We start from the raw sequence: 143,137 nt of genomic DNA, 5'->3' as shown, positions 1-143,137 counted from the left end.
TACGGCCCGGAGCTCCCCCTGCAGGCCAAAGGGCGGCACAAACACCACGTCCCCGCACGGGACCGGTCGGCTTTATTCGGGAGGGCGGGCGCAGGGAGCGGCCCAGCCGATGGGGGCGTGGTCCGCGGTGGGTAGGCGGGGCCTAAAGAGCGGCCAGTGAGGAGGGCCCGCGCGTGGGCGTGCTCCAGGCTTGGGGGCGTGGCCCGCCGTACGCCGGCGGGTGGGCGGGGCCTCGGTGTCTCCGCAGGGCCCGCAGGGCCTTACATGCCCGGCATCATCCCGTTGGTCTCCAAGTCGGTGAGGTTGCCCCGCAGGTCCTGCTCCTCCTCGAAAGCCTTGAACAGTGAGTTGAAGTTGCCGGCTCCAAAACCCTGGAGGGGGAGAGAGACGAAAGTGAGCGGCCGGCCCAGAGAGCCAGCCAGGCTACCTGCCTGCCCTCGGGGCTGGTTGGGAATTGCTGGTACCTGGTGATTGTGGCGCTGAATGACTTCCAAGAAGAGCGTGGGCCGATCCTGCATGGGCTTGGTGAAGATCTGCAGGAGGTAGCCTTTCTCGTCGTAGTCTACCAGGATTTTCAGCTCCTAGGTAGGATACAGGAGGCTGGGTTAGGGGGCAGCTGGCCCACACTCTACTCTGACACCGTGGAGTCTTTAGAAAGTCCATAAGAGCTCCTGCACCTGAAAGCCAAGAAAAGACCCCATTCTCCCGCAGTTCCAGACACCTCCAAGTAGATCCTTAAAGTTCCCATTACCACCTTCCCGCCACAGTCCGCGGCGTGTAAGCCACCATCAAGGTTGTCCTGGATCACCCCAGTAGTCTCTACACAGGTCCCCCTGCTTCCGGCTTGCCTCCTTACAATCCACCCTCCCCACAAACACCCCAAGGGATCTTTTACAAATCAGATCGTATCATTCCTATTTAAAATCCTCCGGTGGAAATCAGGGGCTGCCCTAAAATTGATTCTGATGGTAGCTGCACAACATAAGTGAATAGCTAAAAACCATTGAACTGTGCACTTTATTTTTTAAAGATTTTATTTATTTATTTGAGAGAGAAGGAGCAGGGGGAGGGACAGAGGGTGAGGGAGAAGCAGACCTCCTGATGTGGGGCTCTGTCCCTGGACTCGAGGATCATGACCTGAGCTAAAGGCAGATGCTCAAGTGACTGAGCCACCCAGGCGCCCGGAAGTGAGCATTTTAAAAGTGCCTTTTGTATCAATAAAGCTGTTAAAAACAACAGGGCAGCCCTGGTGGCGCAGCGGTTTAGCGCCGCCTGCAGCCCAGGGCATGATCCTGGAGACCCTGGATCAAGTCCCACGTCAGGCTCTCTGTATGGTGCCTGCTTCTCCCTCTGCGTCTCTCTCTGTCTCTATGAATAAATAAATAAAATCTTAAAAAAAAAAAAAAAAAAACCACTCCTGCACTAGCCTCACCTCCAGGACATCAATGCTCTCCTTCACTTGAATCTTGGCCGACTTGAGCTTCTCCCGAAGTTGTTTGTAGTATGTTGATGGAACAGCCAAGAACTCCATGCCTCTGTCTCTCAAGTGGCGAATCTGTCTCAGGGAAGGGTCAAGGTCAGTCTCCTGGCTCCCTGCTCCGCACCCCTAGCCAGGAGGAGGTGGAGTCCCTATCCTAGTTCTCCCTGCCTGCCAGGATGCATCCCCCCAGAACTCATGCCCTTCCACGCCTGGGGCCTGTAGGCTTGGTTGATAGAACAGCAATCACTAACATTTATGGAATTCTCATTATGTGTCTGTCTTAAGTACTTCCCATGTTTTGCCTCATTATGTCTGTGCAGTAATTTCTTGAGATATCTGGACAATTACTATCCCCATTTCATAGCTAGGGAAACCAAGGCATCAAGAGATTAAATATCTATTCTCAACATAGTCGCGGAGTGATTTTATTTAAAAAGACAAGTCAAATCATGTCACTCCCTTGCTCACCCCATGGTGGTGTCTTGTCTCAGAGTCAGATTGAAAGCCCTCACCATCTGCCTTCACTCCCACCTCCCGACCTCATCTCCTACTCTCTCCCTCACTCATTCTGTTCCAGCACAGCACTGATCTCCTTACTGTGCCTTCAACTCTCCCCTGCCTGCCTGTCACTTCTGCTTGGAGCACTTTTCCTACGTGTCCACATGCTTCCCTCCTTCCAGCTCTGCCTTCTCAGATGCCTCCTTCTCCATGTGGCCCTTCACGACGGCCCTATGGCCCTATTTAAATGTGCAATGTCTTTACCCTCCCTCTCTCATCGCCCTGCTTGGTGCTCCTCCAGAGCACTCACACAACCTAACACTTGTGTTTTACTTGTTTTGTTTCCTGTATCCATTAGAGCAGAGACTCTTGTCTTGTTGGCTGATGTATCCCAAGTACCTAAAAGGGTGCTTGGCACATAGTAGGTGCCCACTACACATCCAGTGAGTGGGTGAATGAATGAGTGAAATTGCCAAGGTCGTCCAGTGATTTCTTGGTTAGGCCAGGACGGAGTGGGACAGTCCAGGCTCTTGTCCACTCTGATATCCTGTCACCTCAGGAATAGCCAAGACCCAGATTCTCCAAGGGCTAGTTCCACAGACTCAGCACATTTAACTTGGCTCAAAGGACCTAATCAATCTCCTAGCCTAATATCCTCATTTTCAAGGTGAGGCAACTAAAGCCCAGAGAGGGTGTTGAATCCTCCATGGACACACAGCAAATCACTTGCAGAACTAGGACTAGAATCCAGGCTTCCTCTTACTCTGGCACCTGCTACTTTTAAAGCTAGCAGTGATCTGCAGAGAAACACAACTCTCTGGGGTGGGACTGTGCCTGCACCAGAGTGTCAGGAACCAGTGAGAGATCCTGGTCAGCCACCTGAGCTGGTGGGGGACTCCTAGGATTGCTACTACCTCCCTGCCTGCCTCCTGCCCCACTCTCCTCCATTTTGCAGATTGGTTCTGGAGCTGAGTTGAAAGGGAAATTAGGGCCAAGAAAGGGCTTCTAACCGCTGTGATGATGTCTTGGGTCTTGAGAGCAATGTGCTGGACCCCAGCACCCCCATTATAGTCCACATATTCCTGTGGGAGGGAAACAAGGAAAACATTGTCATTAGCTCCTGTCACCCACATTCTGCTCCCCCAAGAGTCTTCAAAGCTCATCCCTGCTTTCTTCTTCCCCAGCCAAACACCCATGGTCCAGGTAAGACCTCACCTGGATCTGGGATTTCTTTTTGCCAGGTGCTGGCTCATTAATGGGCATCTTGATGGACTCCTCATAATTGGCCACCACGATGGAGCGCAGAGAGCTGTATTCTGTGTGCACCTGTGTGTCATCTACAGACCAGAAACGGTGGAACTGCAGATTCTTCAGGTACCTGTGGGATGGCCGTAAGGACACATTGGCTCTGAGTGCCAGGCAGGGACTGGCTCCTTGTCCCTACTTCCACCTTCCAGAATTTGTCCCCTGACTAGTCTCCAGAAAGGAACCCACCACCATCCACATCACACACACTGTAGACTTGTATCTTTATTATCACAATTTTCCTTCAGGTGGAAGGGAAGTGTCTTCTAACAAGACCTTTGTGGTATGGCAATGGTCCAACAGATAGAAGTGCTTTGAGAAGGGCACGTGCTTCTCATTTGCACAAGGGTGCTATCTGGGGTAGTGACAGGCTTCCTCCAGGTCTCCCTGGACTGTAACACCCTCTGTGCCAAGCTTCCCCAAGGGTCCTCAGAGGATCACCTTGAGCCTGAAAGCCTCTGGTCTCCAGGAAACAGATGACTCAAGTGACATCAGGGTAAGCTGCTGAGGGCTTGTGCTCCATTTCCCACTCTGGTGTCTAGAGACAAGAACTGGGGAGTGGGCCTGTCTCCTTTGCAGCAAGGGGTTGGGCCAGGGACTCACCACTCTGAGGCGGACACCATCTCCTGATCAGGCTGGTTTCCCACGATGTGGTCAATAATCTCAAGACTGCAGCTGGGCCTAGCGGTAGGGTGGGAAGCTGTTAGGAGATGAGGACAGGCTACGTCCTAAATCTCCACCTCCCCGCAGTGACAGCTCACTGTGACATGGCACACACTAGACGGACCTCATTGCTGTCAACTTGTACGTTATTACTAGCCCCATTTTACAGATGGGGAACTGAGGCAGAGAGAAATAAAGTCACTCTGAAGGTTAAATAGCTAGAAAATGACAGAGCTATAGGCCACCTGGGTGGCTCAGTCAGTTAAGCATCTGCCTTTGACTCAGGTCATAGTCCTGGGTCCTGGGATCGAGCCCCACATCACATCATTGGGCTCCCTTCTCAGCAGGTAGTCTGCTTCTCCCTCTCCCTCTGTCCCTCCCCCTGCTCAAGTATGCACTGTCTCTCTCAAATAAATAAATAAATAAAATCTTTAAAAAGATGACAGAGCTGGGGTTTGAGCCCAGGTAGTTGGTTCAAGAGCCTTGGTGCTCAGCCTCTGTGCCGCCTCTTCAAGCCACCCTTGGGGATCCTTAGGAGTTCCTCAGAAGGCTCCCAGATGCTCTGCCCCTCAGAGAAGCCCAGTCTGCATGGAGCATCAGGGCATCACTTTCCACTCTGCACTCAGGACTCTCTATCCCCCTTCCTTTCCCCAGCCCGAGGGGCACTCACAGCTTGGAAAGCAGGGGGTCCACGCATGCTGGGGCTTCGAATCCAGGCAAGAACCGGCCAGTATAGTTTATCTTTTCCACCAGGGTGTGTGTAGTGTCCCCGTACTGTGGGTGGAAAACAGCCTGGCTTGGCCCCTGAGCTCTCCTCCCTGCCAAGACTGGGCCACTTTCCTGGTACCCAACACAGTTCCCACCTGGCTCTGACCCTAACTCCCAACTCTCTCTGTGATCTTGGGAAAGTCAATTCCCCTTTCTGAAATGAATCGCAATCTGTCATTTGTTTGGGACTTTATTTGACAGTCGGCCTGCCGCATGGGACCAGAATCTCTGGGAGAGTAGGAACACTGTTTTTGCTCATCATGGTGCCCTCAGCACCTGGGGTAGTGCCTGGCTCATTATGGGTGCTCAATAAAAATGTGTCAACTAAGTGAGAATGATGAGGGCTTTGGATCAAATTATATCAAAAGGTTCTGGGGCACCTGTTTGGCTCCATCTGTGAAGTGTAAGACTTAATCTTGGGGCTGTGAATTCAAGCCCCATGTTGGGTTTAGAGATTACATAAAAATTGTATCTTAAGGGGTGCCTGGGTGGCTCAGTCAGTTAAGCGAGTGGCTCTTGATTTCAGCTCAGGTCATGATCTCAGGGTTGTCAGATCGAGCCCTGTGTTGTACTCTGTGCTCAGCTTAGAGTCTGTTTGAAATTCTCTCTCTGCCAATCCTGTTGTCCCTCTCCCCATACTCTCTCTGTCTCAATGACTAAATAAATACATTAAAAAATTAAATCTTAAAAAAAATTAAATCTATATAAAAAAGGTTCTTTCAATCATCTTAATGATCTTTAGGTTGTATTTATCCTGAGGTGGGACCTGTGATCATCTCTGTATGACAAGAGCATAGACTTGGGAATCTTTGCTGGGTGTCTGCAATATACCAAGCACTGTTCTAAATGCTGAATGATCTCATTTGAGCCTTTGGGCCCATCCAATGAACCTGGATCGGTGATGGTTGAAGAAATTGGAGGCACAGAAATGTTAGGTGGCATGTTGCAGATCACACAGGTGGTCCAGCTGCAGTCCTTGCTCATTTAAATGAATCCCAGAGAGGTGGAGTACTTTGCCCAAAGTCACACAGCCAGAGCAGAGTGGAACTTCCCCAGACCCTATTTGCTCCCTCCTTCAAAGCCCCTGTCCTTGGGTTACATCCTTGTGTTATCATTACCATCTTCCCCCTCCCCTCCATTTGCAGGGGAGGAAGGGAAGCACCCAGCAGGAACTGGAAGCTCCCACCAGCCTCTGCACACTGGCCAAGCCTTACAGACAGTCAGACTTGAAGAAGAATGTCTGTGTTGAGGCACCGGGGGGGTGGGGGGGGGATGGCATTAGGGAATTGGTGGGGAGAGGGATGGGTGTGGGGCATCCTGGCATCTCGGGGGAGCTAACAGTGGGAGTGGTAGGGGTATCCAAGCAAACTCACCGTCTGCAGCACAGCCAACTTCACCTTCCCAAACTTATCTTCCTCTATCCAGGGCTCCCGCATGATTTTGGCACCCTGTTCCCGGGCTTTCTACAAAGAAGATGGATCTCAGAGGCAGTAAGTGCTGGACCCTCCCAGAGCCCTGGCTGGCTGCCCCATGGTCCTGCCTCTGCTGGATGGCCCCCTACTTTGTCCTGCCACAGGCTCCTCCAGCTTTCCTAGCCCTGGGCAGGAATGACAGCCAGCTTTAGCTGTTGCCCCTGACACCCATGCCTTGTGCCTGTTGGGCAGATAGGGAAACTGAGGCCCAGGCCCAGAGTTGGGGCTATGAGAGACAAACTAGTTGGGGGTGGGGGGGTATCCCACCTCTGCTATCTCACTTTGTGACACTTCCCCACCCCCAGTCCTCATCTTGCCCATCTGTAGACCAGGTGGTTGGATAAGAATAAAAGCTGGCATTGGTTGAGCACCTACTATATGTCAGACCCTCTGCAGGGTGCCTTATATGCCTGGCTCATGCATTTATTTAGTGAAACCTTACTGTATGTCTATGTTTATCACATGTCAGGCAAAGGTGAAGGTATTTACCAAACTCCTTCTTCCTCACAGCAGCATTACAGGAAAGGTACTGTTCTTGTCCCCATTCTGTAAGTGGTGAAGTTAAGTCACTTCCCCAAAGTCTCACAGATAGTAAGTTTCAGACCTGGGCAGTGTGCCTCTGGCTTCTATGCTCTGAACCTCTAAGCTGCCTCTTGAATATAGTGTTTGGTTCAGAGTCGTGCTCATGAAATGGTAATTATGATCTCATTTCCTCTGTGTCAGACTTGGTAAGGTAGGTGCTGTGGTTGTCCCCATTTTACAGATGTGGAAATTGAGGCTGAGTGAGAGGGCAGGCAGCTAGCAAGGGGCAGGGCATCCCTGGAACCTGGGTGTGCATCACACGAGTGTCTGGGCTTGTCACTCCAACACGGCGGGTCCCCCAGCCCTGACCAACAGGGCTTCCTGTGGCGGACAGAGGGCAGCCCGGGTGCACACTCACCTGCACGATGTAGTCACAATCTTCCACCTCAAATGCGATGTCCTTCACTCCATCACCGTGTTTTACCAGGTGGTCGCCCATCTCTGTGGCCGGTAGGGGAGGTCATGGCCCTGGAGTCACAGCCCCCCTCACTTCTACTGTCAGCCTTTGAGCTCCATCTCCTTCTAGGCTGGGGAATCCTCGCTGAACCAGACATATTCCCTTGTCCCTGACCCTACCCACCATACCGAGTCTTCACTCCCTGGTACCCTGAGCCCCTTGGGCCTCCTCACCTTTGTTCCAGGGGTTGAGGGCAGAGGAGAAGACAAACACAATCTAAGATGTAGAGGAGAAAGGAGGTGTAGCTGGTGGTTCAGGTTAGCACATGCAGGTGTACCCCAGCCCCTCCTCCCCACCCACCCATGAAGCACCCCAGTGGGGCATTAGGATCACATCACTCCTCCCAGCCAGGAAGGATTCCTTGACCGTGGGTTCCAGCCCCTTCTCTGCCTCAACATCCCCGCTGAGATGAGCTGTTGCTCAGGCTGCCCATGGGAGAGAGCCCCAGGGTTCCTAGGGATCAGGGCATTCCTCAGACTTTCAGGTCTGATGTCTGAGGCCTCTGTTAACTTCTCCGAAACATCTGTGAGGCCAGTGTTGGGCCAGGCTAAGAAGGAGATAAAACGAAGATCCCTAAGATCTGTTGTACAAAGGTGCAGTGGAAGGGTTGGTGGGGGCTCTCAGCTCATGCTCCCTCAGCCTCACCAGACATCCTGGGAGAAAACCAGGTGGGCCTGGAGAAACAGCCTCCTGTTCCACTTCACTCAAGAAGAGCCCTTAGGAGGCTCAGAGATCAGCAGGGGCAGATAAGCTGGCCTCCTGGGTGAGTGGGGTCCTGGGGTGGGGACTCACCTTGCCTTGCTTGATCACGTGGCTGACTACCTCCCGGGAACCCGTCTCCAGGCCCTTGTAGGCTAGTGGTTCAAAGCCCATCTTGTTGCAGTAGAATGATGCAGCCTGAATCACAGAGTTGCAACCGGGTTTCCAAGGAGCCAGCCTGGGCATCCCTCGCCCTCAGCTGAGAGCCTCTGGTCCCCCTCAGCCTGTCTGCCCCATTGCCCCAGGTACAGAGTCCATCCTGGGAGGAAAGGCCGCTCCCTGGCCCATTCTGACGTCAGATTAAGTTTCCTGCTGGGGTCTGAGGGCCTGATTGTGTAATTAGTATCTAAAGACTGTTTTTCCTGGGATGGTCCCAACACTGGCCCTGATCCTCCCCACACAGGGGCCAATCACAGGCCCAGCTGGAGGCCCGCCTTCTCCTACTCTGATACCTGGCCCCGGCTTTTACCTGCTTGGCATTTCCAACCCAGAAGGTCACGGAGTGGAAGTGGAGAAATCGGCCTCTCTCGGGCTGCAAGAAGAGAGAAGGGGAGAGGCTGTTTCTGGATGTGGGCCTAGAAAAGTGTAGATGGAGAGGTGTCCCCTAACAACTTTCTTTGTCCCAGCCTCAATTCCAAAACTGAGAAGCCTGCAGCCTTGTCAAGCCTCAAAAGATGTTTCTCATGTAGAAACCAAGCCCCTGGGTGTTTGGGATTGGAAAGCCTCCTTAGGAGGCATGCCCAGATTTCACGGAGGGGAACTGCTATATGGTACAGCAACACGGATTTAAGTTAGACCTTAGAAAGATCTTCCAGGGGCACCTGGCAGGCTCAGTTAGTAGAGCATGTGACTCTTGATCTTGGGGTCATGAGCTTGAGCCCCACATTGTGAGTAGAGGTTACACATTTAAAAAAATCTAGTGGGACGCCTGGGTGGCTCAGCGGTTGAGCATCTGCCTTTGGCTCAGGGTGTGATCCTGGGTCTAGAGATCGAGTCCCACATCAGGCTCCCTGCAAGGAGCCTGCTTCTCTCCCTCTGCCTATGTCTCTGCCTCTCTCTCTGTGTCTCTCATTAATAAATAAATAAATAAATTTTATTTTATTTATTTTTTTTTTTTTTAATTTTTATTCATGATAGGCACACAGTGAGAGAGAGAGAGGCAGAGACACAGGCAGAGGGAGAAGCAGGCTCCATGCACCGGGAGCCTGATGTGGGATTCGATCCCGGATCTCCAGGATCGCGCCCTGGGCCAAAGGCAGGCGCCAAACCGCTGCGCCACCCAGGGATCCCTAAATTTTAAAAATCTAGAAAGAACTTGTAAACAGGATTAAGAGATTGGCAGGAATTTAAGAAGAGGTAACGTTTTTCTTAGGAGAACTGGGTTGACTCCAGCTCAATCTCAGGGGAACGAGGGGGTGAGCACAGATGAACCTGAGTGTGACTCTTGGATATCACATACCTACTGAAATTCCTTTTCTACTCTTTGCCCTGACCCCACATTTCCCCCTCCTGCTTACCTTCTTTCCTTTGTCGCTGTAAGTCGTCTAAGGAGAAAGAAAAGGACAGTAAGACTTGGAAGCTCAGACGCAAGGCACTTCTGGAAGTTTCACTTCAGATCATCACTGGGGGAGGCTTCCATGGCCCCAAGCAAGCACTTACCATGATTAATCTTGGTCAGACGTCCTCCTCTAAGACTGGAACAAGAGGCCAGTGGAGTGCTGGACAGAAGTATTTAACACAGAGCAGATCCCGCCCCTGGCCTCCTGGCCTTCCTAGGGGTGGGCGGGAGCTGATCCAACCATGAAAGCTCCTAGGCTTGGGAGCCTCTGATCCAGCTGCCATCTCAGTGGACAAGGTGATGTTGTCAGGCCCAGAGCAGGGGAGGGACTCTCCCAGGCCCGCTAGCCAGTGAGGTAGAGCCAAGGCAAAGAGCCAAGGGCACACTCCAGGACCCCAAGTTGGGACTGTGATCTCTGCTCTCCAGAATCCAAAGCTCAGAAATCAAGGCCACACAGAGTGCAGTAGTGGCTGTAGAATTGTTGTTTAGGGAGAATTTGAGAGGGAATTAGGGACTGGTCTTGAAGCCCTGTTTGAATAGTGAGTATGTGGTTTATAATTAGTTAAAAGGGTCCTACTCCATAGTGGTTAGAGGTATGGGTTGGGGGTTTGAATCCTGGGCCTGCCATATACTATGTGACTGGGGAAAGTCACGGAACCCCCCTGAGCCTCAGTTTCCCCTTGTGTAAAATGGAAGCAATAATAGTATGGTTGAGATTAAGTGAGATAAAACATAAGTCTTTGGAATAGAGACTGGCACATAGGAAGATCTCTGCTAATGTTGGTTATGATTACTTATGTTTCTTTAGGGCTTTGGGCAGCTGATAGAGAATAGGGGACCTTGGTGTTGTCAGACTGAGTAATGGGAAAAAGGTTATGGCCCTGCCCTCTGCTCCAGGTTCTCAGTATCTGCAGAGTGGTAGAAGGTAGAGCAGAAGGCTCCAAGAGGAACGCCAGGGCTCTCCCAGAAACCCCACACCCGAGTCCTCAGGTTTCACATTCCTAAATGATGGAATAGTGGGGTGCCTGGGTGGCTCAGTCAGTTAAGTGTCTGCCTTTGGCTCAGGTCATGATCCCATAGTCCTGGAATGGAGTCCTGTGTCAGCTCCCTGCTCAAGGAGGAGTCTGCTTCTTCCTCTCTACCCCTCCCCCTGCCGGTGCGCTCTCTCTCTCACACTCTCTTTCAAATAAATAAATAAAATCTTATAAAAAGAAAGATGGAATGGTGACTGGTGGCCAGCCATGGCATTCGCCTGAGGGTTCCAGGACAGCCCCCTGCCTCTTGCTCCACCCCAAGTCCCCAGAAACTCTGTTGCTGACCCATCCTGCCCTCTTTCCAGGGAACTGACTTTTTGACTATCGTCATTGCCTGGAAACTTTTTTCAGCCTCTGATGCTTACAGTCTTGACCCACGACTGTGTTATGACCTCTACCCTCTTGCATCAGTTGGGCTCCCAAAATGTCCTGCACTGGTCTTTTTTTTTTAATATGGAAAAACAGATCAGCGTGTCTAGGAGTGACTTCAAGGATCATTTGGTCCAACATTCCCACATTTCATTTTTTTTTTAATTTTTTTTTTTTTTTTATGATAGTCACAGAGAGAGAGAGAGAGAGAGAGAGGCAGAGACACAGGCAGAGGGAGAAGCAGGCTCCATGCACCGGGAGCCCGATGTGGGATTCGATCCCGGGTCTCCAGGATTACGCCCTGGGCCAAAGGCAGGCGCTAAACCGCTGCGCCACCCAGGGATCCCCCATTCCCACATTTCAGATGAGAAAAAGTAACAAAGAGCAAGAAAGTGCCTGAGGCCACTCTCTTCTTCCCTTCTGTCTTTCCTCTCCTGCCTTTCCCTCCCTGCCAGGGAGCAGAGAGGGACTTGTGCCAGGGAGGAGGCTCCTGCTTCCCACCTCCCACAGCAAACCCTCCCAGGCCTCCTGAGCTGCTCTCAAGTTGCCGTCTTCCCCAGGGAGCCCTGTCAGCAGTCCCAGCCACAGGTCTGAGGTTCAGCTAAGCCCTGCCGTGCAACCCTGGAGGATGGGCTCAGGACAGTTAGAGAACTTTCCCAGGCCATGTAGTTAGCAAGAGGCGTAGTAGAGCTGGGATGTGAACCAGGTTATTCTGACTCCACAACCCACGCTTCTAATTGCCACACTGCCTTCCATGCACGTAGATGTTCGTGTTCCCACCGGACGGATGGGGAGACTATGCCCAGGGAAGGGAATGTATATGTGTCTGCAAGGTTGCAGAGCTGATAAAAATAGAGACCCAGACTCTGGCCTATTTGCTTTTGAAGTTGGATCTCCACCAGTCCAGACAACTTCTCCCAGCTTCTTTCTTCTGTTTTCTGGGCAAGTCTGGAAGCTGGCAAGGTGTCCCCCTCCTTATTCTGCCCCTCCTGGGGGTGCCTTGCCAACCTGCCCTCAATGTCCACCTCAGCCCCCGGTGTCAAGGTTTCCAATTGAGAAAACCAGTGTGAAGGTAGCCCAGAGTGGAGCTCGCAGGCCAGAAGCTTCCACCAGCGGAGAAGGGCTCTGTGCAGCCTACTCAGCCTCCCAGGTGAGAAGGAACATGCCGTCCCCTTGTTCCCAGGGGCCAACTTGAACCTCCCTCCTGGAGCCTGGCCTGGATGGTGTCCTAGGCACATAGTCAATGTTTACCAAATCCAGGGAGCAGGTTATCAGCAGCCTCAGAGTGCTGAAGGTGAGTGTCTGGCTCAGCTGGCCAGGCTGGTGGCTTTGTCCTGCCCTCTGGACTTTGCTTCCAGAAACACTGAGGATCTCAGGCACACTCTGGATACACTCCTAGGTGATTCTTATGACAGCAGGCAGAAACCAGGGAGGGAGAACCTGCAGGGCCCCATCTCTGGGGGCCCCCATGTTCCCTCCTAGATTCTCCTTAGGCTGGGCCTGGTAGGATGACAGGTCAGTAGCAGCTGGGTATGGCTGTCTCTGCTCCTTGTTCCTCAGTTACCACCTTCTGTCCAGCCTGAGCAGGGAGCTGGGTTCTAGAGACCTTGCTTCTGGAGCCCTCCCTTCAGATGCACCCCTTGGACTCATCCTCCACTGTGCCCCGGCATGCAGAAAAGAATGAATGCTGCGGGCTGGAGGCTGCTGGTCACAGAAAGGCCTATTTGCAAGGTTGAGCCTTGGTTGGCACTGAGCAACTTGGATTTCAGGAAGGTTCCCAGCATCCCCAGAAATGACAAGAGTGTTTCCTTGTGTGTAAACTATTCCTATTCCTACAAGCCATGTGCTTTATGTTGAACATGTGCCTTCTTTCTGGGAGTCTGGGATCTGGGCATGTGCTGTGCAAGAGTCTTTGTGACCAGCCCCCAGTAAAAACCCTGGTGTCTGAGGCTCAGGCAAGTTTCCTTTGTAGACAATATTCTACACACACCCTTGCTGGAGGAAATTAGTGTATCCTATGTGATCCCACCCAGAGAAGACCCTTGGCGTCATGTAGCTGGTCTCTTCTGAACTTCAACCATGTGCCTTTTCCCTGGGCTAATTTTGCTCTGTGTCCTTTAGCTGTAACAACACATCTTAGGCATGGCATGAGCATGATCATACGCTGGGTCCTGTGAGTCTTCCTAGCACATTAACAAACATGGGAGTGGGCTTAGGAACCCCTAACACTGTGATGGCAGCAACAGGATTTGCTCAATGGATCCTGACTCACTGACATCCTTTCAAAGAGATGAATATGAGATTCCTAGCTGTGTAAGCACTGGCTAGCTTCTTTCCTTGGGACCATGACAAAGGTGGCATTGGCTCTGAGGCCTTCTCCAAAGCCCTTGCTGAGCACTTGGTACCTGTGCAGGGGACATGCGGCAGGGGGGCCTGCATGACATTCTGGAATGGTCAGCCAAGCTTTGGTGCCTGGGTGGCTGTGCAGTTACCCATGGTGCATGGCAGTGGCTTGAGCTGCAGATGAAGATGTTGTAAGAAGTAAAATTACTTCTGGGATTTGACACTCAATAGATGGTACCACATGGAAGTTGAGGAGCTGGATCCCTTTGCCTCTTTTGGCTGCATTGGCAGGGAGAGTGGGGTGCCTGAGTGGCTCAGTCATTTGAGTGTCTGAGTTATTTGAATGTCTGACTCTTGGTTTCAGCTCAGGTCACAATCTTGGGGTCAGGATATTGAGCCCAGCATGGGGTTCTGTGCTCAGTGGGGAATGTGCTTGAGATTCTCTCTTCCCCTCTCTCTGCCCCTCCCCCTGCTCATGTTTTCTCTCTCTCTCTCTCTAATAAATCTTTAAAAAGTATTACATTGGGGGTGGGGGAAATCTCAGTGGGAGTGCTGCTTTTGATTTTTGTTTTATCCTCAAGGCAAGAGGAGAAAGAGCCCAAACATTTCCAATGATGGGCTTTGGTTAGACCCCAAATGTCAAAAGTTTGTATTATTCTTTCCTCCAAATGGGAGTGAAAATGTTAAATCAGTTCTCAGACCTGGAGCAAAGCTTTAGACAAATCAGAGGGAAAAGAGAAGGTGTAGGCGGGGTAGTCCAGCTACTGCTGGCCCCACCCCCACTCCACAGATGCTGAATTTGCTGCTAGGAGTTTAAGTAAATTTGCAATGAAAATAAAGGAGAAGGATTTTTTTTTTTAAAGATTTATTTATTTATTTATTTATTTATTTATTTATTTATTTATTCATGACAGAGAGAGAGAGAGAGGCACAGACACAGGCAGAGGGCGAAGCAGGCTCCAGGCAGAAAGCCCGATGTGGGACTCGATCCCGGGTTTCCAGGGTCACACCCCGGGCTGAAGGAGGCGCTAAACCGCTGGGCCGCCAGGGCTGTCCAAGGAGAAGGAATTTTTAAAAAATATTTTTTAATTGAAGTTCGATTTGCCAACATATAGTATAACACCCAGTGCTCATCCCGTCAAGTGCCCTCCTCAGTACCTGTCACCCAGTTACCCCATCCCCCCGCCTGCCTCCCTTCCACTACCCCTTGTTCATTTCCCAGAGTTAGGAGTCTCTCATGTTTTGTCACCCTTTCTAATTTTTCACACTCATTTTCCCTCCTTTCTCCTATAATCCCGTTCACTATTTCTTATATTCCCCATATGAGTGAGACCATATAATGTTTGTCTTTCTCCAACTGACTTACTTCACTCAGCATAATACCCTCCAGTTCCATTCACGTTGAAGCAAATGGTGGGTATTTGTTGTTTCTAATGGCTGAGGAATATTCCATTGTATACATAAACCACATCTTCTTTATCCATTCATCTTTCGATGGACACCGAGGCTCCTTCCACAGTTTGGCTATTGTGGCCATTGCTGCTAGAAACATCGGGGTGCAGGTGTCCTGCCATTTCAATGCATCTGTATCTTTGGGGTAAATCCCCAGTAGTGCAATTGCTGGGTCATAGGGCACATCTATTTTTTTTTAATTCAGCAATTTTTTTTAAAGATTTTTTATTTATTCGTGAGAGACACAGAGAGGCAGGCAGAGGGAGAAGCAGGCTCTATGCAGGGAGCCCGATGTGGGACTCGATCCTGGGTCTCCAGGATCACACCCTGGGCCAAAGGCAGATGCTCAACTGCTGAGCCACCCAGGCATCCTGGGCACATCTATTTTTAATTCTTTGAGGAACCTCCACACAGTTTTGCAGAGTGTCTGCACCAGTTCACATTCCCACCAACAGTGCAAGAGGGTTCCCCTTTCTCCACATCCTCTCCAATATTTGTTGTTTCCTGTCTTGTTAATTTTCCCCATTCTCACTGGTGTGAGGTGGTATCTCATTGTGGTTTTGATTTGTATTTCCCTGATGGCCAGTGATGCGGAGCATTTCCTCATGTGCCTGTTGGCCATGTCTATGTCTTCCTCTGTGAGATTTCTGTTCACGTCTTTTGCCCATTTCATGATTGAATTGTTTGTTTCTTTGGTGTTGAGTTTAATAAGTTCTTTATAGATCTTGGATACTAGCCCTTTATCTGATAGGTCATTTGCAAATATCTAAGGAGAAGGAATTTTTTTTTTTAAGGAGAAGGAATTTTTAAAATACCTTTGTATTTCATAGCTATTATATTTGGATGTATGGTTAAAATTGATGTAAAACGTTATATGCCAATAATTTCATAAGTGCCAGAGGGATTGTCCCAATTAGAGAGTCCCTCTGCCCTCCCCACCACACACACACACAAAAAAAAAAGAAGGAAAGAAAAAAAAAGTCAATGGGATGTAACTTTCTTGAATTTTGCCATGTGGACAGCTTGGAATTTGAAATCTTTTTTTTTTTTTTTTTTAAAGATTTTATTTATTTATTCATGAGCAACACAGCAGAGAGGAGAGACAGAAAGAGGCAGAGACACAGGCAGAGGGAGAAGCAGGCTCCATGCAGGGAGCCCGACGTGGGACTCGATCCCAGGTCTCCAGGATCAGGCCCTGGGCTGAAGGCGGCGCTAAACCCCTGAGCCACCCGGGCTGCCCGAAATCTTTTTTTTTTTAACATTTTATTTATTTATTCATGAGAGACACACAGAGAGAGGCAGAGACATAGGCAGAGAGAGAAGCAGGCTCCCTCTGGGGAGCCTGATATGGGACTCGATCCCAGGACCCTGGGATCACGACCTGAGCTGAAGACAGATGCTTAACCACTGAGCTACCCAAGTGCCCTGGAATTTGAAATCTTTTGAGTGTTGAAAACCAAATAATATTCTGTAACTAATGATTTCTTACTATGATTTTTGCCTTTTGGACCTTCTGGGGGGAGAAAAAGGTAACTGAGAAGGGGAGGTAATCTCTAAATGGAGATACACTTTTGGGGCTTGAAAAAGCAGGTTTTTAAAGTTGCTAATGAGCTCTTGTGAAATTGCCTGACTGTGAGAAGCATATTTTTGAGGGGATCCACTTTGGCTCTAAGACCATTATGACAGAAAGGGTTAGGAAAGCTGTCTCAGGGATCCCTGGGTGGCGCAGCGGTTTGGCGCCTGCCTTTGGCCCAGGGCGCGATCCTGGAGACCCGGGGTCGATTCCCACGTCGGGCTCCCGGTGCATGGAGCCTGCTTCTCTCTGCCTGCTTCTCTCTGCCTGTGTCTCTGCCTCTCTTTCTCTCTCTGTGACTATCATAAATAAATAAAAAAAATTAAAAAAATATATTTAAAAAAAAAGGAAAGCTGTCTCACTTGGCTGCAGCAGAAGAAAAGCCAGTGCCTTTTCCCCCTCAGCTTTATTGAGGTGTAACTGACAAATAAAAATAGCCTTTAAAAATTGCCTATAAAGTTATACAATGTGATGTTTTGAGATCTATCAACTATCTCACCCTGCTGCATGGGGTCCTACTGATCATATATAAATGTTTGCCACAATCAAGCTAATCAATGTGTCCATCAGCATCTTACTTAGTTACATTTCTTTTCACCACTGACTTTTGGAATCCTGAATTCACAGACCCGGGTTGCCCAGCTCCTCCTCCAAGCTGACACCTGCTGCTGTTCCAGCCTCATCACAGCCGTGTGGAGCTAAAATCAGGTGAAATCACTGCACTCGTTGAACTGGGCAGATTTGGGACACCCCTCTGTGGAGCATATGCTGTGAAAGCATTACGAATGCTGCTGGACTGTCTGGTTGTTGGCAGATGTCTGTGATGAAAGGTTTGCTTTCTGATGGTACAAGTTAAAACCCAGCTGCTGATTGGCTATTTCTGGTGCAGACTTGCTGCATTCCTAATTGAGACTCCTGCCCAAAACAGGAGGTTGGGCGAGGGCATGTCACAAGGACTGTGACCCTCCCACCCACTCCTGACAGATGGGGGACATCTCAGGGCTGTGGATTGTGTATTTGACTTTTTGTTTAGCTCTAATTTCCATCAATAAACTCATGGCCTGACTCTCCTTTCTGGCTTTCTCCTGCACGCACCTTAGTGGGGCTGTCTGCTAAATGCAGCTGTCCCCCCAATAGACATTATCTTTTCTAGGGGACTCATCAGATCCATGCTCAGGGCAAAAGGGGTGGAGAGTCATATAAGTCCATTTTGAACATTTTTGAAAAAAACATTTTTGCCCTATTTCCTGAACCTAATGAGTCTTCCTGGATAAGTTGCATTAAAATGTTGTGGGTTTTTTCCTGTGAAAATGCTTTTGTCTTTCTTGTGTAGAACCCTTCCAGACAAAGGCCTGGGTGAGGATAGGGAGTGACTGAAAAAGAATTAAAGTTTTAATTACTGAATGGAGCATCCTGGATTTTTTAAAGATTTATTTATTTATAAGAAAGAAGAAAGAGGGATCCCTGGGTGGCGCAGCGGTTTGGCGCCTGCCTTTGGCCCAGGGCGCGATCCTGGAGACCCGGGATCGAATCCCGCGTCGGGCTCCCGGTGCATGGAGCCTGCCTCTCCCTCTGCCTGTGTCTCTGCCTCTCTCTCTCTCACTGCGTGCCTATCATAAATAAATAAATAAAATTAAAAAAAAAAGAAAGAAAGAAAGAAAGAAAGAAAGAAAGAAAGAAAGAAAGAAAGAAAGAAAGAAAAAGAAGGGATCCCTGGGTGGCGCAGCGGTTTGGCGCCTGCCTTCGGCCCAGGGCGCGATCCTGGAGACCCGGGATCGAGTCCCACGTCGGGCTCCCGGTGCATGGAGCCTGCTTCTCCCTCTGGCTCTCTCTGTCTCTCTCTGTCTCTCAGTCTTTCATGAATAAATAAATAAATAAAATCTTTAAAAAAAAAAAAAAAAGAAAGAAAAAGAAAAGAGCGGGAGGGGCAGAGGCAGAGGGAGAGAGAATCTCAGGCATACTCCACATCAAGCACAGAGCCCAATGCAGAGTTCGATCCTAGGAGATTGTGACCTGAGCGGAAACCAAGAGTCAGACATTCAACCTTTCACCCAGGTGCCTGATACTGACTTTTTTTAAAACAACAGCGAAAAACAAAACCTCAGTACTGGGAGGCTCAGAGGAGGAGAGGAGAGAGCATTACTGATCTCGTTTTTTTCAGAACTGTTCTGGAAGCTTTCCTTTCTTTCTGAAGGAAAGCTCCCCTTGCTCTCTTCCCAAGCAGCCTCTAGGTTTGAATTTGGATTCTAAGTCCAAGACCACCCTAACAGCAGGGTGAGACCAGGTATTGCACTTCCCACAAACATGTCCAGATGTCCACACAGTTCACCGACATGCAGAAGCAGTTTGGAACTGATGGCCTCAAGTAGTCCTTCTTAAGCCAAGAACTCAAGGGAATTATTTGGACCACAGTGAGAACCCCAGGATGGGAGGTCCTGTCTAGGGGCCCTGATATCTCAACTTTAACATAAGTACATGCCCTACTAGGGGCAGAGGACAGGTGCTAACACTGTAAACTCTGTGTTTCCAGGGGAACCACATGTGGCCTCTGGGAATGTACTCCTTGTGTGAGTCCCCTGAATATCATGACATTCATTGCTTGTGCCCTAGAAGGTGTTCAGATCAGCTTCAACTTACTGGCCACAGTTACGTTGGGCTGAATTGTTGATGCCTCTGCTCAGTAAAGAAAGGCTCATACAGAAATGTAAAGAGGAAGCCATTTCCCTTTCTAAGATAAATATTTTTTTAATGATTTTATTTATTTATTTATTTATTTGAAATAGCACAAGCAGGGGAAGCGGCAGGGAGAGCAGCAGAGAGAGAGGGAGAAACAGGCTCACCCCTGAGCAGGGAGCCTGATGTGGGGCTCGATTCCAGGACCCTGAGATCATGATCTGAGCTGAAGGCAGACACCCAACAGAGTGAGCCATGCAGGTGCCCCTGAGATAAATCTTTATGATCCATGGGTTTCATTTTACATGGCCAAGTCCTAGATCTCTGTAGGACACAAGTGAACTCAGTGCTGCATGCTGGTCTTACCCTGCTACGTGGGGTCCTACTGATCATATTTTGCTTTAAAGATGCTTTGGGGGGCACCTAGATGGCTCAGTCAGTTAAGCATCTGCCTTCGGTTCAGGTCATGATCTCAGGATCCTGGGATCGAGCCTTGTGGCAGGGTCCTGCTCAGTGGGAAGCTTCCTTCTCCCTTTCCCTCTGCTGCTCCTCCTGCTTAAACTCCCACTCTCTGTCAAATAAATAAATATAATCTTTAAAAAAATTTAAAAATATAAAATGGGGATGCATAGGAGGATCAGTGGTTGAGCATCTGCCTTCTGTTTGGGTTGTGGTCCTGGAGTCCTGGGATTGAGTTCTGCATCAGGCTCCCCACAGGGAGCCTACTTCTCCCTCTGCCTGTGTCTCTGTCTCCTAGGAATAAATAAATAAAATATTTTAAAAAATATATAAAATGAATAAATACATCTTTTTAAAAAAAAGAATTATTCTTTTATTGTGGTATACCACATAACATAATATTTACCATTAGTGACTTTCAGTACATGCACAGTATTGCTCAAACTGTATCTTCTCCCAGAGCATTCCCAATTCTCCCCCTCACCAAAAAAAAATCCCACAACCTTTACCTGTCACTCCTCTGTTCTCCTGTCTTCCTCCTAGCCCTGGCAACCACTAATCTGCTTCCTGACTCTGTAGATTTGCCTGTTCTGGACATTTCATGGAAATGGAGTCATGCAACATGTAGCTGTGTGCCTGACTTCTTTCATTTAGCATGATGTTTTCAAGGTTCATCCATGTTGTAGAATGTGTCATTCCTTTTCATGGCTCAATATTGCATCATACACATATAATTTATCTGTTACTATCAGTTGATGGGTTGTTTTCCACTTATTGGCTACTATGAATAATAATGCTGCTGTGGATGTATGCATATAAGTCTTTGTGTGGGCGTATATTCTCACTTCTCTTGGGTAGACACCTAGGAGTGGAATTGCTGGGTCATATGGTCACTCTCTTTAACATTTAGAAACCTCGCCAAACTGTTTCCCACAGTGGCTGTGCCATTTACATTCCCACCAAAAAGCAGGAGAGTTCTAGTTTTTCCCTCATCTTTACTAAGAGCTGTTGGCTCTCATTTTTGTTGTTGTTGTTTGTTTTTTTAAAGCTTTTATTTATTTATTCATGAGAGACACAGAGAGAGAGGCAGAGACATAGGCAGGAGGAGAAGCAAGCTCCTTCCTGGGAGCCTGATGTGGGACTCAATCCCAGGACCCCAGGATCAGGACCTAAGCCAAAGGCAGATGCTCAACCACTGAGCCACCCAGGCATCCCTCATCATCCTCATATTACAGATGGGAAAATAGGGGCTCAGAGAGGTGTCCAAGGATACACAGCTAAAAAGTGACAGAACTGAGAATTGAATCCAGGCCTGATTCTCTCCAAAGTCTATATGCTAGCTAATTCCAGCCATGTTGTCATTGCTCAGATATTTTGGGAAATGCTGTAGGAATGACCTCAGAGCCCACCAGCCTCCTGCTTTAACTCTTTAAGGCCCTGGAGAAATTCCTCTTCATTTGGCCTGTGGCTAAGTGGGAAGGTCAGACTTGGCAGGGGCCAGCATGGGCCAAGGAAGGAAGTAGGAGCCCTGCAGGCTGGCACAGGGGCTCTGTGGACAGGCTAGAGAGGAGGAAAAGCCTTTGTGCAGGCGGAGGTGGGTGCTCCATCACCGACTAGCTGAGAATCTTGGGTAAGTCCCTTCTCCTGAGCCCCAGTTTCTGTGGGGCACCCCATTTGGGTGGGTGCCAGCAGCATAGGCTGTGAAAGAACTGGCCCAAGGCAGAACAAAGGAGATAGAAGTTTACTGAATACACTGCAAGGGAACAGTGGGCAGGACAGTAGAGGAGAGACGTTCTACCATGAGTAGTGGTAAGGGGCTACAGTTCTAGGGTGGGGTGAGGACATATGGGAATACATAGGCTTGTCCCTTTTTTGGTAACTGTGCCTGGTTGTGAGTAGGCTGGTGGTTATTAAGTCCTATGGCTGGGGCACCTGGGTGGCTCAGTGGTTGAGCACCTGCCTTCGGCTCAGGGCATGATCCCGGGGTCCTGGGATGGAGTCCCACATCAAGTTCCCAGGAAGGAGCCTGCTTCTCCCTCTGCCTATATCTCTGCCTCTCTCTGTGTGTCTCTCATGAATAAATAAATAGAAGCTTTAAGGAAAAAAAAAAAGTTGACCCAAATCCAGGAATTTAACCAGTCTGAGTATTCATGTCTTCTAGAAGAACCCTATCATATTTTGTGGTAATCTGAAGTATATGCATAACATTCTCTTTTTAGTAAAGCAGAGGATCCTCCTTGACTTGCACTCAGGATATCAAGGGCCATTTGGTTTTGGAGCACCACTTTGTTTTGTTTTGTTTTTGTTTTTAAGGATTTTGTTTATTTATTCATGAGAGACACACACAGAGAGGCAGAGACACAGGCAGAGAGAGAAGCAGGCTCCTCGCAGGGAGCCCAATGTGGGGCTCAAACCTGGACCCCAGGATCATGCCCTGAGCCAAAGGCAGACACTCAAATGCTGAGCCACCCATGTATCCCTGGAGTACCACTTTTTGAATTTGTGGGTGAGTATATGTTGGGCTGGATTAAAGGTGGTCACTGTATGATGCTTGGGTCACACTTCAACCTGCAGTTTTACCTCAACAGAGGCAGCTCCTGAGAGAAATATGGCTATGGGATAAAACCATCAAGAAGCCCTCTTTGTTTGGTGTCTAGCCTTAACAATATTCTAATTATAAAGAATTGCTGACAAGTGGGAGAAAACTTGTCTGGGGGATATGAGCATCCCCAAGTGAGTCCTCTATCTAATGCTAAGGAAAGTGGGGCCATCCATTATCTCTATAAGTCCACAGTTAACCCTATGGAGTGCAGTACGCTCTGGCTTTTTAGGAGTGACTTTGTCATCCCAGCCACACAGAATTGGTCAAGGTGATAGTTGAGTTATACAATTGTTAGGGGAGTCCATCCAGTTTTCCAAATAATCATATGCCCATGGGGTCCTGTTATTATCTCTGCAGAGTAACAAGCACAAAGATTGTCTCTACATGAGCTATTGTGGCAATTTCTCTGAAGTTCCCTTCAAGTTGTCTAACGAGGCAAACAACAAACATTCAAAGACAATCAGAACTAGAATTTGACATTCACAAAGTGGTGTTATTGGAACATAATTTTCTTTAAATTCACCCTTATTTCCAGAGATAGCCAAATCAAGACTAATTGGTTTGGAAAACAAGTCCAGTTTTTAAGATTTTTTAAAAATTCATTTGAGAGAGAGAGAGAAAAAGTGAGCAAGAGTGAGAACATAATTGAGAGCATGAGCAGGAGAGAGGGCCAGAGGGAGAAGGAGACAGGGAGAAGTAGGCTCCCTGCTGAGGAGGGAGCCAGAGATGAGGCTCCATCCCAGGACCCTAGGATCATGACCTGAGTGAAGACACTTCAGTGACTGAGCCTCCCAGGCCCCTCCAGCAAGCAGATTTTAAAGGATCTATATGATCAGAGATGCCTGGGTGACTCAGTCCGTTTAGCTCTCAGGGTCATGAGATTGAGCTGCACCTTTGGCTGTACAATTGGACGTGGAGCCTGCTTGGGGTTCACTCTCTCCCTCTCTGCTCCTCTACCCTTACCCCTACTCTCTCTCTCAAAAAAATTAAAAAAAAAAAAAAGATCTATATCATCAATCGCTATTCTTGCTGAGCTTAGGTAAATGATTAGGCCACATTTGTTAAAACCAGACTTGTTTTCGGGGTGCCTGAGTGGCTCATCAGGCTCTGTGCTCAGTTGAGAGTCAGTTTCTCCCTCTTCTTCTTCCCCTCTGCCTTTCCCCCTGCTTGTGCTCCCTTTCTCTCTTCTCTCAAACAAATACAATTAAAAAAAAAAAAAAAAACTGCTTTGCTGGAACTTTTCATAAGGAATGTGTAGATTGCACTGTTTTTTTATTTTTTTAGATTGAACTTTTATTTTTTTTAAAGATTTTATTTATTTATTTATTCATGAGAGAGAGAGAGAGAGAGAGGCAGAGACACAGGCAGAGGGAGAAGCAGGCTCCATGAAGGGAGCCAGACATGGGACTCCATCCCAGGACCCCAGGATCATACCTTGGGCCGAAGGCAGTGCTAAACCACTGAGCCACCCGGGCTGCTCTAGATCGAACTTTTAATAGCCTCTTGAGGCCAAATACCTGCCATCAGACATGTCTGCAATATCTGTAGATTTGGACAAACTCCTCTAGGTCCCCAAAATGTCCTGAGGTTCCTGCACCTGCCAGGAAGTGATGTTCTTTACTCATCTGGTAAGGCTACTGGGAACTCTATAAACAAGGAATCAGACCAACATTTCCCATAGGTTCCATTGGCTCCATAAAGTCAACCTTAGTTCCTTAGAGCTATCTGATCATATCTGAGTCAATGCCTATCTGTCTCAAATATGACATTCCAGTCAAAGCCTTGGTAATATAATCAATATTTCCAATGGTGTCCTGTTACAAGAACAGATTCTTACTGAATCTGCAAATAATTATAATTGCCATGGAAAAAAGAATACTCACTGAGAGTTTCTGAATTTTAAGGGTTCAGGTAGAGAGAAAAGTGAAATGTTTCAATTTGTTCATGAAGGAGTATTTTATTTTACTATGGATATCTTAAGAGAAAGTTTCCTTAATCTGGAAGAGCAAACATTAGAGAACCAGCAATGTTTCAAACAAGAGTCATAAAAACTATAATCATCTTCTTTAATTCAGTCCTACATTATTAATTTTTGTCCTGTTTGAATGCAGCTTTCCCATTAGTTCTGGAAATTCTATTAGTCAAAAAAAAAAAAAAAAAAGTCCTGTTCATGAATTCCTTGAAGACAAAACTCATTTTGCAAAAGCATCAGAACAATAACTATAAATGACCAAAAAACTCAGAAATGGACATGGTTAAAGATCTAATATGAGAGCTCATTATAACATAATGCAAATCCAGTTATTTCTGTGACACCTCGCATTTTATTTTATTTAAGATTTTGTTTATTCATTCATGAGAGACAGAGGCAGAGACACAGGCAGAGGGAGAAGTAGGTTCCATGCAGGAAGCCTGATTTGGGACTCAATCCCGGGTCTCCAGGATCATGCCCTGGGCCAAAGGCAGGCACTAAACCACTGAGCCACCCAGGGATCCCAACATCTCTCATTTTAATGATCAGAATGTCAAGTGATGATCTTATACCAGAACATATTAAAACCTTAGGGGTTTTATGTGATTTTTTAAAAAATATTTTATTTATTTATTTGAAAGAGGATGCATGGGGGAGAGAGACAGCACAAGGAAGGGGAGGAGGAGGGGCAGAAAGAGAAGCAGATTTCCTGAGGAGCAGGGAGGTGGATGCAGGGTTCAATCCCAGTATCCCAGGATCATGACCTGAGCTGAAGGCAGGCACTTAACCAACTGAGCCACCCAGGTGCCCCATGTAATTTCTGAAACAATTTAGCATTTTCCCAAACAATACAATTTAAGGTGTATTATTTGTTTGACAAGTAGTTTAACATACCAAATAAGCAAGCCTAATCAGTCAAAAAGACTTCATTTACAATTCAAAATCTCAGAAAATTTTGTCAGAAACCTTAGAAAGTTTTAAAGTATGTATCTAAATAAGATTACAGATCATTATAAAATTTGAGAAGTTCTAACTTTAATCAAAGACCCGATAAGACAAAACCTAGAAACTTTTGTTTTCTGGGCAGATAAAGAAAAGAAAAAACATTTGTTTACACTTTCTTATCAAGAGCAGACCCATAATCCCAAAATTTTATCTTTTTAACAGAGTAAAGTAGAACTTCAGTCTTATATCAGTATACCTTTAAAATCTTTTCATTTCAATCTTAATCTATCCTGACAGCAATAAAATTCTTTTCTAAAGCTTTTCCTTCACAAACCTTCTCCAACTTTCTTTTGCCTTCAGATTTTGTCCTAAGCCATTTCTGTCTAACCAGTCCCACTTTAGGACAAAATTATTTTATTTTTCCCTCAACAAAATGTATGCTCATTTTTTATACCTTTTTTTCCTTGTACCTTTCTTACACATCTCCTACTTTCCTACATACAGAATTGCTTCCTTATTATTTCCACAAGTCTTTTTCTCCTAATTTATTTTTAATTCTTATTTTTTATTTATTTATTTTAATTTTTTTTTAATTTATTTATGATAGTCACAGAGAGAGAGAGAGAGAGGCAGAGACATAGGCAGAGGGAGAAGCAGACTTCATGCACCGGGAGCCCGACGTGGGATTCGATCCTGGGTCTCCAGGATCGCGCCCTGGGCCAAAGGCAGGCGCTAAACCGCTGCGCCACCCAGGGATCCCCCAATTCTTATTTTTTAGAAGATTTTTATTTATTTGAGAGAAAGAGATAGTGAGAGCATCAGGGTGGGGAGAGGCGGGGGGGGTGGGGTGGGTGGGGGGGCGGGGAGAAGCGGAGCCCCCTACTGAGCGGGAGCCCAATGTGGGGCTTGACTCCAGGATCCTGAGATCATGACCTGAGCTGAAGTCAGACGCTTAATCGACTGAGCCATCTAGGCACCCCATTTCCACCCGTTTTAATTACATTCAGCAGAATTTTAACTCTTAGAAACCTTAGTCTCCAGTGAAAATGAAGTAGTAACCAATTGTGAACTATTACAGCAGGATTCTGTAGATCGGCAAATTTATGAATACAGTTCATAAGTTTTAGGAACATGCATTTTCCTAGTAAAATGTCTCAAGAAGGCACAAAGCATGTTTTCCAACAGACCCAAGTATCTTTAGTTTCTCTGCAATAAGAAGCCAAAAGCAGGACGCTCAGGTGGCTCAGCTGAGTCCCACATCAGGTTCCCTGCAGGGAGCCTGCTTCCCCCTCTGCCTATGTCTCTGCTTCTCTCCTTGTGTCTCTCATGAATAAATAAAGTAAAATCTCATGAAAGGGTTCCATGGAGGGGGCCATACCTCTTGATTTGAGAGTTTGTACCAAGGCCAGGAAACATTACATACAACGATGGGACGTATTTCCTTAGGCCTTGAAGATCAAATTTGTCCTAGTTTTAAAAACACAGCCCCAGGGTGAATCCGAAGGAATAGAGGGGATTTGTAAAGACCAGCTGCGATTACCCAAAGGGGCATCCCATCAGGGGGAATAGAGTTTCCACAAGTGGTCCTGATTTCAGGCAGGGCGTCCCACTCAATGGAAGAAAACGAATTTTACTGTGACTCGTATTCTCCAGGAAGGATTCCTGAGGTCTACGAATCATAACACTCCTGTAACTCTGTCAAGAACTTCCTTGAATGCTTTACCACCATAGCTTTGTGTTTTTTGGTATAACTTTCCTCTCGTAACTGTAACCCCCTCCCCACCCCCGCACTTGACATAAGGTAGCAATCACCTTTCAAACACACTGGCTGCTGATACACATTTAAGGGTCTCGTGACTAATGTTTTACTAAACCATGAATGCAACCTTATCTTAACAAGAGCTACCCCTCCAAGGTCCTGGAGACCTTGCTTTTAACATGCACAAATTCCTTAGAGACTTAGGCTATCCCTAACCCTCACTAACTAAAGTCTATAATGGGTCACTCCTCACAATCCCAGTGAGGCTCTTTCTGCCCACGGGTCCTGTCCCTGGATGTTATATAATAAAAGCACCTTTTGGCAACAAAAAACATCTCAAGAATTCTTTCTTGACCATTTGTTCCTCCTGGCCCCACATCACCCCTGTCCTGAGAAAGAACCAGACATTATATAGGACAACTGGCTCTCCCGGGGTGTCCCACCAAGGAGAGGGGCCTGCCAAATGGCAATAGCAATCCTGCAGGGTCCCCGCAGGGAGCCTGATGTGGGACTTGATCCCAGGACCCTGGGATCACGACCTGAGTCAAAGGCAGACGCTCAACTACTGAGCCACTCAGGCATCCCACAGTAGACCCTTTCCTAATGCTGGCTGACCCTCAGCTGCCTTGCTTCTTTTAGCCACCCTTCCCCCTTTCCCTTTATTCTCAAGGATCCAGCCACCATCTTGATCTACTGGCAAAACACGTTCCTTTGAGTCTAGGTGGTGAGTCCCCTTCCTTCTTTTTCTGACCTGGTGTCCAGCTTTCCCTGTTGCAGGCAACTCTTGTATGAGCCATCAAATGTGGGGCATCCTGGTTGGGTGGGAGCCAGTGACTCAGGAGGTGAAAGAATTCACTCAAGGCAGAACAAAGGAGATAGAAGTTTATTGAATACACTGCAAGGGAGCAGTGGGCAGGACAGCAGAGGAGAGACACGCTGCCACGTGGCAGTGGTGAGCGGCCATAGTTCTAGAGTGGGGTGAGGATGTATGGGAATACATGGGATTGTCCCTTTTTTGGTAACTCTATCTGGTTGTGAGTAGCCCAGTGGTTATGAAGTCCGAGGACTGTTTCGAGGTGAGTTGCTTAGTGAGCTGCTTGCATTCAGCCTGGTGGTGTAGTTACTGTAGGTCCTTTTACCTTGCTCATGTTTCCATTGCTCAAGCCTGTTGCCTACACGTAAGTGGCTTCTCCAGGTCCTTTCTCTATAAAATAGGAATTATAATAGTACCTCCTTCATATTGTTGTTAGGAGGATCATCTGATCTGATGTACATAGAGTGCTTTGCTTGATACCTGGCCTGTAGTAAGACTTAGTTAATGGTTACTGATTATGCTGATGATTATTAGGAATGTGGGAGGATCTCAAATGTCAAGTTAGAGTATTTGGGTTTTATCTCTGAGGTAGTGGGGGGCTTTTGAGAGTTTTATAGTTACAACATTATCAGGACTTTAAAGGTTTCTCCTCTCTTCAAGGTCAATGTAGAGAAGAAAGCTGAGCAGAAAACTCAGCTGTTCATAGCTGCTGTGCTTGGACTAGATTGGCCCAGTGGCCTATTTATGATTCTTTATTATATTTAGAGAACATAAATAAACCAAAAGGCTTTAGTTACATTTTAAAATTGGACCTAAAAACAGCAAACAGTTCTGTGCTCTGCTTGCTAGAATCTACAGCTACAGTGCCCCTCCAAAGAAGGGAATGAGGATTCAAAGGCACATGGATGGAACTTCCCCATTCTGCACCAGGGCCTCACAGTCCTGCCAACAAAAGCAGACAGCAGTTTGGGAGCAGGTGGGGGCTGGCCAGGGGGCTTGGCTGTTATCAGGGTAGTGCAGTGGGGCAGGGTCAGCTGGGTGTGGCCAGTCTTTATCTCTAGGGGCACAGAGTCCACGTGCCTGAGTGCTTTTGGGGGGACAGGCAGCTGTTTCACCAGGCATCAGCAATGGCCTGGAGGGCCAAGAGAGTTACTGGCAAGGGATACAGGATCCTTGGGCTCTGGAGACCAGGAGCTTGGGCTACTCCCAGCTCCTCTATGAGTCTCAGTGTTCCAAGCAGTGAAAGCGATGTTGGATGAGGGTTGTCTTCTGGGCTTGGCTCTGGAAGCACTGAGGAATGTCCTGGATATTTGCTGTCAGCATCCATTCCTACCCTGTCATTGCGGCATCTCACTTTTCATTTTCTTCTTTTCAAGATTTTATTTATTTATTTGGCAGAGAGAGAGAGAGAGAGAGAGAGAAAGAGAGAGCACAAGCAGGGGTAGCTGCAGGCAGAGGGAGAAACAGGTTCCGTGCTGAGCAGGGAGTCTGTATCATGACCTGAGACGAAGGCAGATGCTTAACTGACTGAGCCACCCAGGCACCCCTACAGCATCTCACTTTTCCTTTGGAGAACCATCCCTTCCCCTTCCTGTCCATGTGATTTGGGGGGCAGGTGAGCCAGGACCAGCCAGTGAGAAGGACTGTAATTGCTTGAGGGTTGGGAGCCTGACTAGAGCTGGCCAATGTGGATTTGCTCTGGGACTTTTGCTTGAGAAAGAACCTCTCTCTGAGCTCTGTATTTGTTAAGCTTATTGAACGGTGCCTTGGGGGCCACCTGCCTCCACAGAGGGAAGAAGTGCCTGTGTATAAAGTCAGCACAGGGAAAGTAGGGATGGGAAAGAAATAGGCAGACTCCTAACATCTGAGCATCTTGTTCCAGACTTGCTTTTGGGTGGGCCAGAATCTTCCCTCCTTTGCTTCAGGTAGTTTGAGTTGGGTTTCTGGTCTTTACAACCAGGAATCCTGACAAACACTGGGAGAACATTCATAATACTGTCTAGAACACTAAGAGCATTTATCCAGCATCATGTACCAAGGTGGGGGGAGTAGGAGCTGTCCACTCCAGCAAGTGGAGTGGCGCAAGAAACAGCAAGTTTCTGGCGCAAAATGGTACAATAAAGTTGACAGGCCTTAGCAGTTTTTATTATTTTATTTATTTATTTATTTATTTATTTATTTATTTATTTATTTTGCGGTTTTTATTATTTTAAAAAAGTTCTCTATGGACAGTGTACCCTGCAGTAGGCAGAAAGATATGCTGTTCCATCTCCTTTTGAGGAAGTAACTGCTGCCCAGGTGCAAGGAGACTGGCTGGCCAGAAGCTCCCAAAGGACCTGCTGCAGCTGCAGAGACTTTTCCCAAAGCGGTGACTGAGCACAGGAGGGTTGGAAGGTTGGGCAATTTCAGCCCAATGGGGAAAACTGACTGGCAAACTCTCCAGGACTTCTGATGGGGCTGGCCAAGACCTTGTGGTCTTCCACCACCTTCTTCCCAATCTGTTTTTCCCCCTTCCATCACTGAAGTGGATCCCTAAGAACTTCTTGAACCCCAGCTCTGTTTTGAGTGTCTGCTTCTGGAGAACCCGTCCCATGATAACATCCTCATGACACTATGTCTTCCCCACGTGATGTACCACTGCCAAGCATTGGGCCTATTTTGTCCTCTTAACTTAATATTATGTCTTTTGGAGGCACCTGGGTGGCTCAGGGGTTGAGTGTCTACCTTTGGCTCAGGTCGTGATCCTGGGATCCTGGGATCGAGTCTCACATCAGGCTCTCCACAGCAAGCCTGCTTCTCCCTCTGCTATGTCTCTGCCTCTCTCTGTGTGTCTCTCATGAATAAATAAATAAAATATTTTAAAAATACATAATTTCTTCTGTTTTACCAATAAAGAAACTGAGACTCAAGAGACTTGCCCAAATAATTTATCTGTTTTAGTCATAAAAATGCCAAGCCAGTGGGCACCTGGCTGGCTCTGTCGGTAGAGCATGCAACTCTCAAGCTCAGGGTCATGAGTTCAAGCCCACATTGGTCATGGAATCTACTTAAAAAAAAAGTAAAAAAAAAAAAAAAAGTAAAAACAAAGGTAATAAATGCTCAGCTTTCACCACTTCCTTTTTTTTTTTTTTAAGATTTTATTTATTTATTCAAGAGAGACACAGAGAGAGGCAGAGGCACAGGCAGAGGGAGAAGCAGGCTCCATGCAGGGAGCCCAGTGTGGGACTTGATCCTGGGTCTCCAGGATCACAACCTGGGCTGAAGGTGGTGCTAAACCACTGAGCCACCCAAGGTGCCCACCACTTCCTGATTCTTTTACATTTTTCATTTCGCCTGTGCTTTTGAGGCAAATTCTCTTACATCTGTGTGATATGTTGGCTCACTCGCTGTTCTCAGCTCCAAGTTTCAGGGAGTGACCTCACATTGGTAGCCTGAAATTGGCCATAGGGAGGATTTACACCACAGAATTCAGCAAATGCTACAAAGCAAGGTTTGATGTATTGTTTTATTGTCAGGGCAGAAGTGGACAATCTACAGCCCCCGGTCCAAATTTGGACCATGGTCTATTTTTTCCCTCACTGCCTGTTTCTGCAATAAAGTTTTATTGGCACACAGTGATATCAATCCTTTTACAAACTGTGGCTGCTTTCATGGTACAATAGCAGAGGTAAATAGCTACAGATATTTTTTTTGTTTTTTAATAGAGTTGAAGTTGTAGGTTTATATTATTTAAATTTTTGCAGTTTTAAGATTTAATTTTTAGTATAATTTAATTTTAGGTCATGCTGGTATTAAAAAGAAAAATGGCTTACACATTTCCTGAAGAATCCATAATGGGCTTTCCTGGGCCTGTAGGAGCTGTTCCACCCTTTAGTTGCCTGAGGTTAGGGAGTGGGAGGCCCTCATGACCAGGAGTGGGCAGAGGAGAGCAGTGGCCTGGAGGCTGAACAACTGCTCTGGCAGGAGGCCCAGGGCACATCAAAGGGGTTTTCTCTTTCCTCTCAGGTGAAACCACTATCACGTCAGTAGCTCCATCATTGCATAAGCCAAGGGCGAGGCTGCTCAAGGTCAACCACTGATGCCTTCCAGGCTGAACCTGTGTCCCCATCATCCAAAGTCCCCAAGCTTTCAAACATCACCCCCACCCTTCGGTTCAGACTACTGACTTTCATTCTTCAAGGGCAATAAAGAAGTTAGCTTTGGCCTATGAGTTGCTGAGCTGCTGCCAATACACTGCTTAATCTCTTTAAACCCTCTTTTCCCATTTCTGAATATTAGGCAGAGCTTTATGAGTCTCTAATACCTGCAGATATAGGAGTGACTTTGTGTCTAATGCTATGCATTTAACATAACAGCCCTCTAAGATAGGTATTATTATTATTACACCCATTTTACAGTTCAGGAAACTGAGGCTCAGAGAAGCTAAATGGTTCATACTAGCAAGTGGTAGAGTTGAGATTCATTCCCTTTATTCTCAGTCTTATTTTCTCATTTTTCCTGGTGCGTCCCACTGTTTCTGAAGAACCTTAGTATTTTTACATATGAAAAGGTCTGAGAGGCCATTTATCTAGAGATGTTCAGAGAGTGTCATGAAAGAGAGAAATGTTGCTTGGGGTTGTGGAATTGCATACTCATGTTTTGTCCATTAGGTGATGACTACTTAGCTTTAGCAGTTGTTGCCTGTGGGGATGTGGGCCAAGTTTGGCCAGATTTTGTTCACATGAAACCAGAAATTTGAATTTGTATATGAAATCCATTGATTTAAAATTCGTATATATTTTTAAAGATTTTATTTATTTGAAAGAGAAAAGAGAGAGAGTGCATGCATGCATGTGCACACACAAGAATAGAGGGCAGAGGGAGAGAGAGAAGCTGGCTCCCCACCGAGCAGGGAGCCCAATGCAGGGCTCAATCCCAGGACCCTGGGATCATGACCTGAGCCGAAGGCAGGTGCTTAACCAACTAAACCACCAAGCACCCCGAAAAGTAGTATTTTTATTAAAGATTCATATACATGGAAAAGTGTAAAAAGTATACACCCTCTGAATTTTCACAAACTGAACACACCCATTTAACCAGCTCAGATATGTGTTTTGTTGTATTCTTTATCAATATTAATGCAAGTTAATTTAGGGGGAAAAAGAGAAGATCCACCTAACTTAAAGTTAAAAAAAAAAAAAAAAGGAGGGGGGGAGAAAATACAGAAGACAAACCCCCCAAGTATACTTCATCCATAGACTATAAACAATCACCAAGACTGATTTGGGCATAACCATCGAGATATACATAGATAACATAGATGTGGATATGGGTATAGATATACTTTTCTGAAACAACTATTTAAACACATGCTTTGTAAACACTTTTCATGGTAATAAACACCTATGTTCATTGTGTATGTGTGTGTTTCACTGAAAGGCTATATCATAATTACTTTAATCAACCCCTAGAAGCAAAATCTTGTCATTAGAAACATCATCTACAGTGATCTATCTTGCTTGGAAGTGCAGTTTCTTTAATAATTATTTTCTTTATTAAATTACCCTGAATTCAAATGAATAAATATCCTATTTTTTCTTTTTTCTTTTTTTCTATTTTTTCAATTGTCTTCTCTCCTGCTCCACATTCTGCCCGGGTACTAAATATTAACAATCTTACATGTCTAATCCCCTGCCTTTCTCCCTTCTCATGCAATCAATTTTATATATATGTACTGCCAATATGAGCACAAAGATCTTTTTTTCTTTTAAGTAATCTCTACACCCCAACACAGGGCTCAAACTCATGACCCTGAGATCGAGAGTTGCGTGCTCTACCAGCTGAGCCAGCCAGGCGCCCCTCACTCTTCCATGCAGTCATATACAAGCATTTGTATATATATATATGGAGAATATGGAGAATATATATATATGGGAGAATTGACTTTGTTGTATAAAAATAGGATCATATATTCTGTGGGGCTCTGCATCTTAATTTCCCAAGTGTTTAAATATTGGCAACGCTTCTAGATATTCCTTTGTCCCTCCAAGTCTCTTCCCTCCCTGCCCTACTCTGTATCCCAAACCCCTTTGCCCTCAGCTTATCAGAGGCTCTGGCAGGAGTAGAGAGGAGGGATATGAGGGGAATTTACTCCAGATGTTTTAGCAGCAGCTGTGTTCCGCTGAACACCACACTCCTGCTGGTCCTAAAACTGTTTTCTCCCCTTGCCCCTTTAGGTCTGGCAGGTAACTGACCTCCATGGTTGCCAGTCATACAGTTTCATTATTCCTGATTTCTCCCTTAAGTTTGCCCATGACTCTGTAAACAGACCTTTCATCAAATACCCCTTAAATATCCTATTGAGTGTGTCAGCTATATCAGTAACTAATTTAAAATTCTTTAAAACTCTTAGTGAACCAGGTTGCTTGGCTGGCTCCGTCAGAAGAGCATGTGACTCTCGATCTCAGGATTGTGAGTTCAAGCCCCATGTTGGGTGTGAAGCCTACTTTATTTTTATTTTTTTAAAAAAGATTTATTTATGTATTTGAGAGAGGGAGGGAGGGGCAGAGGGAGAGAAGGAGAGAGAGAGAGAATCTCGAACACACTCCCTGCTGAGTGCACAGCCTGAGTCAGACTCCAATCCTATGAGCCCGAGATCATGCCTAAGCCAAAATCAGGAGTCAGATGCCCAACACACTGAGCGACGTAGGCGCCCCTGGAGTCTACTTTAAAAAAGAAATGAACAAACAACTCTCAGTGAACCAACTCATACAAACACAATTCACACAATTCGTACCCTGAAGTCCAGCCCTGTGGTTTATAGCTGCAGGACTGAAGGCAATTGACTTGCCAGCTTGTCTGACTCCCTAGAGGCAGGAAGGGAAATAAGGAAAATTTGCTGAGTCCCGAAGGCAGGCCATATGAAGGATGACCAACTATGTCTTCCTGGGGTAGCTCTAGCTTCCGGGCTCTATTTCCCAATTCCTTATCTCTTGGCCTCCTTGTTCTGGAATAAAAATGAGTACAATGTGGATGTTTGGAAGAGACAAACAATTTAGATTCTCCTAGATTGTGGCAGCTTTCTAGAACAAAGGCTTTGTGGGCTGTCCGTGGCCAGTGTAGATAAGATGAACCAGAACAAGAAGGAGCAGATTGTCCTCTCAGCCTGGTCCCTTTGCATCCTCTATTAAACACTCACTCAGACATTTGAAGGTAAACAAGCTTCGGCCCACACACTCTCAGAGTCCTTAGTGCATGGGGTACACAGGTAAACACACATTTACAATACTAGCTGCGAAGTGCAGTAAGCAATGCCCCTAGCCTTGGGGTGGGCCAAAGAATGATTTCCAGGGGATGTAATGTTTGAGCTGGATCTTTGAAAGAGGAGCTGGAATCAGCCTGGCCTGAGATGGTGTTCTTTGTTTTTATTTTAGGGTGATTTATTTATCTAATTTTATTTTTTAAACGACATTTTATTTATTTACTTACTTGAGAGAGAGATCATGCACAAGTGAGGGGATGAGAAGAGGGAGAGGGATAAGGAGACTCCATGCTGAGGGCATAGCCCAACTTGGGACTCAATCCCAGGACCCTGAGATCATGACCTGAGCCAAAGTCAAGAGTCAGGCACTTAGCCAGCTGACCCCACCAAGCGCCTCCTGAGATAGTGTTCTAGAGGAGGAATGAGCAGGTGCTAAGACCCAGTGCTGAGAGAGACTGAGCAGTTAATGTGCCAGAAACTGCTAGAAGTTCAGTGTGACTGGAAAATAAGTTGTGTATGTGGCTGGTGTGTGTGTGTGTGTGTGTGTGTGTGTGTCCAAAGGCAAGCAGGAATTAGAAGGGTCATGAAAGCCAAGAGAAGCACAATGGAAAGCCATTGAAAGCTTTTAAGCAGCGGAGTGACAATGCTACTCTTTGGGGAGGTTATTCTAGCTATTACATGGAGAATGGATGGGGTGACTTAGAAGCTAAGACCATGTCAGATGCTGCTGCAATCTGGAAAAAGATTGGGATGTTGGGATGAGAGTGGAGGAGGGGGTAATGGATGGCTTTGAGAGCTATGAAGGCAGTAGAAGGCACTGGATCTAGGTTTATAATAATGACAATATTGACAATAACATCATATAGTGACTTAAACAATAGCTCTGGTTTCAGATAAGTGGAAAACTTCCCACATATACAGCACACGAGGCATGGGTAGGAATCTTCACTCTGCACTTTTTATTTGGAAAAATTTTAAACCTCAAGAATTGCAAGATAGTTTCGTAAACTTTCGTATATTCTTCACTCACTTGTTACATTTTGCCTTTCCCTCAATCTATTTCTGTCTGTCTGTCTTTCTCTCTCTCTCTCATCTTATTCTCCCCCACCTTTATATTTAGGTGTGTGTATGTACAGCTTTTTTCCTGAACCACTTGCAAGTTAGTTGCAGAAATTAGGACACTACATCTCTAAATACTTCAGCATTCATTTCTTTGAATAAGGAGATTCTCTTATATAATTACAATACCATTAACTTACTGAAGAATTTACCATAGATAGAATACTATAATATAAAGTTCATATTAAACATTTCAACAATTGTCTCAATAATGTGTTTTTTTTAAGATTTTATTTATTTATCCATGAGATACACACAGAGAGAGGCAGAGACACAGGTAGAGGGAGAAGCAGGCTCCCTGCAGGGAGCCTGATGCAGGACTTGATCCCAGGACTCCAGGATCACAACCCGAGCAGAAGGCAGATGCTCAACTACTGAGCCACCTAGGCACTCCCTAATAATTCTTTTAAAGCTGATGTTTTTATTTTAATTTAATTTAATCTTCTTCTTCTTTCTTCTTTCTTCTCCTCCTCCTCCTCCTCCTCCTCCTCCTCCTCCTCCTCCTCCTCCTCCTCCTCCTCCTCCTCCTTCTTCTTTTTTGTAATCTCTGCGCCCAATGTGGGACTGGAACTCACACCCTGAGATCAGGAGTCATATGAGTCTCCAACTGAGCCAGCCAGGCATCCCTGCTGCTTTTATTTTTTATTTTTTTAGAGATTTTATTTATTAATTTGAGAGAGAGTGTGCACCAGTAGGGGATTGGAGTGGAAGAGGAGGGGGCAGACTTCCCACTGAGCAGGGAGCCTGAGGCGGGGCTCCATCCCAGGACCCTGAGATCATGACCTGAGCCAAAGGCAGACGCTTAACCAACTAAGCCACCTAGGCACCCTGCAATTATCTTTTTAAAATAAACTAACGTTTCTAACATTGACACCCCCCCCCCAAAAAAAAAAAAAGAAAAGGGAGAGACATAACTAAATACTTGCACAATCCCTAATTGGATATTAGATTATTTAAAAAAACAAAAAGCAGGGGTGTGTAGGTGGCTCAGTTGGTTAAATGTCTGCTTTTGGCTCAGGTCTTGATCTCAGGGTCCTGGGATAGAGCCCCGCCTCAGGCCCCCTGCTCAGGGGGGAGTCTGCTTCTCTCTCTCCCTCTCCTCCTTCTCCTTCTCCCTCTCCTCCTCCTGCTTGTGCTCTCTCTCTCTCAAATAAATAAAATCTTAAGAAAAAAGAAAAAGGATAACTGAACAAAATATAGGAGGCTGAATGTAATTAATTATACTTTTTTTCTGTATAAGGATTACTTTTGTAACTTTTTATTTTAAAAGAATTTCAACCTCCAGAAAAGTAGCAAAGATAGTAAGAATGTTTGTATATGTTTTACTCAGAATCACTATTTACACATTATCACATTTACCTTACCATTCTCTTGTCCACAAATATATATTTGTTCTTTTTTCCTGAACCATTTGTGTTTTTTTAAAGATTTTTTAAAAAGATGTTATGTATTTATTCATGAGAGACACACACAGAGAGAGAGAGAGAGAGAGAGGGAGAGAGGCAGAGACACAGGCAGAGGGAGAAGCAGGCTCCATGCCAGGAGCCCGACGTGGGACTTGATCCCAGGTCTCCAGGATCAGGCCCTGGGCTGAAGGTGGGGCCAAACCGCTGAGCCACTGGCGCTGCCCTTTTTAAAGATTTTTAAAATTTATTTTTTCGCAAGAGACACAGAGAGAGAGAGAGAGAGAGTCAGAGGGAGAAGCAGGCCCCAAGCAGGGAGCCCAACTTGGACTTGATCTTGGGTCTCCAGGATTAGGCCCTGGGCTGAAGGGGGCGCTAAACCGCTAAGCCACCCGGGCTGCCCTTCCTGAACCATTTGAAAGTAAGTTGCCTCTCTTGTCCCTAGTCTTTAAGCTAGGCAATTGCCTAGCTTGTATATATGTATTTCACAACACTGACCTTTTTTGAAGAGTTCAAGGCAGTTGTTTTGAAGAGTGTTCTTTAATTTGAATTTATTTACCATGATTAGATTCAGGACAAACATTTTTGAATAATACACCAGTGTGGTGTATCCTTTTAGTGCAATATATTAGGGGGCACATGTTTAAATGTTGTTTCATTATTTGGTTAGGCTAGGTTGAAAATTTGGAAGCTTATTCTGCTGTTTGGGCAAGTTGGTTATTGAAAGGGTTTTCTCAGTTGTCACATGAGAACAGTACTAACCCTGATTTCACAAGGCTGTTTTTTTTTTAAAATATTTTATTTATTTATCTGACAGAGAAAGAGAGCAAGCACAAGCTGGGGGAGCAGCAGAGGGAGAGGGAGAAGCAGACTCACCATTGATCAGGGAGCCTGATGTGGGGCTCCATCCCAGAATTCCGGGATCATGACCAGAGCAGAAGGGAGATACTTACTTAACCAAATGAGCCACCCAGACGCCCCCAGAGGGCTGTTGAATTGATACACATACGGCATTTAGAACAGTGTCTGGCACATTGTATGAATTTGGTAAGTTATTATCATCACTATTTTTGCCAAAATTTAAAGAGGCCTTAGTACGTAAGAGACATTGAGTAGTAACTCAGTTCTTTATCTTTCCAGCTCCTGGGACAGTGTATGACATATAGGAGACATTCAATAAATAGCTGTTAGCAAAATCACAGCCCTGAGACATCTATCAATATCCAATGATTTTATAGATGAGGAAATAGGCTCAGGGCAGTGAAGGAATTTACCAAGGTCATGTAGGTTGCATTAAGTGGCCAGAACCAGACTTGAACCTGAGCTTGTAGGGTCTGTAAAATGGGGAATAAGGGGAGCATCTGGCTGGCTCAGCCAGTGAAGCATGCAACTCTGGATCTCTGGGGTTGTGTGTTCCAGCCCCATGTTGGGTTTGGAGGTTACTTAAAAATAATAAAATCTTAGGGGGCACCCGGATGGTTCAGTGGTTGAGCATCTGCCTTTGGCTCAGGGTGTGACCCTGGGGTCATGGGCTCTCCGCAGAGAGCCTACGTCTCCCTCTGCCTGTGTCTCTGCCTCTCTCTGTGTGTCTCTCATGAATAAATAAAACCGGGCAGCCCCGGTGGTGCAGCGGTTTAGCGCCGCCTGCAGCCCAGGGCCTGATCCTGGAGACCCTGGGTCGAGTCCCACATCGGGCTCCCTGCATGGAGCCCACTTCTCCCTCTACCTGTGTCTCTGCCTCTCTGTGTCTCTATGAATAAATAAATAAAATCTTAAAAAAATAAATAAAATCTTTAAAAAATAAAAAAATAAAATATTTTAAAAATGGGGGATAAGGAATCTGAATGTGTTTCGTTATCTCTCAAGGGCTGGGTAGATTTGAGGAGCTGAACTGGAGCGCCTCGCACAGCGCTTTGGCACAAACATGTGGTAGGCGCTCAGTACATGTCTACTGAATGAATGGAAAGCAAATGAGTCACCGAGGGAGAGATCATCCTGTTCTGGCTGGTGACAGACCTGGAACCCATTCCTCCCCAGACTGGTCTTCCCTAGTCCCCAGAACACTTGTCCCGGCGGGGTGTGGCTTCCGGGCGCCCCGCCCCCAGCAGGCCCCTCCCCCAGGTCAGGCTCGCTGACGCTCGAGGAAGTTTGGCCCGCGGGCGGAGCCGTAGCCACAGTCTCTTCCGGCGGCCGCATCCCGGAAGCCGGGGAGCCTGGTGTCCCGCATCCCGCGCCGAGGTCCAGGATGTCGGAGGGGGAAGCCAGGCAGGGCGAAGGCTCCCCGCAGGCCGGCGCGGTGACTGTCAGTGACATCCAGGAGCTCATACGGCGCAAGGAGGAGATCGAGGCGCAGATCAAAGCCAATTATGACGTACTGGAGAGTGTGAGTGGGGCTCGGGGCTCCTGAGCGGGCGTGGGGGGCAGCCTGGGAGAATGGGGAGGCCGGGGCGGCCTGGGTTTGAGCGCTCAGCGGTGGAGCTCTCGCTCCCTGGGAGGCCCAAAGCGCGGCAACTGCGGCCTCTGTCGGCAGTAGGCGGTAAGCAACTAACGATAGCCCCTGAGAACGACTGGCCTAGTATAGCAAGCGTTCGTGGAGCTCTTACCCGGTGTTGGGCGCTTGGGGGCTGTTTTAATTGCGTTACGTGGTTAGCTCCTTTAACCCTCGCAGCAACTTTTTGAAGTGAGTTCTACTATTCCCCCCATTTTAGGGATGAGGAAACAGAGGCGTTACTTCAACCTGCCTCAGGCCACAGAGCTAATAAATTGTGATAATCACCACCATCGTTGGTGCTTGTTGAATGTGTACCAGAAGATCTGTGCTTTGCTAACTCACTTTACGTCAGAACTTCGTAAACTTTCATTATGTTTGGCAAGCACCTGGAGATCTTGTTAAAGTTCAGTTTCTGATGAGAACGGGGCGCGGAGGTGCAGATCTATTTCTAGCAAATTCCCAGCGATGCTGATGCTACTACTCTAAAGACCGAGCTTTGAGTGACAAGTAAGGGAACTGAGGCCCAGGGTGAGGCAAACCCTTGTCTAGGGTCATGTAACCAGAAGTGGCTGTGGTGGGGCTATTCCCAGGTCTGTCTAGCCCCCAAACTGGTAGTTTTTCTTATGCCAATTAGTGTAGAACCACAAATCAATTTGCAGAGGAAGAATAAATTAAATACATCCTATATAGGGTGAATGGATGCAATGCATTTTAGGTGATGAGAGTAAAATCCAAGCATCAAAAGACCAGGGTATCATGTTGCAGGGTGCTGATTATTATGCCTGAAGGGTGCTGGTTTGTGTGTATGTTATATCATGAAATCCACAACCACCTTGTGAAGTTTGTATGTTACCCAGCTCAGAAAAGAGAAGTCACTTGCTTAGAGTCACAAAATGAGATTCAGATCTCAGGCCCGTTTAATCCAGAACTTGTGTTTTCAAGCATTATGCTAACAATTTTCCAAACTTTACTTTTTACCTCAAGCAGGATGCTATATCCATAATATATCCTGTACTACTATTCCCTTGGTATTTTTCTTTATATTGATTCACTTTTTTACTTAAATATGTTTGTCTTAAGTGAAAATTTTGTAACTTTACAGCATATGAGAAAGGGATTTTTTCCCCTCCCTTTAGCATAAGGTAAAAATGCATACCAAGGTGATATGTTTGTTCCTTTTTACTAGCTACAGTTATAGGCTGAAAGCTTTTAAGCCTGAAGCCCTCCTCTGTGATTGTTTTTTTAAAAAGGAGGGAGGAGCTAAAACCATAAATCTTATAGAATAAAGCATAGGAGTAAATTTTTGTGATCTTGGGTCAGGTAAAACCTCCTTAGATGTGATGCCAAAATCACAAGCAATGAAAGAAAAAGTAGATAAAATTTATCAGAATTTAAAACGTGTATCTCAAAAGACATATGTCATATGTCATCAGAGAAATGCCAATTAAAACAGCCATGAGGTACTACTACACATGTGTCTAAGTGGCCAGTATTCATCACAGTTCAACTCCGGATGCTGTTGAGGATGTGGGGGAACTCTTGATTCAGAGCTGCAAGTTTCTTGCAAAGCTAAACATTCTCTTACCATACCATCCAGCAGTTGTGCTCCATGGTATTTACCCAAAGGAGTTTAAAACATGTCTACGCAAAAATCCTCATGATGTTTCCAGCAGCTTATTTCGTAATTGCCAAGACTTGAAGCAACCAAGATGTCTTTAACTAGGTGGATAGGTAAATAAAATGAACCTCTAAACAGTAGACTATATTACTCACTGCTAAAAATAAATGGGCTAGTGAGCAATGAAAAGACCTGGAGGAACCCCAAATGCTTATAAGTAACTGAAAGAAGCCAGTCTGAGAAGACTGCATCTGTAGGGTTTCAACCAGAATCTGGAAGGGGCAAAACTGTGGAGACATTAAAAAGATCAGTGGTTGCAGGGATCCAAAGTGATGGAAGGGATGAATAGATGGAGCACAGAGGATTTGTAGGGCAGTGTAGGTATCCCATATAGGATTGTAATGATGGGTGCATGTCATTATACATTTGTTCAAACCTGTAGAATATAAAACTAAGAGTGAAGTCTAAGGTAAACTATGGGCTTCAATAGGAAATGGTAGGTGTAACCCAGTGGCTTCCAGAAAGAAAGGGAGAGAAGTGAATGGAATCCCTCATCCCAGTACATATATTCCCTGGGCAGCTTTCCTCTATGCTGACTAATAATTCAGCCATGATTTATTACTTTTACATGTATTAATTTCCTGGAGCCCCCATAACAAATTACTACAAACTGGGTGACCAGAGTGATGGAAATTCATTCTCTCACAGTTGTGAAGGCCACAAGTCTGAAATCTAAGCTGTCGGCAGGGTTGGTTTCTCCTGGGGGATCTGAGGGAGAATCTGTTCAGTGCCTCTGTCTTATTTTCTGGTGGTCACTGGCCATCCCTGACTTGTGGTGGTCTAACTCCTCTGCCCCTGGTCACATGATCTTCTCTGTGTCATGGATCTCCCTCAGGAGAGGGGAGATCTCAACCAAGGGCACCCGGATTGTACACGGCACGACTGAGATTCAAATCAAAGTCTAACTGACTGGAAACCTTCTGCCCTCCATCACAGGACGAGTTTCATTGCCATTGTGCACCATCCTCTGACTTAATGTAGGAAAAGACTTTAAAATGTTAAATGTGTCATTTTATTTTATTTTATTTTATTTTATTTTATTTTATTTTATTTTATTTTATTTATTTTAAATGTGTCATTTTAGATAGGGAATACGTGTGCATGATCAAAATTCAAAAAGACTACAAAAAAATAGAAAATGAAGTCCCTCTGCCTTCCTTGTCCCCTAGCCACCCAATTCCTTCTCCCAATGGCAGTTGATAACAGTATGCCCTTCGAGGGATGAAAACCTCTTTGAAATCCCTTTTAGATCCCTTTTTACTTTCAGGAAGAACCAAAGTCCTGCCACAGCTGGATGCTCTTTGGGGCTTTCACTCCCCTCTGGGTTTGAAGGCCACCAGCCAGGTGTCAGCTGCTTTTGGAAGGAGGGTTTGGAGGAGCCCAAGAGGCTGGCCTTGGGGATGAAGCTCAAAAGAGTCTTTAGTTTTATCTGCACTGTCTGACTTAAAAAGAGGAGCACAGATTGATGTTACTTGTGTTATTAAAAGTCAGTAAAAAGAAAAATAGTGTGTCGTCCCCCTGACCACAGAGGGTGGTTGTGGGAGCATTTGGGGAAAGTACGTGGCCTGTATTGTGTGATCAGTATGTGGCAGCTTTCATTCCTGTCGCCTTTATGATGGCTGCAAGGGAAAAAAATGTCTTGAGGACTTCATACCTGTGAAATCTTAACCATGTTTCTTCCCTCTAGCAAAAGGGCGTGGGGATGAATGAGCCACTGGTGGACTGCGAGGGCTACCCTCGGTCAGACGTGGACCTGTACCAAGTCCGAACTGCCAGGCACAACATCGTCTGTGAGTGGTGTGCGTGCAGCCAATCCCCAGCCTTCCAGCAAGGGAGGCTGAAGGCACATAAGCATGATCTTACTATTCCATATTCTCTGCTTCCTTCTCTTCTCCCCTGATGGGATTAGCTCACTGTCCGCATCCAGGGACTGAGTGAGGGAATGGGTTGGCCTCTAGGCTTCTAAAATTTATGGTTTCATTTTTCATTTTGTTCTTAAAGACTTGACTTCACTGTGGAAACTTTTTCAAAGTGATGATAGAAACCGGAGTCAAAAATTTGGAACTCCTGGGTGGCTCAGTGGTTGAGTGTCTGCCTTTGGCTCAGGGCGTGATCCTGGGATCGAGTCCCACATTGGACTCCCTGTGAGGAGCCTGCTTCTCCCTCTGCTTATGCCTCTGCCTCTCTTTCTGTGTCTCTCATGAGTATATAAATAAAATCTTTAAAAAAAATTGCTTGCAATCCTGATCAAACTAGTTATGTGTTAGGAAATGCATCTAGCTGGTAAGGATAGTGCCCTGACTGCGGTCACTCACACAGGAGCCTTCAGTGCCTCAGTATAGACATTTGGAGGGAAGCAGAGCAGGGCTGGCTGTCAGATCCCAGGCTGTGCCATCCTTTGGACATGTTTTCCAACTTTAGGGTCACCATGTCCATGCACCAAGCAGGAAGGAAGGGAAGGACGAAGGTGGGAAGGGGAGAAGGTCCTTTGCTGCCCAGGACTCTCCCTTTAAGAAACTCTCCTGTAGATCCCAGCCCCGCCTTGTTGCACTGCTTTCTGCTTTCACTTCCTAGGCCTCTCTGCCTGCAAGACATGTTGGGGTATGTACTCCATGGTGGTCATATCACTATCCTAAATAAAATCATTTATTTGTTTATAGTTGAGGAATAAGTTGTACGTAGCAGTTGGGTAGTATATTAGTTTTCTGGTCCTATTGTAACAAATACCCTAGACTAGTGGTTTCAAGTGTCACAAATTTATTGCCTTATAATAATCAGAGATCCAAATGGGTATCACTGGACTAAGATCAAAGTGTTGGCAGGGCTGTGTCCCTCTGGAGGCTCTGATAAAGAGCCCATTTCTTTATCTTTCCCTGCTTCTGGAGGTGCCTGTGTCCCATGGCTCGTAGTTCCTCCCATTTCCAAAGCCAGCAGCTGTACCTCCCAACCTCTGGTCCCACCATCTCACCTCTTTCTCTCACTGTCTCACTCCTGCTTTCACTTACAAAGACCCTTGTGATGGCATTTGGCCCCCTGCCTGGGTAATCCAGGATGATCTCCCCAATCAGTGCCCTGGACTTAACCACATCTGTAAAGCCCCCTTTGCCATGGAAAGTAACATTGACAGGTTCTGGTGGCTACCACAAGAACATGTTTGGGGGCTTTATTCACCTCTGCCATGGGTGGGCAGCTGGCAGCCTCTACCACAAAGTCTTATTAGAGGGGAATTTATCATGCACATTTTCCCCTCATTGACCTCTGTTTTATGTGTTTGAATCTTGATTCCATCTGCAGCATGTTTTGATTATAAGGCCGAGCTTCCTTCTGGAGGCATAAGTAGTTACCATAGGAGTGAGATACCTCTTGAGGTGCCAAATGTTCCGCAAAGCTGCAATATAATCATAGAACAACATCTTAGAGCATCACTTTTCCTTGAAGATTTTGGGAAAGGAAGCATACCATTTTTGTATTGAAACAAGTGGAAGATACAGAGTAGGGAAGAACCATGTCAAGACTGGAGGGAGGGGATCCCTGGGTGGCGCAGCGGTTTGGCGCCTGCCTTTGGCCCTGGGCGCGATCCTGGAGACCCGGGATCAAATCCCACGTCAGGCTCCCGGTGCATGGAGCCTGCTTCTCCCTCTGCCTGTGTCTCTGCCTCTCTCTCTCTCTTTCTGTGTGTGTGACTATCATAAATAAATAAATAAAAAAAAATTAAAAAAAAAAAAAAGACTGGAGGGAAATTTGGGGGCTTTTGGTTTAACCCTCAGACTCCCCAGGGATGTGGCCTGCTTTCTTTGTGATTTAGGATTCTGGGGGAAATTTGAGAAGCAGAGCCTAACGTGTGAGAGAGAGCACTGGCTTATTTTCTTCCAGATGTTTACCCTGATGTTCCAACACCATTTATTAAGTAGCCTATTTTTTCTCCATTAATTTGAAATGCTAGCAGTATTACATAGGAAATTTTCAGACATATTTAGGTCTCTTAGTTTTTTGCATTGTTCTGTTGATACATCTCCTTGCTAATCACACTTTTTTTTTTTTTTTAAGTTTATTTAGTAATCTATACACCCAACATGGGGCTCGAACTCACAAGCCTGAGATCAAGTCTCATGCTCTTCCAACTAAGCCAGCCAGGTGCCCCAATATCACATTATCTTAATGACTTTATTATATTTAAGAACCTGGTTGATCAATTCTTATTGATCTTCTTTTTGTTTTTTTTAAGTGAACTCATGAGCCCGAGATCAAGAGTTGCACACTCTGCTGACTGAGCCAACCAGGCATCTCTCTTGTATTTTTAAAAATGGATTCTATTTTTTAGAACAGTTTTAGGTTTACAGAAAAATTGGAAAAATAATACAGAGAGGTCCCACATAGTCTGGACTCAGCTTTTCCTTATTATTAATATCTTACATTAGTAGACTGCATTTGTTACAGTTGCAAGTTCGTTTTTTGAAATAGGCTTTGGAAACATTTTGTTTAGGAAAATAAATTTTTAAAAAAAATTTTCGTTAGAATTGCAGTATATTGAAAGTAAAGTCATTCATCCTATCACTGGCAGCTGTGTGTTGGGTGCTTCCTGTGTGCCAGGCATTATGGAAGGTTCTGAGGGTTCTCATGGAGCTTACTATCCAGAGGAACTTTTCTAGTCAAAGAGTGACTATATATTACACATCGACACCATTTTAAGTGTTCCTGCCCAGTCAGATGTCTCTACCTATTCAAGTTTGGGAGTTTTGTTTGTTTGTTTGTTTAAAGTAATCTCTATATACAAAGTGGGACCTGAACTTAACAACCTCGAGATCAGGAGTCAGCGTGCTCTGCCAACCATGGGCCCAGAACCATGGGCCCAGATCTGGGTTCTTTTCTTGTATCTATCTGCTCCTGTGGGTTGAGTACCAGAGTCCCATTATATCTGAGGGCTTCACCTTTGCTCCAAGATGATAGGGGCAGAGGAACCAGGTCAGGTAGCTGTGCATGCCCACAGTCAGGGCATCTGGAAAGTCCAAAAGTCTGTGCCCCACAAACATTGGACATGGATTGGCAGGTAGTGTCAGTCGACAGCTCTGGCCTCTGAAACTCATCAAAAATGTAGCTTGTGAGTGACCTAGCTTGAATAGAGGTGTGGGATCCACAGCACTAAAGAAAATTGTTTTTAGGTTTAGAAAGTTGTCAAAATGCCAGCCACTGTGCTAGACTGGCCTGCAGCAATAACTTACTGGACTGGTGTGATTCTCGACCTTTTTTTTTTTTTTTAATTTATTTTTAGTAATCCCTACACCCATCATGGGGCTTGAACTCACAATCCCAGAGATTAAGTCTCGCATGCTCTTCCTACTGAGCCAGCCAGGGGCCACAGTTTGCTACATTTTGAATTAGCTATCAGAACTGAAACAAAGTCAGAGAATTTTACCCCCAAATTCCTAATTACCAGCTCTTCTCCTGTTCTTCCAGACCAAACATCACCTGCCATGTGTTAGTGGACTTAGGCATCATTTTTCCTTGTGGGGCTGTTAGGAGAAAAGTGAAGTCCTTCTTACACCCAGCTCACTTCACTGATTTGCATGGCCACCACACTTGCCCCTTGTATGCATCTGAGGTGGTGGCTGTGGATTCACCACAGCAATTTCTTGCTTCCGTTTACCTTTTCCTTCCTCCCTCCCTTCCTCCCCTCCCTCCCTCACTCCCTCCCTTCCTCCCCTCCCTCCCTCCCTCCCTCCCTCCCTTCCTCCCCTCCCTCCCTCCCTCCCTCCCTTATTTCTTTCAAGATTTTATTTATTCCTGAGAGACACACAGAGAGAGGCAGAGGGAGAAGCAGGCTCCCTATGGGGAGCCTGATGCAGGACTTGATCCCAGGATCCTGGGATCACCACCCCAGCTGAAGGCAGACACTCAACCACTGAACCACCCAGGTGGCCTTCTGCTCACCTTTTCAAGTCTCAGTTGAAACAGTGTTGCCTTTGGGAAGTCTTTCCTGATCTCCTAGACTAGCAAGGTCCTGTCCTGGCTGTCTAGCCCTGGGCAACAGTAATCAGATGTTAGTAATTACTTGTTCCTGACCTCTTTCCCTAACTAGACTTTGAGCTTCGTGACGGTGGCCCCCGTCTCGGCCACAGGTTTGTCCTCAGCCTCTAGTCCAGTGCGATCGAATGTGGGAGTCCTGAATTTGGGAGTCCTGTGTCTTCAGCTGGCTTCCTTGTTCCCTAATGTGGCATTCTCCCAGGCTTACAGAATGATCACAAGGCAGTCATGAAGCAGGTGGAAGAGGCCCTACACCAGCTGCATGCTCGAGACAAGGAGAAGCAGGCTCGGGACATGGCCGAGGCCCATGAAGAGGCCATGAGCCGCAACTTGGGCCAGAGTGAGGACCGCAGGCCCCCTCAGGCCTTTGCCAAAGTGAACAGCATCAGTCCTGGCTCCCCTGCCAGTATTGCGGTAAGCCAGAACTCCACCACCTAAATCCACACCTGGAGGGTATTATGGGTCTGGTAGCCTTGGGGTGGGGTGGGTGGGGCAGGACCGTGGATAGACAGACCCAGTGTCTGTCCATGCTGCAGCTTGACTTTACCCACTTATTTAGCAAATACTGACTGAGCCCTGGGCTTCCCAGCCCTGTGCTGGGGCCAGGTTTTAGAGAGGAGTCAGCCCCTGCTGCCCACTAACCTGGTCAGGGAGAGGCCTGAGACCCAAGGGAGAAGGTGATAAATATCCGACAGGGGGAAAGGATCTCTTTTTGACTTATTTTAGCCAGGCACTGAGTACTAGACAGGAGAAGGACAACTGTAGCTGCCATTTACTGCGTCTTTGCTTTGCACTGGCTGTATTGCCAAATGAATTCTAGACCTTACCTGGCATGTTTTTAAGTTCTAAACAGCTTTATTGAGATACAGTTCACACACTATAAAATTTACCCATTTGAAGCATACAATTCCATGGTTTTTAGTGTCTTCACAGAGCTTTGCATCACTATAAGCAATTTTAGAACATTTTCATTATTCTTTTTTTTTTTTTTTAAAGATTTTATTTATTTATTCATGAGAGACCTGGGGGGGGGGGCAGAGACACAGGAAGAGGGAAAAGGCTCCATGCAAAGAACCTGACGTGGGACTCGATCCTGGGTCTCTAGGATCACACCCTGCGCTGAAGGTGGCGCTAAACTGCTGAGCCACCTGGGCTACCCCTTTTTCTTTTTTTAAAGATTTTATTTATATATTTATTCATGAGAGACACACAAAGAGGCAGAGACACAGGCTGAGGGAGAGCAGGCTTCCTGCAAGGAGCCTGACACGGGACTCAATCCCAGATCCCAGAATCACACCCTGGGCCAAAGGCATACGCTCAACTGCTGAGCCCTCCAGGCGTCCCCATTTTCATTATTCTAAAAAGAAACTTTACTGATTAGCCATCACTCCCTCCCCAACCCATCTCCCCCAGCCCCTTGCAACCACCAGTCTGCTTTCTGCTTCATATAAATAGAATCCTATATGACCCTTATGACTGGCTTTTTCCACTTAGTATCATGTATAACAGAACATGTATCTCTATTTCTTTTTTATGGCCAAGTAATATTCCATTGTGTGGATATATCACATTGTTTTTTTATTTTTTATTTATTTTTTTATTTATTCATGAGAGACCCGAGAGAGAGAGAGAGGCAGAGACACAGGCAGAGGGAGAAGCAGGCTCCATGCAGAGAACCCAACGTGGGACTCGATCCCAGGTCTCCAGGATCATACCCTGGGCTAAAGGCAGGCACCAAACTGCTGAGCCACCCAGAGATCCCCTATCACATTGTTTTTATCCATTCATCACTTAATGAACATTTGGTTTCTGTCTTTTGGCCATTATGAATAATGCTACTCTGAACATCATGATCAAGTTTTTATGTGAATATGTAGTTGATATTTAATCCTACAGCCACCTTCTAGGGTAGGCACTAATCTTAACACCTTTTATCCACTAATAAAGCTTCTAAGACCTGAAGTAACTGGTGCCAGGACACATAGCTCCTCATCTATGGAACTGGGTCCTGAATCCAGGTCCTGCCAACTGACTTTAATGATTACAGGATGGTTCTATATGAGCTTTGTTTTACTTCTCTATCCACAGCTCTAGCACAGAGCTGTAATAGGCCCATGACAAATATTAGTTGAAGGAATGAATGAATTGTGATCTGTGTTCTTAGGATGAAAGGGTCACACTATTCCTGGGTCAGCCTGGTGTCTGTGCATGTGGGGACTTGTAGAGCAAAATTGCCTAAATTCTGACCCCTGAACAAAATAGGCCCAGATTAGCCTGTCTCTTTTCGCCCCTGACCCCAGAAGATAGCATTTGGCTTTTCCCCACATTCTTTAAGGCCTGTACAACTGCCAGCTTTTATCAGACATCAGATAGAACTGGCCCCCTTTTACTAGATCGTCCTAGAAGGAATCCCCGGGAGCAGGTGACCCAATTATCTACCACCTCCTCCTGTGTGAGGTAGCCAAATCCCTGACCTCTTTGCTTTGTGCCTACCACTCTTCCCAGTAGAAAACAAGCTGTTGGCCTGGACATTAAATTGGATATGAAAGGGTAAAGAACACCAGAAGCACATTTAACCTCTACCCTGATTTTCTGTTTTTCTTCTCTCTTTAGGGTCTGCAAGTGGATGATGAGATTGTGGAGTTTGGCTCTGTGAACACCCAAAACTTCCAGTCTCTGCATAACATTAGCAATGTGGTGCAGCACAGTGAGGGGGTGAGTTGGAGGTCACATCTGGTCAGTAACCCTAGAATTGCCAATGCCAGGATTGTCTCTGGGGTCTTTCTTTGCTGCCTTCAGAGAGCTGTTGCTCAGGCACAGGGCCTTTGCACTTGCTGTTCTCTCTGTCTGGAATGCTTTTTCTCCCTTATGTGTATCCCTCATCTTGTACAAATGACACCTGGGCTAGGCCTTTGCAGCCACCCTATATAAATACCCTTTTCCTACTTCCTATCCCTTCTTTCATTCAACAGTGTTTCTCAGGGAATCTTTTCACTTTCACATGCCTTGATCTTTTGTCCTGCTGCATGGCACTCCGTTGTAGGAATGTACTCCAGTTTGTCCATCCCCTGCCTTATCAATGGACATTTTGGTTATTTATGGTTTTATTCTAGCATGAACAGTCATATATCCTTGTTCACAGATGACTTTTTTTTTTGTAATTTATGATAGTCACAGAGAGAGAGAGAGAGAGGCAGAGACACAGGCAGAGGGAGAAGCAGGCTCCATGCACCAGGAGCCCGACGTGGGATTCGATCCCGGGTCTCCAGGATCGCGCCCTGGGCCAAAGGCAGGCGCCAAACCGCTGCGCCACCCAGGGATCCCAACTTTTTTTTTTTTTTTTTTTTTAAGATTTTATTCATTTATTCATGAGAGACAGAGAGAGAGAGGCAGAGACATAGGCAGAGGGAGAAACATGCAGGGAGCCCCATGTGGGACTCGATCCCAGGACTCCAGGATCACGCCCTGAGCGAAAGGCAGACGCTCAACCACTGAGCCACCCAGATGTCTCTACGGGCAACTTCTTGATATAAATACCAGAAAGTAAAACAAACAAACAAACACCCCAGAAAGTAGAATTATAGGCTCTCAGTGTATTATGCACACTTATAATAGGTAGTTCAAAAAAGTTTTGCTAATTTGTGTCCCGACCAACATTATGAGTGTACCATATCATCAGTAGTACTCTGTATTACTGATCTTTTAACATTTTTGCTAAAATGACATCTTGCATTAATTTGTATTTTTCTGATTACCAGTGAGGTTGAGTATCTTTATTTTATATTTGGATTAATGTTCATATTTTTGTTTCTGTGGATTGTCTGTTTATATTTTTTCCATTTTTTTAATTGGGCTATTTGTCCTTTTAAAAAAATTGATTTGTTGGAATTTTTAAAAACGGATTTTTTATTTATTTATTTGAGAGAGAAGGGGAGAGAGAGAGCTTGAGTACAGAGGGAGAGGGAGAAGCAGACTCCCCACTGGGCAGGGAGCCGGCAGTGGGGCTCTATCACAAGACCCTGAGATCATGACCTGAGTTGAAGGCAAATGCTTAATCGACTGAGCCACCCAGGCACCCAAATTTATAGGAATTTTTTTTAACATACTCCAGATACTAAACCTTGGCCTGTTTTCATGATATATATGTTTCTCCTGATTATCTCTTTGTCTTTTAACTTATTTTATGGTGACTTAGAAAGTTTGGTTTTTTTTTTTAAGTTAGTTAACCATTTTGTTACATTTGTTAATATAACAAGGTCTTCCCAGCCAAAACCATACCTGAGAATTTAAAGAAAGAAGGGACAGTGCACAGTAGCAAAGCACTATTCACACAGTAGTACCTTAGAACATGATTCATGTGCAGTTTGACAATTTCAATCCTTGGAAATATAATAAGGGTTGGGATTCAAAATTGGCTGCAATCCACCAGTTTCTGGAATAGTATGCCTTTAAATAGCATTTCTACCTGATCACCTCAGCTCATGGCTCAGGAATGTAACTTTCACAAAAGTTATCTTGGCAAAGATCCACACTTTGCAGGAGGAGAAACAGGGACTCAGAGTCCATAGAAATTATCTACAAAAGTTTTTCATTCCCAAATGAAGTATTCAGTTTGACAGTAATTCTTGGTTTGTCTTGCGCCTGCTCAGCTGTTTGGCTGCGTTGCTCATCCATGTGTAACTCTTTGGAAGGCAGGCATTAGGCTGAAACATAGCTGGCTGGTACCTGTGCCCCAGCCAGTTGTCAGGCCTTCATTCTCACACTGACACCTTCACCAAGTCTGCACTTGCATGGAGGAGGTTCAGGAGTTTGATTTTGCCAGATTCATCAGTTTTTTGCTTTATGGTTTTTGCATTTTGTGTCTGCTTAAAGAACTTCTCACGCTTTTATGGATTTGTTTTTAGTTTTTCTTTAATCCATGTGGAATTGATCTATTTATTTTTATTTTTTTAGTGAAGGGAAGAGAGAGAGGCAGGGAGAAGGGCAGAAGGAGAGAGAATCTTAGGCAGGCTCCATTCCCAGCATGGAGCCCAACACAGGGCTTGATTCACAACCCTGAGATCATGACTAGAACCAAAATCAAGAGTCAGCCGCTTAACCACCTGAGACAGCCAGGAGCCCCAGTCTTTGATTATTTCTTATACAACAGTTTTGAGGTATAATTCACATACCATACAGTTTCCCCATTTGGAGTGTCTAGCTCAGGGCACTGGGCTGGCTCAGTCTGTGGAGCATGTGACTCTTGAGGAGTGAGTTTGAGCCCCATGTTGGGTGTAGAGATTACTTAGAAAAATAAAATCTTAAAAAAAACCCTGCATAGCTCCATCGTTTTTAGTATATTCATAGAGTTGTACATCTATTACCACAATTAATTTTAGAAACATTTTCATGACTTCAGAAAGCAGCTCCATGCCCATTAGTGATCACTGCCCCTTCCCCCTACCCACCAACCCCTTAAGCACTAAACTACTCTTGCTCTGTATGGATCTGCTTATTCTGGACTTTCATATAAATGGAATCACATAATACATGATATTTTGTGATTAACTTCCTTTGCTCAGCATCATGTTTTCAGGGTTTGTCTATGTTGTAGCAGGTGTCAGTACCTCATTCCTTTTTATGGCTGGGTCATATCATATTGTATGAATATACATTTTACTTATCCATTCATCAGTTGGTGGATATTTGGTTTGGTTCCACTTTTTGGCTATTGTGAATACTTTTGTGAACATTTATATACAAGATACTATGTAGACATTTGTTGTATATACAACAACTTAGTATATACTTCATCTGGAATTAATTTTGTGAATGGTATCAGGTAGGGTACCCCCCCCAAAATGGATAGTAGTTGTCCAGATACTATTTAGTGAATAGTTAATACTTTACCCACTTATTTATATCTCCACCTCTATTATCTCTCAGATTCCTATAAGTGGAAGTCTTTATTCTGTTTCATTGGTCTGTTTTGTACTAAACCTTCCTGGGGTTCTCTGGAACAAATCCATTTGTTCTTTGTCAGCTTCTTTTTAACCTGTTGCCATAAAGGGTGTATTAGTTATTTATTGGTAAGTAAAAAAATAAACTTACTGTAAACTTAGCAGCTTAAATTTATTATGTCTCACGGTTTCTGAGGCTTGGACATCCAGGAGTGGGTTTTAGCTGGGTGGTTCTGGCTCATGGTCTCAATGAGGGTGTAGTCAAGGTGTTGGAAGCGGCTGCCATTATCTGAGAGCCTGACTGAGGTTAGAAAATCTGTTTCCGAGATGCCTCACTCACATGGCTGTTGGTGCATCAATTCCTCATGGCTCGGGCCCCTCTGTACTGCTGCTGGAGTGCGCTTGCAGCATGGCGGCCACTTCCCCCAGAGCGAGCAGTCCAAGCGAGAGCACAGAGGAGGCAGTGGTGCCTTCTTTGACCAGGTCTCTGAAGACATGCATTATCACTTCTACTTCATTCTGTTCATTAGAGGCGACTCACCAAGTCCAGCCCACGTTCAAAAGCAAGGGAATCATTAGCCTTTACATCTTGAAGGAATATCAAAGAATTTATAGGCATTTTCTAGAACCACTAAACAGGGTGTCTATTTTCTCTACTTGCTCAGTTACCACTTGTCCACTTTCTGTTGGCTTTTTATTTTGGTGCCCTCTTTCATCTTTGCAGTCTCCTGCCATGTTATTTATTCGTCCTGTGGTGGTGGTCTTTTGTTTCCCCTTGGCTGTCCTGTCATCATGTTAGTGAGATTTGTAGAAGCAGGTTGGTTCTGTTATGTTTACCCAGAGTCTCGATTTTTCACTCCTTTTCCCTGGACTTCCTAGTGTAGTGGTTTGCTTTGTGTCTTGTGTACTGTGGTGCACATACTTTTAAACTTGGCAGTTGTCTGGGCTCATTGTTACGGATTTGTTTTGTAAATATGTCTCTGGTTTTTTTGGGAGAGGTAATACACAGACACGTTTAAGACAGAACCAAAGAACATGTAATGAAAAGTCTCATGTCCTTCTGGGGTCAGTCTATTCATATACCAGCATATAGAGCTATTGGCTATTAAAGTGTGATTTACCTATAGCAAAATTCACCCTTTTCAGTGTACAGTATTGTGAATTTTGACACATGTACATAGTCTGAGAACTGCCACTGTAATGAAGATATGGAGCAATTCTGTCATTCTCCCCCAAATGGCCTCATATCTTTTCATGGTTAACCCCTCCCCCAGCCTCCACCCCACCCAACCACCAATCTGTGCTCCATCCCTACAGTTTTATCTTTTCAAGAATGTCCTATAAATGGAACTGCACAATATGTATGGCCTTTTATTTTTTTAAAGATTTTATTTATTTATTTATTCATGAAAGACCCAGAGAGAGGGAGAGAGAGAGGCAGAGACACAGGCAGAGGGAGAAGCAGGCTCCACTCAGGGAGCCCGATGCAGGACCCGATCCTGGGACTCCAGGATCACGCCCTGGGCCAAAGGCAGGTGCTAAACTGCTGAGCCACTAGGGATCTCTGTATGGCCGTTTAAATCTGGCTTCTTTCACTTGGCATCTTACATCTGAGATTCTTCCACATTGTTGTGTGTATCTGTAGTTCACTCCTTTTTACTGCTCTGTAGTGATCCACTGTGTAGATAAATGTCAGATTGTTTACCCATTTACCAGTGAGGGACATTTAGGTTTTTTCCAGTTTTTGGTGATTAGTGATAACAGCTACTGGTTTTTAGTCTGTCTTGTCTTTTTTTTAAAGATTTTATTTATTTATTTGAGAGAGAGAGAGGAGGGGCAGAGGGAGAAGCAGATTCCCTATCAAGGAGGGAGCCCTATGTGGGGCTCGATCCCAGGATTCCAGGATTCCAGGATTCCAGGATCATGACCTGAGCAGAAGGCAGATGCTCAACCAACTGAGCCACGCCAGTGCTGCTAGTCTGTCTTTTCCTTTTTTTAAAGATTTTATTTATTTATTCTTGACAGACAGACACACACACACACACACACACACACACACACACACACAGGCAGAGGGAGAAGCAGGCTCCATGCAGGGAGCTGGATGTGGGACTCCCATCCTGGGAGGGACTCCAGGATCATGCCCTGGGCTGAAGGTGGCACTAAACCGCTGGGACACTGGGGCTACCCCTAGTCTGTCTTTTCTAGTTAAATAGGTTATTAAGCTCTTCAGAGATCATGAATCCTTTTTTTTTTTTTATTGAGGTATAATTGACATGTAACATATTAGTTATGGGCGTACAGCATAATGATTCATTATCTATATACGTTATAAAATTATACTCTCAGTAAGTCTAGTTAATATCCATCACCATAGTTACAGTTTTTTCTTCTTGTAATGAGAACTTTTAAGATTTACTGTTAGCAACTTTCAAATAGGCAATACAACATTTTTATGAACTCTCATGTACAGCATGGTGACTGTAGTTAATAACATTATGAATCCTTCTTCACAAAAGTAGTTATTGAACGTTTAAGCAACAGCACCTTTCCTTCCAATGGAATTTCTTGGGGAATTCCAATGTATCAAACAGATAAAACTTGAGCTGCTGAGGTGGGGAGACCTTACCCCCTCAGGGCCTTGGATCCTCCCAGAAACAGAGTCCGACTTGAGAATCAAGGGTCCACTTTGTGACTTGAGAAAAATGGTAAAAAACAAAACAAAACAAAAAAAACCCCACCATGTTCTGTTGTTAGACGTTTAGGTAGTTTCCAATTTTATGGAAACCTGGAAATTAGTACTCTGGTAGATGAATCTCTTGTTTCTTTTGGTAACTTCCTAAAGCTGGGTTTCTATATCAAATGCATGTATTTTCAAAGGAAAAAAAATCTTCAATTAAAAAAAGTCTTCTTTATTATAAACAACGTATATTTTATGGAGCTGTAGAAAGGAATGAAGTGCTGACATGCTATAGCATGGATGAACCTAGAAAGAATTTGTGCTATGTGAAAGAAGCCAGATACAAAGGACTGCGTATTTTACAATTCCATTTATGTGAAAGTGTCCAAAACAGGCAGATCCACGGAGATAGGAAGCAGGTGGGTGGTCATCAGCAGCTGAGTGAAGGAAGGAATGGGGAGCTACTACTAAGGAGTGCAAGGATCCTTTTAGGGGATGACAGATTCTTCATTCAGGTAGTGGTAATGTTTGTATGAATCTCAGAATACACTAAAACCCACTGCATTGTATATTTTATTTTATTTTTAAAGATTTTATTTATTTATGAGAGACACAGATTGGCAGAGACACAGGCAGAGGGAGAAGCAGGTACCCTGATGCGGGACTTGATCCTGGGACTCCAGGATCACACCCCGAACCAAAGGCAGATGCTCAATCACTGAGCCACCCAGGTGTCCCTATTGTATACTTTACAATTGATTTTACTGTATTTGAATTATATCTCATAAATAAAAATAATGCATTTTTAGGGTCAAACATTATACAGGGCAAAAGTTTTTGAAGAAAAGAACAGAAGTCCTAGGTCTCTTCCTCCTATGTACCTTCCCTGCTCTGTTTAAGTGCTGGGCAAGGTGCAGGCACTAGGGCGGCAATAGCACAGATAAACAGAAGGCCCTTGCCTCGCAAACACTTCAGCGAGGGAGACAAGAACTAATCAAACGTAATTATACACCCCCATGAGTATTATGAAGGAAAAGTTTGAGGAGGCTAGGAAGGCAATGACTGTGGTTAGGATAACATTCCCGAGGATGTGACCTGTGAGTGTTAGAAGTTGATCAAGGCCTGGGGTTGCCTGGCTGGCTCCATCAATGGAGCATGCAACTCTTGATCTCAGGGTTGTGAGTGAGCCCTGAGTTGGGTGTGGAGATTACTTAAAAAGATAAAATCTTAAAAAAAAAAAAAGTTGATCAAGCCTAGAGACTGGTAGCAAGATAAGGAGAGGAACCTTCCAGCAGGGCTGTGTCCCTGAGGGGAGAGGGCCAGAGAAGATGGTTGGAGCCCAGAGTAAGGAGGGAAGGGGTAGGTGGGGAGGAGGTAGATCTGGGAAGTTGGCAGGGAACACACCGTGTGAGGCCTTGTGGTACTGTCAAGATTTCATTCTTTTTTTACTGAGGAGCAGTAGAGAGCCATGCACACTTCCAAACTGAGGGTAACAGATGTAAGCAGCCTTGTGTCTTGGAAAGATTTCTCCAGATGCTAGGTAGAAAGCTGACTGGAGGGCTGACAGTTTTAGCACCCTGGTCAAGGGGTGATGGTGGCTTTGGTGAGTGGGCAGCAGGAAGTGGGTAAATTAGAGAGACCTTTAGGATATTAGTATATGGGCTTTAATATGGCACCCAGCCCATGTCAAGGATGACCTCTGGGTTTCTAGCTTGTCTAGGGGTATCATTTCTAAAACCAGAATCACATCAGTGTATCTCTCACATATTTCTTTCTTTCTTTCTTTCTTTTTTTAAGATTTTATTTATTTATTCATGAGAGAGAGAGAGAGGCAGAGACACAGGCAGAGGGAGAAGCAGGCTCCATGCAGGGAGCCTGATGTGGGACTCCATCCCGGGTCTCCAGGATCATGCCCTGCCCCAAAGGCAGGCACTAAACCGCTGAGCCACCCAGGGATCCCCCTCTCACATATTTCTTAAGTGTGGATGAATATGTCTGTAGTGATTGCTTTTTGAAAAAGAAGACAAACAAGACCTACTTTACATAGCATTCTGGATTCCGTCCCCCTTGAGGGGATTTCCAGGTGGGGTACCTTCTTCATTGTATTCCATTTTGCTTGGTATGCCATCTTTTATGTAACTAGCCCTCCATACCAGACATTGAGGTTTTATTTAATTAATTAATTAATTTATTTTAAACTAAGCGATTTTCTCTTTCTCTTTTCTTTTCTTTTCTTTTCTTTTCTTTTCTTTTCTTTTCTTTCTCTTCTTTCCTTTCTTTCCTTTCTTGACAAACAAGACCTACTTTACATAGCATTCTGGATTCCCTCCCCCTTGAGGGGATTTTCAGGTGGGGTACCTTCTTCATCGTATTCCATTTTGCATGGTATGCCATCTTTTATGTAACTAGCCCTCCATACCAGACATTGAGGTTTTATTTTATTTATTTATTTATTTTAAACTAAGCTATTTTCTTTCTTTCTTTCTTTCTTTCTTTCTTTCTTTCTTTCTTTCTTTCTTTTCTTTCTTTCTTTCTTTCTTCTTTCTTTCTTTCTTTCCTCTTTTCTTTCTTTTCTTTTCTTTCTTTCTTTCTTTCTTTCAGATTTTTTATTTTTTTGTTTTTTATTTTTTTCTTTTAAAGATTTTTAAATTTATTTATTCATGAGAGACACACACACACAGATCTTTCTTTCAGATTTTTTATTTTTTTGTTTATTTTTTATTTTTTTCTTTTAAAGATTTTTTTAATTTATTTATTCATGAGACACACACACACAGAGAGAGAGAGAGAGAGAGAGAGAGGCAGAGACACAGGCAGAGGGAGAAGCAGGCTCCATGCAGCTAGTCTGACATAGGACTCTATCCTGGGTCTCCAGGATCAGGCCCGGGGCTGAAGGCAGTGCTAAACCGCTGAGCCACCTGGGCTGCCCATTTTTTAAAAGATTTTATTTATTTATTCATGAGAGACAGAAGCAGAGGCACAGACAGAGGGAGAAGCAGCCTCCCTACAGGGAGCTCAATGTGGGACTCAATCCCTGGATCCAGAATCATACCCTGAGCAGAAGGCAGATGTTCAACTGCTGAGCCACCCAGGCATCCCAACATTGAGGTTTTACCCTATGTTTGGTCATCACCAACAATGGAGTAGTGAATATTCTTGTCTTACATGAGGGTTTCTGTCAGAGAGATTTCTGGAGGTGGAATTACTGGGTCAAATGCAATGCACATTTACAGATTTGATAGATGTTGTCAGGGTGCCCTCCAAAAAGTTTGGATTAGTTCACATTTTCTCGAGCAGTGTATACGAGGGCTTGTTTCTTGACTCCTCTTGCCCATGCTCTTGGCAGTCTTATTCTTTGACCATCTAGGTGAAAAGTGGCATCTTTTTGTTTTTTTCTTACTGCTTTACTTTGTCAGATTTAGAGATTACATTGATAGATCTGCCATAATTTTTAAAAATTGTGATAAGATATATATAACATAAAATTTAACACTTGAACCATTTCTGTATGCAGTTCTCTGGCATTAAGTACATTCATATTGTTCTGCAGCCCCCTCCTCCATCCCCCAGCAGAACTTTTTCAACTTTCCAAACTGGAACTCTATACCTATTAAACACCAACTTCCCATTCTCCTCTCCCCAGGCCTCTGGTGATCACTAATCTGCTTTCTGCCTCCTTGAATTCACTTTCAGTAAAATCAGATGATATTTCTCCATTTGTGGCTGATGGATTTCACTTAGCATAATGTCTTCATGGTCTATCCATTTTGTGTGTGTCAGAATTTCCTTCTTCCTAAGGCTGAATAATACTCCATTTTGTTTATTCGTTCATCCGTTGATGAACACTTGCTTGGCTTCCATCTTTTGGCTATTATAAATAATGAACAGAGGTGTACAAATATCTGTTTGAGTCCCCACTTTTAATTCTTGGGGTGTATACCAAGAGGTTTAATTGCAGGATTATGTGGGGACACCTGGGTGGCACAGTTGTTTAGACATCTGACTCTTGGTTTTGGCTCACATTGTGATCTTGGGGTCATGACATCAGGCCTGCTTGGGGCTCCACACTTAGTGTGGAGTCTGCTTAGGACTCCCTTTGCCCCTCCCCTGCATGCTTTCTTTCTCTCCCTCAAATAAATCTGTGAAAAAAAAATAATTGCAGGATTATGTGATATTTCTGTTAGCAGTTTTTTGAGGAATAGCTATCCTGTTTTCCACAGTGATTACACCATTTTTCATTCCCCGTAGCAGTGCACAATATTCCAGTTTCTCCATATTCTTGCCAACTCTTGTCATTTCCTGTTTTTGGATAGTAGCCTTCCTAATGGATGTGCAGTGATACCTCATTGTGGTTTCTGATTTGCATTTCTTTAATGATTAGTGATGTGGAGCATCTTTTCATGTGCTTTTGGCCATTTCTACTCTAGAATTTTTTGCTTATTTTTTAATTGGATTGTTTGCTGTTGTGAGTTGTAGGAGTTCTTTATATATTCTGGATATTAATCCCTTATCAGACACATAATTTGCCAATATTTTCTCCCATTCTCTGAGTTTTCACTCTGTTGATAGTATCCTGTGATGGACAAAAGTTCTAAATTTTAATGCACCTTATTTTTAAGTTTCCTTGGTATATATTCTATTTTAATTTTTTACATTAAAGTAATACATACACATGGTACAAAATATATATATATAAATATAAAAATATAAAAATATAAAATATAAAGTAATACATACACATGATACAAAGAAATATAAAAATATAAAGCCTGGGTGGCTCAGTTGGTTAAGTGTCTGCCTTCAGCTCAGGTCATGATCTCAGAGTCCTGGGATGGGACCCCATGTTGGGCGCCCCGCTCAGTGGAGAAGCCTGCTTCTCGCTCTACCTCTGCCCCTGCCCCCTGTTTGTGCTCCCTTGCTCTCTCAAATAAATACATAAAGTCTTAAAAAAAAAGATATAAAAATAAATGTCATCTTTTTTTTTTCATTCCAAACTCCTGGTGCTTCTCTCTGAAAGTAACCATTGTTAACAGTTTTTTTGGATATCTTCCAGAAAGCTTTGTATACATGAAGCAACAAATATGCCCTTTTAGTAGGTATATTCAGGAGTGCCTGGCTGGCTCAGTTGGTAGCATGCAACTCTTGATCTCAGGGTGGAGAGTTCAAGCCTCACATTGGGCATGGAGCCTACTTAAAAAAAAGAGCATAAAAAAATAAATGAATAAAATTAAACAAAAAATGTATATTCAGGTGGGTTCATACTTTGCTCGTTTTGTTTTTACTAAAACGGCTTCATTCACTATCCTATATTTGACTAATACCTTATCAAGGGATGTTTTGGGTGTTTTCAGTTTTTGAATTTATAAACAGTCCCAGAAGTAACACTTTGTTCATATATTATCTTGTACTTTTGTAAAATGTATCTTAGGCGCCTTTTTAAAAAATTTTTTTGGAGAGATGTGTTTGTCCATGAGGATAGTACCAATTCACAACCCCATTGGGGGGGTGTCATGTCCCCCACACTCTTGACAACTGCAGGATTACGCTTATTAATATAAGCATACTTACCACTCTGACATGCAAAAATCAGTATCTCGGCATTTTAGTTTGAATCTCTTTTGAATACTAAACAGGTTGACTATAAAATGAGCTTATTTTCCTTTCAGAAACCCCTCAATGTGACAGTGATCCGCAGAGGGGAGAAACATCAGCTTAGACTTGTCCCGACCCGCTGGGCAGGAAAAGGACTGCTGGGGTAAAGTATCATTTCTGCTCACTTACACGATGCCCTGTCAGTTTTCACTTGAGTGTTTGTCAGCCATAAAGCTCTGGGGAGGAGGTAGGGTGGCTACTGGGAAATGATGGTATTCCCCAGATTGCCTGTAGAAACTCCTGATAAGTACTTGAAGCACAAATGAGATTGCAGGTGTGGGGGTAGAAGGAGCCCTGGTCACTCATTCTTTCACTAACTGGGCATTCGATTTAAAAGACAGAGAATGCAGGTGAATCACTCAGAGGGCTCACTTTTTGGTCTTCTGATTGGAGCCACCAAACTTATGTCATTTCTTTTCTTTTTCTTTTTTTTTTTTTCTTTCAGCTGCAACATTATTCCTTTGCAAAGATGATTGTTCCCAGGGAACAGTAATAGGAAACCATCTTCCCTTGCCCTGGATGTGGGTCTGGTGGGAATTTCTTCCTTCTCTTCTCTCCCGGAAGCTTAAGGATTTGGAGGAGGCTGGAAGCCTGGACTTTTGGGTGATGGAAACGCTGTGGCCTTCCAGTGTAACCTCTTGGGATTAAGGCATTGTTAACTTGATTTGTGCTTGGCATCTTTTGCGAATTAGGCGATGCCCTAAATGGGAGTTTTCTGGATTGTGGGGAAGTGGGTGGGAGTTATTCTGGCAGGTGTTGATAGGACGTTATTCTTTAGATTTTTCCTCCTGAATAAACACAGGTTTCAGTGCTGATATGAAGATGTTATCACCCCAACCGAATTCCCTTTTAAAAATTTTTTTATGTAAATTAAATTTAGTTAACGTACGGTGCCAAATGAATTTCTTGTGAACCTCCAAACCAAAGCTCTGACAGGAGTTAGAACATTCTTATAGAGAGTTGGACAGGGACACCTAACTGGCTCAGTCAGTGGAACATGTGACTTTTGATTTTGGAGTTGTAAGTTCAAGCCCCATGTTGGGTGTAGAGATTACTTAAATCAAATCTTGAAAAAAAGAAAAAGTTATACAGAACAGGGGCACCTGGCTGGCTCAGTGGGTAGAACATGCAACTCCTGATCTTGGGGTTCTGAGTTCAAGACCATCCAGGGTGTAGAGCTTACTTTAAAAAAAAATTTGGACAGAACAAACCAACAGTGGTTCTGAAGTCAGGATTTGACCAACACTTCAAGAACATCATCCGTTAGTGAATGGGGTTTGCAGCATCTGCATTTGCATTATGGCACTGCTGCTCTGGATACAGAAATTACATCCTCAGCAGCTCTACCTCCCGGGCACATCGCTCCCTTGAAGAATAGGGAAAGCCAGGAGGCTCCCCAGGTAGCCCCCCTGAGGTGTCAGCTTCCTCCTCTATAACTCACAGGAGAGCAGCAAGCTCCCTTTGCTTCTGGAATAAAAAACATTGCAAATTATCTTCTAATTTGACCTTTTTAGTTGAACCTCCTGGTCATCCCCTCAAATCAACAGTAGTTTGTAAACTGCCAAGGTGTGCTTGATTGCTGACGGGACCAGCAGTGTGTGCATACCTGACTCCTTGAAAATGCTGATTCCTTCTTCCTTCCTTTTATTTTCTCTCTTTCACAGGGCCACATGGGTTTCAGTGATTCTTAGTGACCCTGTGTTTTACTTTCTCCCTTCACCTTATCACTATTTTTTCCCACATATCTTGCACATCACTTTCTATTTCAGAGGAAGGATGGCCCATTCTGCTGAGGTATGCCAGTGTTCCTTGGGAATGGATTTGCTTAGGTTGAATACAGAAACTAGGTTGCCTTGACAGGAATCGATACTTGGGCTCTTGCTTCCAGCCATGGATTCTCATGCTTAACTGGAAAGCCTTCATGTTGAGTATCTTCCCCAAAACTCTACCCTAGCAGTGCATCCACATGCATTCCCCCCTTACAGACACAGACATGCCATGCGTACCACTGTTTGCTGTTTAAATTGTGTGTGTGCGTGTTCTGATTCCAAGTATTTTCAAGTCTCTTTTTATAAGCCCCAGATTATAATAAACACAGCTTGCATCATCCAGTTTGATCCTTTTTTTTTTTTTTTTTTAAGATGTATGCTTATTAATCTACCAGCACTGGGGCTTGGGGGTGGAGGGCAGGGAGAATCATTGACATTCTCCTAAATGAGAGCACCAGAGTTTTCTGCATCAGTGCCTTTGGCTGCTTTCCTGCAGGTTTAAAGAAGCCTCAGGATGGCGGCGTGTGCCGTCTTCTGTGAGATTGTAGCTGAGAGTCACTTTGAAATGATGCTAATAGGCTGAACCAAGCTGGTTTTGCAGAAGCATTTTGTGATGAGAACAGCAAGATAATGTAACCTAAATAGTGTGTAATCCCAGCTAGCGAAAATACTGCACACAGCATGTAGCGCCCGTTGGGAAAGCGTGGAGGGCCGATCTGTGTGCCGCGTCTGAGACCGGGAAATAAAGTGTGCTTTCGGCAAAGAGACTTTTACCAAACAGCTCATACTTCATCTCGTCAAGCCTTCGGAGAGTCAGAACTGCCAAGTATGCACCACTTGGCATACTTGGCACTTGGAGGGGGGGGGGGGGTTGAAGAAAGAGTCGCCTGGCAAGGAAGGCTAATTTCGTCCGGGGGCGGGGCAGTGGCGCGCGTCCCTCTGGGACCGCCAGGGGGCGTGAGCCTTGGGCACGTGGCACCGTCCAGCCCTTCAGCTCTACCGCGGGGAGCTTGGGGACGGAGCTTGGGTGGCAACCGTAGCTAAGCAGCGCGTGGAGGAGAAAACCGTGGCCTCTGGAGGCTGGGGAGGTGACAGAGGGGTCCAGGCGTCGGGAGGGCGCGCTCTGTGAGTCGGGGCCGGGGTCCTGCTGTGGGAGGGCCTGGTGCCCCGCGGGGGTGGGGGGCGCTCGCCCCATCTGGCGGTGGGGGGGCGGGGGGCGCAGGGGGGCGCAGCCCCAGAGCTGGAGGAGAGAGCCCGCCTGGGCCTGGGCGTTGTGCACCCCCGCCACTGATCTCCTATACCGTCCGCCCCTACCCCTGGACCCCAGTATTAAGATCTGCCGGCAAAGTTTGCAGTCAGAGCAGGCCCCGTGCTGGAGGGCGGGAGAGGGGGGGGGCTTGGTGTCCTAGCAATGCTTTTTTCAGAGGGAGGAACCAAGCGTCAGAGTCTGCCTCTTTCTAGCGTTGTGACCTGAATAAGTCACTTCAACCCTCAGAGCCTCAAACTCAAGTTTGTCAGAAGGAATAAATGAGAGACCATGTTAGACGGCTGCTAAACTTTATAAATGATTGCTGCCTTTCAAGCACTCTGCAGCAGCTGCGTTGAGCATTTTACATCTGTCATCTCAACCCCAGAATTTAGGGTTCTCACTTTTATTCTGCCTGTGAGCAAATTTGGACTCTGAGAGGTACAGTGACTCGCCCAAGGTCACAGAGCTAGTGAGTGGTAGAACTGGGATTCAGTGCCAGGAGAGGCTGACTGTAAAGCTCAGGATTTTAATCACTAAGCCACTGCTTCTGCCCTTGTTTACATTATTAGGATTGTTGTTAATGCCTGGGTTATCACTTTGCTGCCTGTGGGAATATGAATATATATAAAGTGAGTTAGAGGGCTCTAAAGTTATTCCTAGAAAGATGAGAGGCCCTGACATCAATATGTTTAAAATTTGGGACAGGCTTTAGTATTGCACACTTCATCAATAGGTTAGTGCACCAGGAAATTAAAATGGGAAACAAAGGGAACTGCTGATTGTTATGGTCAAAATTTCTCTAAAGGAAAGTCCACAAAAAATAATGTCGGATGCAGGAGAACATCCACTAGAAGAAACAGAAGAAGATGGGGAAACAGAGATGGAAGAAGATTATAATTATAGAGGGATGGAAAGTATGCAACAGGAATTAAAAGATGACATATTAGTATGGAGAGAGCCTCAGCAGGAGGGGGAGCAGGAGGAGGAAGGAGAGGAGGAAGGGGAAGAGAAGGAAGGAGTGGAAGAAGAAGGGGAAGAGGGAGAGGAATGGGAAAAGGAGAGGGGGGAGGAAGAAGGGGAGGAAGAAGGGGAGGAAGGGGAAGAAGGAGAGGAAGAAGGGGAAGAGGCGGAGGAATGGGAAAAGGAGAAGGGGGAGGTAGAAGGGAAGGAGGTGGAGGAAGGGGAAAATGAGGGAGAGGTAGGGGAGGAGGGGGAGGAATGGGAAAAGAGGGGAAAGGAGGAAGTGGAGGAGGAAGGGGAAGAGGAAGAAGAGGAACAAGGGGAAGAGGGAGAGGAGGAAGAGGAGAAATGGGAAAAGGAGGGGAAAAAGGAAGGGGAAGAATGGGAAAAGGAGGGGGAGGAGGAGGAAGGGGGAAAGGAGGAGGAGGAGGGGGAAGGGCAGGAGGAAGAAGGAGAGGAGGCAGGGGAACAGGGAGAGGAGGAAGAGGGAGAGGAAAGGGAAGAAGAAGAAGAGAAGGAGGAGGAAGAAGAGGGGAAAGAATATGGGAAGGAGGAGGAGGCTGCAGGAGTACAGGAAGAAACCACGGTGAAGCTCCGAGAAATCACCAAGTCCATGGTCAATTTGGAGAGACTTACATCAACTCGCTCCCAGTCAATCATGTCTGGAACTTTCCTAGTAAGTAGTAATTTTAAGTCATTCATTCATTGTCATTAACTGAATACTTACCATCTGCCGGGCTGTGGGGAAAATACAAATAAGATACAATCCATTCTCTTAAGGAGCTCTTAAGGTGTGTAGGGAGGCCGATTGATACCTGAACACTGTAGAACAGTATGCTAAGTGCAGTGCTTGAGAGATGCAAGGACACTTAACCCAGCTAGGAGGGTGGTCAGGGAGAGCTTCCTGGAGGAAGTGTGCAGCAGAACTGATGTAAAGAGCTGGTTGGGGTTCACTGGAGTGTGTTTGTCTTAAAGCAAAGTCTGTGTTATAACAGTAATGTAGGCTTTCCACAGACTCTCCCTGACGCAGAGCTCACTGTGGTCCAAGAAGTGACTCCGTGACTCGTCCATCCTTGGAGACGATCTGTGCCTCTTAGAAGAATGGTTTTGCTGTGTGGTTCTGCTAGTAGGCCAAGAACAAACCTGGCACACCCATGATTCATGTTGTTTAAGTACAAAATGTCCCAGGCTCCTTTTATAAAACACTCCATGGCTCCAGTGTGAGGCAAACACCAAGGCTGGCTGATCAGGAGCTTAAAGGAGAGTGAAGGAGACAACAAACCACACACACTATATTTGGAATACAGAAAACCCTTAGTGAGTCAAAGCATTCAATAGGATCAAAGCATTCAGAAACAAGTGAGCTTTTAAGGGACTGGAGCTCAAAACTAAGATTTCTTGATTTGGATCAAACCAGTTCTGAGCAACAACAGATTCATTTCCCTGAAACACAGCCCTCAAGCGAGCCTACAGAGAAAATTGACCAGATGCCCCAAGACGAACTGGGACAAGAAAGGAGAGACTTGGAACCGGGAAAGGAAGAAAAAAGATTATCATCCCTAAGTGAGGAAGAAGAAAAAGAATTCCAGCCCAAAGCAGAGATCCCGGAGAGTTCACTGGTCTCCACCAGTGAGGACATTTTGTTCCAAAAGGATTACAGTGCCAATGTTTACCCTTTGGTAAGTGTAACATCCTTTTTAATTTCCTCCAGTGCTTTGAGAGCATGGTGAAATAAGAGAATTTTATGCATTGGGGAAAAAATATCACCAGAAAGGTCCCTTTTGAACTAATAATAAACCTATATGTTTTTTTATTTTTATTTTTATCTTTTTAAAGATTTTATTTTATTTATTCATGAGAGACAGAGAGAGAGAGAGAGAGAGAGAGAGAGAGAGAGAGGCAGAGACGCAGGCAGAGGGAGGAGCAGGCTCCATGCAGAGATCCCGGGCCTCTAGGACCACTCCCTGGGCTGAAGGCGGGGCTAAACTGGGCCACTGGGGCTGCCCAAACCCATATGTTTTAAAATTCAGTTCAGGGCTCTGGCTGGACATGTGTGACAGGATACAGACAAGAACACTGCATTTGAGTCCAGTAGTGTTGCTCTGCAGGCAGGAAATTCCTGGACGTGGTGTGTCTGTTGCACAGGGTGCTGTTCCTTGTGGGAATCTCAAGCTGCAACTCTCCTCCTCCTCTTCCTCCTCCTCCTTTTCCTCTTCTATTCCTTTCCCCTTTCCCTCCTCTTTTCACCTCTTCTGCCTTAATTTGCTTAATACCTTTACAAATTCCTAAAATCATTACGGGCTCCTAAAATTATCCATTCTAAGATAGGCCGGAAAGTGAAAGGTATGGAAAAAGTGAAAGCTGCTGAGAAAAGTACCAGGTGGTCCAAAGGAATCTGCTTTTGCTGCCATGACAATATTCCAGAGCACCACCATCTTTGAGAAGTATAAATATTATCACGTACCAAGAGGAGGAAGAGGAGAGTGTTTTCCCTTTTTTCTCCATCTGCTACTGAAAATGCTTTCTAGGATTCATCTCTGGTTTTTCCCCTGTAGATTCTGCTTTTGAAAGATTTGTAAATGATTGAGCATAAAACATTTAATGTAGTTCCTGACACAGAGTGAGCACTTGACGAGTGTTAACATCTAGAGATGATGATGATGGTCGTGGTGGTAAGGATGGTAATGATGGTGAGGATGATGGAAAATGCCTAGTGGGAGATGCAGACAACCAATAGCCTCCTTTCTGTAGACTGGGCTTACTCCGAGCAGTGGAGTTCAAGATCAAAACTTGTGCTTGCTCAGTCTGAAAGGAAGAATAAGTTTTAGAGCCCATGAAGACTTTTGTCTTGTTTAGCCAGCTAACAAGACATCAGGTAATGTCACTAATGAGAGCAAGTGACCTTTGTGCCAGGGTTTGGGTCCCCTGTTAGCCTTGGGCTCACTGCAGAACCTAACTATTCTAGACCACCTTCCTCTGCAAATTTGTTTAGCTCTTTGAGTACACGTCTTTTCTTTTCCTGTTCCTCCATTGTTTTTTCTTTCTGCTAAAATTAATAGATGCTCTTTAAAAAAAATTTTTTTTAAGCAGGGGCACCTGGGTGGCTCACTCGGTTAACCATCTGAGCCTTGATGTTGGCTCAGGTCATGATCTCGGGTTCATGAGATCCAGCCAGCCCTGCTGAGTGTGGAGCCTACTTGGGATTCTCTCTGCTCCTCCCCCTGTCTAAAAGTAAATAAAAATAAAAAATAAAAAAAATTCAAGCAGATTCCTCTTTTTACACAGGCCATGTCAAATCCATTTCCCTAAAGTGACTACTGTTACAGTTTAGCATGACCGTATATCTTTCCAGACCTTTTCCTGAGCATCTACAGATTTGGTATCTGTGCGCATGCACACACACCACGACACACATTAGTTTTTGTTTTCTCCACCAGTAAGATCTTTTGCCTTACTGCAAAATATTTTTCCACTTAATATGTCTTGGAGGATTTTCTGTATTGGTCCTTGTAGATCCACTTCCTTATTTTACATTCAACCATTTCCCTGTTATTGATGGCCATTTATGTTGCTTCTGATTTGTCCTCACCAGAGGGGCTTGGGCTTCAGCAAGTGTGCTTCTGCATCTCTCTCCTTTCTCTTTGGGGTCCCCTGCCTTATCCCAAATGTCTCCAGCCAAGAAAACAAGGTATCATGCATTTGTGAGAAGGAATATTAAGATTGTCAAGTATAGTGAAGTCTGGTTTTGACATAACGTTTTGTGTTCATGCTTTAGAAGATTGCTGAAAGAGATGGCTGCCACCATGATCATTCACCACGAATGGTAAAACTGGTGCAAAATGCAATTACTACTTCTGTGGTTTCAATTAATGTGAGTGCTGCTTGAGCAAGGATATTCTGTTAGTACTGAGTGAATTACTTACCAAAAAATCTCTAATCACTTAGCTGTCACTTTAGCCACTACCACAAGCGATTAATTCACCATAGCTAATTTTCTGAACAGACTGTTTTTTTGTTTTTAAGTAATCTCTTACACCCAGTGTGGGGCTACAACACTTGGAGATCAGGAGTCATAGGCTTTACTGACTGAGCCAGACACACACTGCTAAATGGACTTTTTTTTTTTTTTTTTGAGCAGTTTAGATTTATAGCAAACTGAACAAAAGTACAGAGTTCCCATATACTCCCTTGTGCCCACCCCTAGATATCCCGTCTATTAATATCTTGCATTAGTGCGGGGCATTTGTTACAGTTGAAGGGCCAATATTGATCATTACTATTAACTAAAGTCCGTCATTTACCTTAGGGGTCACTCCTGATGGTGTAATGTTCTCTGAGCTCTAAGGTATAATGAGGTGTGTCCACCATTGCAATGCCCTACAGAGTAGCATCACTGCCTTCAAATCCCTCATGCCCCACTATCCATTCTTCTCTTCACTCCCTCTCTCTCTGGCAAGAATTGTGATATGTTTGTTTGTTTGTTTGTTTGTTTTACTGTCTCCATAATTTTGTCTTTTCCAGAATGTCATGTGGTTGGAATCATACAGTGTGAAGTCTTTTCAGGTTGGCTCCTTTCACTTAGCAAAATGCATTTAAGATTTCTCCATGTCTTTTCCTGGCTTGCTAGTTCATTTTCTTTTTATTGCTGAATAATACTCCCTTGTATGAATGTACCATGGTTTGCTTATCCGTGATTTTTTTTTTAATTTTTTTAATTTATTTATGATAGTCACACACACACAGAAAGAGAGAGAGGCAGAGACATAGGCAGAGGGAGAAGCAGGCTCCATGCACCGGGAGCCCGACGTGGGATTCAATCCCGGATCTCCAGGATCATGCCCTGGGCCAAAGGCAGGCGCCAAACCGCTGCGCCACCCAGGGATCCCTGCTTATCCGTGATTTTTATAAAAAACTTGGAACCCAAAATATGCATAAGTAAACTGCTATTGGATTCAAAGCAGTAGAGAGATTTATAGTACCTCTAATTTTTCATTTCAGAAAATTTTTATTTTGGATTTATTCCTGGCAGTATGGAATCTTTAATCATACTGAGGGAATTTTGTCTCTTTATGCTTTATTCTTCCAGGGAAAATGGTGTATGAGGTCCACATATTCCTGGCTCAATAACTGCCTTTCTTATGAAGTTCCTTAGTGACTGTACTACAACTTGTCCATTCCACATATTTTCATGAAGCAAATTGAATTTCACAATATCATTGCTCACTATGTGTCAGGTACTGAGCAGCTTAGGTCCTAGGGACTAGAAGGATAGGATGTTCTTTCTGTTTACTGTTGTCTTTCTTTTATTTTTTTAAAGATTTTATTTATCTATTCATGAGAGATACAGAGATAGGCAGAGGGAGAAGCAGGCTCCCTGTGGGGAGCCTGATATGGGATTCGATCATCAGACCCCGGGATCATGACCTAAACCAAAGGTAGACCACTGAGCCACCCAGGTGTCCCTCTTTTCTCTTTTAAGCAAGGTATTATTCACATAGCATTAAATTCACCCTCCTAAAATATAAAATTGTGATAAAATACACATAAAGTAAAATTTACCATTTTTAGAAAGATTTATTTATTTATTTGAGAAAGAGTATGAGTATGCATACAGTGGCTGATGGGGAGGGGCAGAGAAAGTCTTTAAGCAGACTATGTGTGGAGCCTGCCATGGGGCTGGATTCCACAACCCTGAGAACACAACCTGAGCCAAAACCAGAGTCAGTCGCTTATCCAACTGTGCCACCCAGGTGCCCCTAAAATTTACCATCTTAACCATTTTTAAGTGTACAATGTGTAGTAGTAAGTACATTTGCATTGTGGTGCAACCAAAGCCTGAAACTCCCTACCCACTGAGTAGTTCCTCATTCCCCAGCCCAGCCCCTGGCACCCACCACTCTACTTTGTGTGTCTACGGCTCTGAGTCCTCTCGGGACCTCATATAAGTGGAGTCACATAGTATTTGTCTTGTTGTGACTGGTGAATTTCACTTGTTGTGACTGGTGGATTTCACATGTTGTCCTCAAGGCTCATCCATGTGGTTGAGTGGCTGGATCTCCTTTTTGAAGACTGAATAATCCTCACATTTTGTTTATCCATTCATCTGTTGAGGGACACTTGGGTTTCTTCTACCTTTTGACTTTGTGAAATATGCTGCTACAAACATGGGTGTACGAGTGTCTCTTTGAGACCCTGATTTCAGTTCTTTTAGGTATATACTTGGAAGTATAATTTCTGCATTATATAGTAATTCTGTTTTCAATTTTTTGAGAAATCTCCATGTCGTTTCTCACTACAGCAGCGCCATTTCATGTTCCCACCAAGAGTGCACAGGGGTTCCGATTTCTCCACATCCTTGTAAAATTTACCCTTTTAAAGTATATGATTCATTAGTTTTTAGCATGTTTGCAAGGTTGGGCAACCATTACCACTGATTCCAGAACATTTTCATCCCCTACAAAAGAAATCTATATCCCTTAGCAGTCATTTCCTACCCATCCCCCTGATCTCCCCAACCCCCCCGAGTCCCCCAACCCTCCCCCTGCAGCCACTTATCTACTTTCTGCCTTTATGGATTTGACTCTTCTGGGCACTTCATAGAGATGGAATCATGTACTGTGTAGTCCTCCATGTCTCGCCTCTTTCACTCAGCATCATGGTTTCAAGGGTCATCCACATGCTAGCATGCTGTTGAGGACCTTCTTGAAGTGATTTCTCTTCTTTGGATCGATGATGTGAATCCTCCTCCTCCAGAGACTGTGCCGGGGTGCCTGGCATCACAGCCCTGGGCTTGGCACAATTAGTATCTCACTGGATTTGTCTTTGTCTTCCAGACCATGACTTGGTCTTTCGGATGGAACAGTTCTCTTCCGGTTTACTATATTCGAGACGAAAACCAGAGAGTTCTTCTTTATGTCTGTGCTCACACTGCAGTCATCTACAATGTTTTCAAGAATACTCAGCATCATCTTCAGGTACGCAAGTTTTTGTTTTGTTTTTTTTTGTTGTTTTTTTTTTCATAACAAAAGAGGCTGTCTTTCACTAGAATGTAGCATTTTCTTTTTTTATTCTAAGAACTGACTTCATTATGTCACTATCGTGTTTTCCTACCTCTCTTCTGGACTATAGTAAGTCTTGTCTTTAGAAACACATTTTTTTTTTAATTTTTATTTATTTATGATAGTCACAGAGAGAGAGAGAGAGAGAGAGGCAGAGACACAGGCAGAGGGAGAAGCAGGCTCCATGCACCGGGAGCCCGATGTGGGATTCGATCCCATGTCTCCGGGATCACGCCCTGGGCCAAAGGCAGGCGCCAAACCGCTGCGCCACCCAGGGATCCCTAGAAACACATTTTTAAAAAAGATTTACCTACATATTGTTAGAGAAACAGCGAGAGAGTAAGGGAGTGGAGCAGAGGCAGAGGAAGAGGGAGAAAAAGAGGGAGAGAAGCAGACTCCACACTGAGCACAGAGCCTGAAGTGGGGCTCAATCCCACAACCCTGAGATCGTGACCTGAGCTGAAATTAAGTCAGACACTGATCTGACTGAGCCACACAGGTGCCCCAGAAACACACTGTATTGTTCGTTGTCTCTAATTCTAATCAGAATCAATTTACAAACCACAGCAATTGATGTTTATTTTACAGCAACAGGAATTTAAAGCATTTGTAATTTTTTTTTTTACATTTCCATAAAGATGTGGTCAGGATATATCATGTTGCCGCCACAGAACCATGGGGAACATAAAAGGCTTTAGCATGGATTCCAGACCTAATTAATATTTAGGGGAGGGCTTTGCAGGTGCAAAAGGGCTTTGATCCTCATAATTGTGCTGAGAGGTGGGTGGTAATACCCCCATTTTACTAGAAGAAAAAACTGAGGCTCAGAGAGGTTTAGCTGACTTACCCAAGATTGCACTGGTACATGGTGAAGCCAGGTCTTTCTTGAATGTAGGTCCCCTGACATCAAAGTGTTGAGTAGGTTGGTTGTCATCCTATGCCTTCCTCTCCCGTGTCCTCTGTGTTTGCCCTCCCTACACCACTCTGCTTCCTTTATTCCTGATCATTTACCTGACCCACTGTCCTCTTTTCTTGGTGTCTGACTTTTCACTAGTTAACCTAGTAAATAAACGTTCCAGATTACCCTTTGCAATGGGCATATATTTTAATAAGGATCTTCCTCAGTCAATGCCTACGTCAGAAACATCACAAAGGGTTTTTCAAGGAATCCACACCGTGTGGGTGCAGCTGGAGGTATTTGCTCTCTAGGAGTCCAGAAACATACACAAAAGCAGCACGCAGCCCTTCTTGGAACTTAGTTGAATGTGCAGCACTGAACACAGGGGTAACAACAGAGGGAGATGGGAGCATTTGTGTCTGCAGAGTCGGGAAAGGGTAGGAGTGGGCAGAGGGGCTGAGAAATAGGGACTATGCCAGGCAGGTGTCCAGCCTCCCTCATAGTCACATGGCTGGGAATAGCCTTGACCATTCACCATTCACCATTCATTCATTCATTCATTCATTCCTTTATTCCACAGATATTTGTCATCACTTCTTTGTTTAGAGTCTGTGTCTGTAGTGGTGAACAAAACAGGTCTGGTCCCCCCACCCCTTTGTATAGCTTACAATCTCATAAATACATAATTACAAATGGTAACAAGCACTCCAAAGGAAACGTGGGCTGCTGTAGGAGAGAGACCAAGAGTGAGAGATGGACCTCTGACTGGTGGGCTGGCAATGCAGATGTGCCCTTTATGGGGAGATCTGATGGACTGAGGAGAATGAACCAACCAGGGGCAGTTTGGGGAGGAGCATTCTAGCCCAGAGAGCTCCGGGTTTGCAGGCCTGTGCATCGGGCCCGGTATGGCTGGCATTGAGTGAGCAACAGGAGATGAAGAAGGAGGAAACGGTCTGTTTTCTGGCAGGGAGCAGTGCCATCTTGTTTGTGTTTCCAGGAGATTCCTGAGTTACTGGGAAAGGATTATAGGGGGATGGGAATGAAAGCAGAGACAAGTGAGGAGGCTCTTGCCCCAGAATTGCTCAGTGACCTGATGTGGACACATTTTTAGGGAGATGAAGGGGCTGGGGGCTGGCCAGAAGCCCAACATTTATTCTCAACCTGGGTTCAGAGTTGGGTACATGACTCGACCTGTAGGGAGACCCTGTCCCTGTGAGTGTGGCTTATCCTTCAGGTATGTTGAGGGAGAGAAAATCTGAAAACCACTGGCTATGGAGAAATGCCAGGGAAGGCCCATAGGAGTGGAATTTTCAGCCAGATGGACCTGGAAGGAGAGCTTTGTTCTCTCTTTGGGGCTCCAGCCTCTCTTACTGTTCTTGATGTTTCAAAGCATTTTCTCTGCATTTCTGCAGGGCCACCTTAATGTGATCTCCTGCCTTTGCATCAGTGAAGATAGGCGGTGGATTGCCACGGCTGACAAAGGGCCCAACTGTCTAATAATTATATGGGATTCCTTCACAGGGTAAGCTTTGTGCAGTCATGTTTTTTCCTACTTCATACAGTGGATCTGCTACTGTGACCAGCAACAAATGAGTAATGCTGGTGTGGACGTTACAGAAACTAGTGATGGGATACAGGATGAGGGGTGAAGTGGCCTGGGAGGCTGGCCATCTTGTTGCCTTGAGGCCTGATTGAGTGACATTACCTTGGTGAATTTCCCATTTATAATACTTGGCTCTTTAGACCCAGAGACTTGGTTTGGCAGTGTCCCCGAGTAGATGGGGCTGAGGGAGGTTAACCCACCCTGACCCAGCTTGGAGGCCCAGAGAAGTGCAGTGACTTTCCTCACCTGCAAAAAAAAAAAAAAAAAAAAAAAAAAAAGGAGGGCTAATCATACCTACTGTTTTGGTTTCCTTGGGCTGCTCTAAGAAATTACCACACACCAAGGGGCTTAAAAAATAGATAGTTGGGCAGCCCAGGTGGCTCAGCAGTTTAGCGCCGCCTTCAGTCCAGGGCATGATCCTGGAGACACGGGATTGAGTCCCACGTCGGGCTCCCTGCATGAGCCTGCTTCTCCCTCTGCCTGTGTCTCTGCCTCTCTCTCTGTGTCTCTCATGAATAAATAAATAAAATCTTAAAAAAACAAAAAAAAAAACCAGAAAGTTATGTCACAGTTCACGAGGCTGGAAGTCTGAAATCAGGATGCCCAAAGGGGTGGTTCCTTCTGGGGCTGTGAGGGAACCTGTTCCAGGCCTCTCTCCCAGCTGCTGGTGGTGGCTGGCAGCCTTTGGCATTCCTTAGCTGGTAGACTAATCACTCTAGTCTCTGCCTCTGTCTTCAGGTGGCATTGTCCCCTGTGTGTCTCTTTGTGTCTTCTCTTCTGTGAGTTCAGTAGTCATTGGATTTAGGATCCATCCTAATCCAGCATGACCTCTTCTGAACTAAGTACATCTGCAAAGACCCTATTCCCGTATAACACTCACATTCTGAGGCTCTGGGTGGACATGACTTTTGAGAAGGCCCTCAATTCACTACACTTACTTCATAGGACTATCATGAAGACCAGTAAAGCACAGTACACGGCCCATGATAGATGCTCATATGTGAGTTTTCTTTCTCAATTCCTGGTCCTAGAGGCAGAGTGCAGTGCTAGGTTAATTGATAAGATTGTAAGGCCCCGGTTCAGTTGCAGGGGGGCACTGACATGGGGGGTGGATGAGTCCAGTAGGACACAATTAGGAAGAAGTTGTGTTTAATGCTCAGGTATTCTGGAAAGTTATGTTGGATATTCTAAGATACAGGTCCTCCAGGTGACTGGTGATCTCCATAGGGCCATGTTTCCTAATCTTGGTCCTTATCTTACTGGACATCTCAGTAGCATTTGACACCTTTCATTTCCTTGGCTTCTCTGATACCACATCCCCTTGGTTTTCATCTGACTTCTGAGACTCTGCTTCCTGTGGCCTGAGCTGGTGAAGACCTGGTTGGTACTATTCTCCAACCAGGAGGGAGCAGAACTGGGGTTTTAAGCCACATCTCAGTAATCACCTTGTATTTCATCTTTTCACAAACGAGGAAGCTGCTAGAGAATATTCTACCTGGATGCCCCATGTGTATCTCCTGCTAAAATGTCTCAAAGCCCTGTTGCATTTCCTCCCAGATGCCTTCTGAACCCACCCCTGGTGCCCCTGCCCATCCTCTCTCACCTGGGCCCTCACCTGACAGGGCTCCTCCTCTGCAGCTTCACTCTGCCACCCAACCCCCAGGATGTTGATTTTGTTTTATTATAGTGAAATATACATCACAAAATTGACCATCTTCACAATTTTTAAGAAGATTTATTTATTTATTTATTTGAGAGAGCGAGTTAGAGAGCATGAGTGGGAGGATGAGCAGAGGGAGAGAGAATCCTCCAGCAGACTCCTTGCTGAGCACAGAGCCCAATGTAGGGCTCAATCCCAGGACCCTGAAATCATGACCTGAGCTGAAACCAAGAGCCAGCCACTTTTCTGACTGAGCCACCCAGGCGCCCCATCTCCATGATCTTTTTTTATTTTATTTTATTTTTATTTTTTTATTTATGATAGTCACAGAGAGAGAGAGAGAGAGAGAGAGAGAGAGAGAGGCAGAGACACAGGCAGAGGGAGAAGCAGGCTCCATGCACCGGGAGCCCGACATGGGATTCGATCCCGGGTCTCCAGGATCGCGCCCCGGGCCAAAGGCAGGCGCCAAACTGCTGCGCCACCCAGGGATCCCCATCTCCACGATCTTTAAGCATATAATTCAGTGGCATTAATTACATTCATGATGTTGTACAACCATCGACACTATTTCCAGAACATTTTTATCACCCCGAAACAGAAACTCTGTGCCAGTAAGCTCCCTGTTCTCCCTCCCCTGGGCCCCTTCTCTAATTTCTGTCTTTGTAGATGCCTATTGTTTTTTGTGTGTGGAGTTGTATGTGACTTTTTGTGCCTGGCTCTTCTCTCAGCATGGTGTTTTCAGAGTACTCCCGTGTTGTGGCATGAAACAGTGCTCCTTTCTTTTCAAGATTCCATTGCACGGATAGACCAACTTTGTTTATCCATCTGTTGATATTTAAAAATCTTTTAACTGAAAGCTAATATCTCCTCTGGCTACCACCACCAATCTTTGTCTTCTTCCTAGTGGTAGTTCATTTGGTATGTTTCCTTCCAGAACATTTGCTGTTGTCTTAAACACAGGTACGTGGACATCATCATGTACAACCACATAGTTTTTCTCCATGGCATTTTGAGTGTGATCTTCTCCCAAACCCAAAATCTGATTATGTTGCTTCCCTGCTTAACACCCTTCAGAGGCTGCCTGTCACCAACCCAGTCTGTGTTAGAGGGAGTACGCATCTTGCATCATAGCCGCGGGAACATGTCCCCCAGAAAGTGAGACACACACACATACACACATACCATACTGCCTAGCTGCAGCTGTAGCTGTCTTATGCTTTCAGCTGCAAGACTTACCCATGAGGGAAAGTTAATATATCCTGTGACAGGAAGTCTGTAAGCAGGAAGAGTGGGCCCCTCACGTGTGTTCCTTCTCTGACACTGTTGCTTATATCTCTCCTTCTCCAGGCACAGGTGGCCCCCATATAAAGTGTTTATTCTTTGCTTCTTTCTTGCTTGTGAAGCTGTCTCCCCTACCAGACTGGGGATGACACTGTCAGTGATTTTTCTTTTTTTAATTTCAAATTACAGTGCATCTGTGGTTAACAATTCAACATGTTGATATGAGTTTTATGATACAGCAAATGATGACTTTGGGATCCAGAAAAGATTATTTGGTTTTAGAATTAACATTCACTTTCAAGTTGTAAACTAACAAGGATAGTTTTTCCTTAAGCTTTTCATTCAACTTAAAAATCTTACTTCTTTTATAAATCTAGCATATTTTTGCAATTGCCTTTAAGGGGGTTTTGAATAATGTTTGGCCCCACTTACAAATTTGATTATTAATTCATTTAAAACATTTTTAAACTTCACTTAGAAATTGAATATATTTGGTTTTATCTTTAAGTTCTTGAGTAGTCTGATTAAAAAATAAACCCTTCACCCATACTTAAGTAATTCTTGTAAATCTAATAAATTAGACATAACTATGGCAAAAATTAAGTTCTCATAAGTATTTTAATATTGTTTATAAACCAATGCAATTTGAAATTAAAATTACAAGTCTAAAAAAAATTACAAGTCTAAATTAAGTACAGGCTTTAAATTAGAATCACAAATTGAATCTATCAGAGGCTCTGATATGTTAAATTCTCTTAAACATCACCCATTCCTAAACAAAATAAACAAATTCTCTTTCCACCAATACGTTTACAGTACAAGCCCAACTGACATCATCATCTTTATATTTAATTCTGAATAGCCACAGGGTTAAGATGCTTTTCCCAGGACACCTGGGTAGTTCAGCAGTTAAGCATCTGCCTTCAGCTCAGGGCATGATCCTGGAGTCCTGGGATTGAATCCCACATCGGGCTCCTTGCATGGAGCCTGCTTTTCCCTATACCTATGTCTCTGCCTCTGTCTCTCTCTGTGTTTCTCTCTGGGCCCAGCCAGGTATGGCCCAGAAGTGACATGTTTGCTATAACAAGGGCTCCATAATGAAAAACAGTGTTCCTGGATTATGTTCCTGGATTATTACTACCTGCTCTTTATCTCCAGTGTAGGTCAGGGACTCCCCCCTCCCCATGCTACTGTTCACTCACTTCCTTGCTTCTGCCATCTCCTGAATTTCTTTAGCTCTCTTAGATATTTAAATATCTAATTTAGGGGCAGCTGGGTGGCTTAGTGGTTGAGTGTCTGCCTTTGGTGCAGGTCGTGATCCTGGAGTCCTGGGATCAAGTCCTGCATCGGGCTTTCCGCAGGAGCCTGTTTCTCCCTCTGCCTGTGTCTCTGTGTCTCTCATGAATAAATTAATAAAATCTTTTAGAAAATTAATTCTGCATGTGACAAGGCTTTGCCTGCTTCTTACAGTTCGAGTCTTGTCAGTAACAAGTACAGAAGTAATGAAGAGAGGGGCTGAGTGGTTCAGTCAGTTAAGCATCTGCCTGCCTTTGGCTCAGATCATGATCCTGAGGTCCTGGGATTGAGCCCCATACTAGCTCCCCACTCAGTGGGAGTCTACTTCTCCCTCTGCCCCTCACTTCACTCTTGCTCTCGCTCTCTCTCAAATAAATAAATAAAAATCTTAAAAAAAAAAAAAAAAGTGCATGAGGACAAAAAAGTGAAAGTCCCTTTCCACCCAAACACATCTCCACAGTCACCTTAGCTTACTTTGGAGTCCATTCCTCTAGCCTCTTCTCTGCACAGAAATGTGTGCACTTTCTTTCCTTCATCCAGGATGATGCTACATACACTCTTTTGTAATTTGCTTTTTTCACAAAATTTTGGTCACCTTCCAATATCTTCCTCATTTTTTTTGAAAGTAGCATAGTTTTTCATTATATGGTTATGTTCTAATATTTTTTAACATCTCTCACATCCATGGATATTTTGTTGTTTCCAGATTTTTTTGCCATTAAAGCAGTTCTACAAAAAGATGAATTAATATTTATCTGTTTATTTTTGCTATTATTTTTCTGGGAACAAGTTGTAGAAGAGGAATTGTTGGGTCATAGGGTATATACATTTACAATTTTGATTGATGTAGCTAAGTTGCTGTCTAGAAAGCTTGTGCTTATTTACATTCCCACTTAGGTAGGAGGGTGCTCGTTTTCCTAAGAGCTTGGGTATTGTCCTAGGAGTCTTTTTTCATATTTCCGTCCTTTGTGCCTGGCACCGAATCAGCGCTCAATAATGAGTGACACTAGACTTCACGAAGACAACAAATAGCCCATTTGCATGATGCCAAGTTAATTTTGTTTTTTTAAATTGAGGTAAAATTTACATAACATACAATTCACCATTATAAAGTGTGCATTCAATGGCATTTAGCACAGGAACAGTGTTATGTGATCCCACCTATAGCTAGTTCCAAAATACTTTTTCTTTAAAAGATTTTAAGTAATCTCTACACTCAACATCGGGCCTGAACTCACAACCCTGAGATCAGAAGTCACATACTCCACTGACTGATCCAGCTAGGCACTCCTACTTCCAAAATATTTTCAACTCCCCAAAAGGAAAATCTGAAACCATCAGCCATCATTCTCTTTCCCTCCTCCCCCATCCCCTAGCAGCCTCCAATCTGCTTTCTATCCCTGCGAATTTTCTAATTATGGACACTTCATTAAAAAAATATTTTATTTGTTTATTTGAGAGAAAGAGAGAAGGACCAGGGGTGGGGGCAGAGGGAGAAGCAGACTCCCTGCTGAGCAGGGAGCCTGATGTGGGGATCCATCCTGAGACTCCATCCTGAGCCAAAGGCAAATGCTTCACCAACTAAGCCACCCAGCCACCTCAAACTCTGGACATTTCATACCAATGGATTCATACAACAGGCTCCTTTCACTTCATGTGGTGTTTTCAGGGTTCGCCCATGGCAGAGTAGCTTTCACTGCCTATTCCTTTCTATGGCTGAATCATAGTCCATCATATGGATGAACCACATTTGGTTCCTCCATAACTGATGCTTTTGAAGTGAGTCCCTCTGGGAAGCAAGGAGACCTCAGCAAACAGTTGTTCCCCTGGCCTGTTTTGCAGCATTCCTGTGCACACAATATTTGACAGCTGTCCAGAAGGCAATGGCATTGGGTCCATAGCCATCACCCGGGACGCCAAGTATCTGGCAACCATCTCAGATGCTGAAATCCAGGTACAGGGCCCTTGGAATTGGCCTCAGCGGGCTGGCCAGCCTGTCAGGTGTGTCCCAGTGAGCAGCTCTGCTCTGGCCACATGGCATCTGTGATGCTCTCAGGGAATGACCATATCCCTTGGCACATTGGTGGGAGTTCTCTGCCTGGAGCTTTGCTTACGGTGCTGTGCTCCATTAGCCGAAGTTACAGGGTTACCACAAGAGGTGTAGGGGACTTAGCTGCCTTCAGAAACCTTCTTCTTATCCTCCTCTGTCTGCTGGCACTCACAGAAAGTTTGCATCTGGAGGTGGACCTTAGCAGTGGAAACGCCAGCGTGTACTCTTGACCTTCCCAAAGAGTATGGCTTTCAGGTGAGCTCAATTTGAGTCTGTAAAGTGATGGTGTACAGTTATACTGAGCCCAGGTCAAAACCTACTTTTGGCTTTACTGGAGTTTTGTTATGGTGCTCTAGCACTTGTTAAAAAACATTTTCATATCCATGATTTCATTTTTATTTTTTATGATGGTTAGCAATTTTTTGAGCATTTATTATGTGCCAGATTCTGCTAAGTTCTTTATATACAGTATCTCACACAATCCATGCAAACATGTTGGGAAGGAGTTATTTAGTAACATCTATGGAATGCTATTAATTACAGATAATTTAAAAAAAATTAAAAAAAATTACAGATAATTTGTCTGAAGTCAGAGGCCAGCAGCCTTTCTTATTCTGGAAGTATGCACTTAACTGCTCCTAATATCTGGAAGTTATTAGTCCCAGTTTGCTTGAAGTTACTTGCCAAGGACACCCACAAAGTTTACTCTGCTGTTCTGCATCGTCTTATTCATTCTTGCGTCCTCATTCATCATTAGCTTGCTGAGTACCTACTCATGTGCTAAGACACTATGGAAAGTACATACCTGGATGCCGGACCTAGAACCCAGTCAGAGGGTCTGGGTGATTGGGCTCAGCCAATCATAAAGCTCTACAGCTTTATGTCCATGTCTCTTCTGGCCCCCAGCATTTCTCTAGGTCTCTGAAAAAAATTTCCTTACGGCTTTGTAAGCTGAGCTGATAGAATAGCCACCAGCCATAGTAGGTTTTTCTATTGCTGCCAAAAGCTCCTCTGGGATTTTGATAGAGATTGCATTGAATCTACGATCACTTGGGATAGCTGTCCTCTTAACAATCCATGGGCACAGGATGTCTTTCCATATACTTATGTCTTCTTGAATTTCCTTCAGCAGTGTTTTATAGTTTGCAGTGTACAACTTTCACCCAAGATTTTATTCCTAGGTATTTTTATGCTATTGTAAGTAGATTCGTGTTCTTAATTTCCTTCTCAGATTGTTTATTGCTAATATATAGAAACTCAACTGATTTTTGTGTGATTTTGCACCATGAAACTTTGCTGAATACATGTGGCTACTTAGATTTGAATAGATTGAAATAAGATAAAACTACAAATTCATTTCCTCAGCATCTCTACATTTCAGGTACTCACTAGCCACCTGTGACTGACTGCGGCCATGTTTGACAGCACAGATGAGTGAACATCTCCATCATAACAGAAAGTGCTGTTAGCACTGCATATGCCCCACATCTGGAAGGACTCTGCCATTAGTGTGCTCTGTGCTCCTGCCCACCCAACTGAGCAGGTTTCTTTGATCTGGCATGGAGTCACAAATGACAACTGAGCTTTCAGCATTGACTGGCTTTAGTGCTAGTAGGTTGTCTGTTTTGCTTCTAGAGACACTTATCTCACACCTTCTCCTCATACCTCCCCAGTCCTTCCTCTTACTCTCAGCAGATGACCTCTCATTTTGCATTGGGGGAATGGAGGCCATCAGATACACTGGCCTGTTCTCATTCCCAGGCCTACAGCTTGCTTTCAACCTCCCCACCTTCTCTTTCCCCTCTAATTATGAGAGAACCAGTGCACTAGATCCCATCCCTCTCACACACTCAAGGCCCTCTCCTGCAGTGACCAGCCTATTCCTCTAATGGATGATTATCCCCTCAGCAAGTACACATGCTTTAGCTTCACCTATCTTTAGAGATCGCCATTGATGGGCCATCGTCCAGCTCTTGCCCCTGTGCCTCTTCACAGTAATATGTCTCTGAAGAGCCATCTGCATTTGCTTTCTTACTTTGTCATCTTTCTTTTACTTTTTTGTGCACAAGATATTTGATCTCTTTATGTTGTCATTGCTAAATAAGGCATACATGCAAAATGTGTACATTTTAAGGAAGGAAACAAAATGTACCTGTGTACTTACTGCTGGGTCAAGAAAGAACATCACCCTTTGTTCCCCTTCCCCAATCTCATCCTTAGCCTTGCTTCCTAAAATTAACTAGTGTCCCGGATTTTGTGTTACACATTCCCTTGCTTTCCTTTATATTTTTTTTCCAGCAATGCATGTATCCCTCAGTATTCTCCTTTTTTTTTTTTTTAAGACTTTATTTATTTATTCATAGACACACAGAGAGAGAGAGGCAGAGACACAGGCAGAAGGAGAAGCAGGTTCCATGCAGGGAGCCTTACGTGGGACTCAATCCTGGGTCTGCAGGATCACACCCCAGGCTGCAGGTGGCGCCAAACCGCTGCGCCACGGGGGCTGCCCTTTTTTTTTTTTTTTTTTTTTTTAAGAAAGAGAGTATATGTGCACCAGTGGGAGAGGCCGAGGGAGAGAGACTCTCAAGCAGACTCCATGCTGAGTGCAAAGCCCGATATAGGGCTTGATCTCACAACCCTGATATCATGACCTGAGCCAAAATCAGGAGTTGGATGCTTAACCAACTGAGCTACCCAGGTGCCACTCCTTCAGTACTATCCTATTTTGTTTTAACTGTTTTGTTTGATACATATTTGGAATCATAACTGCTTCATCTTCTCTACCTTGTTTTTGAGATACATCCACGTTGATTATTGAGCTAGAATTCATTAATTTTCATTGCTATATAGTCTCTCCTTGTTTGAGGACAATACAGCTCATTTATCCTACTGATGATGAACATTTTGATTCTTTTGCTCTGCCTTCTACCCGCCCCCTCCCCCCCCCATGGCTTTACCAAATCTGTGCTTATCACAGTCACTGGTGTTTCCAAGTCAAATGAACACTATTAAATCAGTAGCACCTCTCCCAATTGGAGGTTCAAGACACCTTTTCTGCTGGCTCATTGATCTTTCCTGGGCTCCTTTTGTGAGCTCTTCCTCTTTCATTGCACACCTTTTAAATATGGGCAGTCCTCAGGGTTTAGTTATAGGAGCTCCTCTTCCTGCTATACCTTCTTCCTGGGTATTCTTATCCATTCCTGTGACTTTTAAGTGTACTCCCAAGAAGCATCCTGAAATCCTACTTCCTCTCTCTGTTTTCACTGCCACCACATCTGCCTGTGTGACATCCTCCCAGCTGATGTGTTCACTCTTGTCACAATGGACCTTCCTGCTGTAGTTAGAGCAATAATTCTCAAACAAGCAAAACAGATTATATCACTCTCTTGAAGTCTTTCAATGAATTTACATTATAATGGGAGTAAACCTAAACTCCCCCTCTGCCCATGTCCCAACATTTACCCTCCTGTTTATTGTTTATTAGTTTGCATACTCCAGAATTTTACAGAAATTGACTCCTTTTGTGGAGGGCTCTGGCTGCTTTCACTCAATTTAATTTTGAGATTCATCCATGTTGTTGCATGTATCAATTGCTTGTTCCCTTATATTATTCTTTATGTTTCCTTTATAAAGTTAATGCTGAATAGTCGTACATTGAGTGGATATGTCACAATTTGTTTATTCACTATTAAAAAGACATTGGTACTGTTCCCTGTTTGTGGCTGTTGAAAACAAAGGTGCATGAACTTTCATGCACCAATCTTTGTAAAGATATATGTTCTCATTTCTCTTGGTAATTATCTTTGCTTTTGAAGGCTGTTTTCCCAAACTATAGGACTGTAGGTTGGTAGTTATCTTCTTTCGTACTTTGAACATATTCCATTGTCTTCAGACTTTACACCATTTCTGTTCAGATGTCAACTATCAATCTTACTGTTTCCTCTTTTGAAACTTAGGTATTTTTTCCCTCCCACCCCATTCTGACTACTTTTAAGATTTTCTGTTGGTTTTTAGCAGTTTTTGTTGGTGTGTCTGTATGTGTATGGGTATACTGTTGATTTTTAAAAAACCCAAAACTGGGTACCTGGCTGACTCAACATGACACGACTCGATCTTGGGTCTTGCATTTGAGCCCCACATTGGGTATAGAGATTACTTACGAAAAAGGGTAAATAAGTAAAAATTAAGTTTTTAAAAAACCGAAACATGTATTTTGGGGTTTTTTGAACTTGGGATGTCATGTCTTTCCTCAGTTTTGGAAAATCCTCCACCACTACCTTTCAAACATTACTTCTACCATATTTATTTCTTTCCTCTCTGTACTACAATTATGCATACATTAGATCCTTCTTGTCCTAAATGTCTTATATTGTCTTTTTTTTTTAAGATTTTATTTATTCATAGACAGAGAGAGAGAGGGGGGTGGGGAGAGAAGCAGGCTCCACACAGGGAGCCTGACTGGGACTGGATCCTAGTCTCCAGGATCGCACCCCAGTCTGCAGGTGGCGCCAAACCGCTGCGCCACCAGGGCTGCCCTCTTAAATTGTCTTGTCCATAGTTTCTGTTCTTTTTGTCTTTATCCTTCAGTTTGGATATTTTCTCCTATAGTTTATCTTCCTTCTCTACTGACTAATCATTTCTTCGGCTATATTAAATTTTCTGTTAAATCCTATTCTGAGGGTTTTTTAAAATCAATTTTTTCAGATCTAGAATTTCCATTTGATTCTTTTTAAAAATAGAATGATCTGCTGAGATTACTTGTCTTGCCCTCTACTTTCTTGCACATACTGACCATAGATAGTTATTGTCATGTCTGGGTGTGTCGATGTTACAACCACATCTCCCGATGTCTCTTTCTGCTAATTGCTTTCCCCCTCTGTTGTCCATCATTTGGATATGTCTCTTTCATGTGCCTGGTTATATTTTATTGAATGCCCAACATTGTGCTTTTAAAAGTATAGAAATAGGGATCCCTGGGTGGCGCAGCGGTTTGGCGCCTGCCTTTGGCCCGGGGCGCGATCCTGGAGACCCGGGATTGAATCCCACATCGGGCTCCCTGCATGGAGCCTGCTCCTCCCTCTGCCTGTGTCTCTGCCTCTCTGTCTCTCTCTGTGTGACTATCATGAATAAATAAATAAAATCTATAAAATAAAATAAAAGTATAGAAATAATTTGAGGCTCAGGATGATAACTTCCTCCAAGGAAGACTTACTATTGCTTCTTATCAAATCACGGGTTGTGGTGATTTGAGGTTGGTTTCCAGCCTTTGTGAGAGCTTGTCCACGCACTTGCTTTCATCACTTTTTCATCACCCCTCCCTGCCCCCCCAGGCCTTTGAGCTGCCCTGGAATTACTTCTCAAACATTGGCATTGGTCCTTTACATTCCTGGAGTAGGCAAGGACGAGGCAATGGGGTGGAAGTGGCAGGAATGGAACTTTAGACATCTTTCTGGAACCTGTCTTCCAGGGCTGCCTTCCAAAGCCCCTCCCATCCACACACCATGGCAGGGCACAGGTGAAGCCTCCCCAGGGATCTCCACTGTGTTGTTGCTGTTGTTTACCTTCTGTATTTTGTGGTTTCCTCACTTCCATAGGGTTGATTTTTGGGAAGGGAGCCAGGCAGCCCATGCTATTCACCATCTTGGAAGGAATCAGAAACTCTTTCCAGTATTTGGCATTCATTCCAAGTTCCCTTGTGGCCTTGTCAAATTTAGAAATGTTTATGCAGCAGTTTTTGTCCAAAAGGACACAGAGTAAAGGTTATTAGTGAATTTTGTGCTACTTTTGCTTGTTCCAATTTATAGATGAAAAATTGTAATAAATAAGACTAAATAAGAAAGGGAACACATTTGAAACCATTAATTTAACACTCGGTGTTTATATTCCTTTTTTTAGTGTTTATATTCCTAATGCTTATAAAATGCTATGTCTTTTCTGTTTTATATTTCTACTCAGCTATTTTATTATAGTAAAAATATTATTTATTTTTAACATTTAGCTTAGCCAGAGAGAAACAGAAAATGTATTGTAATGTAATATATTTCCATACTTTATATTTCAGAACTACCTTACTTTTAATCCAACAAATAATAAAGAATTGGTGAGCAATAGTAAAACACAGGCAATTTATTATGTGTGGGTAAGTAGAAATATTTTGATTTGTCTTAAATGTAGGGACAAGTATATGTTCATTCCCTGAGTACAGATGTTTTGGCAATGTAGTAATATAGCATCTACTTAGGAAGCAATAAAAATGTATTAAAATGTTTTGATTTAATTATAGCATTTATTTTAGTCTCATTGGAAATTAGTATATTAAATCAGAAGCAGATAATTTAAATTCCATTTAATTTTTTTAAGTAACGAGGCTAATATTTATTTGAATGTATTTAACAGGTCTAAAATACAGGGTTTTACAAGACCCGGCTTTATCCCCTTTTAGAAAGGGATTAGCAAACAGATCAGCAATATATATACTGACACAGGGCAGAAATCAGGAGATTAAAAAAACATCAAAAGTCAAACATAAAATTACCATATGACCCAGCAATTCGTAAATCCAAAAGAATTTAAAACAGACATTCAAATACTTACATACAAATGTTCATAGCAGCAGCATTATTTGTAATAACCAAAAGGTAGAAGCAAGCCAAATACCCATCAACTAATGAATGAATAAACAAAATGTGGTGCCTCCATGCAATGGAATATGACTCAACCATAAAAAGAATGAGGCACCGACACCTGCTACATGGATGACCCTCATAAACATCATGGTCAATGAAAGAAGCCAGACACAATAAGCCACGTGCTCCATGATTCCATTGATATGAAACCCAGGCAGCAAAGTACAGATTGGTGATTGTCTAGGGCTAGGGGAGGGGCACGGATGATGGCTTAATGGAGAGGGTCTTCCTTTTGGGGTAATGAAAATGTCCTGGAACTAGACAGAAGTGATGGTTGCACAACATTATTAATGTATGAAATGTCACTGAATTGTACACTCTAAAATGATTAATGGTTGGGGGTACCTGGCTGACTCAGCTGGTGGAGCATGTGACTCTTGGTCTCCGAATGTGAGTTCAAGCCCCACCCAAGTTGGGTGTAGAGATTACTTAAAAATAAAATCTTTAAAAAGAAAATAAAATGATTAATAGTTAATTTTATGTTATGTGAATTTTACCTCAATGAAAAATGCAAAGCAAGAACAAAAACACTGATCCAATCACTAATTTTCAGGGTAGTCCTTATTTCTGGTACTGTAGCTTTTAATGCCTTATAAATGTAGCAATCAGATTTGCATTAACTACCATTTAAAGTCACAATCATTTGTAGCATTTTTTTTATGTACTTGCTTTTCTTTCGAATGTTTTCAGATGTTCCTGGAGGCAGTGGGTTCTCTTACCTGTAGAAATTGCAAAGCTCTGACCCTGTTTAGATTAATTTGTTTTGATTTTGCGGTTATGTTCTACTTTTGGAAAACCAGGTCTTTTTTTAGTAGTAACTATTTTTTCTGTACTTATCAGTATGAAGAGAGAGATATACTTGCTCACAGTGCCCCACGTTTAACAGAAAAAGTGAGTATGCCTATTGCATTTTTGTGTGTCAGATTTTGTGGAGAGTAAATATGTATGTGTAAGCTTACTCACTTTGAGCTACTCTGTATATTTTGATATTAAACCATTGGGAAATCATTTGGCATTTTTACTTGGGTCCTTTACCATATTGAATTGTCAGCTGAAAATAATAGAACCATTGTTCAAAATAAAATATTATGGAAAAGGAAGTTGACTACCCTGAAAAAATATTCAAAAAGTGATGGCTTTACTAATGTATGTGTACATATAACAAAGAATGAAAATTAGTTTGGAGTGATGTAGTAAATAGTTGAACACAAGTGGATCTTTTTAGGCTACCCAATTTTCAAAGTAATAACATGATTTTGGGTATTTAGACGTTTTAGAGCTAGTTGAAAGACAGTGAGGCAGGTGTTGGAGGCAAGAGTTTATCTTGCCTGGTTGCCTGGAGCTGTCACATCTGATGTGGATCTCGGGTCCCGTCTCCTGCAGCATTTTCTGCATTTGACACTCATGTAGTCTGCCCTCAGTGGTGGTTTCTTCTGCTTCCTTCCTTCACTCTTGGTATGATTTATAGAAATTTCTTTTTAAGAGGATATGCCAAAAAAAAAAAAAAAAGATGAGAGAGATGAATATAAAAAGATTATTTCTATCTGCAAACTCTTTTTCATAAATCAAAGTTATCAAAAAAATAAAGTCAATTCTCATTATTTGTGGTAGTTATTTTTCATAAAATCCCCACAGACCTCAGTTAGTGAATACAAAATCATTGTTCCTAGGAGAATCCTTGTTCCTAGGATTAGGTTCCTATCAGCCTCTGGTCATAACAGTTTCACTAGGAGATAGATATATAACCTTGATTTCTGTATGTTTTTGTTTGAAGACATCATATTTAATACATAATATTGATTCATTAACATTAATGCACAGCCAACAGCTCTGGTACACATGTCTGAATGAAGTTTATCTAACTCAGGTATATTCTCTGGAAGATACATCATGGCCTTCTCATGCTTAGGAATGCTAGACAGCATTTCAGTACTGTGTTTGAGGCACCAACAAAAAGCACCTCAAAGAAGTGAACAACATGGCACTAAGACCCTGAAAAGGACAGGTGTTTACACTTTGAGAGCTGAAGTAAGAAGGTAGAGCATGTCCTTGATTGACCTCAGCTAGGAACGTGCACACAGGGAGAGCCAAATTTTTGCCACTCCGCACATCTACATGTCTGCAAACAATCATGGAAGTGCCACAAGGATTGATTTCAGGGTTATAAATAAATTTTAGTGAGTAGGTGAGTTTGCAAATACAGAATCCACAAATTAGAATTGACTGCAGTTTGAAATGATGAAAATGCCTTGCATGGAAACAGAGCAGCTCTTAAACCCTGATGCCCTTACTTGACCAATCATTGTTTTACTGACTCTCTTGTGTTCAAGGCAGAAGAGGTAAACCTTAGGGTCTTCTCTGTGTAGTTAGAGAACCAGGCAGCAAACTTGCTGTATCACAAGACAAATGGAGGAGTTTCTTTGATTTATTCATTCACTAAACATTCACTGAGGGGCTCCCGTAACCACTCTGGGTTCTTTCTACACTTTGTCTCCAAGACATTGCCTAAGAAAGATGGCCCTAGTTCCTTATTGTATGTAGCAGAAATTTCATGAGGAGTCAGGGACATGTCTATGTACAGTGCTTAATTTCTACTGATGGGAAAATTGTTTATGGGAAAAATTTATAAGACTGGGATAATTATTTTGTGATATCTTACAACTGGAGCATGCTTTTGCTTGCAACAGACATTAGTTTCTTTATCAGTTTCTGAAACCTCAGAGAAGTTGAACAGGTATCAACAAGTGATTAACCATTTTTCATTTGCTTTAAGCAAACAGTTTAATTAAGCCAGTACATAACCCTTCACTTGCTCCTAGCAAACCTGCAGAGGTTTAGAACTGCCTGCACCACGGCAATCCACGAGGGAGAGATTTCTTAGTGATTTAAAACATTTTAAAAATCTTTTTCCTACTGTATATCACTGTAATATATGCTGCATTGATAAATGCTTTGTTTTATATTTATTACCAATGGTAACTTATAACCTGTCTTTTGAAATGCAGACATTCAACAAGCTTGTGGGAAAATTTAGCCAGACAGTCTTTCACTTGAATTTAACACAAATACTCTCAGCAACAATGGAAGGGAAGCTGGTTGTCTGGGACATACACCGCCCGTCATCATCTGCCTCCACCTCTGTGGGCTTTCCTCAAATCAAACCTTGTAAATTGGTTCATTTGCAGAAAGAGGGCATCACTGTTCTTACTACAGTTGATAGGTAATTAACTTAATTAAAAAGAAGTGGTCGATGATTACAAAAGTATATTAAAACCCTTTTGGATGTATACATGTATTTTGTAAATCCATAGAATATTTCTGGGGAAATTCATTATTAACTGGGAATGTTTGTTGCCTCTGGGAAGAGAACAGAGAATTAGGATCATGGGTGGGGGTAGATTCACCTCTTCTTATAGTCTCATTTGTACTAATTGGCTTGCTGCTGCTTTTTTTTTAATCATGGGCATGTATTACTTTTTAAAATCCCTTTGTGTTGGTGAAACAAAAAATAACTTGTTTTTTCCTTCCATACTAATTAGACTTATTTTGCATCTTGAATTTTACATACTTTAATTTAAAGAAAATAATGTGTATAGCTATATTATTTTTTCTGTTTACAAAATAACACCCATTATGAAAAGATGAAATACAGCAAAACTTTATAAAGTTCACTGACTTGAGAGGCTGTGGAGGCTCAGAGAGGATCTTTTAAAAGCCTTTGTCTCAGACAGAAAAGGATTCACATTCCGGATGCATTCCTTCCTTGCTGAGTGACTGGGGGAAAGAGACTTAACTTTTCTGACTCAATTTTTCCATCTGCAAAATGGGCATGACATCTCTCTCTCAGAGTGATTTCATGAGGATTTTGTAAGACAAGCCATGTAAAACTCACAGCACCTTTTCTGGCACAGGGGAGCTCTAGATGAAATAATCATTATTTGTATGTTAGAGAAGGTCCCAACAATGATGGAGGAAATTGCCTAATGACAAAGACCATGCCCATGTGGTTGGAGTCACTGTGCCATCTGTTTTCTAGGAACACTGCTTTCCTTTTCATTGATTTTAATCCAGGGAGCAGTGAAGTCCTGTCATGGCTTTACAAAGAGAAATGCAAATTGTCCTTACTCAGGGGTATGGAAAAGACAGTAGAGAATTGCAGTTGATGATGAATCAACTTTTAATTAGTTGAGGGTTAGGGCCCATTGAAGACCGGGCCTGAGTTCCCCTCTCTCCATGTTAAATAAAACCCAGCCAGGACCAGGGAGCCCATGAAGGAGCTTGAAACTACTTGGCCTGTTTTGCTGCTTCTGTCCAGCAGAGGGCAGTGAAAGATGTTCCAGCCAATTACTCTGCCCACCTGCCTTCGTTTATTAATCAGAAACTACATTTAATCACTTTGCATATATAAGAGGAAATTCATCCCCCTACTTCTCCCCCCCCCGCCCCGTGATTAGACTTATGTCAGAGGCTTTAAAAAAAAAAAGCCCACTTGGGATGGATCTGAAGACTGGAAAGAAAAGCCATTTTGTCACGCAGCACTGTCTTTGGCTGTGATGACTGGACAGGGTTTTACCACGGTTCTGACAGCAGTGTCTTCCAGTAAAGCGGCTTGTGTGCTATTGCCAAGCTGTGTGATTTCGGAGGGCTAGTAGATGGTCTCTGTTGTCATCTGTGGTCTCATGGCAGAGGCTGTAAATCACAGCCCACTGGCACTACACGTGGCTGCTCTGGGAAGGAAGGGATAGGAGAGCCAGTATGTACTTTGCATTAGGTACACCTGGATCCCTGCATAGTGTAGCCACAGGGCCTGATAGGGTTGCCATGGATAAGTGTGTCCCCTGCGATATTTGGGACATACTTTTTTTTTTTTAAGATTTTTTATTTATTCTTAGAGACACAGAGAGTGAGAGAGAGGCAGAGACACAGGCAGAGGGAGAAGCAGGCTCCATGCAGGGAGCCTGACGTGGGACTCGATCCCGGGTCTCCAGGATCACACCCGGGCTGCAGGCGGCTCTAAACCGCTGCACCACTGGGGCTGTTGGTACATACTTCTACAAAAAGATTACTCATTGTTTTTTAAAGATTTTATTTATTTGAGAGAGAGAGGGTATGAGTGAAGTGAGGGGCAGAGGGAGAAGCAGACTCCTTGCTGAGCAGGGAGCCCAACGTGGGGCAAAATCAGCCTCGTAGGACAGTATTAGACAGTATTAGGCGACGTTTTTACAACACCTGGAGCCCAGAGCCTGAGGCATTAGATGGTACTTACTACTGTTAGTTAACAAACGGGTGTTTTCTCCATTTCAGCTACATTGTCACAGGTGATATTAGAGGTAACATTAAGTTCTATGATCACAACCTGTCCATTGTTAACTGGTACAGCCACTTCAAACTCAGCTCCATAAGGACTCTGTCCTTTTCAAAGACTCCAGCGGCTCCACCCACCGAAAAATCAAACTATCCTCCAGACTGCACTCTAAAAGGTGACTTTTTTATTGTGAGGTAAGTTGTTAATAGATCTAGTCATTTGAATGGCTGAAAAATGATTGATGTCTTCTGTTAGTGGGCATGCAGTGGGATGCTCACCTTGTTCACTTGTTCTGTCCAAGATAGAACTGAATTTCCTCATCAGTCCTTGCAGATGAATCTCCACTTGCTGATTATAATCACTAGTCAGTCATTTTTTTTAATGAAGCATATTTTCATATTAAGAATCTTTAGCGACTGGAAGCTAGAAAGGGCTTATCTCTGAGCTCTAATCTCTGCTGTGTTTGGCGTCCTTTGCCGTAGCTTGGTGTCTGTCTTTCCTTGAAGCTGAGTTTGTCCTAGCGCTGCGGTTAAAGGCATTTGATAATTAATAGCCATAACATTTCAAGACTGAATTATCTGTGAGTCTGCTTAATTACCCTTGCAGTATTTGCAGGCACATCTGTATGTGTGCACCAAACTCCATATTTGCATACACAAATGAATATTTGCATGTGCAGATTAGCTAATTGTACAACTGACTGTCCATCTGCATACTTAATGACTCAATTTACATGTAGAAATGTGGGCTTTTTCACTTGCAAATGGAGGCTGTTGGGTATTGGTAGTATATTTTTGGAGATGTTGGGTTAATAATGTCACTAAATTACAGACGACAGAGGCGTTTCATGTGCAATTAGAAGCAGAATAGCTGGCATGCCCCATTCCCTGCAAACACTGATACTGTTTGGTCTCTCCTTGGCAAACAGGAATTTTATCATTGGAACATCTGATGCAACAGTGTACCACTTAACGACAGATGGGACCAAACTTGAGAAGTTATTCGTGGAACCCAAGGATGCCATTTGTGCCATCTCCTGCCACCCATATCAACCCCTCATCGCCATTGGGAGTTTCTGTGGGATGATCAAAGTGTGGGATTATGAAAAGAAAAAATACCTTTTCAGCAGGGTCTTCGAGAAGGGGCTTGGTGTCCAGAGTCTAACCTACAATCCTGAAGGTATTTTCATTTTATCAGCCTTAGGCTCCAAATTGAAAACAGACCCAAATGACTGTGCCATTGGCTGCAACAACTCCAAGAGGTTTCCCTTGACAGCACTCCCCCCCCCAGCAGACTAGATGAGACAGTTTGTCTCTCTGGGCCTTGCAGCTCTCCATGCCTAGTAGCATCTGAGCACTCATCCCAGAGCCTCATGCTTTTCAGCTTGTTTCTCCTGCCAGGGTTCTTGTCTGTCCTGTTCATTGTTCATTGCTGTCTCCTCAGGGCCTAGAACACGGCCTGGCCTAGAGTCGATATTTTTTGAATGAATAAAGTCCTTTTCTAGCATTGTTCTCTGGATTATGATTTCAGGAGTCCTTCTTGGAGCTGGCTTCACTGAGGGGACAGTTTATATTCTTGATGCAATGTCCTTAGAAAACCAAATCCCAGAGCCTTTCAAATATTCCAGAACAAATGTGACTCACATCAGCTTCTCCCATGACTCCCAGTACATGGCAACCGCTGTAAGTGTTTCCACTGAGTGCTGTCCAGTGATCTGAGCAACCTTGTTTATGACCAAAAGGGAGAGAGGGCTGGAGAGGGGGTGGCAGGGATGGGAAGTGACTGCTAATGGATTCGGGGTTCTTTTTGGGGTTGTGAAAATGCTCTAAAATTGTGGTGGAGAGCCAGAGCTCTGTGAATATACTAAAAAAGCATGGTATTGTACACTTTCAAGGTGTGAATTGTGTGCAGTGTGAACTGTGTCCCCACAAAGCCACTATAGAGAGAGGAGGGACTCTCACTCGAAATGAGACCAGGCCTCAGGACTTGCAGACTGGGCTTCTGCCCTCCTGACAGCTCATTTCAGTGTGTTGGTTTCTGGACCCCTTTCTTGGTATCCATTCTTTCATCTTTCCCTTTGATTTTTAACAAGATGATATTCTCATTTATCTCAAAGCACAGTCTTCCCCTGGTATTTTGGATTCTGTTCCTTACCTCCGTGACTAGGGCTCTTAAGCTCAGCAAAGATTTTCTGAGACCTTTAACCTCTCCTTTCCAGCCAGCTTTCCTGGTCTGCAGTGTGCTCATCTTGCCTTGGTGTTCGGTGAGGGGGAAGATCCACTGCTTCCCCATCCCTTCTGCTCCCCCACCCCTGTCTGGTCCCTCCCCTCCTGCCCTGGTCTGTATGCTCCAAACCTCCACGCCCCTGCAACTGCTGACTCAGGTGTCGCCTTCCCTTCAGGCTGATCTTACACACTCTTCTACCCGGTTCACTCTCAGCCATGATGCTCTTTAGAACTCATACCTTTTTCATTTTGTGTCAAGGACAAAGGTCAAAGAGTCAGGGTTTCAGTTTTCCACACAGAATGAAGTAGGGACAAGAAAGAAAAGTAAGGCCACCAGTGTCAGGTAGAGGCTTTCTACCCACTCACTATTACCTTTGTGGATTATCTACTTTTAACTAATTTTCTCATCTGTAAAATTAGTGTTATTATTTGCTTGGATAGACTAAAATTTCTTTCTGGATAAAATATTCTAAAAGCAACATTAATATGAAAAACTATGGTGATGATTTTTAAGTTACAAAACTTAAAAAGAAATAACTTCTGCTCTTTTGCTCTGATTTAGGATGTGCATTTCACTGTGGCCGTTTACAAGGTGATAGTAAAAAATGGACACCGGGTCTGGGAATACCTGGCAAGGCTTCGATCTCATCGCAAAAGCATCCGCAGTCTCCTGTTTGGGGTTCAACTGGACAGCAATGAGCCGAGACTGTTAAGCCTTGGGAAAGATAGGCTCTTGGTGAGCTGTTCAGTGTCCATTTACTTTGTCACTGGGGCTGCGTGTGTTTCATTCTTGTGTCCCTGGTGTCTGGCATAGAACTGGGCCCATGGTCTGTGTGCTTGTTGACATAAACAAATGTACAATGAGGTAGCATAAACCTCCTTGCATTGACACTTGGTCTCAAGGATGTGCAAACGTAATATTCCTTTCAGTAGAAACTGTTCTTGGAATTTTGAATTTGGGTCTTGTCCCTGGCTCGTGATCTGTGGTCCCTTCCTTTCCCATGATGCTGGGCAGCAGTCACAGCTCCTTGTTAGCCACACAACCATGAGGGTCGATCACCAGTACACTGACTGCCACCTACACCCACACGACCATTCTGTTTGTCATTTTCAGTCCAGAGTTCAATAAATTACACAGCATAGTCAGCATTTTGTTATAAAATAGGCTTCGTGGTAGATGATTTTGTCCAACTGTAGGCTCATGTCAGTATTCTGAGCATATTTAGTGTGGTCCAGTTAGGCTATAGTGTTCCATGGGTTAGGTGTATTAAATACATTTTTGACTTAATGATATTTTAAACTTAAAACGGGTTTATTGGAATGTAACCCCATCATGAAGCAAAGAAGATCTGTATCTATCCATCTTAACTTCCTTTCTTGCTCCCTCCCTTTCTTCCATCCGCTTCTCTCCTTTACAATGGCCGGCCATCCATCCATTCATTATGGTCTGGCTGCCAAACATACACATGGGTGAAATTCAGCAAGCTGCTAATTTATGACTGTCAAGTGCTGAGATTTATATATGAATTAGTTCATATCCTCAAAGAGTTCCCAAGATAATGGTAAGGGAAAGAGTATAATATAACTGTGAAAGTTCAGGTTTTGGACTCAGTTGGACCTTAATTTGAATTCTCAGCCTACTACTTCTTAGCTCTGTGGCCTTGGGCAAGCCACTGAACCTCTCTGAACATCTGTTTTCTAATCTGTAAATTAGAAACCTCTCTGAACATCTGGTTTCTAATCTGTCATACAACAGTATGACTTGGCAGGGCAGGCATGAGTATTAAGCGGCATCATGTTTTTAGAGCACTTAGCTCATTGTCTTTGCTCAGAAGGAATGCGCCATAATGGCAGCTTATTAGGAGTGAGGGTCTAAGCAAGTCTTAGGAGGACCAATGCTGTCTCTCCCAGAATAAGACTATTGACTGACTTCATTTGGCTCAGTCCTCATGTGTGTCTATCTGGGCTCCTCTGCAGATTGAGTATAATCTTCTTAGGAGCCGCAAAGACAACCTGGAAGTCTTGGACATTCACCGAACCGACCAGGGCAACTATCCCACCTGTATGGTCTGGTACCCACCACTCACCAAGGAACTCTTCCTGCTCGTTTGCAACAGTGGCTACAAAGTGAAACTTTTTAATTCTATCACAAAAATGTGCAGGTAAGCAAGAGGAGCTTCCTGCTGATGTGATGCATAAATCACTTTCTCCACCCCTTGTTTATTTTAAGTTCCAACTTACAGACCTGCGAGCAGCTTGGCTACCTTTGCTATCACTCACTATGCAGAGGAGGAAACCAAGGCACAGAAAAGTTGAGTAATTCTCCCCCAGGGTCACATGGCTGGGAAGTTGCCAGAGGCAGGATACAAATCCAGAGCCCTTGCTTCTGAGCCCAACATTGCATGGAGATGAGGAACCCAGAGCTTAGTGCCTGAGGCTCAGTGAAGGAACCTGGAAAGTTACTGACACTTTATAAACTCTCCTGTCTTTCCCTATGGATAAAAAATATATATTTTCTTTCTTTTTTAAAAAATATTTTATTTATTCATGAGAGACATACAGAGAGAGGCAGAAACATAAACAGAGGGAGAGGGAGGTTCCCCTGTGGGGAGCCTGATGTGGGACGATCCCAGGACCCCAGATCATGACCTGAGCCAAAGGCAGACACTCACCACTGAGCAACCTAGGTGCGCCAAAAATATATTTTCACTTGAAGACTACCAATCATGCAGTTTTTTAAAAAAGGATTATTTTTTAAAGTAATCTCCATACCCATTGTGGGGCTCAAACTCAACCGCCAACCAGGTGCCCCTACTTGTGCAATTTTCCTTATTTTTGGTTCCTAAAGGAGTTTTAAGTTTACCTGATGGCATTCATGTGTTCACTCACTAAGTATTTACCCAGCCCCTACCTGAGCCAGGTTCTGTCCGAGGTGCTGAAGGTAGGGATGAAAACAGCAATGTTCCTGATGCCATGAATTTGCATCTTGGTAGAGGAGTAGAGTTCGCGGGAGAGGCTGGGCTGGAGGTCCACATTTGAGGCCAGGAGCACACGGTGTTTTAAAGCCATGAGAGAGGAGCACTTAGGTGGCTCAGTGGTTGAGCATCTGCCTGGGCTCAGGGTGTGATCCCAGGGTCCTGGGATCGAGCCCTGCATTGGGCTCCCTGTGGGGAGCCTGCTTCTCCCTCTACCTATGTCTCTGCTTCTCTCTGTGTGTCTCCTGTGTCTCTCATGAACAAATAAATAAAATCTAAAAAAAAGAATAATAAAGCTATGAGAGAAGAGAAAATTCTAGAGGGGAAAAGCGTGTAGAGGTGCACCAAAGGACCAAGCCCAGGGCACCCAAAGCTCAGCATCTCAGAGCAGCAGCTCCTCCATCCTGAAATAGGTCTGTGTCTATGGTTGGCCCTTGTGCTGCTAGGCCTGGGGCCCCCAGGGTTTGCTCCCCATGATAGATACAGATTAGGGTGCACCATTCCTGCACCAGGGCTCTGCATTCATCTTCAACAACCCCACCCCCACCCCCAAGTAGTGTCCCACTGAGGCTCAGAGAGGTGACAGAACTTGCTGCTCAGGATAAGGTGGCACTTAACCCTTGAGCCTAGTCCTGACTCTGTCCTCCACATGACACCGCTGGACCCTGGTGCAGCCCTGGCTATGGGGTCAGTCAGCCCTAGAGCGCATCCCCATTCTGCCTGTGGTTTGGCTGCCTTGAAGGTACTGAGGCTAGAGAAACAGAGGTGAGAATGCATTAGTGACCTCACCTGAGAGAAGGAAATAAGAAGCCAATGGCAGCTGGCCCCATGCTTGAGAATGATCAGCGTTTGGAAATGTCTCTCAGGAAGATAGATCCTCGGAGGCCAGGATCACCCAAGATGGTCATCATCTTCTTCTTTTTAAAAACATTTGTTCCCAGAAGGGTACAAGGAAAAATGACTATGAAATGCCATGTCATGTGTCAGGAACAGGAGAGAAATCCAGCACAATTTTTTAAAAAAATATTAAGACAGGGCAGCCCCGGTGGCTCAGCGGTTTAGCGCTGCCTGCAGCCCAGGGTGTGATCCTGGAGACCCGGGATCGAGTCCCACATCGGGCTCCTTGCATGGAACCTGCTTCTCCCTCTGCCTGTGTCTCTGCCTCTCTCTGTGTGTCTCTCATGAATAAATAAATAAAATGTTAAAAAAAATAAAAATAAAAATAAAAAATATTAAGACACTGGGAAGGAGGCATTTGAAAGAAATGGGTAGAAAAGAAATTTTAGGAAGATCTCAGAATCTTCGTACATCATCTTTAATGGGCACAAACTTTTTGGACATGGTATATTCCATATCCAAGTCCTGAATAAATCTGAGTTCACCATATGCAAGTCCTGAGTAAATCTGAGTTCATCCTACATTGGGGATGGAGGGCCCACCCAGGCTCTAAATTCCTGCTGACAGTTACTAAGCAGGGACTTCGAGCCACACAGTTTAGAGCTTCTGCCACTGACAATTGGAAATTAGCATAAGGCATCTTTTTATTTTCATTAAAAGTTTTTTTTTCATAAAGTGTCTTTAAAAAAATAATTTATCGGGGCAGCCCGGGTGGCTCAGCGGTTTAACACCACCTTCGGCCCGGGGTGTGATCCTGGAGACCCGGGATCGAGTTCCCATATCGGGCTCCCTGCACGAAGCCTGCTTCTCCCTCTGCCTGTGTTTGTGCCCCTCTCTCTCTGTGTGTCTCTCATGAATAAATAAATAAAATCTTAAAAAATAATTTATCAAAGTGAAATTTGATAACATAAAAACTAATCATTTTAGAAGAACCTGGGTGGTTCTGTTGGTTAGGTATCTGACTCTTGATTTTGAGATTGTGGGATCGAGTCATGCAAGGGGCTCTCTGCACTCAGTAAGGAGGCTGCTTGAGATTTTCTTTCTCCCTGTCCCTCTGCCTCTCCACCCATGCACTCTCTCTCTCTCAAATAAATAACTAAAATCTTTTTAAAAAACACTAATCATTTTAAAGTCAACAGATCAGTGGCATTTAATGCATTAACAATGTTAAGCAATCAACACCTGTATCTAGTTCCAGAACATCTCCATCATTCCCAAGTAAAGCTCCTTTGCATAAAGCATCTTTTAAGTTGTAGGAATAACAAAGCCTCATAACTGTAGCTTAGCTGGGAAGGAATTGCATTTTCATGATAAATCCAAAACAATTTTAAAATGCACTTAAAATATTTAGAACTTGAAAAGATAGCTCACAGGAAAAAGCCAATAAACCTATGAGCAGATGTTCACTAGTGTATCAGAGATGCAAATGAAAACAAGACATCGTCTTTCACGAGTCAGATTAGCAAAATAAAAATGATTGACATGGCACAGTGCTGGCAAAGGTATAAGTGGGCAGGTACTCTCACTGGCTGCTAGGAGGACATGGAAACTGGGGAGTCCCTTTTGGGAGAGTAATTTGCTCCTCCCTGCTAAATTGGATCATGTCCTCTGACGTCTAGGAATGTAGCCCACAGACGTCCTCACACAGTATGCCAAGACGTAAGTAAAAGGATGTCTTGCTCGAAAATATTTTCAAAAATGGAAACAAGCCAGATGTCCATTAATAGGGGATTAGTTAAATGATGGCTTAGTACTACACTGAAACATGATGCTGCTTTTAGAAAAGAAAAAGTAAGCTCCTGTGTGTAATGTGGGAATATCTCTAGGACATAATATATTTTCATATAAAATTACATTTCTATAATTTATCTAATTTTTAAAAGATTTTGTTTATTTGAGAGAGAGAACGAGAGAGTGAGCAGGATCGGAAGAGGGGCAGAGGGAGAGAGAGAAGCAGACTCCCTGCTGAGCAGGGAATCCAATGTAGGACTGGATCCCAGGATTCCAGGATCATGACCTGAGCCAAAGAAAGGCAGACACTTAACTGACTGAGCCACCAGGTGCCCTAATTTATCTAATTTTCACCTAAAACTATAATTATCTAGGTTAGAATATACAAAAGAAATTCTCGAGTCCTAGACACCAAACTGTTACCCACGATTATCTGGGGATAAAGGGTGCAGCAATGTGGGGATCTAGGTAGGTTATCTATCTTATGCATGTCTACATGTGTGAAATTGTTCACAATGAATATGTACTACTTGTTCAATGAGAAACAAAAGATAATAGCTTTATGAAATTGTTGGATACATGTTTAACAATGCTATGTGACAGTTACATGGCTCCTACTATGTGCCAGAAATGGTTCTGTGTGCTGTTTATTAGCCTACCTAATGTTTCCCACGGTTTCCTGAGGTAGGCAGACTATTTTGACTTTTTTTTGGGGGGGTGGCTTTTTCTGTTTTATAATGTAAATTAAGATATAATTTACATATCATAAATTTACCACATTCCCATGGCTTTTACTATATTCATCAAGTTGTGCAACCATCACCACTACCTGATTCAAGAATATTTCCATCACCTCAAACAACCCCCCCAAACCCATTGGCAGTCACTCCCCTTCCCCCCACTCCTGCCCCACCCTTGGCAACCACCCAGCTCTGTTCTATCTCTGTGGATTTGTCTATTCTGGATATTTCATGTAAGTGGAATCATAGGATATGTGACTTTTTTGTGTCTGGCTTCTTTCACTCAGCAGGATGTCTTCAGAGTTAGTCCCTAGGTCTAGTGTGTGTCAGTTTTTCATTCCTTTTTTATGGCCAGGTCATAGTCCATTGTAGAGACATACCCTCTTTATCCATTCACCCGTTGTCAGACATTTCTGGCATCTCTGTTTGGGGCTGTTGTGAACATCTGTGTGTAGGTTTCTGTGCAGAGACCTCATCATGGAATAGCCAGGTCACACAGTAACTCTGTTTAACCATTTGAGAAGCCGCCAGACTATTTCCCAAAGCAGTGCCACAGGCTCACGTTGCCACCAGCAGTGTGTGGCAGTTCCACATTCACTGCAGCCTTGCCCCTCTTTAAGGGTCCAAGCTGGGTTTCAAACCAGAGTCTGCCCCTAGCCATGTCTCCCTGCCTTCTGTCCTGAAGCTCCTGTTTTGCTAGCTTTAGGGAAGGTATTGCTCTGGGCTTAGGGTAATGTCCCATAACCTCACCTTGGATCAGATTAAAGAAGTCTGACTATTGCTGGGGTATGATTCACGACCATTTGCTTCCTGGACAGGACAGTGTTTTGAAAGTCTGTGTGTTGCACTTGGACCTGAATGTCAGGTGTCTGGAGCCATGGATGGCACCTCATTCCGCTCTCTTGACCTGCTGCCGGGAAAGGGGTGTTTTCCTACGTCCTGCCAATGCATGTCACTTCCTCACCACGTTTTTTTGTCCCTTGTTCCTGTACACATTCTTGAGGCATAATGTTCTCTTTACTCAGCTGTCGAGGAGGAAAGTCAAAGCCTCCACCACGAAAAGCATTCTTCACAATCAGACTTTCCCTGGAGCATTTACTGTTTGGAGCTGTTGCCCCTTATTTATGGCAGCTGTTAGCAGAGGTTGAGAGAGAGGTTCCTACCTGAGTGACAGGACAGGAAATTGGGAATGCAACATGTGCATGGTATTATGAAAGGTAGCTAGTCATGAAACCTACTTCAGATTTGTGGAATAATAATAATAAAAAAAAGTGTTTCTTTTTTTCCTCCTGCAGAAAGACACTTCTTGGGCCAGTGTTTGGTTCTCCCATTGAGCAGATACAAATCCTTCCAGTGAAAACCACTTTGGAACTGCAGAAACGCTACATGGTGTTTATTAACAGAGACAAGGTATCAGCCTTTGCTCTCTGCCTCTGTGAGATGACTCTGTGTGTTTTGAGTAGCAGTCAGCTCCAAGTAGGATAAGACTCAAGGATGCTGGGTGTCATAGCCAAGCCTAGCTACTTCTGTCCCCGTGAATAGTGATACTGAAAATTGCCATAAATAAGTGAAAATTGGGTCTTAGGAAGCATTTCGGAGTAGAGTTACTGAATTTTTTTGTACTCCCATGAAGACAGCAAAGGATTTTTTTCCTTCTGATTTATTTATATGGAAAAATCTTTTTTTTTTTAATTTTATTTATTTGAAAGAGAGAGAGCATGTGAACAGGATGAGGGGCAGAGGGAGAAGCAGATTCCCCGCTGAGCAGAGACACCCCCCCCCCGCAACTCCATGTGGGGCTCAATCCCAGGACCCTGGGCCTGAGCCAAAGGCAAATGCTTAACTCACTGAGCCACCCCAGCACCCCTACATGGAAAAATCTTATAAAGACATGCAACTAGTTACACTTCATTCTACAGTTAATAATCTTTCAATAATAATATTGAAAAGCATAAAATCATAGGATTCCAAATTATTCTGGAAAACCTTGGATGTAAAGACAGGTGAAAGCTTACTTCCTGTGTCTCTACCAGAACCTGGCATCTCTCTCTTCGGGGCCCACCCCACAGGGGTCAGTGTCTGTGAAGCCCAGGCCATGTGAAATGGATCTCTCACACACACAGGTAGTTCCAGATGCACAGGTGTTTCCAGGAAACAGCACTGGAACTGACATGTAAACATGCCAGGCCCTAACCTGGGGCCCAGTTTTCTGACTCTGAATTTCCAATTACATGTTCCCCTCCAGGTTGGACTTCAGATCTTACCAGTTGATGGCAATCCACATAAAACATCTGCTATCGTATGCCACCCAAGTGGGGTGGCAGGAATGGCCCTTTCCTACGACGGCTGCTATGCCTTCACGGCTGGAGGACAGGATCGGTCGGTGGTGCAGTGGGAAGTCAATGTAAGGTATGTGATGAGTGAGAAGCTCAGCCCTGCACAGAAGGTCAAGTGCAGACCCTCTTTTTTTAACCAACAACAGCAGGCCTGGCCTTCAGGTTGCTCCCTGTGACATGTCTATGTTCATGTGCGGATGAAAGGTTATTTTTTTTTAAGATTATTTATTTATTCATGAGAGACACAGAGAGAGAGAGGCAGAGACATAGGCAGAGGGAGAAGCAGGCTTTCCGCCAGAAGCCTGATGCAGGACTTTATCCAGGACCCCAGGATCACGCCCTGAGCCGAAGGCAGATGCTCAACCACTGAGCCACCCAGGCGTCCCCGGACGAAAGGTTATTATTCTGCTTCAGGGACTGATGGAATTTGCAGTGAAGGCAGTGTGATTCCACCTCATTCTCGTGAGGCCCCTGAAATACTTCCTGCTCTGTCATCTGCAAATTCACACCAGCTAGAAAGAGCTTGCCCAAATCTCTGAAGCATGGGTAACAGCAAGCATAAGAGTATTATATGAAACATGGTTTCCAGTCTGCTTTTCTGACCCACCAGCCCTGAGCTGTGAGACCCTCTGCTTTGGGTGAGGCTGGAGAGGTCCAGGGTCGAGCGTTGGGAAATCCTCAGACTTTGAGGTCAAAGAGGCATGGGTTTGACTGTGGGGCCTACTTTCTGCTGACTGTGAGTCCTCAGGCATGTTTCTTAACATCTCTGATATTCAGAATCCTTGTCTGTGAAATGGGGGGAAAGGAGGATAAAAATGGGGACTCTTAGAGGATCCTTGTAAAGATTGAATAGCACAGAGCTAGGGGCTCAGTACATGAACTATTTTCTCTCTTATATTCTCTTATTAAAGAGCTTTACTAGGAAAGGGGGCAAGTGCTACAGCAATTCTCTCATCTACTGGAATTCAGTGAGCTGCCACAGGGCAGAGCCAGTTGCCATCCCTGAGCCCTTCTCCCAGCCCCTGCCTTTCAGGCAGAGTCATGTTCAAGAGCTGGGCACAGACAGCTCAAAGGCACCTTCCTTCTTAAAGAATCCTTTAATTCATGTGCCAAGTGCACGTCTCTCTTACAGCAGACATGGAAGCTTCTTCTCTTAACCAGAATATGAGCAAAAACAGCCAGGTAAATCTGCTTTGGATCCACACTGGTTTCAGGCTGCAGTTACAACTCTGACCTTCACCTCTGCCTTCAGCTCAAAGAGCAGATCTTGGGAATTTGGGACTTTAGAAACTGGAGGTGAGCTCTCACATTGAAAAGCACTTCCCAATTGTGCACCCAGAATGAGCTGCTTGATTCCTTGACAGCCTGTCTATTACCTGGAACAGCAGGAACAGGCAACACCCTGGTGACAGGACAAAATCTCCTTTTGATTTTTGTCCTCTTCTCGATAATTATGGTAGAGATTAAAGGAAAAAAAAAAGGTACCTGCTTTCCAGTGGCTTTCCTGTGCCTGGCCAGAGTCCAGGCTTCTAAGAATTTCAATTTAATCTGTTGTGGGGACAAAGGATCATTATAAACTAATTAGCACTTCATTGCTGCTTCTCATGTTCAGTGCTTCAGTAATGGAAAGAAATGTAACAACCCTAAACAAGTAAACAAACAAAATTCCCTGCTGGTCTACCTATGGCGAGTCGCAGGGTGAAATTAAGATGCTGAATTCTTTAAAAAAAATTAAAAAAAAAAAAAAAAAGATGCTGAATTCTCTCATGTTCCCAGGATTTTCATCCATGTACTCCTGGGCCCAGGTACGCTCGCTGCAGCACATTGACTTTCTCCCTGGCACGCCCCTCCCTCCCTTGCATCTTGTCCTAGGGTTCATTCCACATACACTCAGCCTTTACCCCATCTTGGCTGGTATGCCCCTCTTCTCCTGTTTTTAAATCCCCCATTACTTTCTTTTTTAAAAGAGATTATGTATTCATTAGAGACACAGAGAGAGATGCAGAGACATAGGTAGAGGGAGAAGTGGGCTCCCTATGGGGAGCCCGATGCTGGAATTGATCCCAGGACCCTGGGATCATGATCTGAGCCAAAGGCAGACGCTCAACCACTGAGTCACCCAGGTTCCCCTCCCCCATTACTTTCTGATGCTCAATCTCACAGCCACCTGTAGTCCTGCCACCATGCTCAGACGAGAGCAGATAAGACCCAAGTTCAAATACCACATTTCCTGCCTGCCTATTGTATGACTTCAGGCTAGTCCCTTAACTTCTGAGTCTCAGTTTCTCCGTCTGTTAAGTAGGAATATCATCACTGTTTTGAGAGTAAAGATTACCACCATTGCTGTTCGTCCCCACTGCCTCCAGCCCCTAGGAAGCCCTTGCTAAGCACTTACTCTGTGTTACAGTACTTGATGCTTCTCCTGATTGAGCTCATTTCCCGGAAGCACTGTATGGATATCTTGGCACACAATAGGTTTTCTTTTTTTTTTTTTTTTTAAATTTTTATTTATTTATGATAGTCACAGAGAGAGAAAGAGAGGCAGAGACACAGGCAGAGGGAGAAGCAGGCTCCATGCACCAGGAGCCCGATGTGGGATTCGATCCCGGGTCTCCAGGATCACGCCCTGAGCCAAAGGCAGGCGCCAAACCGCTGCGCCACCCAGGGATCCCCACAATAGGTTTTCAATAAATGTACTTCTCCTTTGTGTCCTAATGACCCCACTCTTTTTGCTGTAAGCATTAGAAACCCCGCTTAAGCACAATGGGGAATTTATGAGACAGTCATGGGCATCTTAGGTAACCACACTGCAGGAAGAGCAGGGACGGTGTACACTCCATGCCCTTGGCATTCGCTCTCTGCCCGGCTCTGCTATTGGCTTCATTCTCTGTACAAAGGTTCGGTTCTCAGTGTGAACATGACCACTGACAGTCCTCAGATTTCACAAACTGGAGCTCTTACCACAGAGAGAGAAGATCTCTTTCCTCAGCTCTGGTCGGACGACCCCAGAACTGTCCCTTCGGCTCTCTCAGGACGGTTGACAGTGGCTAGGAAGCAGGAGATGTAGTACAGACCTGACCACCAGAGAGCTGTTCCCAGAGCATCCAGAGCTCTTATGAGTCTTTCCCAGGCACTCCTGGTGGTGACAGGCTCCTCTATATCACTTTTGGCCTTTACCTAGCCTTGTTCCAGAGCTGCATGGCTAAATGTAGCCTCCCACAGAGCCTGCTGGGACTGGGCCTGGGCAAGGCCTGGAGGCCACAGAGAGGGAGTCCTCTGAACTAGACACCTGCCTTATGGCTAATATCAGAGCTGAGAGCTGGGTAAAGCGTGGGCCCTCCTGGAGAGGGGCCTCAAGCCCACCTGGAGAACACACTAGCTTCCCAGACCCTAACAGAGCTGGCTTATGCAAGGCCCTGACAAGAGGGCCAAGACAATTTTGTGGCTGACTCTTTGAAGAGAGGTATAGGTGTATACTGATATGAAGTCCAACAGAAAGGTAACTGCCTAACTGCCTCATCCTGAGCCTTCTCTGGGCCAGGCTCTGTGCTGACCGCTTTCCATGCATTGTCTGATTTCATCCTCACAGACACCCTGTGAGTCAGGGACTGCTGGTATCCCCACACAATATTCCCATATGTCTAGAAACTAGCTCCCAGGTGTTTAATGATCCTCTTAAGCACTGGAGTAAGTGGTGGGGCTGAGATTTACATCCAGGTCTGTCTGATTCAACAGCACACCTTAACACTCGCCCCAGGGGAGAACAGAGGTCTTCATGTCAAACCCTTTATATGGCTTCACTCCATTTCCATAACAGCCCTGTGAGGCAAACCTATAATTAATTACTCCCATTCTGCAGATGAGGAAACTGGAACCCAGGGAGGTTGTTCCTTGCCGGTGATCACACTGCTTGCAAGTGGCAGAGCCAAGACTCACAAGCATGTCCCTTTGACTCCAGGTTCTGGATACTTAACCACTTCCCCACTGTGGTCTATACTGACATGTGTTTTAATAACCCCACAAAGAAACTAATGGCCAGATTAGCAGAAATCCAGTTAGTGGATTATTACCGATGATTTCGTGTTATTTGTGTTTCTATGGGGCAAAGTCAGTCTCATAAAAAAGTAGGTTTTCTTACCATTTATAGTGCCTATTTTTAGGAAGCCTGACCCCATGTTAGAGAGCAGAGGGTTATTTTTATCTGACTGGCATGGGTCCCTTGTGGCCTCCCGAGTTTTTATGGAAGCAATTAGTGTTGGCAGCGTACCTGCTCTTTATCCTGGTTTTTGGCTCCGGTCATATGCAGATCTCACGTTACGAGTGAAGCTGGTCCGCTGGGGAGGCCTGTGATTTCAGCGCACAGGAGCCCTCCTTCCCTCCCCCTGGAGAGCTGTGCTCCCCAAAGACTGCAGACAAATTGTGAATCTCCTGCCCTGTCATCAGTGAGTGTGTATCCCTTCATTAAGGCAGGTGCCCTATACCACCAGATTCCACATGGAAATTGAATTTTTCATTTTCAGCTTCATTTTGGAGATTTTTCTAACTGGTTTATAGAGACCCTAATTGTGTGGGTGCCATAATACCCTACAGAGGTCTGTGGTGCCAGGCAGATGCTGGCTGACCTGCACTTACGGGTGAGCGCCTTCTAACAGTGATGTTTCTATTATTGTTCTAGTGCCCTGGAGGCAGCAGTCTCTCTTGGGGGTGAAGACTTGACCCCATTCTATGGTCTGGTGGCTGGTGGCAGGGAAGGAAAATTCTACAGGGTAATTGTCCTCAGAGTAAACACTTCCTGGTAACATCTATTTAGGTTTGTAAAACAAATGTGCCTGAGGGTGAACCTTCTCACTTTTTTCTAAAGCTCTTTTCTCCACTGAGCTCAAAATGTACTTTCTAGAAAATATCCTTGGAGTCCTAATGGATATTTTGACTTTAGCCAAAATGTGTGTTGTGTTTCCATTTTATTTCCACGTAGGAGCTGGAAGACTATTTTTACTATTCTCAGCTCCGTAGTCAAGGTATTGATACAATGGAGACCAGAAAGGTGTCGGAACACATTTGCCTGTCAGAGCTTCCTTTTGTCATGAGAGCAATTGGCTTTTACCCATCGGAAGAAAAGGTAAGTAGAAGAAAAACAAGAAGAGCAGTGAGATATGTTATTTATGAAAATGACCTCTGGGAACAATATGTATAAGCCAAAGTAAAAATTTAACATTATTCTTACATAAAAGGATTGGAAAGAAGGTTCTGGGCATACCAGATGTGCTCCTCAGAAACAGACTTACCACAAAGATATTCCTTAAAGTCTTCTTCCTTAGCACAGCCTGACCACTGGTAAGAGTTTGGGTTTTGAAATTAGACAGACTGGTCCTTGCTTTGCTCAAGGAGGTGATGCTTGCAAAGCACAGAGTGTGGGGCTGGGCACATAGGGAAAGCTCAGTGAGTGAGCTCAGTGAGTCGTTATTGAAATGATTATCAATGCTGTTGAGATGCTTGCTGTTCCTCTGGCCTGTGTGAATGGGGCGCTGCTGAAAGGTGCTCATCCTGGGCTGTAGGGCTCAGAAGAAGCCGTACTGTAGTTAGTTCTCATGACCGCACAAAACATAGCAGCTAGAAGGGGCTCCTAGGGACCAGAGCACTGCAGGGAAGATGGTTTTCCTAGGGACCATGGTTTACAATTGCAATCGACCGGGTTTTCCTTCAGACTTGAAATGTTGTTTTTTTTTTTTTTAAGATTTTATTTATTTATTCGTGAGAGACACAGAGAGAGAGGCAAAGGCATAGGCAGAGAGAGAAGCACGCACCCTGCAAGGAGAGCCCAGTGAGGGACTTGATCCCAGGACCCTAGGATCACAACCTGAGCCAAAGGCAAACACTCAACCACTGAGCCACCCAGGTGCCCTCAGACTCAAGATGTTAACACAATTTTATTGTAGAAAGTTTGGAAAAGGTACACAAGTGAGATGAAGAATATAGTTACTTATAATCCTGCTACACAGGCCTAACAGTTTTTAGTATTTTCCTTGATGTATAGATCCACATAAAATTAGGTATACAGGGGATCCCTGGGTGGCGCAGCGGTTTGGCGCCTGCCTTTGGCCCCAGGGCGCGATCCTGGAGACCCGGGCTCGAGTCCCACGTCAGGCTCCCGGTGCATGGAGTCTGCCTCTCCCTCTGCCTATGTCTCTGCCTCTCTCCCTTTCTCTCTCTGTGACTATCATAAATAAATAAAAAATTTTAAAAAATTAGGTATACATATGGGATCCCTGGGTGGCTCAGCGGTTTAGCACCTACCTTCAGCCCAGAGTGTGATCCTGGAGACCTGGGATCGAGTCCCACATCAGGCTCCCTGCATGGAGCCTGCTTCTCTCACTGCCTGTGTCTCTGCCTCTCATTCTCTCTCTCTCTGTGTCTCTCATGAATAAATAAATAAAATCTTTAAAGAATTTTTTGTATACATATTTTATATATATATAAAATTTAAAAAACTAATTAGTACCATGTTGAATGTTTTTATTCTGTATTTCCATTTGATGTTACACCAGAAGCATTTTAATTTATTAATAATTATCTGAAAACACGATTTTTTAAAAGATTATTTATTTATTAAATTTATTAATTTATTTATTTGACATAGAGAGCACAAGCAGGGGGAGCATCAAGCAGAGGGAGAGGAAGAAAAAGGCTCCCCACTGAGCAGGGAGCCCAACGTGGGCTCAGTCCCAGGACCCCAGGATCATGACCTAAGCCAAAGGCAGATACTTAACCAACTGAACCACTCAGGTGCTCCAGATTTATTTATTTACTTATTTGAGAGAGAGAGAGAGAGCAGAGCATAAGACAGAGAGCATGAGTGGGAGGGAGGAGTACAGGGAGAAGTAAACTCTGCACTGAGTAGGGCACCCGATATGGGGCTCCATCCCAGGACCCCAGGATCATGACTGAGCCAAAGGCAGATCCTAAACCAACTGAGCCACCCAGATGCCCCTGAAAACATGATTTTTAAAGGACATGTCTTAATTTTATAACTTTCTCTGATTTAGAAAATAGAACTATAAAGAAAAACTAGAAATTACTTAGAGATAATCATTGTTAACATTTTGGTGGACTTCCTTCTATTGTTTTATATATGGATATAGATACGTCGATATTTTAAAATAAGGAATTGGCATTACATGGCATATATGTGTATACATCCATGTATATCAACAGTTTACAGAGTATATGTATGCATATGCATGCATAAGTGTATGGATTTGTGCATGTATATATGTATATATATGTATATATTTATATCAGCATTCTCAGTAACTATTATTTTGTGAGCACGGTGGTAATAACACAATATACTTTTTTCCCCTGGCTTTATTGAGATATAATTGACATATAACTTTATGTAGTTTAAGGGATACAGTGTAGTGATTTTATATATGTATTATTACAAAATGATTACCACAATAAAGTTAGTTGACATATCCATCCCCTCACATAGTTGCAATTTTTTTGTGTGGTGAGAACTTTTATTTATTTATTTATTCTTTTTTCAAATTTTTATTTACATTGTAATTGGTTAATATATATATATAAATATATTATGTAATATTATATATTATTATATATTCTACTACTAAAACCAATATTTTATATATATTGGTTTTAGTAGTAGAATTCAGTGATTCATCACTTACATACAACATCCAGTGCTCATTACATCAGGTGTTCTCCTTAATGCCCATTCTCCATCTAGTCCAACCCGTACCCACCTCCCTCCATCAACCCACAGTTTGTTCTTTTTTTTTAATTATTTTTATTTTTTTATTTTTTCAGTTTGTTCTTTATTGTTAAGAGTCTTATGGTTTGTTTCCCTCTTCCTCTCTCTCTTTTTATCCTTCCCATATGTTCATCTGTTTTGTTTCTTAAATCCCACATATAAGTGAGATCATATGGTATTTGTCTTTCTCTGACTCGCTTATTTCACTTAGCATAATAGCCTGTAGCTCCATCCATGTCATTGCAAATGGCAAGATTTCATTCTTTCTGATGGCCGAGTGGTATTCCATTGTGCATATACACCACATCTTCTTTATCCATTCCTCTATTGATGGACACTTGGCTCTTCATTAGAACTTTTAAAATCTGCTTTCTAGATGAATTGATAAAGAAGCTGTGGTATATGTATACAATGGAATATTACTCAGCCATTAGAAACGACAAATACCCACCATTTGCTTCAACGTGGATGGAACTGGAGGGTATTATGCTGAGTGAAGTAAGTCAGTCGGAGAAGGACAAACATTATACGGTCTCATTCATTTGGGGAATATAAAAAATAGTGAACGAGAATAAAGGGGAAAGGAGAGAAAATGAGTGGGAAATATCAATGAGGGTGACACAACATGAGAGACACCTAACTCTGGGAAATGAACAAGGGGTAGGAGAAAGGGAGGTGGGTGGGGGAATGGGGTGATTGGGTGACAGGCACTGATGGGGGGCACTTGACGGGATGAGCACTGGGTGTTATGCTATATGTTGGCAAATTGAACTCCAATAACAAAATATACAAAATAAATAAATAAAAATAAAAACCCCGTCTCAGTAATAAATAAATAAATAAAATAAATAAAATCTGCCTTCTAGCAACTTTCAAATATATAATGCAGTATTGTTAACTATAGTTACCACCATGCTGGATATTACATTCCCCAGGACTTTTTCTTTTTTTTTTTCCCCAGGACTTTTTCATCTTATAACTGGAAGTTTGTACCCTGGCAAACACTATCTGTTTTCTGTTCCTATGAATTTGGTTTTTTTTTTTTTTTTTTTTTTGAATTTGGGGTTTTTAAAGATTCCACATACATGATACATGTATGACTCTGTCTGATTTAACTTCATTCAGCATAATGCCCTCAAGTTCTCATCCATGTCGCAAGTGGCAGGATTTCTTTTTTTTATGGCTGAATAATATTCTATTATATATACATAAATCACATTTTATGTATTTACTCCCATCAACAGTGCATAAGAGTCCCCTTTTCTCCACATCCTTGTCAGCATGTACCTTTTGTCTTTGATGAGAGCCATTCTAACAGGCGTGAGGTGACAGTTCATTATGCCTTGACTTGCATTTCTCTGATGAGTAATGTTGAGCACCTTTTCACATTTGAATATCTTTTTTGGAAAGATGCTTATTCAGGCCTTTGGCCCATTTTTAAATTGGGTTTTGTTTGTTTGTTTTTGGTATTGGGTTGTATGAGTTCCCTATATATTTTAGATAGTAATAGTAACCCCTTATCAAATATATGGTTTGCAAATATTTTCTCTCATTCCATAGGTCACCTGGTCATGTTGCTAATTCCCTTTTGCTGTGCAGAAGCTTTTTGGCTTGATGTAGGCAACATGATTTTTACAGGCTGTGTACTTAGTTGAACCAGTCTCCAGCTGACAGACACATAGGTTGTCTGAAGTGTTTGGCTGTCAGAGACATGGCTGTGATGAGCATCTCCTGTGTATAGTTTTTGCATGCTCCTCTGATTATTTTCCAGTCTCCAAGTCCTAGAAATAGAATTACTGGGTCAGAGAAGGGGAACTTCAAGGCTGCCAAGCAGCTTTCCAAAAACGTAGCATTACGCAGCCTGCCAGCTAAGACGTGGTGCCCTGGGTGCATTTTAGGGATGTGAGCTGTGGTCCCAGTTATTCCTCCAGGCCCACCTAGAACCACCTGTTTTTGTGTACTCCTGGTATGACTGGAAGGTGACTTTTATTCTCCAAATAGCATCTGGAAAAATGAGCTCTGAGAGCCCATAGACCCATGCAGAGACTTGAATGTGCCCCTTCATCACAGTGGGTATTCTGAGCTCCTCAAAAGGTCTTTTGACCAAGGTACATTTTGTAAAAGTACATGCCCAGAAATGGAACCGACAATGGAGAAAGTTTGTGCAACTCACATAAAAGTGTTCCTGAGAGCTGTTTCCAAAGCATGTTCCTTAGAACTGCCAGCATCCAAGCTGGCTCCCAAACTGGCAAATCACAAGCACCTGGAGCACTTACTAAATGGACAGATTCCTGGGCCCATCCTGGGTTGAGCCAATCAGAATCTCCACGTATGGGGCCTAGGTATCCACATTTTCCCCTTGCCCTGGCCTGTAAACTCCTGCCTTGGGACACTGGCTCCATGGGTGTTTATCAGGGCCACTCATGCTCAAGGAAGGAGCACTAGACAAAGCGAAATAGGATTATTAGTCAAGACTCCCCTTTGGTTACAGGTTACAGAAACCTATTGCAAACTAGTTATATGTTCACAGTCTCGAGGGTAAAGGTAATGCTCAGTGTGACCTAATCAGGGCCCTCACACTGCTGCCAGGAAGCATCTCTGCCTCTCCCCAGGCCTCACTTTTCTCCCTGTCGCCTTCCTTCTCAGTGGGTCCCTGGATCCAGGTTCAGTGGGCACAATTTCAGAGTCCCGGTCACTACTCCTGTCCTCGGTTGGCCAGGCCTGGATGCTCCCAGGCTCCCCCAGCTGGGATCAGAGTCAGCCACCTCGACCATGAGGGCTTGGGGGCAGCACAAGTGGGATCCACATGGAATTCTGCATTGGAAAATGATCCTGAGGCCTTAGGTTACTGGACATTGGGAGTCTGGAGGCGAGGTGGATACATGCAGGACAACATTCCCCAGATAGACTGATTGTGAAACCTCTTTCTCCTTTCACTTTGGAAATACTGCCTTCAACATCTCACCTGAGTTTTGCTTCCACTGCATTTGTTGTCTTTATTTTATTTGGTTCATCCTCTCCATTTTTTTTTTTTTTTTTTTTTAGTCACACATTGATCTGAGGTTAATCCCCACCTTCTTGGGGTGACAGGCTGGCCGAAGGCCTAGTACTCCCAGGCTGAGGAGGGGGAAGGCTGTGTTGGTAGGAAGTGCAGGGACCAGACCTGGCTGGCCAAGCTGTTCCCAAGTCGTTTTAACTAGAGCCTGCATTCCTGTGACCCCTATCTGTGAGATGAGGTTGGAGGCTGGGGGTCCAAGGCATGCCCCACCCATGGAATAGGTGCTTACCAGCTTCTCTTCTCACCTGACTATTTTCTGTCAAAACAGAAAGAGCTGTTCTGTTTTAAGAGCTTGATGGGACGACCCCCCTCTTTTACTTATTTTTCATTTTTTATTTTGGAAAATTCCAAACATGGGCAAAAGCAGAGAAAATAACGTAATAAACTGTTGTATACTCAGGTCAGGGGGCTCTGGGCTGGACCTGGCCTGGAACGACTGGCCAGCCATGCGATTTGGTTGAGTTCCTGGGCCTCTTCAAGTCTCTGTTTCCTCTTCTGTGAAACGGGAGTAGTAGTAGCACTCACCTCCTGGAGGGATGAAGATTAAATGACCATCTATTTAGTACATGATGTGGCACATGTTAAATGTTTGGAAAATGTCATCCAGTATCATTGTCTTTATCATCATGTCCTCATCTGTAGACATGTAATTGTAAAAGGCCTTCAGGCGAACGTTCCTCTGACTGTGTAGTTCTTTGTTCACAATTTCCTTTCTAAAACCAGTTCATTCTTTCCTTGACTCACTGGTAAAGGCACTTTGCATAAATGACTGAAAGTCATCAAACTGATGGCAGTCTTCTCATTCACGGTTTGTTTTTTGTTTGTTTTTTTGTTTTTAAAGATTTTATTTATTCATGAGAGACGCACAGAGAGAGGCAAAGACATAGGCAGAGGGAGAAACACACTGCCTGCAGGGAACCCAATGTAGGACTCCATCCCAGGACCCCATGCCCTGAGCCAAAGACAGATGCTCAACCACTGAGCCACCTAGGTGCCCAGGGTTTCTTTTTTTTTTTTTTTTTAAAGAGGTTTCGTCCCTTTCCCTTTCCCTTTCCTTTCCTTTTCTCTTTTTCTTTTCTCTATACCCAATGCAGGGCTTGAACTCACAACCCAGAGATCAGAGTCATATGCTTTACCCACAGCCAGCCAGGAGCCCCACCCTCAGGATTCTTGATTTTCAGCCCTGAGCTGATATAAACGTGTCCTCCTCTGTAGTCCTGCTTGGCTGGCAGAGGAATTCAGGGTTTTTACCCTCTGTGACCATCACTATCTGCCGTATGAAGGGCACAGAGTGATCAGTCTTTTCCCGCCTCCTTTGCAAGCATGTGCAAGCACTGGAGGCATCCCCAGTTACCCAGTCATTAGCAAAACAGTAAAACCTCACAACCTCTCTAGGTTGATGAGTAAAATGTACCCAGAAAAAAAAAAAAGTTAGTCTGCGGCAAATGTTATAAAGTGACCCTGAGCATTAGTTACAAACAATAAGAAATTAAAATGGTGATTGGAAGGTTTTCACTGCCTGACTTGTACATCTATCCTCACTGTTAAAAAGGAGAGTTTCAGTGCTCTGCTTGAAGGTCTCCATAAATCTCTTGGCCTCCAGAGTTGTTTTTGTTGTTTTATAAAAAAAGATTTTATTTATTTATTCACGAGAAACACACACAGAGAGGCAGAAACATAGGCAGAGGGAGAAGCAGGTTCCTCACAGGAGCCCAATGCAGGACTCCATACCCAATTCCCCTGGGCCTGGGACCACACCCTGAGCCAAAGGCAAATGCTCAACTCAATTGCTGAGCCACCCAGGTGTCCCCACCAACAAGGTTTGTTTTGTTTTGTTTTGTTTTGTTTCAACAGGGTTTTTACTCCACCTAAAAAAATACACACCAGGGCAGCCCAGGTGGCTCAGTGGTTTAGTGCCACCTTCAGCCCAGGGCCTGATCCTGGAGACCCGGGATTGAGTCCCTCGTCAGGCTCCTTGCATGGAGCCTTCTTCTACCTCTGCCTGTGTCTCTGCCTCTCTCTCTCTCTCTCTCTCTGTCTCTCTGTCTCTCATGAATAAATAAATAAAATCTTAAAAAAAAAATACACACCATCTTTGGAGATGTTTTTCTGAAGGCCCCTGATCCAGATGTGGCCACATCAGTGTGCAAACTGTGCGAGTTGATGAGTCAGTTTCTATCTGAAGCTGCGCAGGAAAAACTTTTTTGGTCTCTTGTGTTCACATAAGATTTATAGGGATTTCAATAAAAATGTTTTCAGGGCTTTGAAATTTCTAAATCCAGGCTTTGTCATGGTTAATGAAACATTTCCTATTAAGATGCAGCTGTTCCCCAGCCCCCAAGAAATTGCATGTAGAAGTACTCAGAGCTAATAGAGTACTTCAGTACTTGGTTACAAAAAGACTCAGTTATGGAGATTCAAACCACTGCCTCCCTCAGGCTCCCACCCAGGAGAGCATTATTATTTATACATTATTTATATTTTTCTTATGTCATTTTAACTGCCTAGGGGATTTGAATCTAGTCAGTGTGGTAAATTGAAGCCAAATTATACAAAAATATAACCCTCCCTGAAGAATTCCTAACCACTCCCATCCTTTGCAGAGCTCTGTACTTAGGCATAACACAGCCAAAGTGTGGTCAGGGAGGGCTACTTTTACAAATCTTCATTTTTTTAAATGAAAGATTTGCATGGTCGGGGCGCCTGGGTGGCTCAGTCGGTTAAGCATCTGCATTCAGCTCAGGTCATGATCCCAGGGTTCTGGAATGGAGCCCCACATCAGGTTCCCTGAGCAGGGAGCTTGCTTCTCCCTCTCCATCCTGCTTGTGCTCTCTCACTCTCTCTCTCAAATAAATAAAATCTTAAAAATAAAAAGATTTGCACAGTTTATAATGTTATATAGAAAGAACCAAAACTTAGATGTCACAATTTTCTACAGCTGAGTTCACATAGCACAAAAGTTTCATCTTCTATCTTCATAATTTCCTTTTCCTCTAGGACTTTAGTATATCATGTGTTCCCTGGTTACTTGTGCCTATGTTTCTATTTAGCTTGCAGAGCATTCGTTGTTTAATCCTGAAAGGCTTTTGCAGTGAATTAATAGTAGTATAACTGCTTAGTTCTATAAATGTAAGCAGAGAGGTACATGCCTGGCAAATGCTCACATAATGGACACTCAGCAAATGTTGGTCAGATGAGTGAATGAATGAATGAATGATGGCCTTTGGTCATATCTGGTGCAAAGACAACAAGAAAAATAGAATCTCTGACATTATTATTTGATCTCAAAGTAATTAATAGTACCCCTAAAGTATTTGGTATATTCAGAAACTTTAGTGTTGTTTAAGTGTATTTAGAGAAGGATAAACAATGACTTAACTTTTTACTTATTTTTTTAAGATTTTATTTATTTATTTATATGATAGCATACATAAGCAGGGGGAGCGGCAGGCAGAGGGAGAGGGAGAAGCAGGTCCCCTGCTGAGCAGAGAGCAGGACACAGAGCTTGATACCAGGACAGGGCTCCACCCCAAGACCCTGGGATCATGACCTGAGCTGAAGGCAGATGCTTAACCGACTGAGCCACCCAGGTGCCCTATCACTTAACTTTTTTAATGTGCACATCTGTGGACCCATCAAATCTACTTTAGGAGTGTATCCTACAGAAAAACTCACACAAGTGTACAATGATGTGCATATGGAAGAGACTGTTACTGCAGCATGTTTTCCTGTTAGTGAAAAATTAAAACAACCCAGGATGCCTGGGTGGCTCAGTGATTGTCTGCCTTCAGCCTAGGGCATGATTCTGGGGTCCCGGGATCGAGTCTCACGTCGGGCTCCCTGCATGGAGACTGCTTCTTTTTTTGCCTATGTGTCTGTCTCTCTCTATGTGTGTCTCTCATGAATAAATAAGTAAATAAAATCTTTAAAAAAATTAAAACAACCCTAATGTCTGTTGATAAAAGATGGGATAAATAAAATAAGACACACTTACACTTAGTATTCATTAAAAAGTGAAATTGATCAACATTTCTTGACTCAAAAGGCTTGTTTAACACGGTTTGTTATTAAAGGGAAAAGGGCAAGTTGCAAAACAATATGTAAAGCACAAGCTCATTTCATTAATAATAGATATATTCATACATGCCTAGCAAAACTCTTGAAAGACCATTCCCCAAACGATTAACATTGATTCCTGAGGGTTGGGATTTGGGAGAACCTTTACCTCCTGCTTTCTACATATAACTCAGTGTCAGCAGGGGCCTCTGGTAGCAGCTGGAACCTGGCTCTGGTCCATGCCTGTCAGAGTTTTGGGGCTCCCCTGGGTGTTTCTGTGTGTGTGCACGCATGCGCAGACTTTGTCTACCCCATGTCATTCCGAACCTGACACTCATCTTGTTCCTCAGTTTCCATGAAAACACAAAGCCCACTTACGCCAGAACTTTCTTAAAAAGTTGGGAATTATCAGAAGACACATACCTGCATTCCACAGCAATTTACCTAAAACTGCTTTTAGCTCTTTTTCCCAGTCCTGATGGTCACCCCAGCAGGGGCTTCCTTACTGGCCTTCATCTCACACAGAACTCAGTGCTCTGCTCCCCCTCTTTCCTGGTGGAGTTCCCCAGGAACTCCACCAACTCCACATGTTAGCCATGGCCGTTTGGCTCTTAGCTTCTGTTTCCAAACTTGCAATATAACCCCATCTCGAGGATCTATAAATGAAAAACTTCCTATTTAGCGGCTTCCTTAGATGACAGCTGTGATTATATGGTGTGTGTGGGGGGAGCTCATATATACATTTCTTCAGTATTCTAATTTTTCTTAGCTACAAGCATGTGGCTTGTGTTGCTTTTGTATCTAGAACAAAACCCAGAAAGATAAACAAACAAATCCTTCCAAAGCCGTTTGTGCTAATCTTGTGGCTAAACCATGGTCCCAGCTGGGATGGAGGGACCGTGGCCAAGCAGCACAGCCTTCCCCATACAAGGAGGAGAAATCTGAGCCAGTGGTCATGGGCACAGTTTCTGCCCTGATAAAGACCCCATGGGAACTTGGAGATTTGCACATTGAAAAGAAGCCCTCAGTATGTTGGATTGCTCTGAAACAGGAATATCAGGAGTTATTTCTGTGGCCTACTGTTCTAGGGAGACCTTCCCAGTCACCTGGGAGCCCCTATACCAGTGAACAGTATGTCTCCCTGCAGAGAGATCAGGGCAAGACAAAACAATTTCTGTTCACACTTTAATGCATTTAGAGAAAGAAATCCGAAAATGCCACACAGCTGCTAAAAAAGAATGCAGGAGACAATAATACCATAATAACACCACCACCACCAGCAACAACTGGGCTCTTCTCTATGGGGCTCTCGTGGCATGCCTAGTTTTATGCTAACCCAACTGATGTGTAATCCTCACGCCAGGGAGATGTTTTTATGGTCTTCATTTTCCAGATAGGGAAGTGAGGCTTAGGGACATGTCACAGCCCCTGAGGACAGAGCCCAGACCCTGTGTTCTGTTTCTACATGTGCGCTTTAGTGCAAATAAGGAAGAAACCCTAAAAGTCAGGACATCAAATGCTAGTTGTTGCTGAGGGGTGGGGAATTACAGGGCATTTTACTTCTCTTTATATCTCTTCTCTTTACATATCTTCGCTTGAATTTTTTATAACAAGGATGTACAAATCTTTATTGGTTTTATGACTATAATGGGATAGATCATAGTGATGGTAGAAAATATATTTAAAAAAAAAACGCTAGTGTTATTTGCTTTGTTACTTGCCTGTGCCTCAACTTCACCTCATATTATTTTTCTTCTTTTTTGACAACTTTATTGAGATACATCACATACCATACAATTCATGCATTTAAAATTGCTTTTAGGGGATCCCTGGGTGGCTCAGCGGTTTGGTGCCTGCCGTTGGTCCAGGGAGTGATCCTGGAGTCCTGGGATCGAATCCCATGTCAGGCTCCCAGCATGGAGCCTGCTTCTCCCTCCTCCTGTGTCTCTGCTTCTCTCTCTCTCTCTCTCTCTCTCTCTGTCTATCATAAATAAATAAACAAACAAATCTTTAAAAAAAATAAAATGGCTTTTAGTTTGTTCACAGAGCTGTGCAGTCACCACCACTGTCTAATCCCAGAGCATGTTTATCGCCCTAAAAAGAAACCTCACACCCATTAGCACACTTAATACAGTGGCCTGTTAGTAGTCACTCTCCCCTGCTCCCAGCAGTCACCACTCTCCTTACTGTCCCTATGGATTTGCCTGTTCTGGACATTTCATATTAATGGAATCATGCAGTATGTGGTCTTTTGTGACTAGCTTCTCTCTCGGAGCATTATCTTTTCAAGGCTCATCCAGGTTGTAGCAGGTGTCAGTACTTCCTTCCTCTTTATAACTGAAGAATGTTCTGTTCATTCATATGGATATGCTACATTTTATTTTTTCATTTACCAAATGATGGACATTTGGGTTGTTTCCACATCTTGGCTATTATGAACAATACCACTGTGAATATTTGTATACAAGTTTTTGTGTAGAGCTATATTTTAATTTCTCTTGCCTACGTACCTAGGAGTAGAATTGCTGTACCAAGAGCTCCATGTTTGAGGAACTGCCAGATTGGTTTCTATTTGCTATTTCTTGCTTTTTTTTTTTTTAAGATTTTATTTATTCATGAGTGACACATAGAGAGAGGCAGAGACATAGGCAGAGGGAGAAGCAGGCTCCCTGCAGAGAGCCTGATGTGGGACTCAATCCCAAGACCCTGGAATCATAACCTGAACCAAAGGCAGAGATGCTCAACCACTGAGCCACCCAGGTGCCCCACTATTTCTTGCCTTGAATCAGTAACTCATGTTTCTGGGTGCAGCTACAAGGAAGCAGGACTTTGAAGAGCTGTGAGCACTTAACTGACAAAGCCCCAGCCATGAGTTTGGGACAGGCTGGAGGACTTGTCATTAAGATACTAAAGCCATTTCCTGGAGTGAGTGCCTGGAAGTGTTTGACACCTGGGCTCTGATGAGGGCCTGGGTGAAGGTCATCATAAAGGCCCCCAGAATGGATGGTGTCCTCGTGTCTGGATCACCTCACCCCAGACAATAAGAGAGTAAGCACAGAGGCTGAGTACCAAGGGCTGGCCTGACCCTGGGACTGCGTCCAGTGGGTGTGGTGTGTCCCATTCTGGGAGAAAGGCAGCCATCATCCAAATATAGTTCCTGGAGGAAGCCGGTGGGGCGGGGGGGTGGGGGGGTGGGCAGGAGTTGTGAGTCATGGAGCGGTGCATAAATAGCGGAGCTGTCTCCAGATGTGACTGTGCAGTGAGACAGCCTGGCCCTGAAATCTGCTCCTCAGCACCTTCCTTCCCTGCCCAGGGCAGTACAGAAGCGCTGGAAGGGGTTCCACGAGAAGGCACGAGGTGAAGACATGCATTGTGACAAGACTAGCTCCTCATTTGCTGAGGATGTTCTAGAAAGCATCCTGCATGGGGCAGGCCGGCATAAGTAGGAGGGAGGGTCCTCCCGAAAAGAAACTGACCCACACTGGGAGCTTGCTTATACACTGAGGAAGGCCTCAGTTCAAATGTATCATGCTCTCCCTCTGCCTCACAGGGAGATTGCAAAGCATAATTATAAAACATGATTCTAAGGCCGTCAGTGGCTTTCTGCTGCTGACACCAGGCTTACACATCTAAAGGCCTATGGAAGTGAATGGCAGAGGCAGAAGTAAAGGAATCCTGGGCAAGGGGACCCCAATTCACCAGGAACAGGCCATCCTTCTGTCACAGGGCCTGCATAGCAGTGCCCACAGAGGCTCAGGGGCCGCAGGACTAGGTGTGTAGAAATTATAAACCAAGCAACAAACTGTTAATACCTCACCTTGATGGTTCTACCTTTAATTTGGGCTCCTTCAAACTCTGGGACTCCTTGAGATTCGTGCTTAGTTGGGCAGCATGAGGAGAGCCAGGCCAGTGACTATCCCTTGTTTCCCCACCCTGGCTCCCTCCTTGGCCATCTTTCAGGCCCATGGGTGGGGGGTGCATGCCACTTGTGAGGTCACTCTCAGAGGATGACATCAGGAGGAGCCCTTGAAGTCCTAGAAGTGGGGTTGGGTTATTTAGGGGAGGGAGCCCAGGGATTCAGGGTTCCCAGAGCATGGTCTATGATAGAGGGTGTGGAATCTAGGTAGGCACCTCCCATGACCCCAAGACTCCTTTGAGGAGGGGGTAGCCAAACGGGCCCCTCTTGCCTGGATGCCATGCTGTCTCTGCCAGAGAATACATCTCTCTAATGGGGATGGTTTCTTCTCCGTTCTATCTGGAAATGCATGCTTACCATTATCAGACTCCTCTGACTTTTCAAGAAAAGTCTGAAATCTAGATTTCTATATGAAATCTCCTAAGTTTTGAAGTACCATATGAACCAAACAAAGCATATCAGCAGATTTAGCCCTTGGACTAACAGTGTGCATCCTCTGAGCTGCCGATAGCCCTCAATGCTAGGTCCTCAATGCCTCAGCAGAATCCCAACCCACCAGCTCTCTCTTAGGAATTCTCAACAGAAGCAGAAGGTGTGGCAGGCAGAATAATGCCCCCAAAGGTGTCTATGTCTTAATTCCTGCACCCTGTAAATACATTACCTTACATAGCAAGAGGATTTCCACAAGTATGATTAAATCAAGGATCTTGAGATGGGGAGATTACCTGGATTATCTGGTGGACCCAGTGTAATCACAAGGATCTTTCTAAGATGGAGACAAGAGGGTCAGAGTCAGAGCAGCAGGTGTGATAAGGGAAGGAGGAGTCAGGATATGTGATGAGGCTGCTGGCTTTGGAGGTAGAAGGGCCAAGAGCCAAGGAACAATGGCATCTCTAGAAGCCAGAAGGGAAACACAGGCAGATTCTCCATTGGAACTTCCAGCAGGATCACAGACCCACCCACCCCTGGATTTTAGCCCTTTAGACCCATTTCAGACTTCTGATCTTGAGAACTGTGAGATTATCTTGTGTGCTTTAAGCCCCTCCAATTGTAGTCAGTTGTTACAATAGTGACAGGAACATGTGGAAGGGGCTTGGAAAAGTTTCTCTGGCAGCACCCCACCCCCATCCCGCCATCTCCTCACTTGTTTCCCCTTATCTTAGACTGGCTGGATTCTTGCTGGCTGTCCTCTGGGTCTACCTCTTCTATGAGGTCTTCCCAGGCCCACCTAGCTGAGGGTTTTCCAGCTCTTCATATGGAGCACCTGCATTTGGCACTTAATCTTTTAGAGCCAAGGAATCCAAACAGATTAAGTCACTCTAGGGTGCTTTAGAAAGTACTGATGCTAGGCTCTCCCTCCTGAGCAGTTGAATCTAGGGGTGGAGCCTGGGCCAGGTAGTTATGAAAGCCCCCCAGGGGTTCTTCCTGGGCAGCCAGGGCTGAGAACCAAACCTCAGCGACAGAACCTTCCTTTTGGTTCACTCTTTCGTTGTACGTTTTCTCTTGCGCATCTCTTCACAGGACCCAGACCAGTGCTTGGCACCTAGCAGGTGTTTAATAAATATTTGCTGACTGTAAAGTCCTAGAGTACAGGGCTGTTCTAGTAATAATTAAGTGACTTGTCTTTCATTCACCTAGCACTAAACCACATGCTCAGTAGCTTCTAGTAAATTGAACTAAACTAAGGCAGTAAGTGGTTATTCTAAATAAGCCTTTTGTATATTTGAAGAAGAATTCTCCCATGACCCCACTCATGCCTGCATTGTTTGCTTTGTCTTGTTTTGTTTTCATTCTTACTTCTCTGGGCCCCTACAACACGTCAGGCTCTGAATGAAGCTGCTCAGAAAACAGACCTGAAAGCAATCGCTACAGCTTCATGGAGGAGACAGGTGTATGCCCAGAGAGAACAGAAACCACAGGGGCCAACCATCACACCCCTCTACTGAAAATCACAAGCCCGGTGCCAATTCTTTTTGGCACGAGTATCACCTCTGCAGAAGCTCTATGGTCTAAGAGCAGTTGTTCTCAAAGATGTGGCCCCCAAAACAGCAGCATTGACATCACCTGGAGACTCCTTAAGAAAGGAAGATTCTCCGCCCCATCCCAGACTCACTGAATCAGAAACTCTGGGGGTGGGAGCAGCAGTCTGTTTTAATAAGCCCTCCTGGTCATTTTGACCCCTGACAAAGCTTGAGAACCCCTGCCTTGAAGTCATGCTTCTCAACCTTGGCCATACATTCAAATCCCCTGAGAAGTCACATTTTAAAAATGTGACTGTTTATATGCCACCCCAGACGAATTAAATTGGGATCTCTGGGAATGGGGCTCAATTTTTAAAGCTCCTCTAGTGAATCAAATGAAGCACAGCCTTCACGGAGGAAGGGTCAGCATGAGAATGCCAATAGAAAGGCCTGGTTAGGGATCCCTGGGTGGCGCAGTGGTTTAGCGCCTGCCTTTGGCCCGGGGCGCGATCCTGGAGACCCGGGATCGAATCCCACGTCAGGCTCCCGGTGCATGGAGCCTGCTTCTCCCTCTGCCTGTGTCTCTGCCTCTCTCTCTCTCTCTCTCTCTGTGACTATCATAAATAAATAAAAATTAAAAAAAAAAAAAAAAAAAAAAAAGAAAGGCCTGGTTGAAGCCAAGCAGAGTGCTCCGGACAGGGCAGCGGGGCCTCCACTTCCCCTCAGTCAGCTTCACACTGGGGCATAGGGAAGGCTCACAGCGTTCCATTCTGTCTCCAGGGCTCCTCTTCCAAGCGTGAACTTTGTTTAGACGTGTAGCAGAATCTGCCTTTTCAACTAACGCTTACAAAGGAGACTCATGGGGGCAGCCCGGGTGGCTCAGCGGTTTACCACTGCCTTTAGCCCAGGGCGTGATCCTGGAGACCCGGGATTGAGTCCCACGTCGCCGGGCTCCCTGCATGGAGCCTGCTTCTCCCTCTGCCTGTGTCTCTGCCTCTTTCTCTCTGTGTGTCTTTCTTGGATAAATAAAATCTTAAAAAAAAAAAAAAAAAAAAAGGGAGGCTTAGGAAGAATGTCAATGATGCCAAAACTACCAACACTATGCTTTCCGAGCAGTGATTCTTGATCAGTCACATGGGAGAAAGAGTAAGAGGTGAATTACCTATTTAGTGGTTTGCGCTAAGAGTGTTCACTGAGATCTTTGGAACACTCTGAGTATGAGTAACTCCCACTTTTGAGTTCCTTTTTGTTACCTTTGGGTTAGTCTTCTATTTCTGAGTTGAGTTAAATCACATATTATATTTATAACATATATATCATGTATATTATTTATGTGATTATAAAGTATGACATACATGTACTTCATAATTTATATAACTATAAATTATAACTTATAATTATATGTATTGTAATTACCAAGGGCATAGAAATATAACAATCACAAGAATAGTTACTGCCGACTGAGAGTTTACTGTGTATTAGGCATTAATGTTTAGCACCTTAAATACATTGTCACAGTAAACTTTAAAACTCCATTACCCCTTTTCCAGATGAGGAAACTGAGAAGGCCACAGAAAGTGGGAGAGCCAAAATGGATTTGAACGTAGGTCTATCATCAAAGATCATACTTTTAGCCCTAGTCTCTACTGCCTTATAGTAAATAGTAGCACAGGTTTATAATACTACTTAAATTAATACAGTACAAAATGTAAATAATATGATACTGGATAGTGTTTTATTCATACATAAAATTATACATAATTTAACTTGCAATTGTATGTAATATAAACTCAATAAATGCTCTATGTGAAAATGTTACACTTAAACATACTTATATAGTATCAATTAAAGTTCATTTGTGGGCAGCCTGGGTGGCTCAGCAACTTAGTGCTGCCTTCAGCACGGGGCATGATCCTGGAGACCCAGGATCGAGTCCCATGTCGGGCACCATGCATGGAGCCTGCTTCTCCCTCTGCCTGTGTCTCTACCTCTCTCTCTCTCTCTCTCTCTCTCTGTGTGTGTCTCTCATGAATAAATAAATAAAATCCTAAAAAAAAAAGTTCATTCATATCTATAACCAATGATGTTATGTCTAAAGGCCATCCCTGGAATGTTACATTGAAAATATATGACTTCTTTGAAAATACTAGATGATAACAGTGTAAAAAAAAAAAAACAAACCAACCACTATACAAAATTATATACATATATGATAAGAATTTTGTAGAACATATACATATATATTTTATACACATGGGGGAGAGATGGAAAGAAAGTGCCTTGAATCTTTCACAGAAATTATGATTGGTTCCTCTTTGCGGAAGTTTTGAAATTACTTTCAGTCTCTTTACTTGTTATAGGTCTATTCAGATTTTCTATTTCTTCTTGAGTCAGTTTTGGTCATTTGTTTCTAGGAATGTGTTCATTTTATCTAAGTTATCTTGTTGATATGCTGTTGTTTATACTTTATTTATTTGGTACAAAAAAAAGATGGTTTTATTAAAGCATGGGGACAGGATCCATGGGCAGAAAGAGCTGGCTTCCTTTTTATTTCTGAAAAGTTCGTACTGGTGTCACCTCTTTCAGTCCCAATTTTAGTAATTTGAGTCTTATCTTTTTTTTTTTTTCTTGGTTATTCTAGCTAAAGGTTTACCAATTTGCTTGATCTTTTTAATGAATGATGGCTTCTTAGGTGTTCATTTTTAAATTATACTCCATAAGTTACATGTGATCTTTTGTACATATAAAATATTGCACGATGAAAATGGAAAAGAGAAAAAAGAATCATGTCTTAAGAAATTTACTACAGCCTTTGGTCCTGTTTTGAGTTTCACATGGAATTATTTTCTTGTTCTTATAAACTAATTTCCAAATTTGTGAAGATTCTACCCTCTAAATGAAATTAACATTTCTTCACAAAGCAGTGAGGCAGTCGATACACTATAAGATTGGGTAGGTAAGAGGCTATAATAATGTAGCAGTGCTAGTATTGAAAAACTGGCTGCTATGTTAGAGCTGTTGTAACAAAGCATCATAAACTGGGTGGCTTAGAACAACAGAAATTTATAACCTCACAGGATAAATCCAGTTGTCAGCAGGGCCATGCTTTCTGTGAATCCTATTGAGGAGATTCCTTCCTTCTTCCTCACCTCTTCTAGCTTCTGGTGGTTACCAGCAGTCCTGGGCTTGAACTGCATCACTCCACTCTGCTTCTGTCATCACATGTCCCTTCCCTGTGTGTCTCTCTCCTCTTCTTAGAAGGACACTGTTCACAATGGATTAAAGGCCCATCCCATTCTAGTATGATCTCATCTTAACTAATTACATCTGCCATGGCCCTATTTCTAATTAAGGTCACATTCTGAGGTCCTGGGGGTTAGGATGTCAACATCTCTTTCTTGGGGGGATATAAACAACCCTTAGCAGACATGTTTTTAGCTAATTGTAAATGTTTATCTGTTACTGCCCAATTTTTAGTAGTATATCAAAGTGTCTTTTCTATTTTTAAAAAATTTTATTTGTTTTAGAGAGAGAGAGAATAGGGGAGAGACAGAGAGGGAAGGAGAGAGACAAGCAGACTCCATGCTGAGCACGGAGCCCAATGCAGGGCTCAATCCCACGACCCTGAGATCATGACCTAAGCTGAAACCAAGAATCGGATGCTCAAACAACTAAGATTGAGCCAGCCGGGTGTCCCTAAAGTGTCTTTTCTGCTCACCAAGATTTTTTTTTTAATCTCTTCCCTAGATTGAAGATATGTTTAATGAAATCAGATTTAGTGAGTATGTGGATACTGGGAAGCTAATTGACAAAATCAATTTACCGGATTTCTTCAAAGTTTACGTTAATCACAGACCACCTTTTGGTAACACCATGAGCGGCATCCAGCATAGCTTTGACATTCTTGGTTTTACCAATTCGAAAGGAAAGAAGGTCATACGAAGAGAAGATTTCCTGAAACTGCTTCTAACGAAAGGTAAATCCATAAGTAGGGAGTATCTTGTCACATCATTGGGCTGTTCCCACTGGAGAGAGCTGTTTTGGGGGGAGGCAGACCCCCTAGTATCCTTAAGCGATGGAGAGGCTTCAACCATGAGGGATGCCACCTACTGATCTGCCAAGCTGGCAAAGATGGCATGCTGGGAAGGGTGTTGTCCTGGGTCCTCTGAGATTGAGTGTCCTCACTTGTAAAAGGGGAGTGGAAGGGCTAATCACCAGTCTCACAGGGCTCTTATGATGCTGGGATGCAATGGTGAAGTAAAACCACACCGATGTAAAATTTTCCATTTTAACCTACTGTTTTCCTCATTATATTATGTGAGGAAGTCAAGTAGGCTTTATCCCTGGGTGACGGTTTCCTCTTTGTCAAACTGGTGGTTCTAGTGTGGGGAAAGGTGAGATGAAGCCAAATGTAGTCTTTATCAGAAAGATGCCTTATTTCTCTGCACAAGCCCCTGACAGACTTCCCCCTTCTTTTTCTTTTCCTTTTTTTTTTTAAGATTTTATTTATTTATTCATGAGAGACACACACAGAGAGAGAGAGAGAGAGAGAGAGAGAGAGAGGCAGACACAGGCAGAGGGAGAAGCAGGCTCCATTCAGGGAACCCGATGTGGGACTCGATCCCAGAGCTCCAGGATCATGCCCTGAGCCAAGGCAGAGGCTCAGCCACTGAGCCACCCAGGGATCCCGAGACTTCTTGGAGCACCATTCTTAACACCCTATGAGGAAGGATATGTGAGCGTATCATGGGACCCCATAGATTGTTTTTGTGTCTCAAGAAAAGGAAATTGTGGAATAATTCTCTTTAAGACTTCGGAATGATGATACTAAGCTCTGACTTTATGTGCAGTCCCAAGAGCTGAATGGGACACTTTCCTTTATGATACTCAGGTGAGCACATGACAGAAGAGGAGATGCGTGACTGCTTTGCTACCCTGTTTGGACTGAATCCTGAGGGGTGGAAGTCCGAGCCTGCAGCCTCCTCTGTCAAAGGTACTGTGGCTGGGCCTGCAGCTGGGCTCACTAATTTGTTGTAGACTTAAGTGCATTTATTTCTCCTGACTGGTGCAGGCCGCTCTCCTTAATACCATGCACACAACAAAGCAAGTCCGCTGGGGACCCAACATGAATAAGTTATGAAAGGACCAGCGAGCGGTGGTCATGTCTGAAAGATGAAAGCATTTGTTACCATGTGCCATCCATCCTTTGTGCCTCCTGGTCTCGTTTTTCTCTTTATTCCCCTGACCCAGTCTTCATCTTTTCGGCTTGGGTGCATGTGTACTGGCCACCTGGAGAAGAGACAGCTTGGAAGGTGTTTCAGGAGAGGCATTGTCCAGAGACTGGAATAAGGACAGGGCAGTGAATAAGCACAAGTCCAGCTTTGAGCTACCAGTGCTTGAAAGTTCTTAATGCTTGTCTTCCTCTCCTTTCCTGCCTGATGATTACCCACCTCCTTCTTTAGTCCTCTGGAGGGAGGAACATGGACCTGAAGTTAAGGTTGTGAATTTAAGTTCTGGAGAAACCAGTCTAGACAGCTGTCCTGGTCCTGCAACGGGGTGTCTCCACAGCCAAGCCCTGGATGGTGCTTGATGCCCCGTGGTGGACAGAGCCCACCATGCTTACCGAGACTGGGGTCAGGAGCAAAGATCCCCTTGCCAGGCTTCTTTCTCCCGCTGCTTTCATTGTTCATCCCCTGTCTCACATTCAACAGCGTTCCTGAACTCAGATGGTTCTGGACTCCAGTATCCAGTTTCCAGCCTTCAATCTCCCCTACCCCAATCCTTGTGGACTCAGGGACTTAGCATGTTACTCTCCCAGTTGTTACACATAAATCAACCATACCACGTGGTTTAGGCTTTCCAGTGACATTCACTGAGATTTGGTAACAGTGCTCCAAACTGTAAAGAAGGGATTTTAGCCAACTTTCACCCAGGGGTTTTGAAGGGCCCAGAGCCAAACTATAGCACAAAGCACCTCTCACTTTTGTTTAGTATTGGTTCCTTGTATTTTTGGAAAATGCTGCTGAGTTAGAAACCTAATCATTATGGAAGCATTTGTTTTCTTATTTGGCTAGGTTCAGAAATCTGCTTTGAAGAAGAACTTCCAGACGAAATCACTGCAGAAATATTCACAACTGACATTCTTGGCCTAACCATTTCACAAGATTTCAGACAAGATCCTACGGTCAGTGAAGTTGTAAAGAATGTTTGAAGCACAAAGGACTTTGTGTGTGGGTTTTTTTTTCCCCCAAGAAGCACTGCTTTCCCTGCATTTCCCTGCCCCCACTCTAATCTTTGGAACATTTAGACATTAAAAGCAAATTTCTGTTAAGCAATGGAATTCACAAAGTTGGACATTCCGCTGTTTCTGAAATAGAAAAGTGGGTGGAGGCAAGAAACACACTAGCAGCTGGATGTAAATGATGGCTAGATACCCTTGCCTGTCTTCCTGCTTAATCTAAGGCAGCACTGTCAGAGTGGGTTTGAAAAGGACCCAGAGGTAGCCTGGTCCTGGGGGTAGAGAGGGACTCCACCTACAACAGGCCTTCCTAGGGACACACATGGCTCAAGTGCCACATGTGGCCTGATGTGGATCACCTCTGCCTGCTGTTTGACTGAGGTGGTGGTGCTCTGTGCTCTGGGGCTCCTTAGAATCCATGCTCATGGCTTCTCAGCAGCAAAATACCTAAGCAGTTGCATGGCCGTTATGAAGAGCATCACTGGCCATGCTTAACCCTGGTGGCAACTGCCAGAGAAAATGCAAAGAAGCACCCTGGGGGCCCTGTGTGTGCTGCACCTGGACCATAAACCACCTGGCCAGCCCCACAGAGGGCAAAAACCACCAGCTAGAGTCTGTGAGCCTCCCCCAACTTCCCCCTCCGCAAACCAGCCAAGGTGATTCAGGACCTCACATTCTGCTGGGCCTCAGAACATGTAGGAGGCAAGAACAGGGCCCAGTTCCCCAGCTCAGGGGATAATTTAAGGAACATAACTAAGTTTTCAGTGGTGTTTTGACCTTGAGAATAGAGTGCCATCATTGTGTAAACAGGTGAAAGTTATGTTTAGATTTTAGAGATATGTTATCACCAATGAGTCCTCATTCAGACAAATGTGCCAAATGCTCTTCTCTACACATGCTCAGTCCATCACCCCTCCACCCAAACCGGGTCCTTCTCCAGAGGCCCTGGCATGTGAGATGACATTTCTGTTCCTCTGAGGGCCCTTCCTCCTCAGGAGCAGAGTCCATGTGAGAGAAGTCAATGACAGTAGTGTCATCCCTCATGCACAGAGCCCTCCCTGCTGCATGCTCTCCACTTGGAGACTTGGCTTCTGTGAGTCTTTGGAACACTCTGGAGCACAGAACAGAACTACCCCAAACCAGCCTGTGTCACTGTGACCTTGGGATTGATGACGTGGGCCAGGGTACTACAGGCACCTGCTCATCAGACAGCATCACCAGGGCTTTGCAATCTGGTTTACATTTTGTTCTTTAAAAAAAAAACAAAAACAAAAACAAAACAACCAAAAAACCCCCAAGCTTTATGAATCAATTTTGCAACTGCTAAGGGCTTAGGAAATATATTACAAAGCTGGTTAAAAAGTTCCTGGGGACATTTTAGGGAACAGGAAACTCTCAGATGACTTGTTCTCTTCAAAAAATTACTCAGAATTGAATGCAGCCTGGACACCAACCAAGGGCTTCCTTCATTAAATTGGGTACAGTTTGATTTTGTTCTCGTTGACTGCATGTATTGGAAGAATGGTCTTAAGCAGAACTGGTCAGTGACCAGTTGGGCCACAGTGGCTGGACCAGTGAGCTGGAACCACAGTCACACCACAGCTGAGGTGCTCCTGCTGTGCCGAACCGGCCTCCCTGGCTGCAAGTCCCCTCTGGGAGGAGAGGCTCCGGCTCTGACATTTATCCAGGAAGGCCAGAACGGCAGGGGACACAGGATTCGTGTCAATAAAGTTCCCAACCACTCCCAGCCCAGCTTGGCGGTGGGCCTCCTTCTCATCTTCAGGGCCCCTTTCTGCAGGTGCTTTTGTTTGGTTGTCTTTCAACTTGTTTGACCAACATGGAGAGGACCTGTGCACTGTTCAGCCCCAGGAGGGCCTCTTATCCCTGGCTGGCCCCACCTGCTGGCCACATGGACCTTGGAGATGTAGGACACCAGCACTCCCACCCAGGGAAGGAAGTGGAGGGCAGCCTTCCTGCCAGGTGAGCAGGGCACCTGGACTCTCCAATAGTGTGGCAGAGCAGTGACACCACAGAGGGAGCAAGGAAAGACCAAAGAAGTATAATTGTTGGGCTTGTATATCAAGACTTAGGGACAAAGCACTGAACATTGTGATGTTCCTTTGGAAAAAGAATACTGTTTCAGATGGGGCCTCCCACTACCCATCAATCAAACCATCCTGGTTTGTTGCTTCTAGAGTTCAGGGACCACCAGGAGCCTCTCCACCGCCCCCCTACCCCCTCTGCTCCAGACCCCAAGGCTTCTCCTGAGCATGGTGAGTCTCTTGTTTGCACAGCATCTGCTCTGGAAGCCCATGGGCTTGACTGGGCTTATTTTCTGTTCCTGCTGTTTTGTGGCTCCCTGTGTACACGTGAGTGTGGCTCATCTCTGAAACCTGTTTTCTCCTGGAAGAACCCCTGGGTGGTTGAGAGGATTGAAGGCGAGGATACAAGGAAAATGTTACCAGGTGGAGGCAGAGCTCAAAATAGGACAGCAGTTATTCTTATGGGACAAACCACACTGTGAGACCTGGGGAGGTTGTTGGTGAGCACTACCCTCCAACTATTCCCGTTTCAGCATCCTTAGCACTTGGTCAAATAGGAGTCTCTGCTGGCTTTGACAATAGCATCTGTGAACCGGCTGGAGAGATGAACCTGGAGCTCTTTACTAGCTGGCTTTGCCTTCAAATAGAGGCAAACACCAGGTCCTGCCAGGCTTTCTACATCAGGGTCAGCAGACTTTCTCTATAAAAGGCCAGAGAATAAACATCAAGGCTCTTCAGGGCAAATGGACTGCGTCACAACTCCTTGACTTGGCCGTTGGAGTACAAGGCAACTACAGACAATCTAGAAATGAATGGTTATGGCTGTGTTCCAATCAAGTTTACTTGTAGACTCTGAAATTGGAGTTTATGGTAATTTCCACATATCACAAAATCACCTTCTTTTGATTTTTTTCCAGTCATTTAAAAATGTGAAAACCATTCTTTTTTTAAAATTTATTTATTTATGATAGTCACACAGAGAGAGAGAGAGAGAGAGAGGCAGAGACATAGGCAGAGGGAGAAGCAGGCTCCATGCACCGGGATGCCTGATGTGGGACAGCTGCGCCACCCAGGGATCCCTGTGAAAACCATTCTTAACTTGCAGGCCACACTGGTCCCTCAGGCTGTAGGCTGCTCTACCTCCTAGGCCAAGATCACTCATCCCAATAGATTTTTACAAATACAGGGCACTTGTACAACCAACCTGGCCAGTGCTCTTTAATCCTGTCAAAGTCATGACAAGCAAGAGGAGACTGAGAGACCGTCACACACTGGAGGAAACTAGGGAGACACCATAGATAATTGCAGAATGAGATCCCAGAACGGATTTCCAGAAAGAAGGAGGCTGTTGGGGAAGCCATGTGGTCCAGGTCTGCAGTGTAGGGACCAGCATGACACTGGTCACTATAGAGTGGTTACATGGGGTATACACACCTGGGATGCTGTGAGAGCTGTCCATGGGAACTCTCTGTTCTACCTTTGCAACACTCCTATAAATCTATAATTATCTTGGGGCCTCAGGGTGGCTCAGTCGGTTAAGCATCTGACTCTTGATTTCGGCTCAGGTCATGATCTCAGAGTCGTGAGATGGAACTGTGTGTCGGGCTCTGTGCTCAGCAGGGAGTCTGCTTCAGATTCTCTCTCTCTCCCTCTCTCCTTCCCCCTCCCTCTGCCACGCTTTCTCTTTCTCTCAATAAATAAATTCTCTCAAAATTAAAAAAAAAAGGAAATCTGTACTACTTTTCTGACTCAATGACCCCTGAATTGTTTCCAGGATCTGCCCTATTCCTTCCTCTCCATTCTCAAGCAAACACTCCTGAAGCCGGTCAGGGCTGCCTGCTTTTGGGTCCTCTCACTTGGCGTCTCTCCTCTTTAAACATGAGCCTCTGCTGCAGTTACAGGCACTGCAGACAAGAAGGGTCTTTCTGTAAAGATCTGTGTCCTTAAGTCATGGCTACCCTCAGCACTGGTGTTTTCAGGCTGAGCATGCTCTTTAGGGATTTGGCCAGCAGTTCTCTGGCAGGCAGCTGCTTCCAAATTGACTGTAATAAATAGATACAGGGCATTGGGAATCAACAGCACGTTGCCACCCTACTCATATGTCATATAACTACTCTCTGCTGGCCTAGCTTAAAGGAAAACAAAAACAAAAAAAACCAAAAACAAAAAACAAAAACAACCCCAGGTTGCCTCAGTTGGTGGAGCATGCGACTCTTGATCTCAGGGTTTTGAGTTCAACACCCACATTGGTGGTAGAGATTACTTAAAAATAAAATCTAAAAAAAAAACAAAAAACAAAAAACCCAGGTTGATGTAATTCTTCAGTGGCAGTGCAATTCAGAGTATAGGGACCGACCGACCTCACAGGACAGTTACTAACGGGATCCCCATGTCCTTCAGCTTGTTATCCAGAGTTGCTGGTACATAAGGCAGTCCTCCTGCCTTTCTAGGTCATGGTGGCTATTTATCAATGCTCAGGTGAGAGGCATCAGGCCCAGGAAGATCGCTGGCCACTGCTGCTACTGTTACCATTCTTGGTAGTTTGGAATGACCAGTGGTGCAGTGGGGTTGTCCCACATCAAAGATGCCGCCACCTCATGGGACCGTGTCCCTCGTGTTTTCTTGTTTTGTTGGTTGGAAGTCACAAACCACATCAATGTAAACATGGTATTTATTTTTGTATATCTTACTCTTTAAGTGGGGGTGCTTTCTTTGAGAGGGGAACAAGTTTAGTTACAAGGAACTAGCATATGCTTCTTGCCAGCACTTCAAACACTATGGAAGGGTGTGCTACAAGGCACGTGTTCTCGCAGCCCACCAGCCAGCATGCCAGCCTTGGAGCTGGGAGCAGGGAGCAGTATCATGGACCTGGGGTCTAAGACACAGAGAACATACAGGTAGGTGCAGCCTCCAACGTGAGGGAGTTGAGGGGTCGTGGCAAAGCCAGAGCACACTGTCCTATGTAAGGGGATGGCTGCTGCCTGGCTTCTGCTCTCTGAGTGCCTGATTTCTTCATAGATGGGCTTTGCTCATCCATTTGTCCATTCATGAATTCAGCAAATAGTTACTGTGTGCTAGCACTGCGTAGGCGGTGGTGAACAAGACAGGCATGGCCATTGTCTTTAGGGAGCTCCTGTTAAACAAACACATCAATATGTCATTGCAAATTGTGCTCAGAGTCATAAAGAAAAAGCCCAGATCCTGTGACACAGAATACCACGAGGGGAATGTGCCTTAGTTAAGATGGTAGATGTTGAGAGCCAGTCATGGAAAAAGATAGGGAGAACATTCTAGACAGGACAGTGTGCACCAAAACCAGAAGCATTCAGTGAACCAGAGGTTTGTGTGGTCAGACCATAGAGGGGGATGTTGGCTCAAGACAAGGTCCTCACGGGTCTAGCAGGTTCTTCTGTAGGATTCTTCCTTGTGAGACTGAGAACGTTTTCATGTGAACAGTCAGCAGGAGGAATGGAGGCTAGCTGAGTCTCCAAAGTGGAAGATCTGGCCGCTCTCATTTCTTTATATCCAGAGTCTTGGTGTGAAATAGAGGATCCCAGGAAAGACCATAAAATAAGTCACATGTGTATCCAGCCCCGAAATTGACGTGTTCTTTCATATGACACCAGCCAAAGATGGAAATGCTCACAGTTGGCATCAGCTTCATAAACCTTAGGTCCTGAGTTACGTCCTGTGCTGGCATCTCTTCGTCTTCCTTAGTTTTCCAGAGATTTCAATATATTTTTAAAAGGTAACCACAATTTTCTCAGTGATCTTGTTCCTTCATTATTTATTTATTTATTTATTTATGATAGAGAGAGAGAGAGAGGCAGAGACACAGGCAGAGGGAGAAGCAGGCTCCATGCAGGGAGCCCGACGTGGGACTCGATCCCGGATCTCCAGGATTGCGCCCTGGGCCCAGGGCAGGCGCTAAACTGCTGCGCCACCCAGGGTTCCCGATCTTGTTCCTTCATGAACAATCATGTTTAACTATACATCCCTCCTAGTTGCTGGTAATTGCCAGAAGGCAGCCTGCTATGAAGTAAAACTTCAGCAAATGCATGCCACTCACCCCTTCCTTAGTGTTCGGTTGGCCACCTCTACTTTTCAACTTTTTTAGAATAAATGATGCAATGGCAATAACTTGTGGCTTACAGATCATCTTACTAAGTTACCTCAGTGTCAACACATTGTGATAAGCCCTGGATACAATGTGGCACAAAGCATGGTTCTTGCCCTTAAGAAGGTTACATTGTAGTGAGGGAAACACATGTCAGTGATAGTTACACTATCTGGTGATATGAAATAGGGGCATCTAGAGCAGATGGGGTGGGGAGGAGGAGGAGATTAGGATAGGTGAGAGGAAATTATATAAATGAGGTACTCTAAGCCAATATGAGGGGTCCCTAGGGGTAGTGGCAGGAGAGCAACTCAGGGAAAGCAGTGGTTACATTATGGATGGCCTTATCTGCTAAATCAAGGAGGTTAAACTTGAAGTTTAAAGGAGAAGTGGATTACAATTGCTATGAGAAGCATAGGATTGGGTGATGGGCAGGAGGGGATGGCTAGGAAAGGAGACAACAGTAAGGAAACTATTACAGTTTGGGGAGAAATGAAGGATTGTAATAAGCCATTCAGGAAGTATAAATAAATGTAAAGACTAAGGGGTGGCTTAAATATAGTATCAATCAGGATCTTTGGTTTGAAGCAAAAGAAATTTGCTCTGGTTAGCTAAAGTGGAAAAGGACTTTATGTGAAGACTACCTGGTAACTCAAAATAAATGGAAAGATTGGAGAAATGAGTTCTGAAAATGAGCAGGAACCAAAGAAGGCTGGATGCCATGGTCCTGCCACACCGTCAGCTCGGAGAGGTCTTGGGCTCTCCAGTGGTCACTTCTGCTGTAAGTCCTTTTTCCACTGCTCCTCAGCTCCCTCAAATATTGAAGTCAAAATCAAAACCACAGTGAGATGCCACTTCACACCCACTAGGACGGCTAAAGTAAAAAAGAAAAGAACAAGTGTCGGTGAGGATGTGGAAAAGTTGGAACCCTGGTGCACTGCTGATAGGAACATATATGGTGTGGCTGCTGTGGAAAACAGTCTGGCAGTTCCTTAAAATGTTAAACATAGAGTTACCATATGGCCCAGAAATTCTACTACTTAGTATATATAGGCAAGAGAAATGAAAAAAACACATCTGTACAAAACCCTGCGTGGTAGTGTTCATAGTAACTTGATTCATTAAGAGCCAAAGAGCAGAAACATCCCAGTGTCCACCAACCAGTGACTGGATAACCAAACTGTGATAAATGTGTGCAATGGAATATTGTTCAGCCATAAAAAGGAATGAAGTATTAACACCTGCTACAACATCGGTGAACCTTGAAAATATGCTAAGAAGCCAGACAAAAAGGACACATACCGTATGATTCCATTTATGTAAAATGTCCAGAATAGGCAAATCCATAGAGACAGGAGGTAGATTTGTGGTTGCCTGGGACTGGGGGTATTAGAGGGGGAGTGACTGCTGAAGGGTAGAGGGTTTCTTTTTCAGATGACAAAAATATTCTAAAAATAATTGTGGCGACGGTTCACAACTCCGTAAGCATACTAAAAACCACTTTAAAAGGGTGAATTTTATAGTATGCGAATTATATTTCAGTAAAGCTATTATTTTTAAAAACCAACTGGCTAAATTATCTGCCAGCTGGCTAAGGTTGGGACCCATGTCCAGAACCTAACACCCTGGCAGAAAAGGGAGAAGACCCCACTGCTAGCTTTTGGGGGGGGGGTGGCCTCATCCCCAAGGGCTCACCCAGAACTGGGAAGGATATTCAGATGCTGGGCAGCATGCAGGAAGGAGGTGGAAGGCATTTGCGCAGCCTTCTTGACTCCATTTTTCTTTTTTTTTTTTCTTTTTTTTTCTTCCTTCTAGACTCCTGACCGGGAACTCACCAAGCCTGTTTGTGGACAGGTCTCTCTAACTTTGCTCTAAGTCACTGGGTCCTGAGCAGACACCCTGTGTTTAATCTTTCATTGTTAGAAGAGTGTCTGGATTGCACTGACTCACCTTGGACACATCAGTATTTCAAAGCACTTCATGTCCACTATTTCTTTATTTTTATATGACCTGAAGTGGCCCAACTTGTGGGCAAGCCACTGGTTGCGTGGACAGATATGCAAATTGCCAATCAACTAGTATTTGAACTGGTGAGCATCTGAGTTGTAGTTTCAGGCAAGAAAGATGGAGAGGCAGATTGCAGTATCTAGTTTGTCAAAGAAAAATTTTTTTCAAGACATCCCCAGTCTATCGTTTGGGACCCCATTAGGCTCCACCAGTGGTATGCTGGTAAACATTTGCCAGTCAGCTCCGGGTGGAGGAGGACCAGGAGGGTCCTGATGTATAGCACTTGCTAATTTCCATAGTGTCAACATTCCCACCATGCTGACTTCCAATCTTATGATGGATGTGGAGTGAGGAATCCTGGAAACCACAAGAGGAGAGTAGGGTTCTGGCCAGAAGCCTGCTAACTGGCTGTGTGACTTCTGAGTTTTAGTGTCCTTCTCTGCAATAGGAGAGGGGTTTCATACCCGGTAGTACTCCCTTTGGCTCTTGTCTCTGAGGAGGGGACTATAGTCCTTTCTCTTTGGTACTCTCCCTTTGCTAATGGCCTTCTCCCCAAACACCAAAGCATCTCTGTTTACGAAAACAACTTGCTGCTGCAAGTTGCTAGGTGAGGACCAAGGCTGCCGAGAAGCTGGAGCAGGGTCTGCACTTCCTTACAATTATGTATCACACTCCAGAGGTGGAAACTTCCTCAACCCCCCAGATAACAGTGGATTAAGGGTTGAATTGAACAGCCCAGGAAAGAGAGGTAGTTGACCTAGCGTGGGTCACAATGATGCAAGGGGTCACTAGCTCCTTTATTCAACAAATACTTTCTGGTCTCTAGCACTTTTACTATGTGCCAAGCACTGTTCTAAGTCCTTGGCAAATACTGTGTTTAGTTCTCATGATAGCTCCACGAGGCATGTGTTATTTCCATTCTATTTTACAGATGAGGCCCAGAGAGGTTAAGACACAAGCCACAACAAAATAACTCACTTCTATAACCCTATGATCTCTCTTTTAACATATCTAAAATAATAACCAACATTCAGAGAGAGCCTGACTTCCATTTTCCGGTAACCAGGGTTCCAGACAACCTCTCAAGCTAAAAGCTACTAAAAATGGTAGAAAAAAGTATTTGAAAACATTCTAAAAAGCCACCACATGCTGACAAAATAATAAGGAATAGCAGAAATTGAAGGAAAAAGAGAACCCTGAAAGATAATCCATCAAAGAAGCCATCTTAACCCTGCAGATAATCAGTCTAGAATATTTGAACTCTAGCATGAATGGTTTTTTGAGCTAAGAGGCCAGAAATAAAAGTCCAAGTGGGAGATGAGACTTGCCCCACAATAATTTGAGACCCTATTGGTATGCTGGTAAATGTTTACCAACCAGCTTTGGGTGGGGTTGGGGAAAAGATCCTGACATATAGCTTTGCCAATTTTCATGGTGTTTTCAAACCATCAACATGGGGTCACTGTACACAAAGTTGAAAAGTGTAGGTCTGTTAGCCAGCTGCTCACATCACTGATACACCTTCCCCCTCCAACCTGCATAGGATACTAAGCAAACCAGACTAGCTCAATAGGGCAGCCTGTATTTGTATCATCTGGGTGGCCCAGGGACCCAGAAGCCCTGAATCTGGATGTAGGTAGTCCTGGAATAGCAGTGCCCTCAGGAGCCTATCAGAAGCAAACGTAGGGGAGCCTGGGTGGCTCAGTGGTTGAGTGTCTGTCTTTGGCTCAGGTTGTGATCCTGGAGTCCTGGGATCGAGTCTCACATTGGGCTCCCCGCAGGGAGCCTGCTTCTCCCTCTGACTATGTCTTTGCCTCTCTCTCTGTGTCTCTCATGAATAAAATCTAAAAAACAAAAACAAAACAAAACAAAACAAAACAAAAAACAAAGGTAAATCTCTGGAGGCAGGTAACTTCGTCCTAAGCCTCAAATTATCACTGTAAATAAATCTTAAAATACAGTGCCTAGCATGGCCAAAGAGAACCAGGCTGATCACAAGGAAATAGGATACCATGAGCAAGAACTAGGAGAAACAGATCCTGAGATACTTGAAATATTAGAATTATCAGACACAGATTGTAAAACAACTGTGCTTTGTTGAAAGGAAGGTTAAAAAATATCTGCAGGGGACAGGGAACTATAGAAAGTGACACTCTAGATTTACAAAGAACATTTGTAGAAAGCCTTATAGTTTAATCAGAGATCAAGAACACAAATACATCCAGGGGCCATCTGGTAATGTGAGTGAGTAAAGAGACCTGGTGACACACTGGTGACCTGGAAAGCTTCCTCTGAGGGCCACAGGGCACCTCACCCTCAGCTGATTGTTACATGTAGCACTGGGGGACCAGTCTGCAGATTTTCCACTACTTTTGGAGGAGCTGGATATTTGGATTTCTTTTTATTGTGGTAAATACATATAAAATTGACCACTGTAAGATTTTTAGGTGTACAGTTCAGTGACATTAAGTATATTCACAATGGTGTACAGTAATCACCATTATCTAATTCCAGAACTTTTTCATCACTCCAAAAAAAAAACCTCATACCCCTTGGAAGTCCCTCTCTATTCCCACCCCCACCCCCAGCCCCTGGCAACCACCAGTCTGCTTTGTCTCAATGGATTTGCCCAGTCTAGATATCTCATGTAAGTGGAATCATATAATATTTGTCCTTTTGTGACTGGCTTATCTTACTTATTATGCTTTCAAAGTTCATCCATGCTGTGGGATGTATCAGTACTTCATTCCTTCTTAACACCTGAATAGCATTCTATTGTGTGGGTATACACATTTATTCATTCACCAGTTGGTTTTTTATTTTTTTTCTGAAGATTTTATTTCTTTATTCATGAGAGACACAGAGAGAGGCAGAGACATAGGCAGAGGCAGAGGAAGAAGCAGGCTCCCTGTAGGGAGCCTGATGAGGGACTCTATCCCAGGACCCTGGGATCACACCCTGAGCTGAAGGCAGATGCTCAACCACTGAGCCACCCAGGTGACCCTGGTTTTTGAACTTTTGATATCTTCCTATTTTATTTTTTTTAAGTTTCATTTATTTATATAATTTCTATACCTGATATGGGATTCAAACTCACTACCTGGAGATCAAGAGATGCATGCTTCTCCGACTCAGTGAACCAGGTGCCCCAAAAATCTTTCTATTTTTTTCAGACATATATATTCAGAAGTTCTTTGTGGCCCTAAGCCATCAGAGGGTCAAGAGTAGAGAACAATGTTTTATAGCCTGCTGTGACGCATTTTCCTATATAATGTTCAGAATGATTCACTGAGGTATTATTTTATTTTTCGTATTAGGCATTCTATTTCCCCAGTAGCTTTTCTCCCCAAAACCTAAATCTCGGGATCCCTAGGTGGCGCAGCCGTTTAGCGCCTGCCTTTGGCCCAGGGTGCGATCCTGGAGACCCGGGATCGAGTCCCACGTCCGGCTCCTGGTGCATGGAGCCTGCTTCTCCCTCTGCCTATGTCTCTG

General features: G+C 44.3%; 3 protein-coding genes and 1 long non-coding RNA gene across 14 annotated transcripts; 3 read left to right on the top strand and 1 right to left on the bottom strand.

Annotated features, from left to right (window-relative positions):
* Positions 1-55: 55 nt before the first annotated feature.
* Positions 56-9,765, bottom strand: HPD (4-hydroxyphenylpyruvate dioxygenase). The gene is made up of 14 exons (XM_077875496.1): positions 9,644-9,765; positions 9,502-9,528; positions 8,454-8,516; positions 8,018-8,122; positions 7,399-7,441; positions 7,127-7,209; positions 6,088-6,177; positions 4,617-4,720; positions 3,887-3,964; positions 3,194-3,356; positions 2,989-3,060; positions 1,433-1,555; positions 465-581; positions 56-371 (listed from the first exon to the last, which is right to left on the bottom strand). The coding sequence occupies exons 1-14, from the start codon at positions 9,644-9,646 to the stop codon at positions 261-263; spliced, it is 1,182 nt and encodes a 393-aa protein (XP_077731622.1). The 5' UTR covers positions 9,647-9,765; the 3' UTR covers positions 56-260.
* Positions 187-17,379, top strand: LOC144299806 (uncharacterized). The gene is made up of 4 exons (XR_013366483.1): positions 187-343; positions 3,220-3,352; positions 6,140-6,204; positions 16,941-17,379. It is a non-coding gene; the product is annotated as an uncharacterized LOC144299806 (long non-coding RNA).
* Positions 17,380-39,459: 22,080 nt separating this feature from the next.
* On the top strand, positions 39,460-63,869 carry PSMD9 (proteasome 26S subunit, non-ATPase 9). The gene is made up of 6 exons (XM_077875492.1): positions 39,460-39,682; positions 43,156-43,258; positions 47,692-47,903; positions 50,103-50,204; positions 61,775-61,863; positions 62,206-63,869. The coding sequence occupies exons 1-6, from the start codon at positions 39,545-39,547 to the stop codon at positions 62,231-62,233; spliced, it is 672 nt and encodes a 223-aa protein (XP_077731618.1). The 5' UTR covers positions 39,460-39,544; the 3' UTR covers positions 62,234-63,869.
* A 626-nt stretch (positions 63,870-64,495) lies between these two features.
* Positions 64,496-131,581, top strand: CFAP251 (cilia and flagella associated protein 251). Of its 11 annotated transcripts, none has more exons than XM_077875485.1 (22): positions 64,496-64,617; positions 65,584-66,414; positions 67,193-67,417; positions 72,572-72,712; positions 75,107-75,216; positions 81,377-81,488; positions 81,759-81,839; positions 87,646-87,723; positions 89,111-89,161; positions 91,276-91,490; positions 93,575-93,769; positions 94,504-94,754; positions 95,106-95,257; positions 96,363-96,536; positions 97,778-97,962; positions 103,439-103,553; positions 104,389-104,552; positions 109,155-109,245; positions 109,455-109,598; positions 128,989-129,217; positions 130,133-130,234; positions 131,316-131,581. In XM_077875485.1, exons 2-22 carry the CDS (start codon positions 65,602-65,604, stop codon positions 131,450-131,452), a joined length of 3,765 nt encoding a protein of 1,254 aa, XP_077731611.1. In that variant the 5' UTR covers positions 64,496-64,617; positions 65,584-65,601; the 3' UTR covers positions 131,453-131,581. The 11 variants fall into 11 exon arrangements, 7 of the variants coding, with proteins under 7 accessions (XP_077731611.1, XP_077731617.1, XP_077731615.1 ...); XM_077875484.1 differs by having other exon boundaries at positions 64,504-64,654; XM_077875489.1 differs by lacking the exons at positions 130,133-130,234; positions 131,316-131,581 and adding an exon at positions 126,792-126,844 and having other exon boundaries at positions 64,503-64,654; positions 128,989-129,127.
* Positions 131,582-143,137: the final 11,556 nt, after the last annotated feature.

This window comes from Canis aureus, chromosome 27 (assembly GCF_053574225.1).
Source record: "Canis aureus isolate CA01 chromosome 27, VMU_Caureus_v.1.0, whole genome shotgun sequence".
Lineage (NCBI taxonomy): Eukaryota > Metazoa > Chordata > Mammalia > Carnivora > Canidae > Canis > Canis aureus.
This window is presented reverse-complemented; position numbering and strand designations above follow the sequence as displayed.

Excerpts from the sequence above, each read along its gene's own strand:
- CFAP251 (XM_077875485.1), top strand. The coding sequence starts at position 65,602 with ATGTCGGATGCAGGAGAACATCCACTAGAAGAAACAGAAGAAGATGGG. Across the intron at positions 97,963-103,438 it reads TCTATCACAAAAATGTGCAG|AAAGACACTTCTTGGGCCAG; the intron begins GTAAGCAAGAGG and ends TTCCTCCTGCAG. Across the intron at positions 130,235-131,315 it reads TGCAGCCTCCTCTGTCAAAG|GTTCAGAAATCTGCTTTGAA; the intron begins GTACTGTGGCTG and ends TTATTTGGCTAG.
- PSMD9 (XM_077875492.1), top strand. The coding sequence starts at position 39,545 with ATGTCGGAGGGGGAAGCCAGGCAGGGCGAAGGCTCCCCGCAGGCCGGC. Across the intron at positions 47,904-50,102 it reads GCTCCCCTGCCAGTATTGCG|GGTCTGCAAGTGGATGATGA; the intron begins GTAAGCCAGAAC and ends TTCTCTCTTTAG. Across the intron at positions 61,864-62,205 it reads GCAGGAAAAGGACTGCTGGG|CTGCAACATTATTCCTTTGC; the intron begins GTAAAGTATCAT and ends TTTTTCTTTCAG.
- HPD (XM_077875496.1), bottom strand. Across the intron at positions 3,965-4,616 it reads GACCCCCTGCTTTCCAAGCT|GCCCAGCTGCAGTCTTGAGA; the intron begins GTGAGTGCCCCT and ends CCCTACCGCTAG. Across the intron at positions 372-464 it reads TTCAGCGCCACAATCACCAG|GGTTTTGGAGCCGGCAACTT; the intron begins GTACCAGCAATT and ends CTCCCCCTCCAG.